Here is a 121,896-nt window from a genome sequence, read left to right as displayed (position 1 = left end):
TAAACTCCCCGCCGCTTTCTTTAAACAACTCAACGCATCACAAAGACGACTAATTCACCTCCAGGCGCCGACAGCGTCTTCCTATTCAAGGCCCCACCCTTTTTCTGTGCCCGGTACACATTCATGTACAGAGCATCTGTCAAAATACATATTCTCCCCGAAGCATTCCCAGACACCTCCATCCAAGGACAAATCAATTAGCAGTGAAAGACAGGCAGATGGTTTTGAAGGACGTCGGTGCTTGTGCCTCAGGTGAGAGGCATCGGATGGTAGCAAGCAACTGTCAAGTAGGATACTCGTCTGAGTGATTCCCCGATGTCATCCGCACACACACACACACACACACACACACACACACATTTCCCTGAGAGCCTCTGCCGATATCAGACACAAGCTGCCACAAAGAGGCAGCTTACTGTGGGATGCGAGAATCAACGCTGAGAGAGAGAGAGCCAGAGAGAGAGAGAGAGGGAGGGGAGAGTGAATATTTCATATATATATTATCAAACTGAATCCTAGATTAGCGTTCCTTCAAAATTACCCCAGGTGATGCTAAAGAGGCTCTGTGGAACCCGGGCTCGTGAATTTCTGTGCAAAAACAGGAGATCAGAATGTGAATAATTTAAAAAAATATATCACAAATTGCAGGAAAAAGAGAAAATCAAAAGCATATTGTCGACGCTGCAGCGGCGCAGTAAGCAAGCTAATCTTTCCGCTGATCGCTAACTTACAAAGGGACAATGCATCAAAGTGGCTAATTGGGTGATTTCCCGCCGTCTTTCATTCTACCTTCCGACCGATGAGATAACAAGCTAACCGAATTAGCCTAGCCGCTTATCAGCAGGTAACCAGGACGACTGTTTTGGTTTGGTAATAATTGAGGCATGGAGGGAGCAGGTACAAAGGCAGCCATTTTGAGGACCTGTGGCAGGGAATGATAGAGAACCTGCGAGCTGAGAGGAAGGCCTATCAGTTTTACGAGAGCCATTGTCTGCAATTCAGCCATAATTAAGGCGCACGAAGACAAGAGGACCCGGCGCACAGTGGCTAGCGTGGAGAGACAAAGCAGCAAAGATAGGAAATCATTAATTATAAGACAAAAAGGCATCAACAACAGCCGCAGCTGAGAGAAAACACGGGAATAAAGCCCTGATTTAATACAAATTCAGTCCATAGATTTCTGTTTGAAGCTTAATCCTATGTTAGCAATCACTGATGTGTAAAATAAGTTACTTTTTGTCATATTTCAGTCTGCAAGATTTCTCTCTAGCTGTTTTCACTCATTTATTAGCAGCTTATTACCTCCGGCTGACAAGCAGGCCGGTTCCAATCATGGAAATGGACTCTGCATAACTGCCAAAAAACATCCTAATGCTTTGCTAATTGAGATTCATAGCTTCAAATACCAATCAGATAAAGTGATTAAGTCTTAGCTTGTCCAAGATCTTTAAATCACAGCCTCCCCCTCCCAGCTGATCGTCCACGTCTCATCATTTCGTTATTAATCTTTTCTTTGTTTTGGAGCGGCGTCGCTCCCTCGAGAGCGCGGACTCAGTTCAATCAGAAGACGTAATTATTCCTCCGCCGCGCTGTAAATCTAAATAATCTATATCTGTTGCTGCACTGTCTTTTGTACACGTGTAAGATCACAATGAAAGACGTGCCAAAGACATTGTGCATCAGACTTGAGTGTGGTCGTGCGACTTGTCACATCAGAGCGGTGCACGACAGAGAAGAAACCACAGCTGGTAAAAGTGAATAAACACTTCAGAAAATGGATAAACAAAGTAAGGAATCCTTGAAAAACGAAACGCTTTTGTAGATATTCATCACTGTAAGCCTTCTGTAAGTCCCTCTTAATCCAATCCATCCCAATTCATTGTGTACCCTGCCAGTAGTCCTTTGTCAACATCTGCAGCTGGTTAGTACGACAGTATGAGGCAAAGTGATGTGTGGTGTGTTGAGTAGTGCTGTGTTTTTGTGTATTTTGGGACAATGGCTTGGGCTGGACCAAATGAATTAGCCTGCAATTACATGACAACAGGCAGAAACAATAAATATCTCAAGCTCCACTAAAGTGCTCGAAATGGAAATTTGAACATCTGATATGGTGAAAAAAAGCTCCAGAACGGCTACGAAATAGACGTGTGGTGATTTTTCTTTTGTTGTTACCGAGACAGGCACACACAGGATGCGTTCAGGCACAGTATTTAGTGTAGTGCACCTGCGTTTTGGCCAGAACGTTATCACTAGTACAAGAGTCTGGTCAGTGGCTGTACATGCCTTTAAGTTTGTTGCAGGTACCTCTCTAGCATCACTTCTTGAAGCGCCAAATTAGAGAAAAAGTTTAAAGAGCAAGAAAAGTCCAAGTCAAGGACAGACTGGGGTGGTTGGACGGGTGATACACTGGACTTTTCCTCCAGAGACTGGAGTTCGTGTCCTGTTTGTGGCTATGAGTCAAGAGTGATGTAAAGTAATGACAGTCCAAAAGTCGTAATGTGTCATATGTGAGCTGTTTGTCAGAAAGAAAGTCCAACCAGATGTTGAATATGAGTATTATTGCTAACTTGACTTGAGTCTTTCATGTACAAAATGACCCTAGAGGAGTAGAGCATCATAGTTTGAAGCTTGAAGTCACTCATTACTTAATTAAAGAGACCTAGACCTGCTCAGATTGAAAAGTGTCATGAGATAACTTTTTATAATTGGCGATATATAAATAAAATTAACTTGACTTGACCTACACTGATGTATTTGAAGAGTTGGGAGTAAGAAATTGGGTTCCAACAACCACTGAATGGCTGGGATCAGTTCTCCGAGGTGGTTGACCCAAAAGACCGACCAACAGACCAACACCGCCATCGTTAGAGTCTTGCCCACTCCGGCTCAAACACTCCTCATGATATGAAATAATGAGGCGAATCCAAGATAAAAGCCTGGGTTTCTTATTGATTGCCCTCGTATTGATATTACATTCTCAGCGTTTCATCTCTCCCGGATCGTAAAGGGGAACAAATGTAGAGCAGATTGCACAGAGGTGACATTCAGCACATGTCCTGCTCCACATTTGGACTCGGCGTCTCAAGTGGCACACACTCCAAAATGCAGATGTAGAATACGGCTCGAAGATGTTCCTCATATTTTGCACTCGGTGTATTTTATAGATATTAACTAATAAATTAGCTCAAGTTACTTTCTTTTCTGTGCCAGTGTAATTGCCGTTAGATATTGAGAAGCGGTGTGTATCATTACCAGGAAGCGGAAATGACCTTCCCCTCTAGTGACAGCTTAATCGCTGTTGACCATTATTAAGAGCCTGAATCACCACTGATCAAAATTTAAAGCTTTAATCAGCGTCCGCCGATATAACGCTGACAGTAAGCTGTAGCCGGCGTGACAACTGAAATAGTGTTCACTTCCGCGACGAGAGTGTCCTTTTACGATGGCACTGAATCAAAAAGGAATTAACCACTTTGCAAACACAACATTACTGTGATGAGCTCGGGATAAATTATGATTAGGAATTGTCGTCGTACCGCATACATGGATCATTTTAGTTGCCATCTGTTTTTATTGCTCCCCGGTGAACAAAGAAACGGAGGGATCTTTTTTCTTTTCCCAGAGAACGGTACACTGACAGTACGTCTTCCACCAGCTGTCGAGCTCCAGTCCATATATGCGGCTCAATCAAACGATATAACAATCTCCAAATCGAAAATCTTTTTCATTTTCAATTCACTATATCCATAAATACATCTCCGGCCCAGCTGTGCTATTGAAGACATGAGAGAGTGTCTTTTTGGCTCTGAAATGTTAATTAAACCATAAATTGAATCCAGGCCATGAAAAAAGCAACAGCCCATATCTCTGATCGGTATAGGAGAGCCTGCGTTCACCCAAGACGGGAGGGGTCCATTCATCTTGACTTTGAAGAACATTAGGCCGATGGCTGAGCGCAGTCCACTCCTCTCTCACACACACACACTGACAGGGAATGTTCCACTGGATGTAAAATTAATTTCACATCTCGAGTCATTAACCTCTTAATGAATGAGTCCTTAGAAAGTGGTATCGTTCCATCGCAGGACGCCCATTTCACTTCTACTTCACCGTCAGAGCGGCAGGAAAAGATCCGGAAGTCATCACGCTGTGCTCGACCTTGACTGGGACTGTTGCGCCGTGTTTGAGATGCCCGAGCCCTCGCCACCGTTCCTCTTCAATTGAGTCGTGCCGTGTTCAGAGCCCAACATGTGTCAGTGTCTTTTTATTTTGTTTTGTTACCCCTGTCTTCCTCCCAGTGTGTCTCCACGTCTGTGCTCTGGAAAAGCGAGAGCCGTTTTCTTGCCCCAAAGTGGCGGTGATCGGACTGCTTACATAAACTGTCAGCGCTGAGGACGCCGCGTATTCCCAGATCAAAGTGAGGCCTGTCTGAGCAGCTCAAGTGCCCTCAGTGTGTTCGCCTCAGCAGGGGGATCCACAGGACGGTTCGGCCTTGTCTCACTGCTGGTTCGTGCCTCGATAAGAGACATTTTTATATCAAAGATGAACGGATTAAAGTCCATGACTGCTCGGGTTTTTAAATAGCTAAAACATGGTCTAACGTGCATTTTAAAAAGCTAAAGGCATAATGGGTTGTTGTCAAGTGGTATTGCTAACAATGACTAACAATAGCTAACCTGGTAGAACTTGTATCCTGACTTGTTGTACTGGAAAGCGGTATTTATTTTGAAATATACATCAAGAATAAAAAAATAGTTGAGATCAATAAAGTTGTTCCGACAGCAGTTGTCCCTCAAGGATTCATTGACAGGAGACATGACCGTTGACGGACAAACTGTTAGCTGTAGTCTTTGTCTCTCACTGCCTTGTACAGTGTTTTTGTATTGACCTTTTTACTTCACATCTTCTCTCACTCTCCCTCCTTCCCAAGTCTCCCCAGACGGTATGAATCCATCTTTGAGCGAGATGAGTTTCCCCCAATTATATCCTTTTCTCCGTGTTCCTTCGTTAGGAGGCCTCGTTAGTCCCGTGTGATGCTATCAGTGATTGATCGCGACCATCAGCCTCATATCCTGTCTCACATCCTCCGCCCGGAACATCAAGAGCTCTAGGCCCGATAAACATCACTGATAAACGCTGAATGCATGTGATTACGGGGGATTTGGAGCCGCGCCAGGACGCCTCATCATTAGTCACTATGCATTTTACCCACTATAATCATTTAGGAAGCACAAAGCAGCCGGCGACAGAGCTCGTGTAACTGCGTCACTGCTTTTACCTGGGGAAATAATACAGCCGTAAACAGACATTAAGCCACATCACTGAATTAAGGCGTTTGTTTATATGCGTGAGTATCGGCCCTAATGGGCCACTTTAACCTGTCCATCACGTAACATAACGGTGAAAGTAAAGGGCTTTAATTAACGGAGTGGATCCTTATCGTCATGGGAACAGATGTGATAGGTTGTTCGTGACGTGTTTTGCCACCTTGACAGGTTTTAGAAATACGTGGTGTGAAACAGCGAACACACACACACACACACACACACACGAACATGCTGTGCTACCATCAATTTGAAGCAGACACTTTGCCTTGTCTTGACAGAGCTTTAGAGCCTTACATGTGTGTCCAAGCAGATCAATAGGTGCTCACTATAAAAAGGACCCAGGCGTAAATTAACACACCGGGGAGCTGCCTGAGGAAGACACAGGCACAAGATTCACCGAGGTGTTACTTCAACAAATACACCTCAGCTGCCTGAGTAAACAACAGGTAGTTGGAGGTGCAATTTGCTGTTACTGCTCTCCTATTTAAGACAGCAGCTTTCTTTAATGTGATGCGTTATCCTTATTTAATCAGAATCGCAAGTCAGTAAAGCTACTGTAGGCTGTAAAAGAGCAAATAAAACCCTTCAAAAACATGTCATCATGCCTGGCAGGTTTACTTTGCATGCATCTATTATACATGAAAACATGGTTAATATAGGGTGTAAAAACACTTTATACATACTATATTTTCAAGTGCGCCGCGCTGCTGATCCTCGCCACCGGCTAAATGTGATTATGGTGATCTAACGTGCCATCATCCACATTTTACTTCCACTTGTTACAAACTGCTTTAGATAAAATGCTTTAAATATATTCTTTGCTTGTTCACAAAGGCTCAGACTGCACGGGTCTAACGGGAGTTCGAGATAAAAGCCAACATAGTGACGGAGACACATCACAACAGCTTCGTATTTCAATGCACCGGCGTCACCGATACGCTGTAAAACCAGTAGGATCGCGCGCCACGAGCTCTCACCTCTTGCAGTTAATGAAAATAAAAACAGCTTCACTCAACGGAGATTTCACACAGAATTCAACAGCTTGACATCTTTGTTGGAGTTTGAAAATGTCCACAGTCAGAGGGCTCCGTCCATATCTGTATCTAACGTTGAGCATGAATGAGCCTTAACACAGAGTGTTAGAGCCTCACAACCCCTGCAAAATGACTTTTACTGTCAGAATTTTATCCATTTGGTCCAATAACATTTGGTATGTCTAGAAGAGACGCACCATTAAATTATTTTATCCCCATTCTAGTTAGCTGGGCGCTAAACTGGAAGTTAGCCTGTACAGGCCTCACAACACAGAAGATCCGGTAGTATCCATAGCCAGGAAGTCAATATATCTGCCGTTGTGGCGAACTGCATAATGCTCGCCATGATCGCTGTTTATCCTTGATGATATGCAGCTTTCTTCTTTTTCTTTATCCTCTTCAGGTGTATCAGTGAACTGGAGTGGCAGCTTTTTACTCAAAGCATTCAGACACTGCTGCAGTTTTTTCTCTTTGCCACCCTCCGCTTACTTTCTGCTCACGCTGAGAGAAAACCTACTCTGGTTTTGCTCCATAGCGGGGATTAAAATGTTAACGAAGTAATGAACATGACGTGGTAAACATGCTGCTCGATGAATCTAAACTCCTCCAGCCTCCAGGCAAAATCACGCTGCTCCGCTCCCGCTGCACGCCGTTCACATACCCTGAACGCAGCACGGGCATTTACCACATACAGTCCACATGTTCACAATGACAGTTAGGTTGATTTTTATTAAAAAACATGAACTTTCTAAATCGTCCTCCGTCGCTGCCAAGGTAAATGATTAATTAAGTGCAGCCTTCTCTTGCAGGGCGTCGGCTCTGACACACACACACATACAATAGACCCTTTAGCGTACACAAGCACGACTGCTTAGATGCATTTACAGTACAGACAGTCACTGTTAGACTCACACACTCACACACACAGGCAAATATATGCACACAGACAATAGCCTGCAACTCCCCTCCAGCCTGGCAGGTAATTGCTGTCTATGGGGGGACAGGTGCTTCTACAATAGAGCGCCAGTGTCCAGGCAGGCTCTATTCAGCACCACTGTAATTACCTAATTGAAAAGCTCGCAGGGGAGAGAGAGAGAGAGAGAGAGAGAGTGAGTGTGTGTGTGTGTGTGTGTGTGTGTGTGTGTGTGTGTGTGTGTATGTGTGTGTGTGTGAGTGACAGAGAATGTGGAGAGTGGGGTAAAACGAGAGGAGAAAGGAAAAGATAAGCTCTGGGGTTTTGGAATACAAAAAAGCTATACACTTCACACCACACACACAACTATACACATACACACATATTCATACACACACATATGCGTCCATAGTGCCATTTTTGCACCCATGAGCAAATATTCACACGTGTAAAGACCACACACGAGCACTCACTGAGGTATTTTGTGAATCAGATCGCTCCCGGGGGTAAATATTGTCGAGCTGTGATTGAGGCGTGGAGTGAAGAGGAGAGCAGTAATGGGAAATCTATTGTTGTACGATGAGGATGCGGGAGGGAAAAAAGGAGGAGGGTCAGGGTACGTCGGGATATAAAAGCGCCATGGTCACTCTCATTTCTGATGTCAGCCCCTCTATCTCTGCTTCGGCTTGAAGTTTCATATGGGATTCATAGGCAGGGGAGAGCAGGAGGGGTCTGTGTGTGCATGCAGTCCCTGTGTTCATATGTATTGTGCACATGTGCATATATATGTGCCAATTTGTGTTCCCACACTGCTAACGTTGTAAATGTACTAAGAATATTATTTAATAAAAAAGTTGCTGCAGCGTGTTATCTTAGACTGTTTGGACTTATGTGATATAAATTTTTAACACCATGTACAACCTCAGAAAACACTAGCCTCCAGTCTATCCTACATTAACATTTTGAATTTGAGTTTAGCTAGTAGCTTATCATGTGTGACGTATGTGCATGCTTTTAAATTAGCTTATTTAATTAAAAAATGCTTTTCCGCTTTCTTGAGAAGAGTAAGACGAGAAGATTGATACCATACTCATGTGTGTACAGTTAATATGTAGCTTTAGCCAGCGGCTAGTTACCTTAGCTTAGCATAAAATCTGAAAGCAGGATAAAACTGTTTCCCTGGCTCTGTCCAAAAGTAACAAAATACTCCTAACAGCACCTCTAAAGCTAACTAATTCACACAATAAATCTCTTTGGTTTAATCCATACGAAAGTGTGAAAGCTGTGTTCAATTGTTATGCTAAGTGGCGGTGTAGCCTTGTATTTAACAAACAGATATGAGAGTGTTATTGAACATCTCGGCTAGCTAGAAACAGCTTGCCTGGTTCTGTCCGAAAGTAAAAGAAACACTTCCAAAGCTCACCAACTAGCTTCATAATTAATACTTAGAAGTGCAATAGGTAAGAATTTTAGTTTAAACCACTTCGAAAATTACCTAAAGTTATCAATGTTGAGACAGTTGTGACATTATGTTGTAGATTATCTACTGAAATTATCATGCTAACCAGTTAGCCCCGGGCTTCTTTCTCCCAGCTGCATGGCTAACTGAGCTAACAAGCTAAAACGTAGCTTAAGTGATAATCAGAACACAGAAAACAGCAGTTAGCTACACTGGTGATATGCTGCCCCTAATTGTTAGAAGTATGAGTTCAACAGGCGGCCAATTCTTACATATTGCACCTTTAATCATAAAAGTAAAAATTACTACAAGCTAGGTTAGCCAGCTGCTGGTGGTAGCTTCATTCGGAAATGAGTATCAATCTTTCCAGATAATCATGTTATATTTAGCAAATCCAGGTGCTCAAACCACTTGAAAACATCCCAATTTTGTTGCAAGCAGTAACTCGACGATGCTACATGCTTGACAAGACAATCTCGTCTCGTTATTGTCCTTGGATGTGTCTGTTTTACTGTAGCAGCCTTGTTTTGGCTCTTATGTGTGCCTGCGGTCTAGTACAAAGCGAAGCAGCTCATATCCCCAAGGCTAGCATTTGTAAGTAGGCACAGACTCACACTGTTTGGAGGTGAGAACTCCTGCAACACAATCCGTCTTTGAAACCATTCTGTTGCCATTTCTTGCGCAGCATAAAAAAATATGAGCATGTTTGATGAGCATATTGGGTATTTTTGTATTCGCAGTGTGGTTTGCGTGCCCTTAGATGGGTGCAGGAAAGAAGAAATCAGGCATGAGAAACTGGGTCAGACACTGAAGTGGATTTCAAAGGTGGATTCTTGTAGAAATAATGTGAAAAGATGAGAATTTTGGGGTACGCAAGAAGCGAGGAATGACGGAGGATGGCACGGTAAAAGGAAATGATTAAAAGGAGGTACGGATGAAAAGGAAGGAACGCGCATACAAAGCAATTAGGACAAAAACAAGGACGAGGACTACATTTGGCAGAAAGCCTGATAAAACGGTGGGAGATTCCAGAGAGCTGGCTCCCCTGCGAGCGGCGAGATTTCGCAGAGAGCTGGACAGACATCCTTTGGCTTGGCTTCGTGGCATTTGGCGCGTCAAAGCCCGACAAACACACCGAGAAAAAAAATAAGCTGTGAAGTAAATAAACCAATCTGCTGAAATACCCATCACTCTCCCCTCTCTTTCTCTTCCTGTGACGTGCCCAGTGAATCACCGAAGCGCATTCAGTGTCAGTGTGAGCAAAGATGTCATATTCCATCTCACTGGGCATCAAACGTACCCCGGAGTCGCACACATGTAAATAAGACGTGAGGAACATGACGTTTGGTTTGTGGGGAGCGTTCGGGCCTCTCTCATCTCCTACAGCTGTGATATGTAGACCCTATTACAACATGTAAATGACCCCCCGCTGTGCAATCTAGGAGTACGATATGACATCCATGCTCAAATGTGCGGAGCAGAAGTCGTATAGTATATGAGTGAGTGTATGTGTGTGATGCGTCTCAACCTAATACCCCTGCTCGAACATGTGTGCATTATGCATCCATATTCTGTATGAGTGTTAGATTCAAGCTGTCAGAATTGGACAGATGCTGTCTTGTCTTGTTGGCAAGTCACATGAATAAGAGAAAATTCTACTTTAAGATCAAAGCGGAGATTCACTATAAATGGCACGTATCTACAAGCAAAGCCAAAGCTCGCACAGCCCATATTGAAATAGGTTACACTTTCGAATGAGGCGTACTTACAACAGGGCTTCTGATGGATAATAAGGCTTCAACAGCAATAAGCCACTAATAAGAACCCCTGTGGGTTTGGGCTCCGATGGACAGTTTGCTCCGGATGGTCTCCAGTTGTCAAAGTCCCCTCTTTAAAGGCGCAATGTATAGGAATTTGCCACCTGTCAAATTCATACCCCAACAAACAGGGGGCAGCATATAACCACTAACTTCCGCAAACTTCAGCTGCTGTTAGCTAGTGATACTGATATTCCACTTGTACTTCGATGGAGACCAAAAATGGCGACAGGGAGAGTGAATGTTGGAGTTGCAATCATCTGGTGGCCGAAACGTGTCTTTAAATGTATGATAATGTCGCACTAACAGCTCAAGGCTACGTTAGCCACTGCTAGCATAACAAACCTATGTATTGTGTTACCACAGCTAGCCTCGAACCATTTTGTACCTCAATAGCCGACAGTCTGATCTTTATCAACACTAACACTCCCCTGGTGCTCCCAGTCCAGGCAGAGTCAGCTAATATGTGTAGTAAATCCATTAGTCACAAATTATAAAAAAAAGTTTGTGACAGAATTATTGGCTAATTGTTTAAAACATAATAAGGTAGATTGCTCATGCCAAACTCATCAGGTTCTGTTTATCCTCGAGTCAAAGATTTGTTTTAGTTTAATTAGTTTCTCCACTTTACATGTGGGGTTTCTCTCTCTGTAGCTCAGTGTGTGCTTTCATTCAACCGTTTCAGATTTCTCTACTGGACTTTTTTATTAGTGGTGATTCGGTTTGATCAGTGAATACAGTTCATAATTAGCCTCATATTTTATTCACGCCGACACTGTAGTCCCATTACGCGGTGCTGGTATGTGTTTGTTTCTCTCTGTCTCTCTGTTTTCTTTTGATGACACCATTTTGAGGCGCGACTGTGTTTTCAGGAAAGCTGTATCCGAAAGACAGAGCTCCGGAGCAACAGAGTGCCCTAATTGCTTTATTGGCTATGACAGCCTTGTTCTTGTTCTTTCATCACTAACGCACTCCATCAGCCTTTTCTCTGTCCTCCCACTATACACTCTTCTACCCTCTTCAGCGTTTTGTCCCACGACAATGGAGAAAAAGGGCTCGACCTTACCTGGATTTTTTCCCCCTCCCAAATCCATTTATCTTTATTCTCCATCGCACACACACACACACACACACACACACACGTACACTTAATTTATTCTGTCATGTGCCCGTTCTCCCTCATCTTCTCCTCTCTGACCCCGCTCTAAACGCTGGAGGTCACATATTTATTTTGAATAGTTTCTCTTCCAGCCATGATGGCACAAAAGAAATAAAATCAGACTTATTTATTACCATATAAAACATGGAGTTTCTGGAAAATGAAACCTTGGAGGATGGATATTGAATTTTTCAACATGGTGCTCATTTCAAGCCCATTGTCTCCCTCTCCCTGGGGACCTGGCCTGTTACATGTTGCATTTAAGCACACAGGTCAATAAAGGTAATTGATAAGCTCTCATATGGATATATAGTGATGAATGAAGGATATTTCTGGGGCAATGAATCAAACGTCCCCCGGAGCCATAAATGGATGGTTGTATCCTCCGCCTAATGGGAATAAGCATAAACTCATTCCCCATAGTCAATGCCATACAGTGTCACAGACAGGCACCTATAGGGCTGCGTTATTGGTCCATCACTTACACTTTATGAGCACCTCAGAGCTGAGGCGGAGATGGTGTAGCATCGCTGGTGGCTTAGTGATAGATTATTGGCAAGCCCATCGATCTGCCCCGAGAAGGCGATAGAAACAAAGCATCAATCTTCTTCAACTTAAATCTTTATAGAGGACACTGACAAAGATGTTTTAAATTGGCTTAAAAGAGAGAAAAATCAAATGAGGTGTTGTGTTTGTTTGATCATGTAATGAGGGACCAAAGTCTGGGTATTATGTTAAACAGCAAATTACATTTTAATTAAAAACTCATAAATTGTTTATTTTCAGTTTCTTTAAGTTGTTTTGTTTCCTTTATAATTGTTTCTTTATCATCAATCATGTCTTTCTTCTTCAAAACAACCACTGTTTTTTCACATTCCCTTCACAATATATCATCTGTAATCAAAAAATGCTGCCCTCTGGTGGTTAATGTAAAAAAAAGTTCAATTTAATTTTTTTAACACAATGACATATAAACAAGTAAAGACATCACAAAGGATCGCCTACATTGCAAACATACAAACAAAAGCACTGATAACAACAATTTGATTTCAACCCTAAGTGTTTAAAATACATTCAACGGTTCAAAACCCGTCATTATAGTAATAAAAAGAAATACTTTGGCATCAGGAGAGAAACTTGTAGCTTATTCACATGTTCACAGCAATGCATGCTGTCTGTACTGTGTCGTATTCTTACTATCACACAGGATTATTAGCATAGCTGCGTGTCTAGACTGACACAACATAACCTTTTTAAAAAGGAGTACATAGTATGTAATTATTCAACAGTGTTCATGAAACATAAGGAAATATACATAGACTGACACGATACAACATATAAATGACCTTTTCTCAGTGGGAGTGAAAAATACACTATGTTAATCACCCTGTTTAGCTTGATTTATTTTTATTAAGGTAGCCTGTGTAACAGATAAAATAACAGTACTCTGATAGAGTTTTCATGTGCACAACCCTGGCCAAAATCACATGAGAACTTTTGCCAGAAACCTCTTGTCGGTACTGAAGTGGTTTCTAAAGGTTGAAAGTGGCCCAGTGCACATGTCTCTCAAATATGGACCCCGCTGAAAGCCTTCTTCCAGCTCTGATATGATTTTGTCTCTTTTAATAAGAGTGTTTCACAAGGTTCAATAAATTCTCCAATATGGAAAGTCAAACTTTTACACATCTTTTTGCACCATGATGAATATTCACCTTTTGTCAATAACCAAGAGGCACTGAAAGGTGAATAATAACAACAAGGAAGAGACAAGATGCTTGTTTGTTTAAAGAAAAAAAAAACATCCCAAGTTGTCAGTAAAACATAAAATGTGAAAGTCTGTCAGAGTACCTGGAAAACAAATCCAAGGTTATATGTGTAGTAAATATTTTCCTTCGCTAAGATCTACAAGGCCATCCGGCCCGGACATTTTTCAGCACATTTCAGGCATTCACATCACGCTCTTATCCAGAGCAACTTACAAGAAGTGAGCAGTTATTAGTCTCAGTCTGAGACAAACTATCTTGTTGAGCTTTTAAGCAGCTGTTCACCAAAATAATAATCCAAAAGCTTCACTCATTAGTTGTCCACAAAGTAGTGTGTGCATATTTTGACAACTCAAGAAGCTTGTGTCTGTAGTGGTTACATTTTTTGTAGACCCGTCAAAAAAGCCCTGCTTTAAACAGCAGGGTTCAGCTGGCAAGATTAGAAGTAAGCTGTTTAGTTTCTTGCTCGAGGACAAGTACGTATGGCCATGTTTGTTCTGAGCAAGCTTGTAAACGTTAGGCTAAGGCACAGTCTCTCTCCTGTTGGCCTTTTCGTCACCGTCCTCGTGGGGCCTTCCTGTTGACGTCTGCCAGGCTGTGTGCCAGTTTCTTGGTGAAGAGCGGGTGAGTTTTACCACAGTAAGTGTGTGTTGTCTTCATTAGTTCCTCCTCTAGAGGATCCAGCAAAGAAGTCACTGGATCTGCACCAAAAGAGTACTGGGACGACAAAACAAATTCATTGGTTAGACTTAAAGGAGACATATTATGCTCATTTTCAGGTTCATCATTTTATTTTGTGTTACTACAAGTAAATAGGTTTACATGCTTCTTTTCTAGTTATTTATTCATATTGACTCAACATGATGCATTAAATGTGACCCTTTACAATTGAACTTATGTAATACAATTAGATGGAAAATCTCGATAAAATAAAATAATTAAATGCAACGAATCACAAGGATTTTTTGGAATGTGCTTTCAAAGTGTATTTACACGCTTTATGTGCTGAAACAGAGACTTGTTCTGACTATAAAGGCAGGCTCATATGGTATGAAGGAGACTTTTGTGTATCCATCTGCTCTCATGTTGCCAAGAAAGATGCCTTGTATCAGTGTGAGGTTTCTTCACAGAGCGGAAAAGACGGGGGTGGTGGTTGTCTAAAGGTTGGAGGAGTGGGCTCCCGAGCTGAAAATGAGCAGCTGAAATCCCAAACTACTGTCAAAACTCCCTCGAGGACGCTTCTCAACCCCCCACTGTTCTGGCGAAATTGATCAGATTCCCTCAGTAAGTAAGCAAAGTGGTGCTTTGGGCAGCATTTGTGCTTGGAAGATATCTTTCCCTCGATAAATTAAAAACTAAATCCGCGAGGCATGCTGAACTCAGATGGGACTCCAGATCTAATCTGATCGGTCAGCCGGGCAAAACATAAAGGAGCCCACGTTGTTGGAGTCAGTTTTATGCTATAGGCTTACCGTCCGGTGATAAGCAGGGATTACAGAGGAAATTTCATGTCTTTCCAATAATGAAGGAGCCTTTACAACGCTCCGAGGAAATCAAAGGGGAATTACCATTTTTTATGCCAGCTCATTTGCTTGCAGTTGGGTCCCTGATATTGGGTCACAAAGAGAATGGCGTTTTTATGAGTGCACACACACGTGCACATACCCGCCGGTCATAAAGTTGCATTTACAGTTGGTGTATTGATTTTGTTCGGCTGATGGGGCACTGTTGGTGTGCAGACTCTGACTCTAAACGTGCCATCGGCTGTAAAATTTAACTGCTGCTTCCCGGGCTCAGCCTCTCGGAGTGGAGGGAGGGAGGAGACGCTTTATGACGGACAGACCGCTGCGGTCTGTTTAAGACGCAGACGGGCAGACAGACAGGGAGGAGCACTGCTGTTTGTACTCCCGTTTCTTTGTGTGAAGATGCCGGACATGGACACTTTGTCTCCAGTTTATTAAGATTACAGAAACTCGGTATAATTAATGACTTGTGACGTTAAGAACAGATGGATATAAGGCTGAAGAGCTGCTGGTTAATCTATTAGCTGATTAACAGAAAATTACCATCAATTTAGATAATCATTTCACAACTTACGTCATTTTACAAGCAGAAATGCTTAACATTCACTGCCTACAGCTCCTTAAATGGAAACAAAACATCAAAATGAAAATAATTGATGCCCAACATAAATGTTTATCAGCCTTTGTCTTACAATATGCTTCATTTTTTGGGGATGAGTAAGACAATTTTACTTGTTTCCCACACATATATTTTACTTGGGCAGCCCACTCAGGTACATTAACTGCCAAGTATATTTGGCGACCCATTTTATAGGCTACTTTTATTTTTTTTAATCTGTCCACAGGATTGACGCCATCCACTATCGATTAACAAGGCCTAAGTGACAATCTGTCCTCGCCTGGCCAGTGTGTGTGCATTAAGGTAAACAATTAAAGCATCATTATATAGGCTTAATGTCTAAGATGTTTTGTCACAGTATATAAACCAGGTTGGTAGTAGGATTCTTTTTGTTTAAAAATTAAGCAAAAGTGCATTGGAGTCCTCTATCCTGTGCCAGTTTTCCCTACTCCAGCACTGTAACTAAGCTGCCAATGTAGCACTGTCCTGTTAGTTATTCACTCCATAACAACACACACATAGCCGGAGGTTCTGTTGCAGATGAACCAACAAAAAGCGGATGAAATGTGCTGTCTGGTGAGATTAAACACATAGAGGATCAATCTATACTCCATCCTCCTGGCAAACCAGACTTAATCACATATCTATAGAAGTATCAATACTTACACAGACTATTGGAAAACTGCGTGTGTTATTGCCTGCTGTGGCATTTATTCTCCCGTGTAGCAGCACATACAGCACAGGTACATGTGTGTCTGTAATTGATCCTGTCCTTTAAAGCTGCAGTTTTAACTGCAGGCCATGGATCAGGTATGGATCCGCCATCGCTCTGATCTACGTTCAATGCTTTGTTAATAGGAAAGCAATGAGACTCCCAATGTTGATGGCTTCATTAAGTAAATGCCACTTGTGTCGTCAATATCATTACAGAGCCGGTAAACAACCCATAAACATCCTCATGGGGGAAATTAGCTTTCACTCCAACCTTTTCAAAATGGTGGAGATTTGTGTTCCTCAATGTGGACAATCTGTTGTCGGGAACACTTAGGGTGTTTAGGGTCAGCACCAATCCAGAATCTCATCTGGGAGGGTGAAGAAACAGTTCAATGGAGGAGAGCAGGTGGGTCACCGGGGTTATAAAAGGGCCCTTTTCATCAGACGCTGCACTAAATTACACCTACAAGCCTCTTTTTTGAAACTTAAATATACCCATGAGACTCGTAACAGGGTGCAGTTTTCAGTCACCACTCTGGTAGACACTTGATTTGCTCTACTTTCTACATTCAGTATGTGTAGATGGAAGTGTAACACAATTAAACCTGTGATCATAACAAGAACGCAATGTCCGCTGTGTCCTCTAGTAAGGAATGATCCCTTTTCTCTTCTCCTACTGTTAATATCTGCCTGTATTCTGTCTGTGGGTCTGGGACACAGCCTTTTGAAGCCTCAGGGGCAGACACTAAAACCTGTTAATATTTTAGATTATTGACTTTTTTTTGGTTATTAAATGTTACTGTAGATGAACTGCACACATCGTAATAAGTCTTGTTATCTACATTCGGTATTCAATCGTTAGAGGTGAAATAGATCACCAAACGTACCCAGATATGCAAAGACATTTTCAAGAGCTTGTCTTACAAGTCTGTAATGAAGCTGGCTAAAATGAAGCATAAAAAAGCTATTAAAAGATTAATGGAAGTGGAGTTAATTTTATGCACTAGGTGTGAATACTTGGTAACATTAAAGCAGATAAATCTTGGCACTTGATGAATCAGTTGTTGGAGTCAAATACAGGCACTTTAATTATTTTCTGTCTTTTTCTACAATGTAGAGAGTTCTGTATTTTTCTTTTGCTGATTTTTCTGGCCTGGACATTGAAGAAGAGGCTTATATTGCATACAGTACCTGAATTCACAGAGCCTCAATAAGGCTTACTGTATTTAAGCATCTCATTACACAAACATGCATGCCCACCTTTTTTATGGCCTCGTAAACAGCCCTGAAGGCAGGCTGTTTGTAGTCATGGTAAACCCCTCTGTTTCCATGCAGTACGTAGATGCCATCTTCTTCAGCAGACGCACAATTACTGCCATAGATACAATGATCTGGACGATAATTCCACTGGCACGGAAACTCCAGCAAGCACTCTGGGAGTGGAGGTGCACAAACAAAGAAAAGCTTTAGTCAACAAATCAATGCACGGAGGCTGCATCTCTATTTTTGAGAGGCGAGAAGGATAATTGGTTGAAGAAAATTCTCAGTACCATTTATAATATAGTTTTTCTAGCTATTAGTGTAAAATAACATGACAGGATGTGCTTTTCCCTCCTGTTTGGCCTGATTTTTTGAGTCACCAGCCGCCACTGGACTGTGCAGCCTTACCTGGGTTGTGAGAGAAAATGATATTGAGAAGGTCCTGGTCTCCCCAGGTGATGTTGAGTTTGTACTTCTGAAGAAGAGGCATCAGCAGCTCCTCCCAGCGCAGCCCCACTGATGTCATGTCATTCTGTCAACATACACATGGATACACAACAGTCACAAAGATGCCTTTATTGTATGTCAGGTGCTGACAGGCTCAAATTGGAATCCTCTCTCAGACCTTAGTGCACGACAACTGCAAGAGAAGGAGGACATCTTGTGGCCATAAAACGTATTACATCGGTACAGTAAACCAAACATAACTGGCAAGTCAAATGTCAATGTTTAGTCCTACCTGAAAGAAAAAGCTCCTCATTCTTGTCATGTTCATGAGCATGACTCCTGAATTGATGCCCGTCCTGCCGTAGAACGGGTGTCGGGCGAAACGGTTGTACCAGGCGATGCGGGGCTCCTCGTGCTCCGGGGCCATGGCTGCCAGCTGGGAGGAATTAAACTGGGACAAGAACGCCCACAGGCGGTCTACAGGCTGCAGGAAGAGGATGTCTGAGTCGACGTACACGACGGAGTCGACGTCCTTTAGGATCAGCTGCAAAGACAGACAAAGAAATCACTTAGAATATTAATAATGTGGATGTCTCCATTGTTTTGCATGATTCTTAATGTTGATTTGTTCTGCAGTTGCCGTCCTGTATCTTGTGTAAGGTGAACTGCTCTTAAACATATAAAGCATTCTCTTGTTTCATATTTTACTGTGTTGGTGTTAAAGTATAAATTCATACCAGAAGTGAAGTTGGTGACTTGTAAAATATGGAAAATTACACTGATAGTTCACATCTACCAATCTCAGTTTTATTGGAAGATTAGATAATATTTTCCAGTTCAGACCTTGATTTCCTAATCTGTTAAGTTTTGTCTTTACAAAGAACTTTGATGCATCTTCTCTTTCTTTGAAACTCACAGGTAAGAAGAGCCTCTGAGAGGCGCAGGGTTTGAACAGTTTCTTCCACTCTGCTGCGTTCTCACTGGGGAAGCTGATGGAGTAGACTGTGTAGTTGAACTTGGAGCGAATGAAACCAGGCCACGACTCCAACTGGAACACAGATAACATATTGAATTGCGTGTACAGATATACAGAACAGGATGTGGTCAACACACAAACTTAAATACACTTCCAAATATTTACAACTCACAGCTTCCATGAAACTGGCGTGAAGCTGATCTTCAGCGAAGATGTGCAGGTAGAGGCGCTTGATGCTGAAAAGCACAGCAGACTTGATCATGGTGAGAGTCTCCTCCAGCCTGTCCCCACAGGCCACCACAGCCAGGTGCATGGGAGGGTCCGGTCTGCTCTGCACGCCGCCACCACCACCCGCCTCCACCTGACCCCTCTGGCGCATGATGTACCTGAGAGAGAGGATGCAGAGATTTCAGAATGAGTGAGACCTGTGTATAATAATGATATTGCAGTACGGTCTCAGCCATTCTTTCCTGTTAGCATTCAAAGGGCGCATGGTTTTCCACGAAGCAAACACACACTGCAGTTTTGCCATATTTGCATAAAGTTTACTGACAGACATCAATGTCAAGCCACCACAGGATGTTTTAAGTAGGCCAGCCCAGCCTTTCACTGTACATATAGAGCAATATAAGGATGTGACACATGAATCCTTGAATCTGTGAAGTTGCTTGACGTCAGTTCAAACTATTATGTGTTTACTTTTAAGTACATCTTCTTCTCAGACTGTGTGATTAACTCCTACCAGTATGTTGTTGTCCTACTATGAAGCAGAACTGGAGTAAAGTCAACTTCTAAGGAAAAATTAGGGCCTGACTGATACTGGATTTTTGGGGCCGATGCCGACAATGGGGGATAAAAAAAACAACAGACAACAGTAAACTTTACTAGGATTTAATGCTAATAAATCATCCAAAGCATTTTTTCTGTGTTATGTTCTGTTAAAAAAAAACTTTTTATATCTGCACATATCAGACACAATTATGCCAATACCCATATATCTGTGATAGTAGTATATTAGTCGGCTCTAGCAGTTTCCAGCTTCTCTAAAGTGAGAAATGGCTACTTTCCTTTGTACTATGTCAAAGTAAACCCTTTGTTTATGTTGGGAGAAATCACTTTAGGCTTTGAAGAGCTATTATCTGACCTTTTCATAGACCAAATAATTAAGTCAGTATCTAACGGCGTGTTTATAATGTCAGAGCTGTGGATTTCATCTCACTGCACCCAGCCTTGCCTGCAGCCATGATGGTAGTTGCCTCTGTGAGGGATTGAAAGGCAGACGAGATCTGTGGTCTCTTTCTTTTGAACTTTATTAGCCACTCCTCCCATATATCCCCCTCCTCAAACACTGACACAGATAGTCAGCTGTGAAAACAAACAGAGCAGAGTTTGCAACTGCATCGTACATTTCACATTTAACTACATTACAGATGTCACTTCACATGATGAGATACACATTTTCAACACACTTTTTTCGATTAAATTTGGCAAAATGTGAGGCTGGTTTGGTCTGTGGGAGACAAACGCTGTTCTTTACAACTCTAATGACACATCACTTAAAAGGTGCACTGTGTAGTTTTGGGGAAACATTAGAATCAGAAGAGAAAGATCTTCACTGACTGATTTTTATGCCTAAACAATACAAAATAAACAAACTCTCTTCGTTTTAAAACTGACCCTAAAGGACGTCACAATTTCATGTGTCACTTTGTTCATATGTGGCGGACCCTGCCACCTCTCTAGCCTCAAAACAGTGTTCTTGGGACCTTATTTTCCTCTGAGAACAGCTTGTTTATGGTAAAGATAAATATTTATGAGTTTGTATTATTACCTCATTAATATTGTAAATATTAAAAGAGTCCCTTTAATCTGGCTGCCCTTGAAGTCTCACCTGTCCAAATCTCGCGTCCCTTCTGACGTGAACCATGTTATTATATACCGTTAGCTAGCCGTTTGTATACGTTACGTGCGTAATGGGCCGTTGAGTCAGTCACCGTCACATTCCTATACATACAAGTGTGACACAGAGTTCATATCTACATCTGTAGCCACACTTTAAGTATGAAATATAAATTATTTGGTCGACTTTACCCTGTTAAGACAAAAAAGACCTAAAAATCACAGTCCTACCTATTGTACCAGTGTTGGCTTTGGGGCCCAGTTTTGTCCGCGGCCCCTCGCCTGCCTCCGGGGACTCTCGGTGGGCTGAAACCCCTCTTCGGTCCGTTCCCACCGACCGGCACGTCCGAGTAAACCAGCTTACTGTAAACAAACAAGCCCGAAAACACGGCAAACACTGTGCACAGCATTAGTGCACGAATGTAACGCCGCATTATGGAGTTTGTAAACGCAACTCGGAGCTAAAGTCATGACACACAAACTAGCGTTTTATCAGGACTGCGAAGCTACAGGCTGGGGGCGGCGCACTTCCGGTCTAGGTTTGGAAAATAAAAGTGCTATCAGGCGCTGCGACCGCGCCCTCTGGCGGTCATGTTGACACACTGCAGCTCTTTCACCACATTCATTTTTTTTACTTTTGGGAGAAATACAGTAGTAACTTTGTGTATGAACGACAAAGAAATTGAAAGACTATACAAGATTACACATAACTTATCTCTTTGTAGCTGTGATTACATAATAAAAACTAAATATAGTTGAACAGAAACCTGTCATAACATAACTGCTGCAGTGCAGATCACATTTTGTTAGCGTTATTCACCCTGCAGTACAATATGCTTATGTCTATCTTGTACTTTAAGTATGTTTGAGGACTTATGTTAAGCTTTTGCCACACACTGGAAACACTGAAAGCTACCTTTCCTACCCTGAGGGTACATGTACATGCATCGAGTCAGAGGGATTCAAGGTCTGTAATTATTTTAATGACAGAAAGTCATTTTAGTCATTTCTAAACAAAAGCAAACAGAAATTGAATAAGTAGGCACTTGGTCAGTGTGGTCATTAACAACATTTAAGACCTGTTTATTCAGGTATATGCATGGCTCAGATATCTCTTCTGTGCTGTTCACTCTTGTTTTTGAAGACTATATTTTGAGGAAAGGAGAAACTGTTTGCTGTAACCATCGTCTTTAGCCACCTTCCAACAAATTCAACATTTTTTTTTTTTTTACCTTTGATAAACTTTCTCAGCTACCCCTGAAGGATGGGAGGCTTGGTAATGCACCATACTTAGTGTGGTCTGAGTTAGTCTATGAATTTTACTAAATGACATTTTTTTTATTATCTTTGTAGTGTGAAGTCACATTTCTATTACTGCCTGCATTATTGCACAAAAATGTGTTGGTTTTTTTGTCTGCCCTTTCCCACCACCTGAGTTAATTGTATACTTTTACTTTGAAGGCGATGCCACGCTTCCGGGTTGTGTCTCTGTTGTGCTCCCCTTCACTTGATGCACCAGTGAGAAGCAGGAGAAGCAGGAGGTCGGGACCCTAAATGGGGGAAGGGTGGGAGCGATAAGCAAGGCTGGTTCTCCCCTCTGTCTCCCCCCTCTCTCCCTCCCTCCCCCCGCCAGCCTCCGTCTGCAGCAGCTCTCAATTGATTTCACCTCTGAAAAGACCCATTCATGGCTTTAAGTGACTAGTCGTCTTTATTGAGGTGGCTCCACTAGACAACAGAACTGATGCTCGACTGCATTTCGCATTCAGTGAGAAAATGAAGCAACTGACTGATCTATGTTTCATTATTTAGTGTATAAACCTTAAATATAATCATGTCATGAAGATGTTTGACTCATAAGTGTGATAGTTCAGTAATCTCTGAACCTACTGTGTTGAAGATGAGCAGCAGTTAAAGGACAAGTTCACCCAAAACTGAACATTCAGTCTTTAACTACTCAACCGCACACTGATCGAAAGTCAGGGGGAAGTTTTATAGTCCATCAAACATTTCTGGAGCTTCACAGCTTAACAGATTTGCAGCATTCTCTTAAAACAAATGAAGATGGATGGGGACTTGTTTTAAAAATGCAAAAATATATATGAAGTAAGACACAAAATGGCTGCATACAGATTATCTGGCCTAATCCAAGTCCCCACAAGCCCTAAGATTCCCATATTGATTTGAAAAGACGTTATTTACACCTGAAATCTTTGCTGTAGCTGCTAAGCTAAAAGTGTTAGCATGCACCCCATCCCGAAATGGTTTCACAAGCTCGACTGCGTGTCGAGGGTGTCAGGAACGTCTTTTCAAATCAATTTTGGATCGCAGAGCTTTCAGAGACTTTCATTACACTGGACAAGCTTTATGGAGCCATTTTATGTTTGGTTTTCTGTTGTTTTTTCCCCGTTTTAAAACAAGTCCCCATCTACTTCAGTTGTAGAGGAGAATGTTGCTGCAACTGTGACTGCAAAACTTTATCGGACTTTCCATCGGCATGGGGGTGAGTAGACAGTGACTGACTTTTCATTTTTGGGGCGAACTCATCTTTTAAGTCGTTCACCGGCTAAAAAAAACAAAGATTAGCAAAAACCAATGACAATACAAAGCATGCATGAAGATGTGGGCATAAGAAACAACATGTCTTTTGTTTGAATTTTGTTATTTTCTTATTCAGACATGTAATAAACAAGTTCACACATTTTAAAACAATTGAGCATGGCAAAGCAAAAAGCAAATCAAAAAATATCAACAAGTGACACCAACATATTTTTAAGTGTCTTTCCATTTTTGCCACAAACCGAATAACGAACGTCTGTCGGAACGGTTCTCTCGGCTCCACGCGCACATAGTCCCAGCTAGTGCGGTGAGCCTGCGAGATCTCTGACACATTAAATGATGCTAACAAACTAAGAGACACAGCCTGTCCCACAATATACCGAGACCATAATATTATCATGCCATGACAGTTCTCAGGATCTGTGCTAAAATGTAAAAAGTAAAAATCTTGACAATAACACTGGTATGATGGATAATACAACCACATCAAAACATTGTAGTACAATATTTTTAGAAATATCCATTTCATCTGTGTATTATTCTACAGGTTTTTATAAGTTATTGTGTAGTTAGGTTGATCTATAAGTTGTTCTGCTGGGAGTTTAGTAGATTCTAAAGCTCCCCCCACTTTGCTACATCAAAATGGAGGAATTTAAACAGTCTCTGAAGTCCATCACACTGTGCGCCCATCCCCTATACAGCTGATAAATGTGCATGTCCACAAGTCGAAGCTCTTTTTTTTTTCTGTTGTGCGAGCACCGTGCTGTATATCCAGACTGGGTCCGCTGTGGGGGCAGAACAGTGTGAGCATCCGCTCGTTTTTTCCAACGCGCAGCCCTGTTTGTGCAGCAGAGATTAAAAGGAGAATACCGGGTGTCATTTACAGCTACAGCCCCTCAAACTACCGTCTACAGTTAGGTGCCAGTTCCTCAGTCGATCCCTTGTGCAATCAGCGTTACTTTTTTGCAAAACGAACTCTCCCGTCACGAACCTGGTTGGAAATTAGTTCGAGAACATAAAAGCATGCACAGTAAAAGTGGAAACCTGATGAAATATGACGTCTTTGAAGAATTGTTATCATACCTGCGCAGATAATCAGCCTGTGGGAGTCATGTGATTGACAATAACCGTGGTGCAACATCATCATGAAGCAGACAGTGACTGGTGACCGAGCATGTATGATTCGCAAAGCTGCATTAAGTGATATCTTTGTAAGAATGAAAAGTTTAGCTCATATAAACAAAGCCCTGAGAGATAGAAGGTGTTTGCAACCGGGGCCCTGTCACAGCGATGCAGTCATGTCTGGTGGAATCGTGACAAAACAAATCCCTTTGAATTTTAAGTTTCTGGCCTTCTAGCAAATATTAGCTGAATATTTACCCATATCTGGTTTCTGGTAGCTAGCTTGTTAATAGTAAGCTACCCACTAGCCAATCCAAGAAGTACAAGAAGTGAGCTACTAGCTTACTTCAATCTTCTGCAATGTCATGCTGGCATGGTATCGCTAATGCTCGTCTGTTTGTAAGGGTAAGAAAACCAATGTAATGAGCTAAAAGCTGTATATAGCCAAATATTTACCCAGATTTGAGCTCTGGTTTGGGGTCTGGACTTGGCGAGTAGCTAGCCATCAAGTAGCTGTAAAATACTTTCTCTACCAGCTACTAGCTAACTTCAATCTTCTGCCATTTTATGCTGGTCTGGTAGTGTTAACAGCAGCTTAGCATATCTGAACTAGCTCGCTGGACATGGTTGATGTATTTGAGGGTCAGAAATGAGCTAAAAGCTGCACATATCCAATATTTCCCCAAATTGTAACTCTGGTTAGGTCCATACTTGGCTAGTAGCTAGCTAGCTAGTAGCTGCGAAAGACTTTTCTTTTTTTTAACCAGAAAACCAAAGTAATGAGACAAAGCTGCACATAGCTGTAGAGTTGCTAATTTTCTACATGTTCTCTGTGTTTATACCAAACATATCACTTAATGCAGGTTTGTGGGTGTTGTTTATATACAGTACAAAATCAACTTCTGCAGAGACGGACAAACAAAAACCCTGATTATATCTCCCACTTAGCTGAATGTGCGCAACAAACTAGGAATAAAGCAAAAAGGGGGGTAGCATTGATTATTGGCACAAACAGAAAACAAGACACCGGTATTATCCTTTTAAAATTATATATTATACCTTCCAGCACCTTTGAAAAGAGGGCTTTCATCAAAACCTGCCCAGTGCCTTTACACGGACACGACGAGCTTTACCTGAACTTAACAACCTGCTCCAAACAATAAGCAAAAAATGGTGCCAGTAGCAGTACGGCCACAATGCTGTGTCAAAAAGTCACTCTTACAGCAGCGGCAGTTCAGAAGTAAAAGCTTAGAGTATCAAGAACAGGAGCGAAGGTTCAGTGTGTAACAGGTGGTTCAGGTTTGTAACAGGTAGGTAAAGATTCCACATGGGGGAAGAAGAGGTCACTCTGCCGGCCGATGAAGATGAAGGGTGGGGCTGTAAGGTTCATTCAACAAAAACACATGAAAAAAAAAGAAACTTGATGACCTTGGCTGGTGCATCTGAAGGAAATCATGCAGGACCATAAAGCTTGTCCAAACAATTACTCAGACGTGTCTCAGGTCAGTCCTGAGGAAGTTCCTCGTCAGAATAAAACTGTCTTAGTAAATATTCTTGTGGCGAGCTTTGGACTGCGTGTGGGATCCTTTTCGATTACACCGAATGTCTGAGTGGAAATGTAGATCAGTAAAAACTTCAGGTGTTTCGTATTGCTTTCTAAATGTAGGATTCCGGTTACTGTGAAGAATCTTTAAACTCGCCAACTCGGATGTGTCGGCAACTCTGAAAATCCTACTGAAATATCCAAAAGAAAGGAAGCGGGAAAAAAAACGGTATCGTACAGCTGTGGAGGCAGGACGCTCCACCAGTGGCGTGAACTTGCAGATGAGACGTGGGTGGAGGCCGGTGGTGGGAGGAGGTCATGGGTTGACTCAGTGGGACTCCCCGTTGACCGAGCTCCCCTCTCCTCTCGGTGAGGAGGAGCGGGAAAGCCCCTTCTCTGTGTTTTCCGAGCTGGAGCCGTTCTGGCTGTGGTGGTCGGCCGTGGACGCGGCGCTGGACGACGTAGCCGAGGTGGACGTGGGCTTGGCCTTCTCCTTAAAGTCCGTTATGATGACCGTCAGGTCCCCGACCGTCACCTCGAGGTGCTGGGCGCTGCTCCGGTCGATGTTTTTTAACCTGGGCCTGGTGAGCGAGTGGAAATGGTTGGGAAAAGTGAGAAAAAAAAGCATTTTAAGTTTTGTTTTCATCAGCCCTTGCTCTTCTATTACAACACTGTCTTTTCATCTGATTTACCCAATAGTGCCTTGATCTTTCTTCCAGACACTCCTTTGAAATTTATTTCTGGTGTTTCCCACCCTCTTCACTTCTGTCTTTTGAAGTATTTTAAGATATATGACAACACATCAGCCCTAACGTCAGGTGGCAACATAAACACCGTCTATTGAGTTTATTCATGCATCCCCGCGCCGTCTGATTCCCGTTGATCCCTCCGCCTCATGTGATCTTGTTTACCTCATCTTCTTGTGACTGTTCTTCTTGAGCGCCGGCTCTCTGTCGCTCTTCTCCCTCTCTACTCTCTCCTTCTTTTCCTTTTTGGGCTGCGAGGGCAACACGAACTGCTGCGTTACCTGCTGCTGCGAGACGAGCTGGGAGACGGGGCGAGGTTTCCTGATCCGGGGGGAGAGGAAGAGAGAAATAGACATGAGAGAGTGGGGAGGGGGGAGAAGAGACAGACAGAGTGTGGCAGATTAATGAGAGGGAAAATCATGGTGAGCACATGGCTTCATACTAGCGTACCGCCACAATCAAGAGCCAATAATCACTGCCAGTGCTTGTTAGGACGGAGCTGCTCAAGTGTTCTTAACTCTGGCAGCACGGGGCGACACACGCTGAGTGCATTCAGAATAAAACCCGGGATTGAGCCATCTGTGAGATACGAGGTGTACCTGCACAGGCTTGTTTTTAGAGCCGCTCAGGAGGGTAAACACTGACGAGCTGGGATCCGTTTTGGTAAGCACGGAGAGGTGGTAGGAATTGTAAGTGTGCGAAAATAACCCAGAATTCAAAACAAGCATGCTAACGCTCACGAAAATCCAGGAAACTAAGAGTGGTGTGATGCTGTGTAAAGGAGAAAAGTGACTCAAAATGTGAACATTCAAAACTTCACCAAAATAATAATAATAATGATATTAAATGTTGTCTGTCCCAGTCCAATGTTCTTGTGTTAGCAGTGTGAACGCCACACACTTCTCCAGTCCAGATTGCTAACTGAGCTAAGTAGCTAATGGCAGCTAGCAACAGGTGGCCTATTTGTACATGTTGCACCTTTAACAGAATGAGAGTTTTGATTAATAACCATTTGTAATGTGGATATAATGACTGAGTGAGTAAAGGAAAGTATGAGAAAAAAAGGAGAACGGTCAGGTAAGTTAAAAAAAAATCAAACACAATATATACAGTCTCATGTCAGGATAACAATATAGTATTTATATATTGACCAGCCCTTGTAATATATAAATACAGATGTAAAATTTAAGTTTGAAAAGCTACAGAACAGAGCTAAAAACTCAAACCACTGAGTGAAGCTAGTGAAGAGAGCCAGAGCTAGCCTTAGCTAAAGCTACATTTCCCACCTCTTCCTTACCTGTTTCTTCAACTTAAAAATCTATTTTGCAAAAAAAGTGTAGTAATTCAGTTATCCTGTATGAATGAGGCTTCATCCAACCGTGCAAGAAGTAACAGTTAAACGTGTCCTGCTAAAGGTTTACTAGCTAGCTTAGCAAAGTATCATGAGCTGGCACGGCCATCTCCGTCCCTGTTGGAAGGTTCTTTTTTTCAGCATCGCATCTTTAAAGGTGTAAAGTAATAAATTAACACCACATTAAATGTACCTAATATATCTAGTGATCACATTATTTGGCTAATCAGCTTCTAAATTTTCAAACTTTTTTCTCAGCTTCAACCTTTGTGTAGCTCCTGCTCTGTCTTAGCACAGTACATCACATTTTTATCACAATGCCACACCCAACACGTTTTCCTTTTTTCCCCCCTCATGTGAAATGTCCAATTCCTCCTGCACTGCAGTCTTTCTGGAGAGCGTAAACAGCCATAAATGGTGTCAGCAGCAGCATCGGGGGCATGATCCCTCACCGCCTTCCCACCCACGATCACTTTAAGTAGCGTTAATGGCTTCTGTCATCGTATAATTATATTTTCCGTGATGGTTTATTGAGATTTTGATTATAGATAACGCTCAAACAGAGTGATTTGTTTTTGGCTGCCATGGCTCGTTTCAGGCATCACACGTTACGGTCCCCGGCTTGTTACTGATGACAGAGAAACACAGTGGCTCACTGATAACCGAGGATGATACACCTTCATAACACGGCCTCCACTAACGGGCACATCTCAAATCAAATATAACTGGAACACGGTTAACTAAATGTTCCTCCTCACAGTCACATTTCCATCCTCCGCGGATGTCTGCTGTCTAAAAAAAAATGATACATTATGCAATTGGTCTGGCAACAGTTTGCATGCATGAAGGCTGCGATCGTATTTCTGTGCAGGAGTGTGTGTCTGTGTTCGTGCGTGTGTGTGTGTGTTTGGTGCTGGCAAGAGCCCTAGCCGAGAGGCGAGCGTGTTGAAAAGGCCATCTGTTGAGGCGGCCTACACATCTAGTGTCGGATTTTTGCACGCGCACGCACACAAACGCATTCAGACGCAGACGCGCTTGTATGTATGAATGCACCAGCGCACATCGCTGCATGGAGACACTGCAGCAAAAAAGCCAGAGGGGTGTGTGGAAATCAAAACTGGGTGCAAATGAAAACGTATGCATGCATTATAAACGAATCAACAGACAACGCCGAGGCACGCTGAAGCGCACTCACACACACACACAGACACACACACAGCAGTGAGCAGATGAAGCACGAGGGCATGATGAGAACAGCAGAAGAGCACAGTGTGTTTTCAGAGCCATGTTGAGCAGTCGTATCCGCAATTAGAGCTAAATATTAACACCAACAGCTAATTTCTTAATTCATCGGCCAGGTTTTACAGCTGTTCATAACAACAGATCAGCACATAACATATAAAATATGTATCTTAGACTATAAAGGAGACGTATTATTCTCATTTTCAGGTTTATACATTTATCTTGGGTTACTACTAGAATAGGTTTACTGGCTTTAATGCTCAAAAAACACATCAGTTTCCTTGTCCTGTCCAATGCTGCAGCTCTGTATTCGCCCTCTCTGTTTTAGCTCCTGTCCCTTTAAGGCCCCCCCACTCCTGTATACCCAGTCTGCTCCGATCGGTCAGCCCTCACATGCCTGAGTGTAGCAGAGTAGCTGTGCTACATCAATTATTAAGTGCCAAACCAAATTATGCGAATGTGTGACATGGTGACGTAGTGTGATGTCACGGAATTAAAGGCGGGACTACTGACGAGGCGTTTCGGGAGCAGCGTTTTCTGTGGGAGAGAGGAGCGTCCGTTGGTGTTGACATTGACCTTTTTTAACTTTCAAGATCTCCTCCGTTAAAGGTGCACTATGTCGTTTTGGCATGACATATTAATCAGAGGAGAAAGATCTTCATTGGCTGAATCTCATTAATATCGTTAATATTAAGCTTCTGAGTTTGAATTTTATCTAAAAAACTCCACAGTGCCCCTTTAAGCTGAGCATTGTATGGATGCTCTTGCACTGTGCCTCTTGTTGCACTGCACAACAGCTCCGCTCAAGTGTACTAACCTGTGTGTGAACCCTTTGAAAAGTATCCCAATTACAAAACACTGGCCTCCAGGTGCTTTTCGTGAAAAATGTGCTCTCGCTCTTGTAATTTTAAGGGTGTAACGCAGTCCAAGAACAGAGCGTACAAATGTGCTGGACTTGATAAAATCCATCCACGAAATTAGTCCGAGCACCAGGCCAAGTTGTTTTTGTGCAATGCGACACATTTTTGCCAGAAAAAGAGCCTCGGTGTCCTATTTAGCTTAATTTAGAGGCTTTTACCTTGTTTTCTAAGGAGGAAATACATCTAAGCGAGGCTGCTGGTCCGCTGTTGTTAAACACTAGTGAGATGACCTAAATTGGGGCCCAGCTTTAAAGGAGTCTCTCCCAGAGTCAGTTTTTTTTTCTTCCTCCTGAGTTATCATTGCCTCCACAGAACATGCAGCGATAGAGTGAAATGCAAATGGGTCTCTTGGCCTACATAACTTGTCTGATAGGGGAGGAGATGTACAGTAGAGATCCTCTAATACGTCTGTCTTGTCAGCAGCACGACACTGCAGAAGTGCTGACGCCTCTTTAAATAAAAGCACAGGCCGCTCGAAGTCCTCCGGTGGCTGCTCTCCTCGACTTCCTACTTTAGTGCAATAAAGAAATGACTCTCTCTTTCTGGAGCTCGCACACAAAGTAGATACTGTCACAACAGAGTCGACCGTCCCGCCCTCGGGCCACGTTGTCGCATCCAAAAATAAAAAAAACAAGACGACTCGCTGACTGCCTCATTCATAGCTTCCCTCTTAGTTTATTTGATTTCTGTTCAGGATGTCATCATGTGTCCTCTCTTCTATGTAATCTACTGCAGACGAAACAGATCAATTACTACCGTCTCATTAGTATGTTTTGCTTGAAGTGCGATCAAGGAAAAATGTCACCTGAGACTAATCGTGATCTTTTCTATTTAAGGCTGCATGTGCCCGAGAGCGTATCAACATATTTTTGTACATCCGATCTTCTTCGTGTGTTACAGTGGAGTAGATTTTCACTAATAGAGCCGGTTCAATAACCTGGAGGTGAAAGAGAAGACGGACAACCTAATATTACGTTGAGGCCCAGCAGCAGGCCTAAACAGAGCTGCCTCTGTTAACCCAATCAGATGGTTATTATCTTAGCACTTAGGCCTTCGCTGCTGGCCTCCATCTGGAGGCCGAGTGTGTGTTTGCGTGTGCGTCTATTGATTTCGACAGGAATTTCTGTGCCTAATGTAACGGCCTATTCTTTCTGTCATTAATGCTGCGTGTTGGAGCTGTTGTTCCAAACAACATTTGCTCCACTCACACCATCTATCACACACAGCGGCTAATGGAGTCCCACATGAGGGAATTACGTTCGGCTTCGTTACGAGAAGGGACAGCGTGGAAAATTCTGTCTGTCGACAGGAGGGGGCAAAGAAAACAATGGATGTTAATCACAATCTCTTAACTTTGTGGGTTTTAAATCAGAGATTTAGAGTAACATTAACATTTCAGAGGGGAAGAGAGAGAGCGAGACCCCGGTCACAGCGAATCAGGGCAGCACTCGCTGCAGTATTCATAATGCAAAATCCAGAGCTGACCAGGGCAACATGTCTAACCTGAGGAAAAACCGGGTCGGACATATAATATATCTAAAAGCCAAAGAGTGTATTGTGTTTGACAGCCTGAAAGCCAGGTCCCCTGGAGCAGCTGCAGCTAACGTTAGCACGCCAGTAACCTCGGCTTGTAAAATACGAGGTATTATCAACAACTATTGCCAATGGAAAACCAATATAGAGCGAGTCAGGTACCGTGAAATGGAAATACAGCGTTAGTGGCACCTTTTCAACTGTTTTCTTCCAGTTCACTTCAACTCAAGTTGTATGAACTCGATATTCTCATCTAACATTTCCAGGGCATACCAATGAACCCTCCTTCCATATTTGGTTGAGATCAAACATATAAAAATAAGCATAATTCTCACTTTAAAGCCCTTCGTCTCAAAATCTTTTACAGCTTTAGCTTTTAACCTCAAGCTTAAAGACAAACTCATGTCGAGCTGCAGACTGGAGGAGCTGGAGAGCAGAAAAGCTGCCACTGATCCCTCACACATTTCACTGACAGGGGAACTCTGGCTGACCTCTTTGCAAATATGTCACACACACACACACACACACACACACACACACACACACACACACACACACACACACACACACACAATCCCTATCTCTTCTCTACCCTTTTGCACTCTCATCCTCCTTCCACTGCACCCGCTGACCTCACACTCCTCCAACTCTGGCCTGTGACTCCCAGAAGCAACACCACCAGAACATATCTCCTCCAGCTCTGATTGGGTCACGGCCTCAGACCAAATGTTTGTCCATGAAAATTTCAGTAGGTGGTCGAATTATGACTCAGAATGGTTTTGGCCAGACCGGCAAAGTTTCTGCCACAGCGGACAAACAGGTCACGGATTCCGCGGCAAACAGACACTCAGCAATTGACACAGATGGTGTAGCGGGTCGTGGACGAGGCCAGAATCCGTTTACAGACAATTCACAACACAAAAAAAGACGACTTCAAAAAACCGCGGGTGGTGTAGTCTTCTAAATGTACCGCAAACAATGGGATACACAATCCAAAGACTATTCAATACATTTTAAACAACACTCAATCAAGTGTGTGATTTGTTTTGACCCCAGTGGACTCAGTGCAGTTCAGCTCTGAAATCAGCGACGATTGGTTTGTGGCCTCATTTTTTTTTCAAATATACCCACACAGTTACTCTCGATTCTTCACGGACCTTGTGCACATTTTGACGGAGACCTACTTTCTACCAAACCATGCCTACCAACTGTTTATCCCCACACAAGAAGGAGGAAGCCACTCGAGGTTTATAATGTTTTTGGGTGGACAGACAACACGAGTGTTTGTGCAAGGAGGTCCATACAAATGAGGTGCAGTGATGTCGGTGCAGTATTTTTCTTTTAAAGTCTCTTGCTTTTGAAGTCTTTTATTTTGAAATACATATTTGTGTATGCATGCATCTTCAAAGCTCAAAATAGGTGTCTCTAGAGGCGCCCCAGCAGCTCAGCCGGTGGAGCGTGCACCCCATGTGCAGAGGCTGCGTCCTCGCATTTACAGAGGCTGCATGTCATCCCCCTCGCTCTCATCCTGTTTCCTGTCCAATGAAGCCATAGAAAAGGCCACAAAAAAAAAATGGCATCTCTAATACTGATCATTCCAGGCATTTACTCTCTAAAATGCTGTTCGGTAACGCACTCCACTCAAAAGACGGCAGCGCTGAGCTCCACAGATGTTTGGACTGCTTGCTAACATTTGTCGAGTACATTGTGTGGTGAGCAAACAGCCCACAGGACAGCTGATGGACTGAAAATAGCGGACTGGAGTGCGCTACTATAAACAACTCTCATCTCACTGCTCTGTGATGATTGTAAGATCATTGTGAAATAGCTTATTTTATGCCCTGTTGAACACTCTCTCAATCTAGATGTAGGTGTGTGTGTTTCAGGTTTTCTATCAGCGGGTTGTAGGCTGCTCCCGGGAGCTCCTCCAACCCGATGATTAATGTCTCTCCCTGCCTGTACATGCTACCACCGTGTGTGTGTGTGTGTGTGTGTGTGTGTGTGTGTGTGCAGGAGAGAGAGAGACAGATGGCTCTCTACGTCCTGTGGTTTATGACACCTTCTACAGCCCGCTAGCCACACTATACACCACATTCTCCTCTCTCATACAGGCCCGGCTGCACACACACACACACACACAGCAGTATGTCATGCATCAGTGTCACCGCAGTAATTACAGGCTTATCACGTAGCCATAATCTTGAGCCACAGTGACGTGATAACAGCCAGCTTCATTGTCCTCGGTGTACACACGGTGTTTGTATGCTGTGTGAGCGCTACAACCAGTAAGCCACGCGACAGAGCCGAGTGTGCCCGGCGTATACGGAGGATGTTGTCGTGTAGATGAGATGAGTGAACACTGATTGACTGCGTACCGTATGTTTTACCCGCGTGATACCTTTTTTAAAGATTTGCATCAATCGCTTTACTGTGGTGCGTTTTCCAAATAAGTAACATGTTTTGTGGCTCTCTACCTGCAGATCCGGTTCATGAAACCTTTATCAGCATCTGATACACTTCAATGCCAGGGTTATGAGAACTCTGTAGTTCCACGTATTGTGGCCCTTTCCTAAAAACAAGCATAAAAACAGTTGCTACTATGCTTTTGTTTGGTAGCTAAGTAGCTAGCGAGCTAATGTTACATTGTTATTGCTGATTTGTGCAAAACAGTCCAACATTTTGATGTATTTCAATTAGAATTAGGTAGGGTTGGGAAGGGGGCGTGTCGCAGTTGCCCTGATGGACTGTAGTGCCGCTACACCCGTCTTGTCGCTTGTCTCGTGCCACATCTAAAAGGTGAATTTCGATATCACCCAATCGGTTTGCAATTTTTTTAAATCAGCCCAACCCTAATTTCAATGTTGCGTTCCCCGCACTTTGATTGTAGAGGTAGAAGCATGGGTTGCTAATGTTAGCCCTATGAAGCACCGCTAGTTGCCAGGTAATGAAGTGATGTTATTGCTTATTTGGTGACTTGATAGTTGTGAACGAATTGTGACCGTCCAAGCTCTTCCATCTCCAGCAAATAAATGGCAAATGGCACTGTGATAATACCAGGTTTGCCACGGTAACACAACACAACACAAATCACCACAGCTGAAGACGGCATACTGGAGATTTCAACCGCTACCCCTTGTGACTCTGTCCTGAGGGGCGAGGGGGCACTTGACAACGAGGGGTAGGAAAAGGAACTGAGCCACAATCGCTCATGAAAAACAACAACGAACAAAAAAGTCTGGATGTGTTTCATTAATCCCTCCACTTTTCTGAGTACGTGACGCTGATATGTAGCACCAAAGGTGTTGCACAACAGCACATAACAACCCCAGCATTCCGATTATTAGCACTTAAGGTGAATGAGTACACACTCCGACTCCGAGGTGAGTCGAATGTGTTGCTCTCTGCTAGTTTGCACATTTTGTGTAATCAGATTGGGTAATTAACACCAACATTAACACAGCTGCTAAAAGGTTTGGCTTTCTCCCACACACCCTGCCTACCAAAGCACCAGATTAGTTTCTGATTTTAAAGGATTTGTTTAATTGTGACCCTGTGAAAGGCCGTAAAAAGCGAGGAGGAGTGTAAACCTTGCTGAGAAGCCAATAATATGTCTGACAAAGATGTAAGGAAAGGGTAACTGACTTTATTGCCAAAAGGGGAAACTCTGTATTCAAGTCTTGTCGGAATAAGTGCGTGCACAGGCAGCGGAACAATATGGAAGCACGGCTAATTCACACTTTACACTGTGCATTTCAAATGGATACATTTGTCTTCAGGCTGCGTTTTAATGCATACACATATTGCATTATATATTACTATTCCATGGCTGCTGCACACACTTCTATTACTAATGCAGCTCTTTCCACAGGATAAACAGATAGAAAAGAGGGATAATGAATGCTTTACTTTTTTTGCACAAGTTCTGTACAGCATCCTGATCCCAAATTCAGGATCCATCATCCTATTGTGCAGTCAACTGTCTGCCACAGCTCAGTTTCTGTTTCACATGATCAGATAGCTCCAGCAGACTGATCAGTATCTCGCAGTCGTGCAAAAGCTTCTAAATGGCAACACTTTCATAACAAATGTTTCCTCTCCGCTCCTTGTTTTTCAGTTTTTGTGATCGCAGTTCATTTCATTTCACTGAAATGTCCACAATTTGCAGGTTTTCCCTGTTTTATATCATTGTAAACTGGTTTATCTTCAAGTTCTGACTGTTGGAACAATACATTTTATGTGTCACCTTGGAGTTTGGGGACATTTTTCTGACTGCAGCCCGACTTAGAGGTGTTGGTATCTGCCTCAGTCCTTCCTCTGCTTTTATGTTTTGGTTAGAATGTAGCTGCGACGATTAGTCGATTAATTGATTTAGTCAACGAAACAACTACTTCGATAGTCAGTAAATGATTGTTGATGATGATGATGAAGTGATTGTTCAAGCAAATCTTCAACAACTGCTGGTTCCAACTTCTTAAATTCTTTTTTTGTGTGTCATTTATGACAGTAAATGAAGAGTCTTTGGGTTTTGGACTGTTGGTTGGACAAAAGCAGCAATTTGAAGACGTCACTTTGGGTTTTGGGAAATCGTGACGAGCATGTTTCACAATTTTCTGACGTTTTATAGGCACTAAATGATTAAACAAGTAATTGTGAAAACGTTTGACAGATTAATCAATAATGACAATAAATAAAACTCTTGACCAACACTTTGTAAAGAGGCCAAACCAGCTGCAATTGAGCCAACCGCACAAGAGCAACCCAATTTTTAGTGCGTGCACTGCACATGAACCGCGAGGGCGAGCTCGTGCTGCCGATGATAAAAAAACATCTAAAAAGCCAAACGCTGACAGGTACCCCAGAACGGCTCGTGCTTGTTTGACAAAATCTGCACATCAGTCAATCTGTCACTGGGAGACGCCCTAGGTTAAGTTCAACTCAACTTGTCTGTAGAGAGAGAGAGAGAGAGAGAGAGAGAGAGAGAGAGAGAGAGAGAGAGAGAGAGAGAGAGTCGGATAGAGAGCCAACATGAAAGGTTGGTAGAAAGTGAACACAAACACTGGAGCCAAAGGCAAAGAGAGGGAGAGGACTGATAGGAACATGATCGAGCTCACTGTCCTGACCTGTAGAAACAGAATGCTGCTAAACAAGCTCCTCATGCACACAGCCAGTGTTTCCCTGGTGGCGACTGGCTTGTCAGAGCTCAGCTCGGCGAACAGATGCAGGTGGTGTAGGCGAGACACCAGAGAAGGTCACACACACACACGCACACGCCGCTCTATTACACCCAGTAGTATTTGGCTGAGGGCGGTGTTTGGATTCGGGTCTGTCAGCACCACTTCACATGACACTTTCGGCTTTATTCCGAGACAGCAGCGCTTCACCTTCCATCTGACAGTTTAAACATTAAGATGATACTCTAATCCAGGATGAGTCATAATGGGTGCGCTGGGAGAGGCCCCCTCGAGTTTCTTGCTCAAGGACGCTCCTGCCTGGGCATTTCAGCTGCTGCAGGACTCAAACCTGTGACCTTGCACTTATCGAAACAGTCTCTTTTTAAGCGCCAACACCGCTGTACTGTGACTTTTATCCTTCCTGGTGGGTTTCAAAGGCTGGGACTGAGCCCAAAGAGCGGCAGGAGGAGCGACGTCTTAAAGGGTAATGAGGCTGCATGATATGTTTGAAGCACAAACGACTGCATCAGGTTTGTGACCAGGGAGCGTTTTCCTCTATGAGGCACTTCCAGCGGCACAAGTTTTTTCCCGAGCCGCTGACAGAATTAGCGAGTCAATCAGCCACTTCGCCTCTTTGTCACTCCCGTCTCCCTCTTCCATTTCACTCGTCCTCCGATAAGCGAGTCCAATCCTGCTGATGTATCCCTGTCTTCAGTCAAAGTCGACGGCATGCTTTCAATCAGCCGCCAGCTTCGGGGTCCCTGCAGTAGATCATGTCTCCATATCAGAGGGATCTTTAGGCTCTGCGAAGCCTCACCTCCATAAAACAGTCATCTTTATCTCTCGACGGCTGTCGGCTTTCAAACTCTCCGCATCCTAAAATAGTTCTCCGTCACGTCCGGGGATGTTGGATTTATTCGGCATCCATCATCTGGAACGCTTGCTGGAGAGATCGGCGCCGATTTGTCATTTCACAGATTTGAGTATTCTTTAAGCAAAAATAGTCAAATTTCTCTGATTGCAGCTTCTTAAAAAGGTGCAATTTTGAGTTTTGGGGAAGAAATTTCATCAGTCAAGTCAAGAAGAGAAAGATCTTTTAATGCCTAAACAAACTAAATAAACAAACTATCTTTGTTTTCATGACTGAATAAACAAACTGACCTTAAAGGACAACACTGTTTCATACTGTTTTACTTTGTTGTGGCGGACCCTGCCACCTTTCTAGCTTCAAACAGTGTTCTGGGGACCTTATTTTCCTCTGAGAACAGCTTGTTTATTCAGTTATGGAACAAAGTAAATATTTCTGAGTGTGTACTTCTTCTCCGCTACACAGATCCCCTTTATATGTGAATATTTTCTGGTTTTTATCTCGTCTAAGCGATAAATGAATGAATATCTTTGGGTTGTAGACAAAATGAGACATTTTTCACCGTGTTCTGACATTTTAATGCCCGAACAACTAACCAAGAAATGAGAAACTCACTAACAGATCAATCACCGACGAACAAAAATTGTTAGTTGCAGCGTCGATACAGATCCTGGTCAGGAAAAAGAGACGTTTTAATGCTGTTAGATGACAAGCTGATTTAAACCCGCTCTCGCAGCACCCACACTGGCCGTCAAACCTGTGACCTTCAGGCTGTGGGACGCTGGACTCTCCACGCCTGTGTCAGGCATTAATTCATTACTCCACAGTAATGGCTCAGTCATGCTTGTTTAGTAACCAGCGAGGGAATTTTGCCATGCCCTACATTTATATTCCGCGTGCCGTTTTGCCCTTTAGCACCTTTCGGCTTGCTCGCCGAGAAATCCGCTTGTCTGTTGTGTTCGCTCGTTAACAGCTGCGACCACCTGTGTGGCCATTTTGCTGCGGCATTAGCCCGGCGTGTGGCGTGAGTGTGTGAGCGTGGAAAAAAACCCCAAAACTATTTCTGCAGCACTGCAGTCGAAAAGTGGGTTGTTAAGATGAAATACTCTCATGGACGTTTTTCTAAATTTGTCATCAAGCGTCAGGGGGCGTGAGCGAGGAGTTCTGGGTCCTTGCGTCCTTGCCAACTTTCCCCACTGCCCAGATGGGTGAGACAAAAGGGTGTCGGAGCGTTTTGGTGACGCGAGGTATCAGACAGGTTCTTGGCGAAGCTGCGGGCCGCTTGTTTTGAACGGAAGCGCACACACACACACACAGAGAGTCCCTGGAGTGTCCTCTCAACAATCCAACCCAACAGCAGCATGGCCGCCGCTCGCTCTCTGCGTCTGCCTGAGCAGAAACCGTGCACTTGAGCGTGTTTGTGTACGAACATGCATGCAGTCATGTGTGAAATTTGCATGTTGAGTGCATCTGTACGTGTGCGTGTGTGCATGTGTGTGTGTGCGTGTGCACGCGTCTCTGATGACAGCAGGCTGATTAAGCTGTTGCATAGTAATGAGCTATGGCTGTCTGTCTGGCAGCTGCTCTGACAACCTCTTTTCACAACTAGCCCTCCCACACACACACACACACACACACACACGCATACACACACACACGCATACACAAATGCATGCACCAACATGAGCAAAACCCACAATTCTGAAAAGGCATCAAAGCTGACAACCGCGCTGATGTGTTGTTGTTGTTGTTGTAGTTAAATCATTGGGAAAGTTGTGCTAACGCAAGAGAGAATAATCGGCGATGCATTAAAGAGCGAGCGCACACACACACACACTTCCTGTCCTTCACCCTTTGTTGTGTTTTCATCCTGATAATGACTGCCACTCAGGGATAACAGTCATTTCCTGCTTCGAATCACCAATGTCAGGACAAACATCAGCGGGCACAGAGTGTGTGTGCACCTACATGTTGTGTATTTGTATGCTTGAGCATGCGTGTGTGTGTGTGTGTGTGTGTGTGTGTGTGTGTGTCCCAAATATCACCGGGGCAACAAGATGGATGTGTGTGCCCCCCCTCTCCCTCATTTTACAGAGGTCAGTGTCAACAACCAGGGCAAGAACATGGAGACTAATGCAGCTGAGGATTAAGAAGTGTTGAGTTTGAGGGAAACACGGAAAAAGTAGTTGTCACACAAAAACCATGCAGAACACGAGAGGAAAAGGAGGCAGCCTGTTACATGTGTGTGTTTATAGTGTGAAGGGTTAAATACCCATTGTCTCGTGGTGCAAATGCACTAATTGCCCCCTCCGACACACACACACCCCCACCCTCTTTGCACAAGACACCAGAGGTAGCGTACGTATCCACGGCCTTACCTTGTTGATGTCCCCTTCCTGACATCACACATCATGCACTTGAAAGCTTCTGCCGTGTTCTTGTACGTGCACACGCTGCAGTCCCAAAACCCCTCGTCGGAGGAGGGCTTCGGTTGACGCTTCGGCCTTTAAAACAATAAAAATAAAAAATAAAAAAAACAGAGAGAAGAAAAGAACATTAAAAAATGAAGGAGAGAAAAAAAGGGGGTCGAGGAGAGGGACGGAGGAGGAGGAGAGGGGGCGAGAGAGGAGGCAAGAGTGAGTTGAGCTCGCATCCACGAAGGCTATCGATAGCAAACATCTGGGTAAGCCTATAGGATTTGGGGGAAATCATCTGCAAGCGCGCTGTGATCCGACCACACTGTAATTGGCGATGAGGTTTTAACACCCCGCACACACACACACACACATACACACACACGCAGAGAGAGAGAGAGGGAGAGGGAGAGAGAGACCGTGGAGAAACCCATTTTTTTTCCCGATGTCCGCTCCCCCTCTCCTAGCCTGAATATCTCGGACGCCGCGGCTCGGTGGTTACCTTGTGGGACTCCTCTTGTCGCCCATGCCAGACCAGGGTTTATCTGGAGGTGCTGAGACGAGCACAAGTCGCGTTATTTCCGATTATTTCACCGAAGAAGCGATGCGCCCGTGCCGCTCGGCTTCCAGCTGTCGTGGAAACTCCGCTTGGGAAATGGTCACGTGACTCGGCGCGGCCAATCAGAGGCCGGGTTACTTCCCGAGGCTGACATTCCTCTTGATGAATCTATGCCGCCTTCGCGCACCCGCTGTAAAGCTCGTACTTCTGGGCACCAAGATTTCTTTTTCTTCTTTTTAATACATAATTCAAATTTACAAACCGTAAGGCAACAATTGATTACAGTTGGCAACTTTCCTGAGTTAACAGACACTTATTAAAGGGGCACTATGTAGTTTTGGACAAGAAACTCAGAATTGTAATATTTACAATATTAATAAGGTAATAATACAAACTCAGACACATTTATTTTTTCCATAAGTGAATAAATAAGCTGCAAATGAGGTCCCTTGTGTTGTCCTTTAAGGTCTCTTTGTTTATTTAGTTTGTTTTAGCATAAAAAAGGATGTTTTTATTAAAAATGTCTTCCCGAAAACTACACTGTCATAATGTCACTAATTTCCATTTTAAATCAGGAAATGACTCAGAGAAACGCCTTCTCATGCTGTTTTTGATTTAAATGTCACTGTCACCTGCTCGATTCACTTGAATACAAGTACAGAGCAGCTTATGCCAAAAAAAGAAAGGACTATTGAAACCATAAATCTAATTGATATACAATTAACGCATATTTTTTAAAAACTTTATTTACAAAATTCAAATGTACACACTGTAAGGCAACATTTAATACAATGACAAAATTCCAGAGTGAACAGACACTTCTGAGCACATTAAATAAGAAATAAAACATTAATAGAGACAATAATAGGGGGGACAAATAGATCAATGCATTATATTGGCGCTGTCACTTTCTAATAGTACAAAGAGATGTTCAACACGTTTGTACTTTAATCAATTCATTTCTAATAACACATGAAGATGGGTGGGGTTTTCTTTTTATACATATATGCATGCATAAAATTGGCTACGATTATCAAAACATTGACCACGACGGCTAGTTTTGTGTCTTATGACGCCATAAATAATACTTTTATGACCTGAAACTCGTCACACGTAAGAGACAAGCGCTTTCTACACAGCAGCTACATCCTCATCTCACGGCGTTTTAATTTCCGACAGCGCCTGAACGCAACAAAAGCCCTCGCTAATGTTGCGTCTCCGGTAATAAATGTGTTAACGCGGCTGCTCGGCTCACAGCACCGGGGATCCTCTCACATCCCTGCATCTGAACCGTGTCAGACCCGCAGAGATGCCGCAGCAGTGGCAGACAACACGCGCATAAAACAGAAAACATGCGGGGAATCCCTCGCTTTCTCTGCGTGCTGACGCAAGCGAGCAGCGATAAAAGCACATTTCCAAGCGAACCACCGTACCGTGACTTTCCATTTAACACGCTGCTTTTCCAGGGCTGGGACTGTCCCCAAAACGTTTTCATATCAAGGGCAACCAAATGGATTCTCCTTTATCTCCCGACGACGGGATTTTACCGCAGGGGAACCCCGACTGCTGCATTTTAGCTGCTGCAATATTTAGGATTCACACTGTGTCTCACAGCGAGGGGCTCACAACTGCTCATTCACTTGTGATAATCGCTTAATCCTTTTCAGTAATGTATCAAGTGGCCAGAGAAGAGGCAAAGCCCTGGTTGTTCTGCTCAATGTCAAATAAAGAGACAATTTGATTAGTTCTTTTATCGTTTTTATAGAAAAATAAAAAGAATTTAAACACTTTTAACTGATTGTACTCACTGTACATACTTTAACTTCCGGTTTTCACTGCAGGGCTTTTAGACTACTTATTTTCCGTGATGGAACCTGACTAAGTACATTCACTCAAGTAGTACTGTAGTACAATTTTGAGGTACTTGTACTCCACTACAGTTTGAAGGCACGTTTTGTAATTTTACACCAACACATTTATTTTTAAGACTTTAGTTACTAGTTACTCTGCATACTGCATCAGAGCTAAAGCATGAATTTTTAAATTAATTGATTTCATTAGCAATCAGATTAAAGGTGCATTGTGTAGTTTTGGGGAAGACATTTTATTCATAAGTGAAAGATCTTCATTAACTCTTTGTTTTCATGACTGAATAAACAAACTGACCTTAAAGGACAACACAATTTCATACCGTTTTACTTTGAAGCTAGAAAGGTGGCAGGGTCCGCCACATATAAACAAACATTGAACTCATTTTCCTCTGAGAACAGCTTGTTTATTCACTAATGGAAAAAATAAACATTGCCGAGTTGTTTTATTACCTCATTAATATTGTAAATATTACAACTCTGAGTTTGAATTTCTTTTCCAAAACTAAATTTTGCCCCTTAAAAAAAGAAACAGACTCCTAAATATCAGATGTAACGATCGTCCAGGTTGATAATCAGTTGACCCAAAGTATACAGTGTACACATAGCATAAATATATGTTTAATTTACTTGTATTTTTGATACTTAAGTACAGTTAGTATCTGATACTGCATTAGTTTAACTCAAGTACAATTCATATGGGTGACTTTCACTTTTACAAAAATAGTATTTTAGCACGCTATCTTTGTCTTTATTCAAATTTAACTTTTAGATACTTTATAAAACACTGCTGTTTTTATACTGTAGTATTAGTTCTTTTATTTAAGTAAAGGATCTCAATACTTCTTTCATCATTGCCGGTTATTTAGCTGGACAAGCAACACCTTACATACATTTGTAAAAGCCCAGTTCAGTTCTGTTAACTTTTCTTACAGTAAATAACCTTTTTTTCTTCGGCATTCTTTATCTGATTCTGCAGTTAATACCGGATCAACCAGCAACTAATTTGGCTTGTCGTTACAAAGGTTTTATTGACTGAAACAGAAAAACACGTATAAATACAGTCAAACAATCAACCAAGTGTTTCTATCACCATAAAAAAAAACGTCTCAGTTCTATGTACAAGGAGAAAATCATCCAACTTACAAAAATAAAACAATATTTTGACAAATGTCCAGCTGTGTCTTTAGTCACTGAGCTCCTCCTCGTCACTGAAGTATGCGCTCTTTTTGATCCTTGGTTTCTTGTCTGAGGATGTTGAAGCGTGAGCACCCTCTTCTTGAGACAAAAGCCTCTGCTTCCTCCACGTCTCCTCCTCTTCCTCAATACGGGCCGCCTGCAGGTACACAAAAGTTTGCACATATTCAACTTTCCAGTTCCCATAACCTCAGTTGCAAACAGTAGTTATTTTTGAGGCAGTGTGTATGTTGCTTTTCAGTAGAGACGCTGCAGGTGACGTTTAGGACGCTGACTATTTAGTTTTCTGTACCTGCACACTTACCTGAAAAGCAATAGCTTGGCTCAGACTATCTAAGGCTGGGTCCTCTCCCTCATCTTCACTTTCTTCCTCTTCTTCACTGCAAGGGAAAAGACGCAGGAATTACAAAAACGGCACAGTTTACTATACAATATCTCACAACAGCTATTCAGCTATAAAATACTTACACATGCTCAGGTTGTTGATCCTTCTTCTTCTTTTTCTTTTCCTTCTTCTTCGGAGGTTCTCTCTCACCCAGCATGTTTTTGGGGCATGCGTAGCTCAGATGACCTGTGTCCTGTGATGTTAAAAAAAAAAGGTTATGCTCGCAATTTAAAATAAAATTTGACAATATCACAGGACAAAAAAAAATGTTGAATATGCACTGACCCCGCATTCGTAGCATTTAGTTTTGTCTACGTAGTTCCGTCTCCTTATAAACTCAGTCGCTCGCCCGTTGTCGACGGCAATGCTCGCCTTCAGCGTCCTGCCAAACAACTGGGATACAAACACAATCTTAAAGTCCGACATCTGTTTAAGAAACATTGGCAAGCAGACTGCAGCTTATGTGAAAACTAATGACCTGAATGTGACACTGACTCACCTGCTTGTTGTTCACAGCTCTGACACAGTTATGAGCCGAATCTCTGTCCAGGAAGAGAACAAACGCCACTCCTTTACTCTGGCGAGTGTCTTTATCCTTAACGATTGTAACCCTGGAATAACACAATCATTATTACATATTTAAAGCCCATGTTAAAACTAAAAACTACTACATTACCACAGAGCCTTTCACTGGTTGTTGTGGGTTAAGTGTTCCTCATGTAGTTACACATTGCTGTATAATATATATTTAAAAAGTTGATGACAGAACCTCACTTACTTTACCACTTTTCCATATTTGGTGAATAGCTGAAATGGAAAAAAGTGTTTGGTTTCATTAAGGAAGTTGCTTACATTTGGAGACCAGAGTGGAACTATTTTGCCATGACACTGATAAACACTTCCATGAGTAACTAAAAGGGCTAACTTACCTTGTGTAGGTCATTGTTGGTAAGAGAGAATGGCAGGTTCGACACATAAACAGTGCTTTTGCTTGGTGCCAAACCTCCGCTCATACTGAACGCATCCGACAAACTATAAAAAACAAACTAAGACAGCCAAATGATCATAAGCTCTGTCTAATGCATAGCTAGCTGCTTTGCTAGCTCGGTAAGTCCACTCGGCTAAGTAGTTAATGTAGCGGTAACTTTATACACTTTAACGTTACGTTAAGCACCAGATGACTTACCAACAAAGCCTCCAACGTTTGAATATTATCGAAATTTGTCTAGAAATTGCAGAAATGTGTGTATTTGCAAGCAGCTAGCAAACAGCAACAAACGCCATAGCCGTGCGTCGCAGCTTGATGACGTGAGCGCACTCCTCGTCCAATAATACAACCTTTGTACATGTAGCTAACGGAAAGGCTAGGCTATCTAAACGATAGACGAAGGTGAGCCTGTTTTGCTAACTTGTGTGGAATAAATTGCCTTTACCGTGGGTTATTTGGCACACCTTCATGTATAAGGTGCCATATTTCGCCGTAGATATTTATTTATCATTTTTGTGTGTCAGTATCGATGAGTTAACTGGCCCTTAGATGAAATAAAACGTGCGGGTGTTTGCAGCATAATATGGAGGCTAGCTAATTAGCAACGCTAGCTGTCCGTTCTACATGGACCTGCAGCAGTTAGTAAATTAACAGACAGAGACAATGTTGATTTGGTTTTTGTAACCTACCGGGTAGGTGGTTGTTGGGTGGGTGCTGTCAAGCTTGTGCTATGTTGAATTTGGGGTTGTTGGTCAAATGGGGACCAGATTGTGTGTCAGTCTATTCTGCAGGGCAACATCAGCCGGCTCATGTTGTTAGATTACATCACAAAGTGCTCTATCTTATCTTATTTCACACTGTGTTGCACGTGTGGCAAAATACAGTTGTTGTTTTTTTAATTTTCCATGTAACTTACAAAAGATCTGTCTTATTTGTTGTCTTTCATGGGCTTGATTTAGACCAAAACAGTCGCTTGAAAATATAATCCAAGTGTCTTAACTCTGTATCTGTCTTGATGTCTTTTTACAGATTGTGTTGAAGTTCTCGTTTTCACAACACCACACTGATTTACAGAAGTTCCTGTGTCCAAAAGTAAGTTATTACCTCACACTTTTCTGTGCATTACATTCATTCATCACCACTTTGTTTTACATCAAACAAGAGAACTGCTCCTACTGCTTAAACTGATCTGAAAATAAAGATTAAGATCACGACATTTCTCAAGTAGGGCATGCAAAAACTGGGACAGTATTCAGAGCATTTTGTATATTGTTAACAGTATTTTTGCAAGAGCAGTCTTGGTGTTGCAGCCAGGTGTTTTTCTAAGGGAAAAAAACCCAAAATGCTATCACATGAATAGACGAACACAAACCTTTCCAGTCTCACAGTTGTCATCAGAATAGATGTAGACTACAGTTGACACTACTAGGAAATACAGAAACTAGTTTTCAGTATTTATTCTGTGGAACCACCCTTGTGCAAACACATGTATCTTTTGCTCTTTGCCTTTCGCAGTGACGTACAGGAGAGACAGGAGTATACGAGAGATGTATGATGAACGCTTTATAACAGAGAGACCGGTGAGTGTATGTGAAGTGATTTCACAGTTTAATTTCTTCATGTAATGGCACTTTAGACCTTGTTTTATCACAATCAAAGGTATGAATACATAGACATAAGCAAGAAAACTAAGTAGTCTTCTATATCTAAACAGTGTTGCTTCCACCTAGAGATTTATTTCCACATCAGGTGCAGAAGTCTTTAGCTAACATGTTTCCTAAGTCATGAGTCACTTTAGCAGACAGATATCAAGCAGAAGTTGTTGAAAAAAAATCTGCAACTGTTTTTTAAAAAACAAACAAAAAACATGTGTAACTGAAATGTACAATCATACAATGTGCACATGTATAGGGTCCGTACCCACGGGGAGCTGGAGCACCGGAGAGGAGAGGCCCCTTTGGCAGGCCAGAGGACGACTACGGCCGCGGCGGGTACGAATATGAAGGAGGTCCGCGCTTTTTTCCGAATGGAGGAGGCCCACGAAATTATCATGAAGACCAGAGGGGCTACCATAGCGACAGTCTCCATTTCCCTGCTGAACGCAGAGCTGGTCCACCTTCAAGGAGGGTGAGTGCATGGATGTAATAGAAAATGAAAAAATTTAATAAATTTTTCATTTATGATGGGTAATGACGAGTGTTTGGGTTTTGGACTGTTGATTGAACAAAAGTGGCAAAAATTGCGATGAGACTTTTTCACCACTTTTTAATAATTGAATTGAGGAAGCGATTTATTGATAAATAGTGAAAATAATCGGCTGATTTATTGATAATGAAAATAATCATTAGTTGCAGCCCTAATGAACATGTTGGATTTATGAAGTAAAACATTCTGAAGTAGAAATCAAAACAAAAATATATATGAACTTGCAAAGACTCAAACAAACAATAAATAGATTCAAGGTAATGTTGAACGAACAGTATTCATTAAAAATAGAAGCACATAGAGTTGCAAATAAGTTGTTCAATTACAGCAAATTACAGCAATTCAGATGTGAATGTTGGGCAAAAAGTTTTGAAAGTCAGAAATATGAGCAGCAAAGTAATTATTAAATCATTTTGATGTTATTTTGACAAGTATTTATGTCATTATTTTTTATTGTTTTATTATTAATAGGTTTCTAAGTATTATTTTAAAATTATTTACATTATATTTTAGACTGACTGACTGCATATATCAATTTACACAGACATTTTGAGATATAAACTTTAAAGGAAAGTGAATACGATGAGTAAGATCTGAATAAGAATATTGTTGGTTTAATGTGCACACTAATAACTGGCCAGCTGAGGGCGCTATAGTTGAACTTTTACAGTGAAATATGTTCAAGCCACACAATGTGTACTACATTTAAGCTGTTTATTATGGTGTGCATGTGAGTTGCTACTTGGATTTTGTTTTGTTTGATTTTGAAAACTTATATTTTAAGTCATGATTCACTGTATGAAGAAAATGTGTCACTTTCATGGATTTTACCTGTTTTCCATAGGAGGACTATCCTTACAGAGGACCCAGGGAAGACCCACACACAGGACGGCCTTTGGAGTTTGGGTAAACTTCTTTCTGTTTGTTTTAAAGGGGGTACATTTTCCTCCACCAAATAATGAATCCTTACTACCAAGTCATACTTCAAACCTAATATCACTCATTAAAATTGGATCTTATCATTCTGGACAGCAGGGGACAGTCTTTTTCCATGTGCTTGTGCTGTGAACACAAGGTCTCTGTGTGGGTTTCTGCAGGAGCAGGCCTCCGTTTTCAGTATGTCTTTGAAATGTTTGTTTAAATAGCAGCAATCATGAATCATGGTCTGATCTGACCCATATTGGCCTGTCACACCTGATTCATATCTCTCCCTGCGCTTACCTGGCTCCACACTGTAATAAGTTAGATGACTCCTCAGTCTTTGCTGAACAGTGTCTGTATTTAGGCCACAGATTGGGTTGCAAAAATTGAGACTCCAGAGTTTGGTTGACAGGTTTATGATATTCATTCAGAGTCCTTGGCTGTGGTCCCACTCAGTTATTTCAGTAAACATACTGTGTTATAGTTAATGGGGAAAATTAAAGCAAACTGACAACAGATAGCAAACGCATTTACTCACTTGTAACGTTTATCATCTCAAAAAGCTTAGCTTAAAACTATATAAAATAAACATTAAATAATATAAAAAGCTCAAAAATATTGATTTAAGATGAATTCAGATGTTGCCTATTTAGTTTTCAAGTAATTTAGTTGCTATGATTTTGAAGAAGAGCGTCATTTTCCATATTTGTAACACCTTGAAGTTAAAATCCCTTGTTTCCCAAAGAATTAAGTTAATTAAAACACTAAAGCTGATGCATTTGACGATGATGATCAGGCTTTCAAGTCGCATCTGTGCTGTTTGATGATGCCAAAGTGAGTCGTCTATTTTTGCAGTCGATGGAGGTTTCCTTAGCTGGATAAAACAACAAAGGTAAAATAAGATGACAAAAAAAAGACATGACATCAGATGCTCTGCCATCTTTGTTGTACTTCAATGTCATGTGAACAGTTACATGATGTCTGCTTAAATCTCTTGAATCTTATAAACTGCACTGTTGTATTCAGTTGCAAAATCAGGAAAAAAAGTGAGACAAATTATACCGATTGGATGAACTACGAAATTCTTTTAATGCTTTTAATGGCCCTAAATATAAATTGACCAAATGAAACTTCCTCCCATGTCATACAGTGTGTTTCTGTACAGTAGTTATCTGTAACTGACCACATATTTATGTGTTTTTTATCCCCTCAGCGCCCGCGCACCACCTCCTCATAGCGTGCGAAACCAGGGCATCTACCCAGCACCCAGATCACTCCCAGAGAGCGGGGAGGACACACTAGTACAAGCCATCCTTAACCTGGACAGAGGGTATGCCTGAAGACATAATTAATCACATAATTAATAATGTGCTTTCATTGCTCAAGTGTGTGAAGATTATAAACTGCAGCCACCAGTGCGTATGAAGTGTATTTGGTCAGAATAACAACCTACATATATTTATGCCTCATAGCAGAGTTTCCATCAGTGTTTTTTTATGCACATTCAAGTGTAGTATTAGATTTGATTAGTTTGTTTCCAGGTAGAAACCATGTTCACGTCAACATTTAGATTTCTGTTTTTTGTCTGTGTAGCACATCTAAAATGTGCTGTTTTAATGTGTAACTCTCCCTGTTTAACCTTTTGCCTATTTTCTGTCTTCTGTCTCTCACACTCTGTATCAAAATTGTAATTCTGGCTGAGCATCACTGTAGCTGTAGCATACTTCAAGTTTCCACAGTTATGTGTTGCTAGATGGCAGCGTTGAGCCACGTTTGCACAAAACCAGGAATGGCTGAGGTACTTGTATTTTAGATTCTCTGAAGCAGCTGTGGCAGATACTGTAACTCGAGACCTTTTTGTCAGATGAGGAAAAGGAGCTAATATGTCATTCACACAAACCTTTGGATGTTCGGACCATTAAAGTACCGACAGCCCACACACTCTCCTCTGCTTTTCCAGGGAGGACAGAGACCACTACAGAAGAAAGGCAGCCCCGTTCCCTCCTCTCAGAGAACGCTCCCCTGTGCGCCGCGAGGTGGCCCGCTCCCCCCACAGTCGCTCCGGCTCCAGCGTCAGCAGCAGGGGCTACTCACCAGACAGAGCCAAGAGCCTGCCGTTTCCCTCACAGCAAGGCAAGAGTATGTAGAACTTAGAGTTAGCACTCCCCTGATGCAGTAAGGAGCTCCTTTGAAACCCTTTTGTGAGCATCACTGCTCACACAGAATTTTTATACTAGGAATATAAGATTTGTAGTCGGAGTTGATCTTAAAATGTACAAATGGATAAAACTGCAGTATAAACTGATAGAACCTGCTCATATACAACCAGCAACACTTCCAAAATGAAGCAGACCATTTATAGTCACTGCCTACAGTTAAAGTGTTAGTCATGATTCATTTAGTGCCAAGCACTCATAAAAAAGGACGTGCACTCACTGAGTAAAACATCATTTGAAAATCAGCCCTGCATACAAAAATAAACAAAACGATTGGGAAAAGATCAGTTAGGCCTTTGTCCAGGACAAATCCTCTTCATGTTCCTCTTTTATCTCACTGTCTCTTCCATGACTGATAATCTGGCTGACTGGCTTTTCAGGTGCAGACGGTCCAGAAGGTCATGCAGGTGTCGCTGAGCACGCCTGGGCGCCGCTCTTTTCCCAACAGAGTGGACATGATGCTTTGGGTCTGTACATTGAGCCATGCCAACAAGCTCGGACTTGGGTGACAGTGGGCTGATACGTTGTTCTTCGCACGTCTCCTTGCATCCTTGTCATGTCAGAAAATGTGAGGAGGAAATATTGTTGCGTCCTCAGAGATGTCTGGAGAAGGATGCAAGGAAGAAGCATATGCAGTGTAATCTATAGAATACAATTAAAAAACAGACCCTAATGAATTTCAACCACAATGAACTTCTGTCACCCAGGTCTAAAGTAAGATAGATCATACATTTTGTTTCTTAGCCGGTAGCTAGTGGTTCCTTTCCTTTCCTTTACCTTTTTATATAAACCATCTCTACTAACTGTTGTGGAGGTACGTTAGCACTTTACATTGTTCCGACACACACATCTTTGAATTAATTAAATTTAGGGGCCAGGTGTGGAGCAATATATGAAGATTTACCGTAAATTAATCTCCTCACCAAATAAGATTGGTCCTCTTATGTTGTCCCATGTTATTATCAAGTCAGACCAGACATGACTCGCAGTTTGCAGTGCAGTTTGTCTGCTCAGGGAATAATAATTGTTACAATGTATACGAACAGCCTTTATCAAAGCTTATAGGCAAGCGTGGACAAAATTGCTAACTAGCTATTTTAAAGGTGCACAATGTTGCTTTTTTAGTAACTGTTTGAAATACATGTCCTTTTTGCTCTAATGTAAAAGTGTCTTAAAGTAGATTTAAAACTCCTGTTGCAGACTCATGATTAAGACCTCTGTCTCTGTTTATAGGACCAAAAAAAGTTGCATAGTGCACCTTTAATGCCTGTCAGATGGAATTAAATGTTTTTATTGACCCAAAACCAGTTTCTCAGTTATTTAACAATAAATCTTGAATTAAGTGGACTATTAAAAAGTGCTAAAGTATCTCCTTGTTTACTGCATGTTGTTTGTAAGTTTGTAGACCTCCCAAACTCCCCGTTTCCTCAAGTAATCCAGTGTTATTTGGGTCTGCTCCATCAGTGCTGGTTACGTTTCCTTTTAAAACTCCATCTTGATTGTGCTCCTCACTCACAAAATGAGCTTAACAGACCTCCAAAATGGGGCTAATCATGCTGATATGGCCAAAAATGTTTGGTAATTTGAAATGCATGATTGTAACCTGATTGAAGCAGAGCTCAACATTATTACTGATATTTTTAGTGAAGCATCAGGGGAGTGAGTGTGCTCGCTAGATTACTGTAAGATAAGAAGGCCAAGTTATGATGTGCTCAGCCAGTGACCTTACGGTTTGGTCTTCCTACAGGTTATGAAGAGACTTTTTCTCAGATCAAGATGACTGGTAAGTACAGATCAGTTGAGTTGTTGTAGACAGGAGGGAACCGTTGCATCAAAAACAGTTTGGCAGTGTTTAATCAGACAATTTAAGCACTGCTCCTACATGACACAGTACATGTTATTACCATCTTTTAATTGATTTCCAATCCAAATTACTGAAAGCAAGACGAGATGACATGCAGAGGATTTGTTTCGGAAACATACAAAGGTTACAATCGTTAAACTTAACCTATTCCCAGTCTGGGTAACCCGAGAGAGACAGAGAGCGTTTCTAATGTGTCCCGCAGCCAGCCGTCCTCCCCGCTCCATCTGCCACTTTGTCAGGCCTCATAAAGATGCCACCAGGTCGTGTGTGGAAGGACGAGGAAAGGGTATAGGATGTCTGATGGATATTCCTGAAGCTTCCACATCGGGGTGTTTTTGTTTCATAGCGAGGTTCTCAGAGTTCATGTTTGGTGGTAGACGTGTCTGCAGAGTCTCGGATGCTTGAGGGAAGTTGGTAGAAGAGCAAATAGAAAGTGAGAGAGGAGATGGTGTCCGATTGGTTGTACAAGAGATAAAAATGTACTTTACAGTGAATCCACCCACTGTAGGACCGTGAAACATCTGTTTCTTGATTGTTCCAGCTGTTCTAGCCTCGGCACCGTCAACACCTTTACAGAACGCCGATTACCATAAACACATGCTTACTCACTTTCCAGACACACTAATTGTCCTTTTTCCATTGGATTTCTGCTTCCCGCTGCTTTCCTCCTTTCTTTTGTTTATCATTGATTTATTCCAAATCCTGTTATTTTGCTCCTCACTCAAATCTCATGATGACAAACTCTTCTTTTGTCCGTTTCTTAATCCTTCAGACAAAATTCCTGGCCTGTCAAGAGAAGGCTCCCCACACAGCGCAACTTCAAATAAGGTGAGCATAAGTTGAGTTAAAGGTGAACTACTATGTAGTTTTGGAGAAGAAATTCAAACTCAGAATTTAAAGATTTGCAACACTAATGAGGAAATAATACAAATAATACTCAATAATAGAAATATTAATCTTTTTGATAACTAAATAAACAAGCTGTTCTTAGAGGAAAATAAGGTCCCTAGAGCACTGTTTGAAGCTAGAAAGGTGGCAGGGTCCACCACATATAAAACAAAATGAATCGGAATGAAATTGTGTTGTCCTTTTAAGGTCAGTTTGTTTATTTAGCTTGTTTAGGTGTGAAAAATGATAGATATTATACATAATAATGAAAACTTGTGCTTAAGTTTTACTTTACATTACTTGAATGAACAGGAACATGACACAAGCCCTCGCTTTGTTTCATCAATATAAGCTTTTGTCTTGACATTATAAATCAAGCAGTTCAGTCCACGATGTACTGTGGGCCGCTCTGTTCATTATATATGGTGGACTTTGTCACTGTACAGCCGGACGCATCTGGAACTTCTTAAATTCCATCCTTTTTAATAAGTGTTTAGTCCCATTGAAGTATGTTAATGGGTTTTAAAGTGGCCCTCACGCAGAGCATAAAAGCCATCGGGCCTGCGCTTTGTTTACCTGTGCTGTAAGCAGACTTCAATCACAAGAACTCGTAACGCTGAGGGGGAAAGGGCTCAGGTGTCGCCGAGAATACGAGCTGTCCTCCCTCAAGGCGCTCGTGTTTTTAAAAAATACTTTGACTGTTTTGAGTAGGTATTGGATGTAGATCTCCACCACCTGTTTTGAAAATAATAGCTTGTTTTGCTGATATCATCCATTTCCAACTGTGCAGAGAAGTGTAAATACAATCAGATGTGATTAGGCGCAATGCGTCTGGCTGCGGCCACCCAGAAGTGAAGAGGCTAACTCAGTAGCCCGAGTCATAGCTTTATCATAGGATCTTAGCCGCAAAGCCCGGAGAAGTCCCCATGGAGCTCATTGGGATGTGTTTGGAGCGTTTACAATGAACAATCGCTTCCTTTAACTGTTGGAGAGTATGACCGACTGCGCTTGGTTCCTGTGACAGCCTGGCAGATGTAGAAGGTCTTGTGCTTGTGAGAAGTTGGCGTGTAACAAAAAGGTCACAGGAAAAGCCTGGACGTCTCTTTGTCAACAACAAGCATGGCTCACGTCAGAGTGGATGGTAGAGATTGGAGAGATTTGATGACTTGCCAGTGTTCACATTATCTGTCAATTCTACAATGTTGGATAATTACAGTAAATTTCTGTGTGGATTTAAAATACTGTAAATTGACAAAATGACAGTAAATGCTTTACATTTTGGTTTAATAACACTGAACAACAGACTTTGGCTGGTGTGAGGCGTTCTTGTTTTCTTGGTTGTTCAGACACTTCAGTGTTTAGTGCCAGTGGATATATTGCAGCTTTCAGAAAAATCTCAGTTACCCAAAAATAATAACAACTAGGAAGTTAGAAACACATAATTACAATACTGTAACTCTGCCGCAACCTTTAACCACCACCTTTAAATCACATTTATATCTGTCAAACTGTGAATCAGTTGATTGGCTATTGTATTGGTTTCAGTGTGTACCTAACAAAGACACCGAAAATGTATTTTTTTGGAAGAAACTAGTTTAATTAGACGGGAAAGCATTCAGTTTGGAGGTACTCGCTGCATTGTGTTTTGTAGGTTCAGTGACAATGATTTTGATTGATTTTTGTTGAAATAACCAGCAGCCTAAAACAATGTAGACAGTTTACTAGCTGGCCTGAAAACTTTAAACCGCTTTTTTCTCAACTACACTGCTTGTGTAGTTCTTGCTGTTGTCCTGTGACAGAGACTCTTTCATTGTAAGGCAAACAGCCTAACATTCTCATGAAGTCACTTTGATCAAAAACCCCATAAAGCTGCACCTTTTAATGCTTTTCTGTCCAAGCAGTCTTATTATTTATCCCATTAGCAGCCCCTTAGATCTTTTCTGAACATGCTGGAGGTAATTTTTACGTTGCCATGTTTCTGTTTTGTTTTTTTTTACATTTTCACTGGATGGTCCTTTTGTCTGGCACGGTGGGCACTTGGATATCTTTGTAAACCCATGCATTGCTTCATATGTCCAAAATTACAAGACACAAAAGTAGTCCTTTCCTCTCCTCCTTACGTGCGTCTTTGTAAGAACCACCCACCAACACCCAATCAACTGCTGTGATGAAAGTTGTACAAAGTGCCCCACCCCTCCACACACACACATTGACACACACACAGACTCTTGCATTTTCTGTTTGATCTAGCCTGTGGTGCATTGTTGTTTTCTGTTCTGGGGGCACAAACCCATAACCTTGGCCAAGATGAAAGGCCCCTTCGCTGTGCCCCCAGTAAAGCTTGCACTTATGGCCCCAGCCGCTGCCTGCTGTGGGGATTCAACAAACACACACGCAGGCTTTCTGGAGCCATCCCAGACACAAGAGACCAAAGAGGGGACCTAAAGAGCACCTCCGGCTCTGGCTGCGGGCCGCCGTGGCCGAGAGGGTGGGAGAGCATGTCCTGTAACCGAAAAGGTCACCCAAAGGTTTTAACCCAACACAAGGCATCCAATTCCTGTCAGCTACAGCACGATAACATTTTGCTAACTAAGATAATTGCTCAGATCTTGGTTGTGGGAACAGGTCAAAGGAACACACGTGGTCAAAGGATCACACAGCTCATAAACCTGTTGCTAATTTGGATGGTGGATGGAGGGATATCGGTCATTCTTCTCCTAGTAAACTCCTGTAGCACCACCATTAGGTTTACATCCATGGTCTGAAATATGTTAACAACTATTGGATAATTGACATTTGGTACAGACGTTCATGTTTACCACAAGATTAACTATAAAAACTGGCCTGGCCCTGGTTGGATATAATCGGTTTGTGATCGGTCGGTGGTTCGATTCCTGGCCCCTGCAGCCTTCATGTCAAAGTGTCCCTGGGCAAAATACCGAACTCAAATTGCAAATTGCTCACCACCTGATGAGCAGGTGGCGCCTTGCATGGTAGCCTCTGCCACCAGTGTATGACTGTGTGTGTGAATGGGTGAATGCTGACTTGTTGTCGGCGTGTTGTAAAATGCTCTGTGTGGTCACTAAGACTAGAAAAGTGCTATATAAATGCAGTGTTTTCTCTGAGTTTTTTAGGGCCAGACCGTTTTTTGAGCCCAAAAAGTGGTCTGGCCATCTCCCTATAAATGGTCCCTCAAACTTTTATCCTTCCCCAGATGTCTTTGGCAGGTTATCAGTGAAAATAAGAGAACTACACCACCAAACCACTTGTTAAAAACGCAGTAATTAGGAATCTACAGCACTCCTCACTTTAAAGGTCAGTTAATTGTTCACCAGACAAAGTGAGCTGTTTTCTCAGCACAAAATTAAGAGGAAAAAAATCTCTATTACCCTTTTGTTGAATTCATTTTCAGCTTGACATTAAAAAGAGGCTGCCCGACCTGCCAATGGATGACATTTGATTTTAATCCAGTTTGCACCAAACATATCTGCCAAGGCTCTGTATTGATGGTGTAACCTCCCCTCCAGGTTGAGCCGTGCCCAGCAAGCTGAAGTGAAACACTAAGACAGGGTTATTTTTCTCACTGAGTCTAAGAAGGCTGAAGACTGACAAATGCGATCTCACATACATGTACAAGCGTACCGTTTCTCCCAAGCATAGCTCCAGGGGAGAAATTGGAAGAAGGAATAATTGGATGATGCTTTATGAGCTGTGCTTTTTATTTTAGACCACACTCGGCGCTGTGATGTACCATCTCCTGGAATTACTTCCCTCAGTCATCTAGAGATTTAATATGACTTAGTCCCTGGCCTGTTTCCCTTAATGTATGAGTGGACTTTAGTCATGGCTGGGCAGTTCTGCTCCCTGGCCTTCAAACTCTAATAGTATCAGGAAATGAGCAAAAGAAATTGAGCGGTGATCCAAGTTGGCCTCATTTCTCCCCTTTGCTCTTTCTTTTGGCGTTCACAGTAATACTTATGGGTACGGGAGTTTCCAGTCTACCCATTAGAAGGCTCATCATGGCTCGTCTGGCCAGAATTCCTGTTCTCGAGATATAAAAACAGCTGAAATGTCAGTTTGTAAAATTTGCATAGAGACATGGTTTTGTTGCCGAAGCCAGGTTTTATTCACAGTTTGCTAAGTAATGAGATCAGTGTTACATCTCCTGTTTTAGTGCCGTAATTCCAATGAATCCCTGATTCTTGGACTAGAAATGTACTCAATGTACACTCTGGCTGTTCAAATGCAGAAGCTAAAGGAAAGAGGAGGTTGATGAGGCGTATGAAAGGATGATGCTTATATACACAGGAAAGTTAAACAGTTAGTAGGTCAGGTCAGAGCATTGCGCTGACTGTCTGTGGGCTATAAGTTGCTGACCTACGTCTTTTCACATCTTTTCCTGTTCTCTGCATCGTGTAATTGCGAGCATTGTGTCATTTCTGTCATCTTGACCGCAGTAGTAGATCACGTCTCTGGTCATTTGCCATGCATCCATCTTTATTTTAAAAACTTTCATTTGTCTCGTGCTTTGACTTTGATATTTTTTTTCCTTCACGCACCGACTCACCCCATTCTCTCCCCTACTTTTAGGAGGAGATCCATCCTCCAGAGGGAGAACGAGAGGAGCCGCTGGTGGCCCCAGTTGTGGAGGAGAGCCAAAAGTTGTCTGCAGACAACTTTCAAGAGCGACGAGCCCATGCCATCGCCGCCAAAGCTCATGACATAGAGAAGGTACTTATCCACGCTCGTCCCGAATCTAACATCCTTAAAGTCACATTTAGCTGCTCAAGGTGTTTAACAGGTCAGTGTGAAAATAACACCTAAGCTCTGTGTGATTTTATAATCTCCCAACTTTAGGCTTTCGGATACGTCACTATTTTTTATCGTCCTTTACTGTATTTACGTAGTATTTATAAAGGTACATTTATCTGTAAATGACCATTTTTGTGTTAGTCGCTCTCAGTTTCCTCCTCTGCAAAGTCGCTGCATTTACAGTCCTCTCATTACAAGTTGGTAATTTGTAAAACTTTTCTATAAATGTCAGCTTGGTGCATGCGTGACACACGCTGCAGCCCTGGCAAACAACCTCGTGCATATGGTGTCCTCGACTCCTCTGACTCACACGTGGATTATTTTACTGGATAGGCATTACTGGAACAGCCACCTATTATGTTTCCCTAACAAGGCAGGAAATTAACTTTCCTGTCCACCAGGCACAGTGGTGAGTACATCCTAAAAATTCACCAGATTGCCAGCCAGGTATCGGTTTCAGAACAGTATTTAAGTGATGGGTAATTATCTGCCAAAGTTGCCAGATTTATCAGCATTTTCTGTTGGCTCTCTCTGAACTGCAGCTCATTAAATCCTGCACCGGCTTAATATCCCACATGGCTCACATCTCTCCTTCAGCGTTTGACTCATCTTTACAGATGCACGTACACATACAGTATAGGCATGCACACATAGAGTTGGAAACACTGGGATTATATACATGCCACGGGAACGCATAAACAAAAGCAGAAACACAAGCGCGGCCCCAGACACGGTATTGGTTTTGCGCGTACAATAAATTGGGAGGCCGACCACTTAACGGAGCTGAAACCACCCGAGGCTCGAGGTTCCAGCTCTGCTCAGTTATCTAATGAAGCCCATTCCTGCACCAGTGAGCACTACCGCTGCTTTACTGGGACCATTAAACCTGAGCCAGCTCTGCCCCGGAGCACACACACTGCTGCGTTCTCACATATAGCAGCGCCATAGAGCCTATAGGTTGTTATAACACTGTTGCTGACGCTGCAGCTTCTGGCCTGTTTTATAGCCTGTCTCTTTCTCCCCCGTCTGTGTCTCCTCACGTTCATTTGAGCTCTATTGTGTGAGTTTTATTTCATATTTTCCAGTAGAATGTACCAAGATATACCAAGATCCGTGTGAAGAATAACCTTTTGGGGTTTTGGGTTTTTTATAATAGTTGAAAATGAAAAACGAGAGAGAGCGGTGCATTCCAGATATAAGAGTTTTCAGGTTTTCTTTCCAGGATTTAGGAGGGAAAAGGTAAAACAAAATCTCTCATCCCTGTCTTTGGCTTTCGTTATGCCCAGATCACTTGCATGAAGGTTGTTTGTAGTTTGGCAGTCCTCACTTTGTCCACCATGAAAGGCTGGCTTGATTAGTCACGACTGTAAGTGAAGTCGTCCTTGTTTCTTTCGCACACAAGCAGGTCAGAAAGAGAAGTTTAGTAATCAAATCAAATCATTTCTGCCCAGTGTTTTTTCCTTATACCAGCGCTCCAGACTAACTTTTCCCCCTTCTGTCTTGGAAACGACCCAAAAGACAGTTTTAACCGCCCCGAATTCAAAATGTTGTCATTAAACTCTGCTGCAGTACATGTACATGTATTTACAGTAAACATTTTGTGTTGTCACATTCAACTGCAGTTCAGTTTGGGTAATGCTCCGCATGCATAAAAAAAAAACAGAAAATGTGCCTCTCTCATGTTAGCGGTGGCATTTCTATCCATCCGCAAATAAATGCATTTCATTGCATCGAACCCTAGGGGCGCACATCCGTAAGTACTAACACACAACCAACTATGGAAGAAACAAGGTGGTAGCTCTTTAGCTGTTAGCTCTGTTAGCCAAACCGGACTCGCTCTTTCAGTCTGAAACAACAAAGTCACTTTCACATGCGCTCTGCGAAGTCGCAGCAGCGCTTCTGTTGCAGTATGGCTGCGTTCAACAACATGACAAGTGTTGGCCAGATGTTTGGCTTTCTGCTCCCAATCTGGTCTAGCCATCTCTTCTAAACACAGGGACACAAACACACTCCAGTCCAGTAGCTCCCCTCACAAGCTCACCAACTGTCTTTACACTTTTCACAGATCACACGCTGAACTTTCCATCATTGGCCAGACGTCGTGCTGGGCAGCGCTATACCAGCGCCTCAGTGTGTGTTTGTGTAGCTAAGTGAAATTGGTCTGCAGAAATTCAACCTGAGCCCCGTTCTCATTGTCAAAGTTGACTTTGGCTGCAGTACAGACTAACTGGTTATAGTGAGTGACAAGGCATGAGAGGCTATAAAGGGTATAATGTTTTACTCCTCACAGGCCAGGCTGTGATACAAAGGGAGTTTTATTTCATTTGTTGAGGAATCTAAATATATTTGGCTACAAGACAGACAGCCAGACAGTTCCAGCCTCAGTGGGTTTTTTTAGGTACAAAGATGGCAGAACTGGACCCGGGCCCCAACTCTTTCACTCGTCTTTTCTGTAGCCAGGCAGGCTCTCACGCTCGCTCCTCCTAATCCTGTTTTAACCGGCTATCGAGACTGAAGTTTAAAGTTTTCAGAAGCAGAGACAGTTCTGGAGCGACCCCACCCCAAAGTCGAGAACTGGTCCTTTTTCCTTCCTGATTGGATAACAAGGGAGGGATTTCAGGAAGTGCGTTCCTATACAGGAAGTACATTTTCAGCGCATTGTTATCTAGGAACGACTGTTCAGAGAAGTTGTTGTCAGCACACTTGATTGGATACTTCCTCCGAGAGGTTGATAAATAAAATCACAGTCATCATTTATCAGCTGTTGAATGAGACCCCAGCACATTAAGATTAAAAGGACAATGTATTGATGCTAAATTAAGCACAGCAGAGAAAGTTGCTTCTTGTACAGATTTGATAGTCTGGCTGTTGTGTAACATCTTCCTCTTGATCCTTCGTTGTACGCGGGGAATGTATAGAAACGCCCTGAGGAGGTGGTGTGTTCATTTCACGTCTTTCCTTAAATTGTTTATATCTAAATTTCCTGTGGATTGATTATCCTATTGTTAGATTTAGGTCACCTTAAGAGGTGGAACTGAAAACTCATCACTGCTTTGTTGTATTTCAAGAGGGAAGCAACTAAGAAAACATTTCGGTTACTCTTTCTGTATTGTATAATATCCAAAAATAAACTTCTGTCCCTAAATCCCCGTTTGCAGATAAAGCACATGGCTTATGCAACAGTGAAATATCAGTGTTTAATGCAGATTTTGGAAAGCAGCCATCTGTTGTCGCAAATATATTAACTGTGTTTGACAGCAGATCTTTATTTGTGTCCTCTCTCCTCTACTCTGACCATCTCGCTGTTGAGGGAACATTGTGGAAAGCTATAAATAAGCCAGTGAGTTCGAAAACACCCCGCAGCACAGAGGCCACTGTTGGTATCCAGTGAATGACTGAAACTCACACTCGCCTGGCCTAATTTTACACACAGGCACACGTATAAACACACACATCCCGACACAGGCCTCGTCATTGTAGGTGCCAGTGTTTGCTGCAGCACGGAGGCCTGACTCTCACAGTGATGGGCTGATGTGTGAGTTAATAAGTAGCAGCATCAGTGGGTTGAATCACATTCACTGAATGAGGAATGGAGGGTAAGACGAAAGGACGCACAGAGAGACTATTTCCATGATGCATGTCCTTCTCTAGTAAAAGGGACAGATGGAGAGTAGAGAGCAGCATCACCAGAGTAAGAGAGTTGTGTCCCTGAGGTTTGTCAGTGTGGACTTTTATAGAGAAGTCCAGATAGAGAAGGTCCTGATGTGTGATGTGTATTTATATTTATTGCATTGTTTGCTTTAATTAGACTGGATCTCTGGATAACAAGGGATGAGGTGCAGGATTTGTTGAGCTTTCTTGTTTGTGGGAATCCATCCACAGCATGTCTGAAGCTGACATTTAAAAAAATTACGATCAGCTTGGGTGACCGACACTTCCTCCCTCATGAGTTGGTATTTTGCAAATCATCCAGTTTATATGGCAGCGCTGGGCTCCCTCCATTGTTTAATGAGACATTTGAGGCTCGGTGTGAAATAGCAGCTCCCCAACAAGATACCAGCACCTCTTCCTCATTGTCCCTCCAACACCTGTTTTGAGCCTCTGAGCCACCACTAAAGTGGGGTTTTATTGCCTCTTGGGCTACCCTGTCCTACATAAAGGGCCCTTATTAAACTTGAGAGGAGAAGTGTTTATCTTTTGACACTAGATGATGTGTGTTAACACCAGAATGATCAGCTCAGGCTCAATGACGTTGGAATATTAACACCTAGGCGCCAGGTAGAGCAGGAAGGAAACAACTTTTTATCTCCTCAATTAAGAGCGTCTCTCTCATCAGGTTTGACCTCTGCCTGTTGTCTCTTTTCCAGTGTTGCAAAATCTACTCAAAAGTATGAAATACTTGAGTAAAAGTAAAAATATAGTGTTAAAATATCACTTTGGTAGAAGAGAATTGAGAAGAGAAAAGAATTGTGATTTAAAATTAAGCTACTTTGGCTCTGATGCTTGTGTTATCTGCAAAGTAACTTGTAAGTAAAGTAATTACATTACTTTGTTGGAGTAAAATGTAAAATATTTGCCTCCAAAATGGCGTGGAAGTATAAAGTAGCAGGAAATTGAAATACTCAAGTAAAGTACAAGCACCTCAAAATTGTACTGAAGCACAGTACTTGAGTAAATGTACTTACCATTGCTCTCTTCAGTCCTCCTGAAAGTGTTTTGAATGAAAAGTGTTGTCTTTTCTTATTTTTTAATTTGTGCATCTCAGACCTTTATGCTTTTCTGACTCATGTTCTCGTCCACTTCCAGATGTACCGTCAGGACTGTGAGACATTTGGCATGGTGGTAAAGATGCTGGTAGCTAAGGACCCCAACCTGGAGAAGCAGCTACAGGTCCCCCTCAGGGAGAACCTCGGGGAGATCCGTGAACGTTGCCTGGAAGACCTGAAACACTTCATCAGTGAGCTGGACGAGGCGGTCCGGCAGCCAGAACCGTCCGTCTGCGACTCGACCACCCCGCCTACGACTCTGACGGGTCATAAACTTTCAAAGACAGGAGTCAACCACAGCTCATCTTATTGACACATTGGCCTGGTCTGCTCTCTGTGAGACTGAGCATTATGGGACTTACTGCTTAACAGGATGGATTTCTGGGATACATTTTGGATTGCTGGACTGAACCGGTGCTACAGCACAGCAACCTGAATAGAAGCTCAACACGGCAAGGATGCAGTGTTGCGTTGTATGTAGGGATGAACAGTGTTAGTTTTGAACAGACAGTTTTTACCTTCAAGTTTTCTGTTGATTTTAAAATATTACGTTTTTTTCCTAAAAAATGTTGGCAAAAAAACATCTTTTATTTAAAAAGCTACCAGTCTTACACCAATGTGGAAATGGTCAGCATGGGTTTCATTATTTAACCGGTTTTGATGAAAATATGTCGTTGAGAATACAGTCCTACAGCATGATCAGAGTTGTGCAAAAGAAAACTCAGATGGGGACAATGTTTTGTTTTGTACTATGTTTTGTAGCAGTCAGATGGATGACCCGGTGCTGCTAAATTTACAGTTCTACATTCTTGTATAAATTTGTACTGTCCAGAGATGCCAGTTGGGTTACTTTTTCATTGTGTTGTCTCATTTTGCTTATCAAACTTTATATCCAATATGCCCCAAGGAAAAAACCTGCACAAAGCTTGATTATTTTGATGACATTGAGATGAAGCTTTGCACAATCTGGGATGCATCTGAAGGTTCTAGTAAAGATGATTTCTATTAACTTTGTTTTATTGTGATCTATTGACACAAGTTACATAATTATTATCCCAAGCATGGAAGACCGAATCTGATATTATCTCACTGGCATTGTTAAACTCTATTATAGGCTGTCATTGCATGTCTCCCTGAGATTTTTAGTAAGGCATTAGCTTCAATCATGCCTTACATGCCAAACTACCTTTTTTCTTCAGATGTGCATGTTACATATCATCAAGTGTGGATAGAAGTTTAAACAAGTTCAACAATGATGGCACAAAATCCCCTAAAGTCTGTGATACACCTCAATATAAAAACACCAATACATTCTGAGGTCTAAAAAATATGTTCAAACATTTGATGACGAAAAAAAATCATTCCTGAAGGTTTGAGAGGAGAAAAATATTTATTACGAGCGTCTTTACATCACAAAGCATTTAGCTGGTTATGTCAGAGCAAGGGTAGTGAACAGTTCAGCTGAATATGGAAATTGCAGGTGTTACTGCCGTTACGTTTTATATTTTGTACACCGATAGTGAGCATTGTGGAGTATATGTTATAATCGACATTGTTACAGAGTAACATGGCACTTGACTGTGAAGAACACAGTTTATGAAGTGGCACCTTCTTTGTTCTTTCTCATAAAATAGGAGGTCTGTTTGTTTACCGTTACAACTGCTATTGTTTTATATCAAACACTTCAAAAGAAACAATTCTTTAAACCACAGATATAAAAATACCAGTATTAAAATCTTAACTTAGTATATACATTATCATTTTGTACTATTATGCATTAAATAATTATTTGGTTTGTTTTCTATTTTCTACTTTATCAGCCTCTGTGTACAATATGTTGCCATTTTAAAGCACACAAAGGTATTGCTGCAAAACCTTTAACTGAACATGAAACATTAAAAGAAAAAAACTTAATGGCAAATGCTGAAATGAAAGAAAAGGTATGATGTGGCCACTCTGCCAACTCTGTACATAATTTTGGTCTGTACTGTCGAAAGGAAGGCTTCCAAATGTACCAGTCCATGCATCATATTAGTGCTAAAATTCAATAAGACCTGGTATCTAGGCCAAGTTTGCACACACAAAAATAGATCTTCTGACTAAATGTTACACTGATCCAGTCTTTCCTATGCTGTCTTTGCAGTTTGAATTGATTTATTCTTTCAGCAGATTAGAGTCTCTAAAATATGATATGCATTTTGACATTTTGGCCATGCATCTTCTGTTCGGGTGGACTATACAGACTGCATGTGGGTTGTTTTTAAACTGTCTTTCTAAAACCACATTTGATCCGCAAAAACCACGCGATTAGAAAATCTGACTTTTCTTTGTAGTGCAGATTATAATGTAAATACACTCTGAGCTGTTATGAGATGATACAGTTTTTGGAGCGGTGGCTCTTTTTGCGACCAGTCTGTGAGCCGTGGCTGTGGGAAGAGAGGGCTGTAACCCTTGTCGGGTAGTCCTCAGCATAGTAGCGCCCGGCCGGTCGAGGCTGAGGGATCGGCTGGCCCAGGAAATAGCCTTCCTCCTCAGAGTCCGACGATGAGGAAGAGCAAGTGGAGCAAAAGTCATCCTCATCTCTGTAGAGACCCATGAAATGCTCAACCCGTGGGTCTCCTTGAGCTGAGCCCTGAGGCATAAAGTCAGATCGGCTCTGGGAATAGGCCATGGGCGGCCTGTGTGCGGGATGCTGTAGGAGCATAGCACCACAAGGAGGGTTTACCAAACCCGGCTGCTGGGGCTCATACGGCCTCTGTGCTCTCTCCAAAGGCACCATGTGAAGGTTGTTGTCAGAGCGGGTTTTGCGGCTCTTGTGATGCCGACCCTGTCGGTGGGGGTGCTGCCTGCTACGCCCGTGGTGGCTCGATGGGCGGCTTCTTTCTCGACCCATCTCATCTGGGCAGTACACCCTCCTCTGTGGTCTCTCACTCATGGGATGCTTTCTAATATTGACATCAAACCCATCGTTATATCCATTATCCACAGTGTCTTCTGAGAATTTGACCATCTGAGGAGGCCTGGACTGGGATTTGCTCCTCCTCAGAGCTGGGGCATGGACAAAGGAGGCAGGGAGGCCTTCGGAATGTGGGGAGAGAAGTCCTCCTGATGTGCTTCCTCTTATTCCCAATGTTACCCCCTCCTCATCTCCCTTCTCTATGTTAAGATTTAGAGAGTTGGCACTGTGGTGAAGATGAGATGAATTAAAGGTTCCCATGTTGCTCATCTTCTCACAGTCATCTGTCACCAAAGGATCCTGCATGGCAAGGGTGTAGACTATGGGTCTGTCCCTGCCATCTCCATCCACTGAAGCACCTAAAAAGAACAGACAGGAGAGACGAGTGTTAAACAGCTGCTCGATATAAAAATAAGGCACATTTTTCCACTGAACACATGCAGTCATCAGTCTCCTTACCAGTGATGTTTGAGAGCGCTAGGGAGTCCATGGAGTCTCCAGCCCCCTGCTCGACTTTCCTCAGTTCATCAGCAATGCACTCAAGAGAGTCTTCATACCACTGCCTGTTGTCTGGCCAGAAGGCCTGTCTTCCTGTACCAGATTGGTCTTGATCCTGGTCCAGCTCCAGCTCTTGGATCTTCCTGGCACTGGCAGGACCTGGATGACTTCCATAGGCGGAGTCTCCCAACCCGTCCTGGGACTGGGCCCAGTACATTTCAGGCAGGTGCTTCTTGCTCATCAGTCCAGGGCTAAGGCTGTGGGCTCTGGATTGATTGGAAATCTGGCTCTGGGTGGGGCTGGCAGGCGTTGGAGATGAGGCGGGAACCCCCAAAGACGTACTATCAGGCTTTAGCCAGGGGTCAGAGGCAGGTATTAGTCTGTTTCTGTCACTGGTAGGGCTGGGAGATTTTAGGGAAGGTTGCTGAAGTTGGTGTAACATCCCGCGGTCACCAAACTTAAGCAGGAGCTGAGTCATATAGTCCTCATGCTGTGCCCACTCCTCTGGATCCTCCTCTCCACCGGCATCCTGCTCTTCGCGCTCCCTCCAAAACCTCTCCTCCTCCAGACCTAGACGGGCCAGCTTGCGCCCTACGATACCAATGTCACAATCGGCATCTCCATCACCCTCTCCATCTCTATCTCCGAACTTGAACTCAAATGAAGGGACGGTGGGGGGTGGGTTAAACAGCTGTGACTGCCTCCACTGTTCGGCAGGTCTGCTGCTCTTCCCCATGCGGACACTGCGCCTTGACTCACGTGAGCGGGCAGACTGGAAGGCAGAATCAGACGAATCGGAGGCATGAATATCTTCCCCCTGGCTGCAGGCCTTTGAGCAATAGATGCGACCCTGCTTTGGTAGGAAGGGACAGCCCAGCAAGGATGTCTTGCACTGGGCACAACAGAAGCACTTGTCTGTGGCATGCCAGTGTACACCTTCATAGGTCATCTGGGCATGGTCGACACCTGAAGGATCGTGGGATGAAGAGAAGAGGCGCATAGCATTAGCAATAGTACTTTTTAAAACAAAGTCATAGAAATATCAACAGGATCTTGTGTTCAATCTTAGGTCTTTCTAGCACCTGACGATTATAACCTACCAATGTTTTCACCACAGGCCTCGCAGTACTCTGCATACAGCGACTCAAAGCAGCCACAACAGTAGGGCCGGCCATCTTTCATGATGTAGCGCTGCCCCCCGAGCATCGTCTCACACTCGAAACAGGCAAAGTGCTTCATGTGCCAGTGACGACCTTCTGCTTCAGTGCATTCATCCGAAAATATGATCTGAAGGGAAAAATATATACCATGTTAGTGATTTCCTAGGAACTCTTTGTAACTTGGTGCTGATATTGCCATGGTTCATTGTGAAACACAAAGGGGTGCTGTTAGTGCATCTTACCTCATCACAAGAAGAGCATCGTGGTTTGAGAAGCTCAGCATGGTGTCTCCCGCAGAGGATCTTGCCATTTTGGTAGAAATAGATCAGATCCACCAGCAGCTCTTGACACGTGGCACACACAAAGCATGCTGGGTGCCAGCAGGGGCTCGGCCCAGCTCTGGAGGCAAATATTGCCATCTCCCCTCCATTGATGCCTCCACCACACTGACAATCGAAAACAAACAACAGATGATCCATGAGATTTATATTTCAAGCATCTTGTTGATACGGTTTGTTAGTGGCTCACATGGTGTGGGGGACAAAACATGTTCATCATCGAGCCTATGACCTTGCTTATTATATATTAATAATAAACCTGGTGATAAGTATGCTACCTTGAGAATGAAATGTGATGATGATTAGATGTGTGGGATATTCAATGCCTTTAACACTTGAGGAATGCTACATAAACAACAGAGAGATTATGGAGATAACTATTCATAATACATCACATATCTGCTGATGTTTCATTTGCAGTGATGCTTAAACAAAAGAAGGCCAAACAACAGGTGATCATACTGTAAGTGCCAGAGGAATATGATCCATTCTAAACACATCAGTGCATCCTAGAGTGGTGACAACCGTTGCCAGAAAACAGTTGATAACACAGTGGGTGCAATTTATCTTTTCAAGGCAACGAAAACACAGATTGCATCTGTGACAACTCCAACAAATGTCTTCCTGAGCCTAACTCTTTGTTCTGACATGGGGTCAGATACTTAAACATTTCAAAACTCTTATAAATCTAGCACTCCTAGCATAACTTCTTCACTAGATGTTGTAGGACAAATGCTGGCTCAAGTTAAGCGACTTGTTTTCTCTATGTTTCACTTGGTGCCTGTTTCCCTTAAGTAAAAAGTAATCAATTATTCGCTGGGTGTTGCTGAGGAACTGGACAGCATTTCGGTCCTGTAAGATTAAACAGAATAAACTGGCCTCGGTCCTGAGTCAAAAGATCGTATGACTCCACAGAGATCGTCGGAGCGTGTCTGAACGTGCAATCAAGGCTTTATATAACCCAGCAGAGCTACGAGACGCCCATAGGCAGCTATGAGATAGCATGCCCAGCTGTTAACCATTATTACCAGGGTGGACATACAAGGGCCTTGGATACAGGAGGGGGCTGTGTGTCCCTGGGAGTGCGGCACCACGAAACTGGAGCCTGACAAAGTGTGTGCGAATGATGTATCCTTTTGAGCATGTACAGTATGTGTGTAGGTGTGCCTGTATGGATGAGTGAGTAGGTGGTTATAGAGTAACACCGCTTGCAGAACATATGTGAAAACACATGCGTGTCTTAAGGATTTGAGTGCATCCGTTGTTGTTCCTGCGTGCAACCTTGCATCTCTGTGGCAGCATCTGTGTTTGAGTGCTGACAGACATCATCTGCCTGTCTGGGGGTATTGACATGGCTTGCCTGCTCTTCCTGGATGCCTGGCAGAGGATGTGGTTTTACTCACTGGTCAGGGCTCAATTTGCTGGAAGCCACATAACACTAATATTTATGTTTGTTGCATTGAAAGGGAATTTTTCACGAGTATGATGAAGGGAAGCTTGAATAGCACTGGACGTTATGTTTAAAGCTCCATCACCAAATCAAAAGTAGGAAAAGGAGGTCATGTTTAAGAACTGTTTTCTGGAATGCACTTTGGTTGATAGTTTTCATGCCTATCCTTTTTAGAAAAGTCCTCAAACCAGCTGCATGTGCTGAGCGGAGCTGTAATTATACCAGGAGATGTGGATTATGTGCCACATACTGTGTCTTGTTTGGAAAAAGTAGGATTTTAAGACTTTATGCAAGAATTACTTGTTAACATGTACATGCTGTTGCAGCCTGTCATGCTGAGATATAGACGGGTGGCAGGAAATTTGCTGAATTCCTCCTGAGGAACTCGCTTTCTCCGCTCGGCTTGAGCACGAGCCTCTTAATTTCCCCGCTTCCCCTCTCGTCCTAATGAGGAAGTTTATGTCCATGATTAAAACCACCACGTTAGCCAATCAGGAACGGCCTCGGGGTGCCACCAATGAGATGGGAGAGTGGGTGTTGGCTGCTTGTGATATAAATAACTCAAGACCCACAAGTTGGTTTCCTTGTAATGCTAGCTTACCTAATGGCTACATGAGCACGAAATGATGCAAGTGTTGTGTGCATATGCATGTGTGTGTGTGTGTACTCATGGGTATCCACGTGTGGCACCTACATGTTCACAGCGGGTGTGTTGCAGAGCTCGAGGCAGGATCTTGGGTGTTCCTCTCCCCAGTGCCTCCCTCTTCCTCTGGGCACTGAACATGTGGAGCTCCCTCTTCTCCTCCTCACTCAGAGAGTGGCAATAACGCACCTAAAAGAAAAGACAGAGGGAAATCATGAGTGGAGCTGACAGACTTAAAGAACAAGAGAGCTTTATTTTACTCCAAGAGCACTGTTCATTTTGTTGATGAAAACTGAAAATGCTCGTGAGCAATCTTTTTTTCCATGACTAAGACGAGACATCGACGAGCTAAAACTAGATCTTTGAAAGTAAAAACTGACGAAATGTACGTTTAGTTTTCTTAAAAGATTGTGAATCCAGTGGGAAGTATACAACCAACCTGAAGAGAATCTTGAAGCTACACCACCCTGCTATTAATGCCACGGCAAGTATGCTAACCTAGGTCTAATGTTTACTTGGCATAATATACATTAACTAATGTTTAAAGTGCAATGTTGGCATCCTATTAGTTTTATACTCAAAACAAACAGAGGAACCATGACAAAAGATTAACTGCTAACTGTAGCTGCTGTTAGCTGGTTAGCTCAGTCCCACATTGTGGGACAATAAAGTTAATCTTAATCTTAATCTTAGCCGTGTAGCTAGCAGTGGAGCATTCGGGGGCAGCTTTAGACTGGTTAGCATGCCAACTCCAGTAGATATCAATACAATACAGACGTTATAACTGCAAAACTGTTATTTCTTCACATTCTGTTGACATTCTGTTAACTTTCAGTTGTTTTTCAAAGTTGTTTGTATATTGCACCTTCAACTCAATGTTACTGCAGCTAGCTAAGTCAACTTACTTTGGAGGTGAGTTTTTCTTGTTATAATGGTTTGCGGTTTGCGGTGACGTTACGTTACGTTGAAACCAAACCGTGTTAGCTAAATTAAGCTAGGAGAGAAAACATTTTGACATTTCGTTAACCAAACTGGACTAAAATTTGTTGTTGTCTACTAAATTACACTCAAACTATGATGGGTAAAATGACTAAAGTGTGACTAAAGCGAATGGGCATTTTTCTCTAAAGACTAGACTTAATCTAAAATGGCTGCCAAAATTAACACTGGCGAAGAGAGAAGCCGGTTAGAAGGAGAAGCAGATAATGCTTAATGACATCCAGCCATTACTGCTGATGGTTCATCTCTCATCTTTGCTTTCAACTTTAGGGAAGTGTATCACACGCGATCCATATATGGTTGGAAAAAGGGTTTAATTAAAGCTGATTCCTCTGAAGGCTGCGTTGAAAGGATCTCGTGAGCGATACACAAACCCTTCCTCTGTGTTTAGAGATGGTGATGAAGGCCCAGATAAAAGACCAAGAGTATCCTAACAACCAGCTCGGTTGTTCTCTAAACAACAGTAAACGATGCCGGTGTATGAGCTCACACACACACTGCATCAGTCTCTCCCTTTCACACACACGCACACAACACACACATAGTGCTTATCCCTCCGAACCACAGTTACGCAAGGAATCCTCCGGCGGTTTGCCTCCTCAACCGCCAGGTCTGCCGACAAACATCATAAAACCCGCTCAGTCAAACACTGTGCGGTTGTGTGTCTTTATTGTGCGTTTTCCATGTGTGTACACAGAGACCACCTCCGTCAGACAGTAGCCCCCCCTCCCCGGTCATCCCCTCTGGTGATAACCCCTCCACCATATCTCCTAATGTAAACTCTATTAACACAGATGTGAAAGGAGTGCTGGTTTACACACCGTAAAGCTCTTATACACAAGAGGCCTGCATGTGCTTTACTGTCACAAGAGGGTTTTTTGTCAGTTGAGGGAATGCGGCCATTGTTTCAGTTTTATTAGAAAAGGTCAGCAAGATTGTTTGTGCTTTACTCAGCTGCTGGCTTTAGGTCAGTTAATGCTGGGTACAGTTTGTCATTTGTAATTGTCAATATTTGAGCAAAATGATACCAAAACAGATTCAAATGTCCTAAAATGTTTTTTTTCTTTCATGGAAGTTGCAGTTGAAGCTGTAAAGTAGTTAAACTGTTGTTTAAAGTTGAAGCATTGAAAGCATTTGAAGTGTCCGTTTAATTGAAAGAGCCTCTGAGCAGCTGAAATCAGTTGAAGTGTGATTAGTGAAAGCATTTTTTATCACCCTTGCTTGTCTTTGACACTGATTTCGAACCACTTTACCATAAACTGGATCTTCAACTGCTTTCAGCACCTTCATCTCAACCCATATTTCAGTGTCAGCTCCCTCTTTCACCTCCTTCAGCACTTTCACTTTAATTGTAGCAGGTATTTTCACTATTTGTTTTTATAAGTATTTCCACAATTTCAAATGTTTCAGCTGCAAAATCAAGCTAAAAAGTTAAATCAAGTTAAAGTTTGTAAGCATGTGAAAACAATCCAGTTCACACAGGTATGTGAGCACTGAAAGTAGCTGAAGAGCAGTAAGCCCTTATGACAGAATGTGATTTGACGCATGCTGCACAGCTGCTTTCCTCAACGCCACAAAAAGCCGTTGTGGCTTTGAATATTGGATAATATAATATCTGAATATTAAGTTAGTAAGTTGAAGCTTATTGTATTAACTTCATGTTTCATCACATGTATTTATAAAGCAGCGACCCCTGTTTGACTGTCTGCCGCAGACTGTTCCTATCTCCATCTCTCTCTCTCTCTCACACACACACACACACACACACACACACTGTCATGTCAGTGTCTCTCTCTCGTCATCTCTACCTCGTTGTCTTGCGGAGGCAGCTGGTAGACGAGCTGTCGGATCCTGTGCTTCTCTCCGGGGCTGTTGACGTACGGCACCTTTTCCTCCGGCAGACAGGAGAAGTACATCTGTACCTGGGATGAAGACAGATGGATGAACTTTAAAGGACAGAAAGAAATGGCATTTTGTCATTTCATTGGTAGATTTGTGCTGTCGACTTGGTCAGGGGCGGAAAACAGGATGGAGTGCCAGATTCTCATAATGCAATATTTGAGATTCTCTTTCTGAGTGAGACATGATGCCGCGGGCGGTGTTATCAGTACACAGAAGCCAGCTAGATTTCAGCTGGAGAATGACTGCCGCTCTGTGTGTCCCTTGTTCTGGGACACTGTGGGGCAAACATGTCAATCTCGATCCAGTCGCAGGTGCCTGACTGTGAAACCTCTCCACATATAAGAGACAGCAGTGGACTGGAAATGCCAACGTTTGCCTGGGAGAATTGCCGCTGACAGGGGAAAAGGAAACAGTGACAACATTTAGTTTGTCTCCGTTAAAAGCATGGGAATATGTGGGAGAGCTCAAACAGTTCCTGAACATGTGTATCTAAAATTAATAAATGTGAAAAAATCCCTTTGCCAGATGTCGGACATCAGCATGTGGCACCACTAATCCGCTCGTAGGGCACAGAGAGCAGAAGGTCGGCACACATAACCTTATTTGAACTAAAACCATGTTCTGTTATCATGCAGGTTAATACTCTCATCCTCTTAAGGAATGACGTTCCACCTGTTCTGACACCGACCTCTGATGCGCAATAAATGTGTGGTTGGTGTGCCCACAACCATAAATTTGACTTTTCTACTCACAAAATGGATAGAAAATGCTAGACAGGACTCCTACAGCTATTGTTAGGGGTTGAATTGTGCATAGTTAGGGTTGGTTTTTTCTTTGTTTGTTTTGGTTTTTTTGGTTTACATCAGGGTTTGGGGGTAGATTATACCAGATTAATTGAAAATCAAGCATTTTTCAAGGAGTATATATGAATTCAAGCATATTCTTAACCTTGAATACATAATGGTTACAATCTACCATTTTCCAAACTAATAAAACTTGTGTCTAGCCTCAAAGTCAGAGACACGAGTGGGTGTCAAGTGAAGGAAATTTGGATGAAGTGTACACTGCAAAAACTTGCCACATCAAAAAAAAGTAAAAAAAAATATGAAAACAAGGTGTTTCTTGCAGTGTAATAAGGTATTTCAGCCGTAAACATGGAGAAATACACTTGGTACGAACTTGAGTTTTTGCAGTGTAACAGGCCACGGTACCAACCTGCTCAGGCCTGACTCCCGGTGGCACCCACGCGTACTCCTCCAACGCACACCCGGAGTCATCATCTGAGGTGGAGCTCCTCTGGAAGCCCACGGTGATCTTCCCCATCTTTCCCCCGGCGCGAGGCTCCATGTCCGGGCCCCGCGGTGAAGGACGCTCCCCTCTCTCACTGCGCTCCAGGTTCATCGCACACGAGCGCTGTGGATAAAGAGAGGATTTAAAGGATCACATTTACAGAATCCACCTTTCATTTTTTTTAAATGGCCTTTTCAATCCCCTCTCTGTTCGATAATTGCTCTAATTGGCTGGGATAATGCTGACTAGGATTTTTTTGCACTTATTGTAAACTCCTCTGCATTCTTGTATATGCCTGAAACATCGATTAGTTTTAATCGCTGTTTCTCAACGAGATAATGGTTTTCCCCAGCAGTGTTTTAAGAGTTCAACATAACAGCTTGAACAAACACTGAGAAGAGCTGCGAAGAGAAACAGAACAAAGACTCTTCTTAACAAATCACACAATTTCCATCCTTTCTCAATTCAACCCCTTGAGTCACACTCAAGAATAACTGATATGTTATTTTCCATTGCATTAGCCGCGGTGTTTCATACTTCCTTTGTTTATCCGTGACAGAATTATGCTTGATACCTTAAAAGGTAACGTAAGACCAACTTAGGGTGATATATAATGGAAAAATCATAGCAGGGTTTTTCCATTATGATGCACTTATTCAACAACAATTTGTGATTCTTGCCAGCTGGACTGGACTTATGTTGGATTGCATGAATGAAACACGGAGGTTAAACAGCAGCATTGTTAAATCCAGAAGGTTTTAAATCCTGTATTTAAATTTAAAGGAGCGGTATGTAAGAATGGCTCACCTGTCCAATTCTTACTCAAAACAACAAATAGGGGGCAGCATATCACCAGAGTAACTGCCAACTGTAGCTTCTGTTAGCTAGTTAGCTCAGTTAGCCGTGTGGCTAGTGGTCCGGATCAGGGCAGTGTTGGTGTTGACACCGCTAGCACAAGAGCTTTGGGCTGGGGATAGCTGGTTAGCATGCTAACTTCAGTGGATTTCTCTGTAATAGGCCTACATAAACATCAAAACTGTTATTTCCTCACGTTGTGTTGCTAATTTCTGCATGTTTTCAACTTAAATTCCAACACATTGCACCTTTTAATCTCAAAATCTATATCAAAATAAAGGATTTACTTGCTGTGTCTTACAAATTTAAAACCTTTTCGACTGGCTTCCCTCCTTTTAACTGCAGCCTTGAACAAAATGTACACCGGGTACATTTTGACGGCGCTCTTGAACTAGGATTGTAATGCTGTGACCTAACATGATGCAACAGAAATTTCCAGCTGTTACCCACCAAACATCTGTTGCTCTTAACCGCTGCGCTCAAAAGTGCTGAAGGTTGTGAAACACGTGTAAGCAGCCTAGCACGTTATGCCGACGGTGATTTACAACTATGTGCAGGAAGTCACGTCTGCTATGATCGAGAAATTGCAAATGAAGGGGCAAAAAAACTGATATAAATCTTAAGTCAACCGCAGCATGAACCCACTCTCAGCAGCGTTTCAAGCCGTTTTTATTCCCCTTCTTTACAAGCTGATAGCAGTTGACCCGTAACATGTACAGGGATTAATCTGTCTCGTCATTGTGCGTCTCCCGCCTTCAGCAGTAGCCTCTCTTATCTCAGACGCGGCCATGTTCCTCAGAGCCCCCTCAGCCTGCCCTGATAGCCGCACTTTGGTCTCAAAGGTGTTGAAAAAGCCACTTGCAACTCGCCCCGCTCCGAGTCTTTCACATGCAAATCTGAACCAGAATAGAGCTTGTTTGGGTGAAAACAGTCAGAGGACTTCACACAGGCCCTCCAAACTTTACATGGGTTTGATCTTTTACACAAAAGCAGCGCCTACAAGGGACATTAAGGTCATGATGGCCTCTATTGACCAAACGTTATGCCTGTTAACTGACTGTAGAGCAGTTCGGTTCAATTCATTTAAAAACCAGGGCTTGTACCCAGGTGATAATCAGCTACTTGGGGACTGTATGGAAGTTATTAGAATGGGGTGGAGGGCGAAATGTAAGAAAACAAAAACATAACCGGTATTAAGATTACAAACTTGTATATAGAAAATAGAAATCCTGTATATTCTTGTACTTAAAGACCTCTTCCTCATCTTTTCTTGCTGCATCTAAACATCGCAGTTTTGCAGCCTCACCCTTGAAGAAATGTCCAATCTGTCATCTCTCAGTTCACCCTCTGGTCCTCCAGCCACCACGTAGTCAAACCTCAGTAACAACACTCGGGAAATATCAGCTCTCCCCCGATTAGCATACAGTTGAATGAAGCCCAGGGCCTTAAAACACTGAATTTACAGATTAGAAATGCAGTTAAAAGTCAAACCAGAGCTGTTATCACAGAACAAAAGGGTATCTGACTGTCGCTTTGTTCTTCAGTGACTAATCTATCAGGTTTTATGGTGGGTACAGATAATGTTATCACCCAGAAGCTTTACTTTACCGGCTCTACTTTATCTCAGCTAAACTAGTTAAGACCAGTAAGTGGTGCAATTAGATCAAGTTAGTTTTTCTTTTCTCCGAGATTATTTTGAGCCACTATCTCAACAGTGGTGATTGTCTGTAAGATATGTTTGTGCAGCTTGGAGTTTAGGAATGACTTCAGGAATGGGTAGGTGGCTGCAGGGCTCCACACTAACAAATGTTTCATCCACTCATCCATCATAATTGACTAAATAAAGCAGATAAAACCAGAGCATGTTCAGCATTTCTGCTTTAAAAGTGACTAAAATGATGAATTTACTGTTAAACTGCCGATAGTCTGGCATCCTCTCACCCCTGTCTGTCCTCCTCTGCCCTTCAGCTCTCACCCCACAAGTTTCTGTGGAAAGGTGACTGCGGATTCCTGAGCCAACACACACAGCAACTCACATTACACCATGTCACCCGCTGGCAATCGCACAAAGGCCGTCTTTGTCAAAAACAAAAACAAAATGTCCAACCATTCCCCCTTTAAACCCGACGGAGACTTGACAGGAGGAGGTTAAGGGGGTTAAAAAGGGAAACTTTTTTGAAAAAGGCATTTAAAGAGTCACAACATCGGGCCTGTGTAAACACGGGCCAGATGTAGCCGGCTAACGGTTAATCACGTGCGCCTCCCCCGCTTAACTGACACTTTTAAAAGGGTTCTCCTCAGTTAGTCAAACACATATAGTTTCAAATGAACACAACCTCAGGCGACCTAAAGGAATACATCCTAATTCACCGAGAGGTTTGACTTTTATGAGCCGATATATGAGTAGATATTTATTTAAAGGTGCAGTATGTAGAAAATTAAATCAGAGGAGACAGATCTTCATTGACTGATTTTTTTTTTATGCCCAAACTCTCTTCGTTTTCATGACTTGTTTTCATACTTTTTTTATATGTGGCGGACCCTGCCACCTTTCTAGCTTCAAACAGTGTTCTGGGAACAGAGAACAGCTTGTTTATTCACTTATTGAACAAATAAATATTTCTGAGTTTGTATTATTACCTGATGCCTAATTCTGAGTTTAAATTTATTCTCCAAAACTACATACTGTCCCTTTAAATATCAAAAAGTTACAGATTTAGTTGATTTAATTGATTCAAAGGGCAGATCTGGAGAGGTTGAGCACTTGCTGAAACCAAAACAGTTCAAAAAAAGAACATTTTTCCTAAACGTCACAGGATTTACTTTAGGAAAACCATTAAATAGTGGAGTTCAAAGGCCGAGGTCATCACTCTTTGACTGGTGAGGAGTGTTATTTTTAGGCCAAATGGGTGTCAGGGGGTGCACAGGAGACTTAACACAGCTGGAGTGAGACCACCAGCACACACACAGGCACGAGATGCAAGACCTACACACACAAATAGAGCCGTGCACACATGAAGGATCACCTCTCGGGCGCACGGCACTTTAATCTCGAGCCAAGCTCAGCTATTCACTCTCCTCAGCACTTCACAAATCTACCCACAATCCATTGCACGGCGTCTCATCGACATAGCCGAGTAACGGTGGAACTTTGGGTGCAAGCATTTTTCCACAGTGCCCTTCGGTCAACAAAAATCCCTCTGCGTCTGCAAGTTTCAGGAAGTGTACTCATCTGCGCTCCTCTTACCTCCAGGAAAAGCATCCCTCTTTCCACCTTCGCATAAAGCTCTCATTCACTGCCACAATCCCCCTGGTCGCACACGTTCGAGGGCCGGCTACATGTCTGCAGCATCAAGCTCAACGGATCCACGTTTTTTAATCGGATCCAGATCAGCCGGGAAGTATTCTCCAAAGAAGTCTCAGCCGTCTGAAGAGATGCGCTCACTGCTCAGCTGGAGGAGCAACTCATTTGGATCCAAAATCTATTAAGTCCAAAGAGCAAGAGGAGGGCAGAGAGGTGACGTCTCTATCTGGAGTGTCTCTGATCCCTGTGAGTGTGGGAGTGAGTGGACGAGTGTGTGTGTGTGTGTGTGTGTGTGCTCCAGGGGCAGCCAAGCCTCGTCAGCCCCTCCCTCATTCCTCCCCTCCAGAGCAAATCGCCTGCCACTGCACTTCAATCACACACACACACACACACACACACACACACACACACACAGTCAACACCCCACCTATCCCCACACCCCTTCCTCCTCCAGAGTGACACCAAGCCCTCCACCCCACCCCCCAACTGTGCTGCAGGATTCCTGAGAGCCAGATGACATGCCCACTCTACTCTCACACTCTTTTCTTTCAGTCAGTCTTATTCTTTCTGAATGTTTTTGTTCTACAAGCCAGACAGCTGTTCACCGCCTTCTAAGAAAGTAGTCAAGGGTAACTGATCCCAAAGTCAATTTCAAACTCTGAGGAAAAGTAGGGCTCGCCTTCCTTCCCTACGTAAAAGTGTAAAAGAGCAAATGCAATTTGATTTTGAAATCACTAATTCCTCTGTGGCAGAACTTTCTATTTAAAATTCAAGTGGCTACACCCTCCCGCCGCTCTCTCATTAAATGGTTCCTGGGGTCATCCAGCCTGATCCACCTCATGTCATTTGCTCTAATAACGTCACATTAATTTCCACTCAGCTGCTGATTAGATCACATGCCGGTTAATGCAAGTGTTCTCGGCCCAGCTGCTCCATTATCCCATCGATGAAATGGATAATTCGTGCACAAATATGAGCGAAATTAGAGCGAGAAAAGGGTTTGACCGTAAATGCTTTTTAACGAAAATCACTTTAGCACATCCAGCAGAAACAGAGACATTAGAAGTGAGTTGGAGTCCAATATTGAATCTCTTTTAGCTCTTTTTTCGGTCTCCACCAACTCTTGTTCACCAGCTAATAGCTAACTTTGTTTGTCTAGATTCTGATGCTGGTAACTGAGGGTACAGTTGTTTTTTATATAATTTTTTGGATTAAAACAATAGTTGTGTGCCAGAAAACCAAAACAAGAAGCTAAAAGATGCTAAAAAGCTCCATAAAGCTGAAGTGTGAGATCATTCGATGTTGTTTTGTACTGCAATACAAGCAGTCATGTGGCTAATTGTTAATAAAAAAATTGACGACTTAAACCATTTTTTGACAACATACTTTGAAAAACTGTGATTACGAGGAATCGAGTCATTTGAAAGCAGCAAATGGCTTCCCAAAACTAAACCCCCTCGTGTCTTCTTGAAGTTTTTCTGGTTAAATATTGACTGCGCTTCCTCCCAAGTCGGCCTCATCCATCTCAGGAAGTTTCTCACGCGGGGGACCTGTCCGCTCACCCCGTCCCTGATAACACCACCCCCCTTCCTATTTTGGAGATCTGAATGAGCGAGAGGGGAGGGGTCCCCTGTCGTCATCTCTCACTTCAGCACAGCATCACAATGACGTTATTGTCAGAAAGCACTTCACTTCAGGAAACTCCTGACAATCCGGCAGAACTAGGAGTGAAGAGGTTTGCTCCGAAATGACCACCGTGTGAAGAGCGTGACACCTGCTCGACCGCTTATAACATGTATGAAGAAAAAGTGCAAAAAACAACAATCGGCACACAAAACAGTGAACAAAATACAAAAAAAAAATCCCTTGATATGCCTGGGGAAGTTTGTAATGTAATTTATTTGGACAAGCTCTGCACCATCCGTCATTGTGAAAGGCTGAAAAGCAGCAACGGCTTCATTTAAGGAGTCTAAAATGACAAATGAGTTTACTCAATTGTCCGGCGGACAAAGGCGCCCTCTCCCCTGACAACCCCACAAAGTGACTTGCGGCGAGGGCAACGGAGCTGTTTGTCACATGTCAAAATACCTGTTACAAATGAGAAACGACTCCGTTAGCTAACTAGCTGAGAACAGCGAGATAAAGCGACAGATTCTCCCTGTGCACAGAGATGGGATTGTCTGTGTGCTTTACCAACACGGCCTTCTTTCCTGGCATCCCGACGCATATTTGAAATTTGACTGAGAGGAGAGAGAGGAGCTTGGCAGTCCAGTCGGAGGGTAAACCTTTCAGAAAAGCTCTCAAGTTTTCCAGGGGTCTTGGCGCCGCTCGGCAAAAGCCACTTTGTGTTTAACCCTCCGAAAGATGTGCATTGAGTTTCCTGAGATATTTATCTGGATATGCGTTCTCTGAAAGCTCTGGGGTACGAGGTAAGGAGGAAAACCGACAAGTGCTTAGTTCGAAGTAGACAATGAGCGGGTGAGGGATGCTCTGGTGTGAATAGAGGACAGGTCAGAGGATGAGTGGCTTTATCCCAGACAATGGGGCAGATATCGGCCCGTTAGACTTGTGGCCAAAGACCCGTAGTTCTTTGGAAAGCACAAGAGGAGAGTTGACCTTGTTGTCTCCTCTGCTTCCTCTCTGAGGAGGGAAGGCGCGACAGGGCAGAAAGTATCAAAAGTTCAAATGGAGCCTCTTGGATGGTGGGTGCGTTCGTAAATATAATCTGGCGCTCTACACTAAAATGAAAGCCTTGCTGTTAAAAGTAAGGCTTTCTAGGACCACAACTGCAACATCTCTTTAGGAGACCAGAACTTCTGCCTTTTTGCAATATAAACTGCGAGTTTAATGGCCGCTATAAGGCAAAGACGTCATGTATCAGCCACTGGACATGTGAATGAGACCAGGGTATCATCCATTCAGCACATGTCTGAGGCTGATGAGCAGGAACTAACTAATGGAGGGTTTATGCAGTGGCCTTTGACCCGAGCACTTACAAATACAAAATGATGCTAAAATAGCACATGTGCTCAGATACATAAGAAAATGGCAAAACGGGCAGCGTCACATTCCTCAAGCAGCGATTTCAGACTGCTTGATCGACCCCAGGCTGTTCCACGGCAGAGAAACATACTGACTTTAAATCAAAATGTATCTGATTTCATGGAGGAACCGTTGGCTGATGTCCAGTATTATTTAAAAGGACATTATTGTCCAAAAATATCAGTCTAGCCTTCAGCCAAGTAAAGTCACAAGCAATTTCGTCACAATCCTTTTGATCAAGTCTCTCAAAGGACTTTCTGAGCAGAGTTTTCTTTCCTTGGCAAACTCATTGCTCAGACAAGATCTAGTGGCCTTTTCTATTCTTGAAATCCAAGACCAAGTCTGGACTACACACTCACTGTACACACACACACACACACACACACACACACACACACACACACACACACACACACACACACTCTTACACATACCAGGCACACTTACTCACTCTTTCTGGCTGCACATTTCATTTATCTACTGGAACACAACTCGACTGGTAATTTGGCCTTTTCTTAACCTTTATTGTGCTGCACAGACGTGCTCTTTTCTGCAGCGCCGTGCTTCATTTTCATTTATAACAGTCGTTCACACCTGGACTCGAGCAGCAGCAGCACTGTGCTTCATCCCCAGGAGGCAAGAAGTGGTTTAACTGATCCCTTCCAATGCAAATATCAGGTGAGATGTCCCTCTGGTTATTCGAAACAGACATCAACAAGGACAGAGACGTGTCCCGACTTGTTTTTTTTGTCATATAAACAGCCAAACTCAAACAGAGCATGGAGACCATTCCTGATGTTAAAGTAGCATAAAGTACAAATAGCTGTACAAGATTGCGAAACAGCTCTCATACACGAGATTAAAACCAACACAGGCTTTAAAGGTCCGCTTTGTAAGAATGTTGATTTTCGAGTCTCGTCCCAGACTTGTTAAATACCGGTGCTTTGGGATGGCGACCGACCCGACCTACGATCCCAGAGCGTTGGAAGTGGACCTTCACCCTAATGGCAACTTTTACAGCCAAGTCACATTCATATAATTCTGTTTGTCCGTCTTGTAGAACAAATCTTGCTGGGATAATGTTAATTATCAAGTTTTGCACCAACTTGTGGAGTCCATACCAGCTCGAGTGCATGATATCGTCAAATCAAAAGGGGGGAAATGCTAGGATATTATGATTTTCATGGACGTTTTTCAAAGATTCAACTTTTCACTTATTGCTGAGTTTATATCATCATCATCATCACATTCAAAACAAATGCAACATATAAGTATTTTTACTTGCGGCCTCAGACTTGACCCTACTGTACATGCTGATTTTGGTGTAAATCGGTGATAGAGAATGAAGAGAACCAATGTGTTGCGTAACTTTGTCCCAAATAAATATTGTAAGTTCCACAGCAACACAACAAGTAATACTGCTGAACCGAAATTGACAAGCCCAGACAAATAAATCACCATGGGGGCATGTCCAACTCTTCAAGTTAAACTTGATTTTCTCCTGAAAACTGTCTTTAAAGTATATTTAACATTTCTAGTCCTCTGCATTTGTTTTTAATACATCTACACTGACACCAGCGAGAAAGAATCCCTCTACAAGTAGCTTAACAAATAAAGACGTACTGCATCTATTTCTGATTTTAATCAGCAACGTCCCACTTACAAAGGCCACATGCACAGCAGCTGACAAACCAGCTCACACACACACATCTCTGCCTCACATAAAGACCTCAGATCCGCGTCTCAATTCACATCCATTATTCCTTCCCCATTCAGCCCCATTCACGCCGACAGACGCCTCTCAGCGGCCTTTCACACCAGGAAATAGATCTCTAGCCGTCGCTAACCAGGCCCACCGGATCGACTCGCCGCCGCACTTCAAGTTCGTGGAGGTGCTGCCCTGTGGTCTCGCCAGTCCGGTGTTAATATTCCCTGACACTCCCAGGCCGAGTGTGATTTAGGTTTCAGGTCATAAAACCCTCTGCCGAGATTTGTTAACCACCGCAGGGTGTTACCTGCACACCTCTGGGACAATGGGAGCAGCTATAAAAGTGCCGTAAAATGGAGGAAATTGTCAAGTACCTGTGATGGGAGCTTAGGTAGGGATTGGGTTGGGAAGCTTCGGGTAAGATTCTTCTTGTTCAGAACTCAACTACCATTAACAAGTGAAATGCAGAGTCCATTTTTGAAGTTCTCAGTCCGTCAGCACCTTGGAAAACACTAGAATAGCTCAACAACTGTTGGATGGATTGCAATGAAGTTTTTAAACAAACATTTATGGTGCTCAGAGGATGAAACCTTAATGACTTTTGTGATCCCCTGACTCTTTCTGTATTGCCAACATGAGATGAAATTCATTTCCAGCTTCGGTTCTGAGGAAACCTTTCCATCTGCAGCTGCTGTTTGTGATTTCTCACAAGATCAATAAAGCTATCTGCTCCGGGGTAGGAAACTAGAGCAGATTTCAGTCAACAGCATACAACCGACAGATGCTTTTAAATGCTCTATTCATTCTCTTCCAAAATAGTAGGAATCTACCCTTGGATAAATCGCTGCAAAATGCAGCTTCTGTTCACCCTTACACGTGTCTGTCAATCTTTGCTGTGCTTTTTTTCTGACGTTCAAGTGGATTTTCTGTAAATCCCTTCGCTACTCACAGGCTGATTAGAGTATGTTGAGCAATTATGCTGAAAACATTACAGGGGCCTTTACAGTACGTGTCTAGAGGTAACTTCTTCTTTATCATCATCATTATGCTCATGATTTGGCAGGGTCTACCTCACTTAAACTGCTAAATACGTGTCATTACCTGAATCGGACTGCATGCGAGTCTCGGTGCTCCCGTTGGCTAAAATGCCTTGCCAAGCCGAAGCATCCTCTTGGATACAAACTGTTTCATCATCTGTTGTGGGCAAAATAACTGATAATAGATTTTGAATGATAACTGCATTTCAAAATAATAGTAGCCAAGGTCTTGGAACATGCTGATCCCACTGTGCAATGTAAATCACTCTACAGCTCCACTGAACACATGCACTTGTATTTCTACATTAATTGTTGCTGTGTATTTATAATAATAGACACACTCCATAACCTGTAATTTATGAATGAATTTGTGATGTGTCATTCGTTGGAAGGGATGGAGTCTGCTGCTTCTGTTAAGAGCTGCAGCAATTAGTTCCCAAGTCTTTTGATAATAGATATCATCGTTTAAGGAATTTTTCAAGCGAAAAATGTAAAAAAACATTTGCTGGTTCCAGCTTCTTAAAGGGTAACTCCACCAATTTTCACACCATTATCCACAATGCAACGTAACCACTAATACTTAACACACGCAGCTTCCTCTGGAGCCGCAAAAGACTTTATACTACTTTTTTCACATATGCAGTAGTACTCCCCAACACCTGTAAACACACTTTAATGTGTAAAATTGGCAGAGTTACCCTTTAAATGTAAGGATTTGCTGCTTTTCTTTGTCATTTAAAACAGTAAATGAAGAGTCTTTTGGTTTTGGACTGTTGGTTTTGACAAAAGAAGCCATTTGAGAACGTCATTTTGGGCTTTGGGAAATTGCGATGAGCATTTTTCACATTTTTAAAATATATTTAATAGACTAATCGATTCATTCTGAACAAAAACTAATCATCCAATTACTTTTTAATGCAAATAATCTTAAGCTTCAGTCCCAGATTCTCTGGCACCACATGCAAGCTACATATCAAGTTACACACTCCTCTTCAGACAGTACATGGTGTCAATAATAAAGGCTAAAAGCTTGGCAGCAATAGACAGTGAACACAGTCTTCTTCCTCCTGTATTCGCATTTTCGTCGAGGGCATTCGAGGTTTGATGTCCACATGCAAACAATTAACCTGCCAAATCTAATGAATTCTTGAGTTTTGTTTGGTCATATTTTGAAACACAGATGAGCCTTCTCTAGTCGAGCTAAAACGGTCAGCGACATTAAAGAAAATTACTCTCAGCTGACCACAATGTGACCAATCCATTATAATACCAGGAATTTGGATGAAATAAGGGCGTAGTTTCACACATTCCTCCCACTTCAAGCGTCTTAAAGGAGACCTTTTATGCTTTTTGTTTTTTTCCTTTCCATAAGTGTTTTATTAAGGTTCTTGATCATGTAAAAGATCTTGAAAGTTAAAAAGGTCAAAGTCCACACCAACAGAAGCTCCTCTCTCCCACAGAAAACACCGCGCCTGAAACGCCTCGTCAATAGTCCCGCCTTTTATTCTGTAACTCAGTGACATCACAGAGTTACACATTTGCAGTTTGGCATGTAAGAATTGATTTAGCACAGCTGCTCTTTTGTTGTTAGCCGTGCTGGGTCAGGCGTGTGTGAGCTGACCAATCAGAGCAGACTGGGGATCCTGGAGGGGGTCTTAAAGAGGCAGGAGCTAAAACAGAGCGTTTCAGACAGAGGGGGAATACAGAGCTGCAGTACTGGACAGTTTGAGAAAATGTGTGTTTTTTGAGCACTAAAGCATGTCAACCTATTCTAGTAGTAACCTGGCACAGAGAAGAGCAATAGACTTATGATAATAATGAAAAATGTCCAGAAGAACCAGATCGTCTTGTTCTTGTTTACAGGGTAAAAAGGTACGTGACGCTTCAGTTCTGCTTCACTTGAAGTCATGTTTGGGCTGATGTAGGGCCCACAAACTGTAAATAAAGAGTATTACTGAAATATCCCAGCTGCTCAGAGTCACAAAAAACTGTTGTTGGGCCACAGATGTAAGGCAACAATAAAAAATAAGAAACCAGTTCCTCTTGTTCTTGTTCAGAGGAAAATAAAAGTGACACACTGCAGCTGCACACATCAGAATAAACTTGTTTTTAACCACGCTGCGTTATCGCTATTAGGGGAAGTTTGTCCGTCAATTTATGCATCCATCTGACTGATTTACAGTGTGTCACACTTTCAGCCAAGCCAAACAGATAAGTCAGGGCTTTTAATGAACCGTGCCAATCAAACTATGTCGACGCATCGCTTATGAAAACAAATCCATAAAAACAACAAACGGAGAGGGAGAAGCAAATGTAAAAACAGATGCATCTGATGACATATCATGCAAGACAAGCAGCAGCGTTGCATCACATTCAGTATGGGAAAGCTGTATGTGGTTGTGTGCATGTGGTTATGTGTGTGTGTGTGTCTGTGTGTGTGTATGAATCCCCCCATATGAATTCTGAATAAGAGATAGATGTAGGCCAGGGATTGGGGTTGTGTACACAGAGGCTTAATGACAGGGACCCTGGAGGGATGGTATATCAGTCAAGCAGAACAGACAAACACACACGTACACACACACACACACACACACACACACACACACACACACACCGGCTGTGTATTATACAACCAGCACCCTCACTTTCCCATAATTTAGCATTGGAAAGACAACAAGAGCTGGGAACGGCGGGTCTGACCAAGTTCGCAGCCTCGGGCACTTTGTCACACGCTGGCTGTGCAGTCTGGCCTACATGTGCTGGCACAGTTCTCAAGGCAGAGCATAGTGTCAGAGAAAGGGTGTGTGTGTGAAACCATATAGCCCTTTAGTTCCAAGAGCTCATTCCCCAGGTGCTTTTTGTTTAGCTTTATATGGGTTACTGAGCCAGAGATTTTGAAAAGGGACGGATTACAAAACAGCTGAGTGATATCAGCTCAGCACGGTAACATTTTGGTGACGGGTTTGGATTGCCACGAGGGCGCCAGATATCGAGGCTATGTGCTATGTGAAAGTCGCTTTGAGCTCCGTGCTTAAATAAGCTCACTATCACAGGGAGAGTGGCGTGACTGGCCGTTTTTGCGGGGCTGTTTGCCTCCCCTCCTCTCCCAGGGACTGTGGTTGAATTTGGCCAGGCAGCCGCTGTTGGCATTCCACACTGACCCTCGAGTAGCGGGCCTGAGGTTCATGGGTAAACAGACAAACCGTTTGGTGGGCTCGCTGTGTAATTTTGGAGCCTGCCTTACCCCCTGTTACTCCCCCCTCGCCTCTCCTCTCAGCCAGCCATATCCTCAGTTGGCCTCTCTGTTAATTCAGACCTACCTGACAGTTCTGACTAAAACCTTCTGGGTTTACTATCTGTCCCGCTCGGCGACAGGCTCAGCTCTCTAAACACACACTGAAGACTAATCTGCAACAGATGGGACGCGGACCGGGGAGGAAGTAGTATAAAAGGATATACAGCATATTTGTACCCCTCTGAAGCAAACGATAGGGTTTCAGCGGAGCTCCAAGCAAAGCCGGAGGAAGGCTGTAATGATGTGCACTGCGGCGGCTCCCACAGGCTTAACTGGACATATTACTTGGAGATATAAGCTGTCCATCCGCAACCAGATGTCTGAAAAGGCCCCTGAGGGGGATTCTTGAGGGCTTTCTATGAAGGGAACCTGCACACACAGTCATTCACACACCCTACAGGATGTATGTGAAGTACCGAATGCATCAAAACGTATGGAAACAAGTAAATGTGCATGGATACATACATTGTGTACACAAATAAACAAGCCCGCACATGTTGGATTTCACGGGTGGCTGGTTTGGGATAATGAACGCCTCAGCCCCCCCAGTTAACTGTCTGGTTTTCGAGGTCATTAGTGTAAACACAAAAGACATTTATTTACTACCTCATTAATGCAAGTGGCAATTTAAGCTCCCCTTTCTCAGGCGGGAAAAAAAAAAGAAAAAAAAAAAAGGAGCGGATGGATCTCACTGTGCCAAAACCCAGACGGCTGTCAAATCACTGTTTGTATTGGTTTTGCGACGAGCGCTTGGAAAGCCCCAAGCTTTCATCAGCTAACCACCACGAGTGAATATCTGTTACATTCTCCCTCTTGTCCTAGCTGAAGGATACGCCGCCTCTTGATTACTCGCCACAGAGCACAACAGCAGTTGGGGGCTTGTTAATGTTATATAAGAAGAAGGTTTACCTCTTATAAGAAAGTGTAGGCGTTCATTTGAGGAGTATATAACGTTGAAAAATGCGTGGCATGTGGGTTTGTGCACATGCAAATGTAATTTAAAGCCACAATAACACAATTTTTTGCAACTTGGGAGCAGCGGGACATCAGTTTTCATACCATATTGTGGTATGATGGTTGATACCATGTACTTGATATTGAATTTTACCATTTTTGTGCTATTAAAAGCGTAAAATTTTGTTCAAAATAATAAAGTTGCGTAACCAGAAAACCAAAACAAGGAGCTCAAAGGTGCTAAAACACTGTACAGCAGTCTCTTTTGTGGCTTTGGACCACAAGATCAACCGCTGTCGCATCACACAAAGTCATTTGATCAATTGTCACTATATAAATGTAAGTTATAGCAGCTTTAATGTACTTTTCAAACTTAAAGGTGTAATATATAGGAAGTGTCCACCTGTCACATTCACACGTGAATCAAATAGGGGGCATCATGTCACCAGAGTAACCGCTAACTGCTGCTAACAGTACATGTCAGTCTGGGGACTGGGAGCTCTGTGATCAGGGGAGGGTTAGTGCTAACATCGCTAGCACAGGTGCTTTGCACCAGGATTAGCCGGGGCTAGCATGCTAACTTCAGTAGATACCTCTGCAACACAATACATAAACATCATGATGTCCAAACTGCTTTTTATCCACATTCTGTTGATAATTTTAGCTAATTTCCGAACATTTTTAACTAAACTTCTGACGTATTGCCCCTTTAAAGCAGGACTCCTGTGAGTGCTGAGGCAAAGGCAAGTGTTGAGCTTTTGGCGAATTTGGTGAAACTCCTGTAATCTTCCCCACCCTCACTTACACAGCATTTATCACAACAGGCCATTTCCTGACTCCCGAGTGCCATCAGATTGGATGTATTCCTCTGGGGTTGCGTGAGGCTACATGGAGATACAGCGACAGATAGGACTCGTCTCCGGAGACTGTTACAGAGACAGGCGACCACCCAACAACAGAGGGTTTTACGTAAATGTCATGTAAGAGCTTCGTCACAGGAATGTCTTCATGAAACTGTACGACTTCAAAATCCTTCTCTTCTTTGTCTGCCTCTGTTTATTGAAGCAGAGTTGGACTCATGAGGACATCCCGTGTCGTTTTGGGCAGAATAGGAGGAAGAGACAGAGACAGAAAAGAGCAGACTGTCTCTGATTAGGCCTGAGATGAGACATTCAGCTCAGAAGCTCGCCTTAGCCTCAGGATCAGAGTCCAACACATGAGACCACATGAGACTGATTTAGGGACTAAGCAGGAGCTAAGTCATGTTTTCCTGATGCACCCAGCCAAACATTGATCCAAGACACACATATAAAATGTTTCCCCTCGGAATATTTATGAACATGATCATTTTTATGTTGTTTTTAACCTGGTTCTGTCTTTTAAATGCAGCTTCTTTTAACACGACAGCTCAATAATGGCTTTCTGCGTCTAACATCCACAATACGCTTTACTCTCATGCCAAAAAGAGTAGGTGTCACTCGCGTTTCAGGATACGCTGCATGACGCAAACAGCTGCAAGTTTGAAACAAAACCGTGTTTTGATCACGCCCGCGAGGCTCGCGACATCACTGCTGCACGTAAAACCGTTTATCTCCAAAATGTCAGCTTCTCACCAACAACAGCCGGATTGTTTTCAGTTCTGCGTTTATGACATTATCGGATTGGATTTGGAAAAAAGGGTGGTCCTCCCGTCTGAGCTGCAAACATGAAACCACCAAACATCAAACTGTGAAACGCGATGGAGCTTCACATCGCACACGGCAACATTGTACGAGTGATGTCGCACCCAACAAACCCGAATCTGTTATGGAGACCTTTTATGTTTTCTACCAAATCAAAAACAAAACTGAAAGCTATCATTTGTGTTCTGCCTCAGGGTGGTCATTTGACTGGGAATAATTACGTGGTTGTCGCGCTCGCTCGCAATCTCGTCTTCCTATACGAGACTTTGCTTCTATCTATACTGTTTACCTTTACCTGAGCTTGAAAGCCTTTTAATTATTATCATCTAATAATCATCACCTTTAATGTCTCCACAACCACTGCGGCTGGCGACTGGCAGTGTCTGGGCAGGTGTGTGTGTGTGTGTGTGTGTATCTGTGTGTGTGAGTGACTTTAATCATCATCAAATAGAGCTGTGTGTATAGGTAATTAAGGTGGTGCCAAATCGACTCTCACTCGGAGGCACGAGTCAGGAACTCTCAACAACACCTCGGCTTTGCATCGCTTAGCAAACGCTGCGGGCAACTTTATTCCAGCTCTGCTGCAAGTTTTAACACAGAGTTGAGTGCAACTCCCTCTCAGAGTCCATTACTCAGTGTCTGATAGGCTTCTAAGCCCTGGATTACTTTTCCTCCCCACAAGCTGACCATAATACCAGGCTTGGGGAGCCAATGCGGCCTGCAGGGTTTGGTCTGTAACCACTCAATGAGCACAAGGATCACGATTAGTGTTCGCAAGATCAAGGACTGCTTTTCCAGCCCTCCCGCCCCGACACACACATTCACACACTGCACCCTTCACCTCCTCTGCCTCGCCATGGTTTATGGCTACTGTAAGCCAATAAACACGTACAATATTAGCTTATCTTTCAACATTTATAGTGCAATATGTCCCTCAAACAAGAGTGAACTTGAGCAGGCATTTCAGACACAGCTATTTCCGTGTTGGGCTGCAGATAATAATTATTTACATTTTCTACTGATCTCTTGATTGATTGTTTAGTCTATAAAATGTGAAAACACGCCCATCGTAATTGCTCGGAACCCTAGCTGACATCTTAACTTTGCTTTTAACAGTTGAAAACTCCCCATTTATAATATATAATTAAACAAAATCGAGAAAAGCAGCAATTGACCGTATTCACACGGCGCATATTTTCTTCTGACGCCACGCTCAGAGTAGGAAGCGCTAATGTTAATGTGAGTAAGCTTTCAACCATTCCTAGCTAACGTTACTGTTTGATTACATCCAGTGTGTTTCACTTCCAGACTTAGATAACAGTGTCCACGATGTGCGTTGTTATTTTAGAGTTAATTCAAGTCTATACTATCGTAACACGTAGCAAACGCTAATGTTAGCTAGGAAGAGGCTGAATGCTCACGTTAGCTGTCGACTTTTCAGCTGCTGATAATAAAACTAAATGCAGAAAACAACAACACACATCTACGACACATTTATTGAAGCCTGGAAGTGAAACACACTGTAATCAAATGCTAATGTTAGCTAGGAAGTGGTTGAATGCTAATGTTAGCTTATTCAAATATGCTGTTTAACCTTGAAATATGGCCAAATGTGCCTCCAGTGGTGAAATGAACCTTTTTTTGGGGGGGGCTTGTCAGGGGTAAATGGCCGCCGTGTGACTATGGCCTATTCCTCACATTTGGGAAACCGTGACCAGGAAATGTTCGGCATTTTTGCACGGTCAAGGTTGCTCCTAGCGCTGGTTGTGTGTAATCTCCCACTGCACCAACGCTAATACTGCTGATAGCTGGTTTAACTGGGTGGTCCGAGCGTTAAATTCTGAATATTACTCCGAGACTCGTTTTGTCTCCCTTCTTCCAGGAAATGTCTGCTTTTCATTGTTCACTGTTCTGTTTCTGCCGTTCAGTGATTGGCCCTTCGCTCTGTTTGGCCCTTCATACACAACTGCAGGGGATAGCTGCTTGGCAAGCGCGCGTGTGTACATGTGTGTGAGTGTGCGAGGGTGTTTTCTGAGGTTTGGAATGATTTACACAACCCCACACTCGATTAATTCCAGTATGACAGCACAAACTTGCCTGTGTGTACACATGTTGGTCGGAGGTATTAGGCTGACAGCGGCGCACAGACTGAACAGTGTTGACTGACTAATAGATGGAGGTCTCTCTCTCTCTCTCTCTCTCTCTCTCTCTCTCTTTTTTTTACGGACACGCACACATGCAAACACACACACACTTCACATTCGTGTTTATGTTTCTTATTGGTTCCATTTATTTAATCTGATGCCAATCTGTGCTCCAACTCAAACAGCGGGACAGAAGAAATCTGTGAATGCTGCTCGACCGCCCCTTCAATCGGAGTTGGCCAGCAGCAAATCATCCAAAATGTATACACTATTAGCTTGTGTTTGTAATATTATGCACTATAAATGTGAGAAACTGCTCTAAAAACACTTGAAAAAGCAAAGATTTACGTTACCTACTCACATTCAAGAGCTGATTTGTCCCCGTGTTGCTTTAAATGCCAACAATCCCCCTTTTAGATTGAATCTGTTCTGCTTAAAAACATAAACGGTGAAACACGGCACATCCTGAGCCCTTCAAACACTTTAACGGCTCTGATCAGATGAGGTGCTTCAGCCGAGAAGCCAATGGCTCTAAATCCAGAACACCCTCGGTCGCCGAGCAAAAAGGTTTTCCAGGAGACTGTCCAACAATATCAAAACAATCTCCAGGCTGGATTTCCTCTCTGGCACTCAAACCCCACTGGAGAATGAGAATCTGGGTTGCATATGAGAGAGGACTGTAGGATGAAGGATCGAGAGACAGCGCTCTGAAAAATGAGTCTGTCAATTCAGCAGTTCGCCCATAAACAAAAAGTCAGCGGGCCTCAGAAAAGCAATGAAACAAAAAATAAAAGTCAAGGATGCATTCATTATCTGTCCAACGTCGCCTGCCAAAGCTAGGCTCATCATCGTATGACGTTACGCGTCTAGTCATCCTTCACTGAAACCTCAAAGGTCATCTCTTCAAGAACCGCTTCACATCCTCCCCTCTGATTCACATCCTCCTCAGCCGGGAACATCTTCCTTCTCTCCTCGCTTTGACATGTTTAAACAAAATCAACCCCGGCTCTCTTTGATAACTGTTAAGCTAGCGAGAAACTTCCGACAAGCTTCACAATGTAGGATGTGCATGACTTCTAACTGAGTTGACTATTGGGAAATACTCTTATTAGCTTTCTCAAGGGAGAGCTAGATGAAAAGATTGATACCACTCTTATGTCTCTACGCTAAATGTGACGCTACGGCAAGCAGTTAGCTTAGCTTAGCATAAAAACTGGAAACAGGAGGAGAGGTCTAGCTTGGCTCGCTCCAACGGTGTCAAAAGCACATCTTAAGCTCATTTGCTAACAAGTTACATCTTGTTTTTTAATATTTTGTATAAATATCAAAGTATAAAAACGACAATTCATGGTTTTATAGTTGGTGAAGTGTTTCTTCGTATTTTACTTTCTGTGTAGTTTTGCTATCGTCTTTAATATATCACTGCTGGCTGGTCTAACTGCTACTGCTAGCTTTGGCTAAACTAAAGCAGTCATTTTCTTCAGTCTGTGGCTCAACAGGTAAATAAGGTCTCTAACATTATGTTAGCGAAAGTGTTGTTATATGAAAGCATCATGAATAACATCATAAAAAAATTAAATTACACTGTAGCTATGTAGCCTAAGCTAGCCTATGTGATGCGGTAGCCTCCTTTCAACTTATTGTAACCAACATTGTGATTGGTTCTTTAGATTAAATGAATGAGATATAATATTACAATGTTAAAATTAGTGAGCTTTTGACCTGTTCAAAAGAGCCAGGCTAGCTCTTTCCCTGTTTCACATATTTAAGCTAGCGGGCTGCTTGCTCTAGCTGCTAGCTACATATTTAGCGGTCAGAAACGTGAAAGCAAATGAGTGTATTTCCCAAAATGTTCAACTATTTCTTTAAAGGGGCTCTGTCTTGTACTGGAAGCCTGTTAAGTTATGTTAGCGGAGTCCATTTCTAGCGAACGTTAGCTACGGTTGCTCTTTGAGGCACTAAGACGTATAATAGACAACTTGAGCAAATCATCCACAGGCTCGTGTAGGCAACCGAGAGAGACGGAGAAGGTCTAATTTTTCACGTCACCTTACAAACCGCCCACATATCGGCAATAAAAAAGTGATCAATACATGTAAATTACTGCAAAATGTTACACGGAGCCCCTTTAAACCAATTCTGCTGCTGCACACAAGTCCCTGTGGATGATAGCATTAGTTCTAAAGACTCTAGAGACAGAAGACCCTGTTCAGCATACATTAAAAGCATAGAATCAATGTTATGTCTCATAGCAGGCGGCGGTCGAGTCAAACATGCCGATCATTTCAGCTACTGCCTGACTCGACTCTCCCATGTGGTTCGAATGGCTGACCAATTAACAGCAGCTTAACTCCTGGTTCCAAACACCTCTCTCTCTCTCTCTCTCTCTCTCTCTCTCTCACACACACACACACACACACACACACAAGTAACAGACATGCAGATCCACGAGCACTGGCGCCCAGTACCACACACAGGCAAGGACACACACATACGCACACACACACACGCAGATACTCATTAACAAAGGCTTAGCATTTCAGAGTGTGTACCCCCAGCAAAGTGCAGCATAGTCTGGCTGACTGGCCCCCCACAGAGGGGGAACACACCTCAGTCACCTGATCCTGGGCTGCTCACATCATCCTGGATCTGCTAACTGCAGCAGATTGTCATTGACCGACTCTATATGACTGCGATGGAAAGTTGTTCAAAATCAGATTATTTTAAACGATTAAAGGGTCACTGTGTAGTTTTGAGGAAGAGATTCAGACTCAGACTTTATTAATGAGGTAATAACTCAAACTCAGACGTATTTATTGTCTCCATAACTGCATAAACAAGCTGCTCTCAGAGGAAAATAAGCTCCCTAGAACACTGGTTGAAGCTAGAAAGGTGGCAGGGTCCGCCACATATAAACAAAGTGTGAAACTGTGTTGTCCTTTAAGGTCAATTTGTTTATTCAGTCATGAAAATAAAAAGTTTGTTCATTTAGTTTGTTCATGCACAGTGAAGCTCTTTCTCTTCCCCAAAACTACAGAATGCACCTTTAACTACAGATCACACTGAAGTCATATTAGCGAACAAGCTTTCTTCATGTTTTAGGACTCAGACTCAAAGGATCCAAAGCTTGCAGCATCTTCACAAACCTCTCCCACCACTAGGTGCCACCACTGGCTTCAATACTGATCACACAGCGCTGAAAAGTCTAAATCTAAAGACGTCACTGGGACTCAAATGTATTTTTTTTAATGCTCTTTAAACACATTTTTACGCAGACAAAAGATAGTATCTCCAAAACAAAGACAGATGAGTGAAATTACATGGAGACCAATAGAACAATTTGACTTCAAACACTTCAAAGTTTGTTTAAAAAGATCTCAATCTGCAGTTTTGATTGAATATGAAAAAAAAAAAAAAAAAAAGAGCGCCTCGCACGGTCAATTGTTCTGTGCGGCTCAAGTGATGTGGCTTCACTTCGGGCTGTGGTCTGTCAGCACTGATGCCGAGCCTGAGGTGATCAAGAGCCGCATGAAAGGGGCTCTGAAGTCAGCCCACAAGACGGACGGAGAAAGCCAGAGAGAGACCACCTGAGTGACAAGCAACAGCTGAGTTCACACATCTGGAAACCTGAACGCGACCCCCCCTCCATTACGCGCGTCTTTACGCACTCTCCAAAGCTGGACGCAGCCACAGATTCACTTTTTTCCCCTTCAAATAACTCTCCTGTGGTGCGTCTTTGCGATGAAGTCATGGAGAGGCAAATCATTCCCATCTCTTCACCTTGATGACGTCTCATTTCTTCTTATTAAAACCCTTTAACGTGCACTTGCATGGTTGCAACATTTAAATAAAAAAAGAAAAGAAAAGGAAATGATTGTAAAAGTTCTGAGCCACTCACCTCTCAGAAGCAACAACTTGGTGCGGGCAAAGTCTTGAATATTCCGTTTATCTGAGCAAAATCACGACTCTGGAGGCATCCGGGCTGACTGCATCCAAACAAACACTCACAACTTCGAGTCCTGAATCAGCTCGATGGATGGAGTCTGTCAGTGCATGGTCGTGGATAGAGACAGAGTCAGGGGACGTTCACCAGGGTTGAGCGCTGCGCAGCTCTGGCACCGAGCTAAAGCGTCGAGAAATGACATTAGCGCTGCTCTGCTCCTATTGGCTCAAACGCGAAGCCCCCCTCATCCCTCCTCCTCCTCCTCACACACACACACACACACACGCACACGCCTCCCTCTCCTTCTCACTTACAGGCAGACAGCATACTGTATACATTCATGACTTTATGGATGTATTTTTAGAAGCCTAATCAAGTCCACGTGGTCTGTTAGGAGGTTCCCATTAGATTATATGTGTTGGAGCACCATAAAGTCTGATCAGGTCATTGGGAACTCATTAGTGACACTACTCGCAGGAATACAGCAGCAAGCAGGCGATAAAATGTCCCTTAGGTTCACCTCTTTTTCATAAATTATACCCATGAGGTTTACAAGGAGAACGAAATACACAGTCTGTTAAATCCAAATTGTTTAAGGGGCAATATGTAATAATATGAGTTTCTGTTGTAAACATTTAAAAATCAACTAAAACTATCAACAGAATGTGAAAAGAATTGGCAATTTTGATGTCACGACATCTATGTGGTGTTTTGCAGAGTTAGCATGCTAACCAGCTAGCTCCAAGCGCTTGCGGTGCAGCCCTAGACACCAACACTCCAATGGTGCTCCGAGCTCCAGCTAGATGCGCGGCTAACTGAGCTAAGCCAGCTAACAGCAGCTACAGTCCAAACCCCGCAGGAGAGCCAGGCTCTGAAGACAGTTTTCATAGTGGCCAAACCGTGTAATTACAACATTGCGTGACGCACTTGGGCCCAAAAAGACTTTTTTTCCACAAGCTAATATCCCTTTTCCACTGGTGCATTTACATTTGTATCACCTCAGATTTGATCTAAATGTATCAGTGATGTACAGCGTAACGCTTAAGAAAAAAATCACAAAGACGGGCTGCTTTGCTTGCGGGAACTGGGAATGGGGTCGATGGGTGATTTTTAGCAGGTTGACCCGCATTTAAGGAGTCTCCATTGCACACGCTCTGTGGTCAGATGAGTTTATCTTTACCCAGTGCTCCACTGGTCAGTGAAGTGGTTGCGCTGGTTAGCTCCATCACTCTGGAATCAAAGTTGTTGTGTGTCACATTGTGAATGACACCAAAGACACTTTAAATTCAATTTGAGCGGCCACAGCGTCTGTAGAAATCTGACTGTTATGGCACTTCAAACCAACTCCAAATGTGGCTTGGATCTGGTTTGTAAACATCATATTTCATGTGGTTTTTGTAAAGTCCAGACTTCATAAAATCAATCTGGATACAATCTGGATACGGCAAAAAAAAATGGAATTGGGCTCGCAGGTTAAACAAGGCCATGGTTAGGTGTGCAACAGACAATTATAGTACATTAAAGTACAATAGACGGAGTCTTTACAGGTGAGAAACGATTGGCCAATTGTATAACAATGTTGCTGTCAAGTGGTATCTGTGTTGCGTCAGCATTCAACAGTCTTGGTAGTTGCCAGTTTGTGGGGAAAAATTAGGTAAGAATGGCAAAAGTTACAGTATTCGGCTTGCATAGGCCCCACGCAACATTAATTTTAGCTAGCGCTAGCAACGTTAGCTAGTGACAAACTGGCAACTTCTTAACACCTTACATTTCCATCCTGACTACTCAGTTCAGCTTGTTCGTTTCCACAGTATTGCATCAGTATACGGCTCATGTCGTAGTTTAATGTAAACAGCGATGGATAGACGTTATAAAGAGTTTCTAAAGGCAGCGGGTCCTGATTTGTGGAGCGGAGCCTGCGGATTGAAGTTTCAGTCTCAGCTGTGGAGTCAGGGGAGTGAAGAGAGCCGTCTGAATGTCCGTGAACCTGGCACAGGCACAGACAGGGCAGGTCAAAACAGTATGGCTTATTGTCCCTGCCAGCCAGTCGGCCAGCCCACACAGCGAGGGACCCACGGATGCCCTCGCTCACCTTGCTGCTCTGACAGCACCTGACAGCATGATTTACAACTTAGATTTCGCATATAACTTTTTTTTTAAAGTTTCAGTAGGATAAGCTGCAATTCATCCGCTGAATACAGGCAGTGGTACGGCTGCTGGGAGCCCGGTAACAGATGTTAACAAGTATTTCAATTGTTGCCTTAAAAAAAAGTGGAAAAAAGTTAAACGGGGCGATGAATGAAGCAGAAAAACCCACATTACAAACACACACATCCACGGCCACGCACTTTAAGCGCGCACGTAGCTTGCTGAACTTTTTTAACGGGAAATCCGATCATCGCCTCTGTCCAGATCGCTCTCTTTCCACCTGTTCTCCTCGCCTCCGCGTCGAATAGAGCCGGCCTCTGTGCTTCGCCTCGCCTCTTTGTGCTCGCACACAGACATCTGTAACATTAAGCCTATTTACAGCAGACACAGAGCGAGAGGGAGAGAGGGGTATAAAAGGTAAGCCTATAGGCCTACACATGCAGCCGGAGAGGAAGCCGAGGATCAGTGCAGCGTGGAGAGCACAAAAGGGGCCTCTGGGTCAGTAAATCCTGCCCCTGTCACCTTCTGCGGCGTGGAAACGGTTGATGAAAGTGTCATAGGCAGGCGCAGCACGTTGTACATCTCGGATCCCCGCCCTTTTATCTCCGTCCTTTCACCCCCTCTTGTCTTTTTCTTTATGGAACACTGCTTTGAAAACAATCCAGATTGATGTGGGACTGCATGCTTTGTGACGGCAGCTTGGATGTCATGAGCGATGAATGGCAAGCTCCGGCATAAGGAGGTTATCTTCCGATCGGCGTATCTGGTGGTTGTGAGACAGTAAAAGGCTCATCTGTCATGCAGCGGGCTCTCACAGTTATGACTCTGCATCTCTGCCTATGTTAAATCTGGAAAAAGACAACTCTAGTGCAATATATCTGATGGCAGTGGAGTGAAACTAAAAAATGTGGCATATAATATCAGGCCTGTTCTGAAAGGTGATATCAGGTCATTAAAAACCTGAGATAACCTCACGCCGTGTCGTTAACCTGACTGATGAATTTCTGCCTGAAAGTGACATTTAACCCTTTTAAACTATGTCAAACAGACGAGTTAACGACCAGCTGGGAAAACTACAAATAGCCACAAGCACAAGCACTGTGAATCTGGGTATTTTCACCTAGAAGCTCTGGGATCCTAGCTAAAATTAAAGGTGCACTATGTAATTTTTGGGGAAGAAATGTTAAATCCGAAGAGAAAGGTTTTGTTTATGCCTAAACAAACTAAATAAAAAAACTATTTTAGTTTTCACGACTGAAATAAACCGAGTAAACAAACTGACCTTAAAGGACAACACAATTTTATACTGTTTTACTTGGTTGTGGCGGACCCTGCCACCTTTCTAGCTTCAAACAGTGTTCTGGGGACCTTATTTTCCTCTGAGAACAGCTTGTTTATTCAGTTATGGAGGAAATATTTCTGACTTTGTATTATTACCTCATTAATATTGTAAATATAAAAATTCCGAGTTTGAATTTCTACATAGTGCCCCTTAAAGCTGGCTGGGAAATGAATTTGGGATCGTCAAGCAATATGCAGAAAAAAATGTGTTTCCTTTCCTGGTCTTGACCCATCGGGCCCCTTCTCTCTCTATGACCCTGTATAACCCAGCTCCAAAACCTCCAACCCCCTTCAGTGAGAATGAGGTAAGTGTTTCCAGATTTGGCCTCAAGGAAAACTGTCAATCAAGCTGTGGGAATCTGGGCTGCGTTTCGCAACGATCCGGCCGTCCCCAAAACATCATCTGGATTAGACGGTAAACGGGAACGTCGTCTGAGTCATCCTCTGACTGTCCTAGCCAAAAATAAACTCAGGGCAGAGCTTCTTTGTCCTTCAGATGAAAGCAGAAGAACATTATTGTTAAGTATTATTAAGTCGACAAAAAGTACAAGCCTAGTCTTGCATTTTGATTCCAGTTATTTTATAGCAAATGAACGTCCAGTCAGTGTCACTCATTACATATGTCTACCTGTAATCTATGTTGTGTTACGACCCTGTCATTAGGGGGTGCACTGTTATCACTCAGCTGTCATCAAAAGTGTCAGTTGACTGAAGTCAGGCACGTTTGGGATGCTCATTTCATACTGAAAAGATTCACAGTGGCTACATGTATGTGCTGTATACTCACATGCACACATGGGTTGCTGTCAAACAGTCAAACAGTTGTAACTTTAAACAAATATGTACAAACGTATGTGCCCTCCAACACATCCTCATCCTTAAACCACTGATGGGTACTGTATCCCCTATTGTTAGTCATTGGGCTGAACCCAGCTAACTGACTGCAGGCGGTGAGTCAGCTTGCAGTCCAGATTTTGGCAAAATAAAGCTTATTTCATCGAATGTCAAACTTTGAAATAAACACAATCTTAACAAATAAAACAGCTGCTGCCTAAAGTGCGGCGTCCTGTCCAAGCTTAACTCAGTCTGGCACCTCATCACTACCTGCATGCGCAACGGAAGTCATTTCAAAGAGGAATGAGTAACTCAAAATGACGGGTGGACCTCGAAGGGTGAGATGTGGTATGACACAAGAGAGGCTTAGCCAACTAATTCAACTAATTCAACTAATTCAGGTATTTTTATGAGAGGAAGGGCTCCGAGTGGGACGCAGTCCTTCCTCATTTCTGGAATTCCTGCCACCTGCGAGTGGTAATTGTTGGATGGAGTAAATCAACAGCCGGTGCCCCCCCACAGGGACCGTCACGCACACACGTACAGACGCACACGGTTTCCTGACTCGCTGGTGCGGTGTTTTTTTAGACAGGTGTGACAGCGAGTGAGTGCGCTGGTTAAATGTTAATCCCATTAAGTGGATGTGCTGTTCGTTGCTCAAGGCACATGTAGTTCCTCCACATACTTCTACGGTGATACCTCTCAAACTGCCCTAATTAGGCTAAGGACACTAAGGACATCCGGCGTGCTACCTACAACCTCTGCAGGACCTCCAGCAGTTAAGCCACCATAGCTGGCATACCTGAGCACTTTGTCAGGTACTTGAACCCCCCGAGAGCTCGGCTGTTTAACTCTTGAGTCTTTGACCATATTAGGTTGGGTGGTCGTTGAGCTCAAGTCGAGTGGATGGAAGTCGCCACATCGCTCGCTGCCTGCAGCTTCCTGTCGAGTCCCCACTCCTGAACACAATTACTGGACCCGTCAGTCACTGCCTGGCCAAAAGACCCACACTTGACTCGCATAAAAGGATTTAATGGCAGGCTTTAAGAAGAGAAGTTAACGGGGTTTACACGTCAAATATGTCTGTAATATAAAGACACGTGGCTGATGTTTGAAATATATTTATTGAGTCATTTATTCATTTTTTGGTTGATTTTTTATTTCCATAAACATCTACGTAGATTCAAAAAGGCTAAACACTTAAACTAATGTTTGGCCTGCGGAGAAACTTCATCCAAATCTGCAATGTAACACCTGACTGTGTCTCTGGAGTGGAGTTCCCCCCTCAGGGCTGCACAGTGAGCAGCGCTGGTCATCCTGTAACTCAAGATTTAGGGTTCGGATCGTCACGTTGGGTCGCTGACAACCGATTGTTGCTCCTGTGGTTTAGGGTGAATGAAATGAACTTAACTTTAATAATTAGTTAGACACAGTAAATATAGTCTAAGAGTAAGTTAGCTTAAAAACACATTTAGTTTACATCATATATAAATCATTATCCTGAGTCTTGACACTGACTACATTTAATAGATTTGTGTTTGCTGTTCATGGATCAGATCTGTGCCCATATACAGGACCACTGTATAGATGCTGAAGTGATTACCTCACTCTTTGAGTTAATGCTAAACCTCTCCTATATGACACTGTCTAATCTTTAAGCCTTCACCGACCCGAGGACCACCATACATGATCAGCTCTCCACAGCAGCTAAACAAAGGAGCGTATTTTAAATGGAGATCACATTTTAAAGATGACAGATTTATCTTATGTCTCGTTTGTTACTGACCGATTAAGTGTGTGGGTGAATATATAAGTCACTGAAGTGTAAATTACGATATATTAATTACAAATATGATGGATTTCAGCTAAATATTAAGTATAAAGTCGAGTGCAGGTACGCGAGGCATGAGAAAGAAGATGATCGCTCATTAAAATGCAAACTGACGGCTGCGACAGTTACATCATTTATTTGTTTCGACACGATTTACGAGAGGGAGCTCCTGCAAGCGCACACACCAGACTCTGTGTGTGTCTGTGAGTGCGCGAGGGGGGGTTAAACAAATGAACCTTTTGGCTCGGTGCTTACTGAAGCGAGCGAAAAAGCAAACAACATCAGGCATTTAGGTGAGTTGAAAACACACACACACACACACACACACACACACACATACATGCACCACCTTGCAGATAGAATGACAGGGGGGGCCTCACTGGTATGTTTCAGTCTAATAAAGGAGGTAACCTGTCAACTGTGCATGATATCACATCACCAATCTTCAACATTCATCTACTACTCGTGCTCACAGGAGGTTCTTGGTGAGTATTATGTGTGTGTGTGTGTGTGTACTGTACACACGAGCAAAGGTTTCAACATACCTGTGCACCTTTTGTGCATTTTTCAAAAGTATTTTCAAGTCGTGAGCCAAGCTCCCTCCTCTTCCTCCTCAGGGTTTCTGGCCTCGGGGAGGAAGTGTGTGACAGCACGGAGCTCCTGGACCGTACTGAGGAATGTCTCACACAGAAACACACACACACACGTACAAACACACACACGAAATCCAGGGGATATGTCAGCCAAGGGCAAGGGTGGAGATTGGATGGAGGGGCGAGACAAAGTTAGTCAAGGAAAGGAAAGGAAAGGAAAGGAAAGGAAAGAAGAAGAAAGACCTCAGATTGCACTCTCGCCTTGGGAGGCCGGAGAGAACAAATGTCTTTGACAGTCCAGAAATGAATTTTCCTGCCGTTGTTGCAACTGCAGCCAAATGCTTCAAACCCTCCCTACAGTCCCCAGACCACAGCGCGTCAAAGACAGATAAAATATTAGGAAAATACTTTGAAAACTCTTTCAAGGCTCCCTAACTGAGGTGTCCCTGGGGACGCTTCCTTTCTCTCGCAGATGAAGTGTTCAAGTCCAAACCGCTGTTTAAAACCATTTGGCATCCACTTGGCAACAGCATTTTCATTTTGTCCATCAAACACTTATCAAGAAGTCACCGACTTTGCTTTACTTGTTTTTTCTTGTGTGTCGAAAGTAGGTGCCTTTTTGAACCATCAGGTTTGTAGTTTGAATGCTTTATTTGTTCTGGTTTACTAAACTGTAAAGAGTTTTGTTTGACATTTGGGGAAATTCACAGCCAGTTAGCTTAGCTTAACATAAAGACTAGAAACGGGGGGGAAACAGCACACCAATCCAAGAACGGGCAAAGCGGTGGAGAATGGGTGGACCTGAGGCGAGTCAAATGAAGCCAGGTTACTGAAACATGCCCACTTACCTTCAAGCCACCAAGCTAGCTATGGCTAACAAGCTGATTTTGTTACCTTTGGCTTGCTGTTTTCCCATTTTTAGCCTTTTTTGCTAATTTAATCTGTTTCTAGCAGCGGGTTTATATTTACACCACAAATATGAGAGTGGTATCAATCACTCTTGGCAAGAAAGCCAATATTTCCTAAAATGTTGAACTCTTTAACTTGATAAAACTACATTTGGTGGTCAAGACACTGTAGCTTACTCTTCTGACACCCCTGTTCCCCGTCATTCAGTGAGACATATATGTGGTCCGAAGCATTACAGTTCTCCTCTTTGCATCTGTAACATTAGAACAATCTATTTTTTCAACCTGTCTCATATCTCCGTCCGCACATAAACCCAGAGGCTTTAGAGGTGAGAACCTGGCTCAGATAGGCAAATGAAACGCAATGAAGCCCAATGAGAAACACATGTTACGCACATGGAGAGTCTCTGATGTACGAACGAGATACACACACGCACAGAGCTCAGCTGTGTAACGTTTCAGATGATATATGCACCTTCTGTATACACACAGGGCGTAATCAGCGATCCGGCCTGTGTAACATATAGTAGTGATGATGCAATGCTGTGTTTTATGCCTTCCTATCAAACTACACCCACTGAAATGTGGACTGTATGACCTTAACTAAAGCTCACAGCCTTGTCCAGCAGAAAATCAGGCTCCCACAGGCTCCAAAGAGAAAACAAGTGCAGATTTTGGCCTGATAGTACGCTTCATTATTTGCTTTGAGAAGAAACAAAACACTTTCTGGCAACGAAATATGTGTCTGGCAATTTCATGGAGCTCTGCACCAAATCATACTGATTTAAGCTTGGAGTTCAACGGGTTAGATTGATGCACCTTCTTCTGCATTATGTCTGTTGCTCACCAGTTTAAATTACTCCAGAAATTATCGTCTGTTCCAAGTCTCTTTAAAAATATTTGCACAGTCCATTTCAGATGCTCGATGACAGCGAATGTCAGCGAAGTCCAGGGCTTTCCAGTGGCTGCGAGCTCGAATGCGCAGAGTCGGTTTGTGTCCACTGCCAGCAAAGGGCACCGTTACAAGACACAATCCAGATAAAGAAGAAAAGATACTCAACGAGCACGATTTCCCTCATCTGCACAATCACATTAACACGAGGGGACACCCATTCTCTCAGCTCCATTAATCATAAAATCAAAGACGGTAGAAAGAACCCAAAACCAGATGTCTTAGCATTAGCTTATTTCATTAAGATGATTCAAACTTGAACTGTGAAGCGACTTTGCGGAGCTTTGAATCCAAAGACGCAGCAACACATTGTGATCGGCTTAAGACGCAAGCAGATGTCAGCAGATATGCTTTTGTCCACACATGTAGCGTTGTCTGAATGCCAATGCATCCTCGCATGATCGCTCAGCCCCAAGGTTTTCAAAGACCCCTGCTGCCTTCATAAATTGTACTTAGGTACAGTACATGAGTAAATTTACTTAGTTACATTCCATCACTACCGCACAGCATTACTAGAGACACAGTCTTACGCCAGATGTGAACTGTAGCCTTTTTTTAAACTCTGTTATCAGAGAACTGGGGATTACGTTAAGTAACCACAGATATACTGTATGTGGAAAATACACAAGTGAAAATAAACTGTTGACATATTTTGGCAGATACACTTATTTGCTTTACTGCTCAGAGTTCGATACGATACCAGTCTCAATATCCAGCAGCCGGTTAGCCTAGCTTAGCATAAACACCTCTAAATCTCACTAATGAACACATTAAATCTTGTTTTTTTTCATCTGTACAGAATGACAAGTTGTGGTTTTATGGAGTCACACCGCTCCCAGTCTTTATGCTAAGCTAAGCTAAGCTAATAGCCTGCTGGCTGGAGCCTCGTATTTACTGCACAAACATGAGAGTGGTATTGTTCCACTTATCTAACTCAGCAAGAAAGCGAACAAACGTAATTGTTAAACTGTTTTTTTGGATAAGTCTTAACGGCACTGATGCACAGCTAAAGCATTAGCATACTGTATACTACATACACATATTGCTCGACATGGTACAGGGTAAATAGGATCTCATAGCGGGGGAATCAGACATAGACTGGCTGCAGACTTGACCGTATGTTCCATCACCGTCTCCTCAGCCCAGGTGGGTATGGCGAGCTTGAATTAATCCATTCAACATGTGCTCTGTGTATGGGCGTGCATGTTCGTTGGTGTGTGTCTAGAGGCTCTGGAGTGTTCATCTGCGCAACACGTGCCAAGGAAGTTCTGTCATCACCTCAGCGAGAAGCGAAGGAGAGAGGGAGAAGAGCGGCGAGAAGGAAGGGGAGACAGATGGAGGAGTATCAGGGGAGGGGAGAGCTATAAAAAGAGAAGGGAAGAGGGGGAATATGAGGGATAGGGGGGAATTTGGGTGGGACGTACAGAGTGTAGGGGAGGAGCTGGAACCCTCCAGGGAAGGATGTGAGAAAGCTCTCCCTGTTGGGTTGCACCCCTCCGGCAGAAATGTTGGCTTGTGTCCACTGAACATGCCTCCTCTGTGCCTGCTCCATCTATCATTCTGTCTCTCGCACTTTCTCCCCCACTCCGTTGCTTCGTCTCGCATCCATCTCTCAGAAGTATCGAAAGCGGAGCCGAGCCAACGTTCGGACACTCTCATAATCAGACTCCGAATAGCTTTATTTGCCAAGTGCAATAAATGGACAGGGATTTTGTTTTGGTGAGGAGGCCGCTGGAGGCGTGTGTCAACAAATAATGAGTTAAAACACGTAAACACTGGAACACTTGGCCGAGGGGCATCAGGTTGGTGCAAACAGACAGTTATATTAAATATATACACGTTTATTACTGTAAACAAATATTCAGAATTCAAACACTGTCAGTCGTTCTGCACCTGCAGAGAGGACGGCGCTACATTTACTGTGGAGGACAAAATATGTTAGTCATTTACTCTCCAGGTAGGTTTGAACATAAGGGGTGATTTTAAAGGGGCACTATGTAGTTCATACTTTAATATAACTAAGTAGGTAATAACATGAACTCAGAAATATTTGTTTTTTTCCATAACTGAATAAACAAGCTGTTCTCAGAGGAAAATAAGGTCCCCAGAACACTGTTTGAAGCTAAAAAGGTGGCAGGGTCCGCCACATATAAACAAAGTAAAACAGTAACTGTCCGGTCAGTTTATTTATTCAGTCATTTTTTTAGTTTGTTCAAGGATAAAAAATCAGTAAATTGAAATGTCTTCCCCAAAACTACATAGTGCACCTTTAATATTCATGTGGTTGCACTGAAGCTGTGGATATCCACCATTTTGTGCCAAATTTCAACAATTCTTCCCATCTTTATGCCATAAAGTCCCCAATTTGTATGCGAAACTCTCCTGTACAACAATGTTTAGACCCTCTCAAGTGAAAAACTCCTCTCACAGTAGCTTAAAATGAAGAATTTATTCACCGAGAAAACACTACACGTCGTGTCATCGTAACATTCACGGCTCAACTTTCAGTCCTGTAACACCATCCCAGCAGAGTAAGAGGAGAACTTCCCAAACAGTGATTAGCGAGCAGAGAAGCACCAGTTTATCCTAATGAGCTGTGGCTAATGGTAAAGTGTGTCAGTGATGTAACGCTACACCTGCCTGAGCTCTCCCGGGGCCGCTGCTGGGTGTACAATAACACACTCACAGGTGAGCTCAGGTGTGTGTGAGGGGAAGAAAAAGAGCGAGAGCTGCTGTTTTTTATTCACCCGCAGTCCCGCAGTGCTGCTCCTGACAAACTATCTGCAAAGTAAAGACGCCACCCTCGGGAGCCCATATGTTGTTTACAACCGTGTCGCGCAAAGAACACAAAGTTATAATGACTCTACTTCTAGTCGGATCATGTCATACGGCTCTATTTGCATTCGTGCTGTGGACGCTCTGCAAACACTCTCATTACTGTGATTTACAGCGGATGAACAAAACAGTCAGAACAGCTCAAATTGAGTGAATACTTGGCTCGTAACGGCAACAAATGGGAAGCTGTATAGAGTGAAGCTGTGACCTGTATGCTACAGGACCATTTGTCCATAGTGTCAGCCTCTTGAATGTACGTAAATTATGATTTACCATTTGCTATTTGGGGTCAGTCCAGTTAAAAACATTAATTCTTCTTTTGATTAAGGAGACCTATGTTTTTTTAAAATGTTTTTTCACTCTCCTTCAGTGTTTTATATAAGTTCTTGCACATGTAGAAGATCTTGAAAGTCAAAAAGGTCAAAGTCGGAACCAACAGAAGCTCCTCTTTCCCACACAAAATACTGCTCCTGAAATGCCTCGTCAGTAGCCGTGCCTTTAATTCTGTGACTTTGTGACATCACACTCCTTCGCAGGGTTGCGCATTTGCCTAATTGATGCCTAGCGGCTAGTTTGTCACGTAAGAATGATTTAGCACAGTTGTTCTGCTGAGTTTAGCGGTGCTGGGTCAGGCGCGTGTGAGCTGACCAATCAGACCAGACTGGGTATTCGGGAGGGGGTGGGCCTTAAAGAGACAGTAGCTAAAACAACATAAAATTATGAACCTGAAAATGAGCATAATATGTGAACTTTAATCAACTAATTCGACCAGGGCTTTTAATTTTCATCTGATTTTGTTCGTTTGCTATGAATCCACTCCCTCCACCTAATCTGTGTTGCTGCACACCACACTACATTTGTGTCCAATGAGGCATAAAGCCACCAGAGCTGTGCCGTGCTTTGCTGTGCTGTGCTGTGCTGTGCTGTGCTAACCCCTCAGCTGATATTTACAGGTTAGCGACTGGAGAGGAGGGAGAAGCAATCGATTCCTCCATCTAATCACAGCTCTAGATCATTAATGGGGGCTTTTAATGCAAACGCAGGCCACGAACGCTGATGTACGCATGCAGGCGCGCGGACGTAAGCTTGCACACACACATTTATGCACGCGGCGCACCCCCATAGATTTCTGCAGCCAGGCACGGCATCGCCATCTCCTCAAGTATGTAAACAAAGTGATCACCAGGAGGCTTAATGCCGTCTTCTGCCGAGGTTGTTTGTTTGTTTGATCGCGGGCCCAACTCCTCTGCAAGAACGTGTTGTTTGACGGTGCTGAGGCCCGGTGTTTGAGTGGGTTGGGAAAAAAATCATGTGATTTTGAAGCGAGCACAGACGAAGAAGAAATAAATAGACACGAGGGAAATATACAAATAGAGACAGCGTGATGGAGAGGGAACACTCTTCAGGTCAATTCCAACTTGAATCAAAGGAGCTGCTGCATCTGCACTGCACCTGGTTTCATCCCTGTCCGGTGTGTGTGTGTGCATGTGTGTGTGTTGTAATGACTGGGTGCCATGGCTCCTCGCTGTGTTCTTGCTAGCTATGACTCACCGTCACTGCCGCACCAGGCTGCTGCCTTGGCATGACACACACTCAGCCACCACGGCAGCCAACTCCCACAGAGTCAGTGTGTGTGTGTCGAGAGAGAAAAAGAGATTTTACAGCGAGAGAAAGGACAAGAACTGACACAAAACATACATATTTTGCTAAAGCAGAAGTCTTCCACTCGTCCTCAACTAAAGGTGCTTTCTAAGGGACCTTTTAAGCTGTTTTGAAGGAACACAACCATCTGCGTGCAGCAGCGGGGAAGACAGGAATTGAGATAAAACCTGCCGCTGAGATCAATGAGTCTCCGAGGACCAAAGCCATCAGAAGATGCCCCTGTGGATAAGCTCTTAATTTTATCCCAAATGCAACTCCGTCTCCTGGAGCCTTTGGTTTGGGTCTAATTTTGGTTCATTTCCTTGAGAGGTGTTTAAATGTTTGAGGGCAAAAAAAGCTAAAATCACCTTGTATTTTTCTAACAGTCAACAGAGGAGGGATGGAAGTGTCAGAGCGAGGGCTTCTTGATCATTGAAGTAATTGTTGGAACAGTTATTGCACCCAAAACGGATATAATATATTTTATTTTTAAACTGGATTTCGAATTACATAAAAGAACAGCTTGAAGCACAGCTTGAAAAAAACAGTGGAGGCCAGAGATGGTTCAGCACGGCAGCAGGTCTTAATGATTAATTTACCAACAGATGACAGGCCTACAGGATATACACAGATTACATAAGGTTAGAGATCCCTCTGTCTACACACAAACACACACTGAGAGACTCACGGTGTTAATGATGAACTGGCGTTGTCGGCAGTTAATTGGCTGCTTTGTACCGGCAGTATGACGGAGACAGTGTTCGAGTTTTGTCATCAAGTGCAGACTCACTGCAGTTTCATCCACTGGCAGCGAAGCAGCACACGTGTGGGCAGAGAGCATTGCTCATATTAACATTTCAGTGTGATTGTGCTGCATAAATTCACATTTTGCAGAAGAGGGTGGTGAAGAGGTCAGTGGATTTTCCATTCAGGAGGCAGGAGGCCTGTGAAAATATGGAAAGTGAGCAGGATGTGCTGTTTGAAGAAGGTAACACCTCGGGAGGCAAAGTCCCACCCCTTCTATTAGACCACCGTGGGACCTTATATCAGGAAATGTATATACAGTAGGCAAGTAAAGGGCAAGATCCTGTTTTAGTACCATGGTGCCATGAATTGCATATATGTTTGTCAATTGACTATTAGCAACTGGAAATTTATGGTAACACTTGATTGGATAACTTTGTTTAAAAGATAAGTTGTTCTCCTGCTGGGACTTTTCCCAAACTTAAGTCAGGGTTGTTAATAGGCACAATGTTGCGGTGCCAACTTCAGCATGCTAGCATGCTCCCAAGGATAATGTTAGCATACTTGATGTTTAGCAGGTAAAGTCACATTAGTTTAGCATGTTAGCATAGTCATGGCACAGCATTGTGACAGTAGCTCACATTGAGCACAGAACCAAACACAAAGTAGCATATAGCTTTGGTCATAAACCGAAGTGCTGGACAAATTTAAAACTTTGACCTGATGATGGTGCAAGTCGGTTTATCCTCTGGGGACCACGAATGTCAGAATTAGTGCTGTCATGATATCAGATTTTCACCACACTGTTATCGTGGCCAAAATAATTGACAATCACAATAATTAGCCACGCTATGGGTAGAGTGTCTTGTTCACCAACCTGCTGTATACAGTATTGCCTGTAACCATGAATCAGTGGACTATAGCTTGAGCACACGAAAAGATGTAAATAAATGGGACATAAATGCATTTGAAGTAGAAACATAGCAGAGTGAGACATGTCAGGTAACTGCGGTCAGTTAGAGTAAGCCTGTCTGACACAAACAGTGCTTTTTCTTGACGAATGAGAGGTTTCGGGGGTGAAGTTGGTAAAAGGGATGAATGAAAAAGTGAAAGGGAAGAAAGGAAAAGAGAAAATTCTTCATGCATGTGATAGAAACCAGACTTGTGTGGGTGAAACTTGTTGCTTGTTGCCAAATAAAGTCACCCTGATGAGAAAGGGAGGCAGACAAAGCCCAATAAAAAAGAGCACACATACACAAGCGTGCGTGCGTACTCATACATGTGCTCACTCAACAAGTACGACCAATCCTCCCAGATTCCTAATGAAAGCTTTCATTATGCCTACACGGCCACTACTTAGAGCGTCTCGCAGACTAATGATACCTATTTCCACCACTCTAAACTCTGACACCAAAGACTCGCGTCGTAAATCACTCGCTACTCATTGCACTAATTAATAAAGCCGTGCCAGACTTTGTGACTCTGGGGAAATTTAATAATGCTCACAAGAAAACCTTCAAAGTCAAATTTGATTATCAAAACCAAGTAACCAGGGAGTTTCTTTTTGCTGACTCAGCAGCCAAGCGCAGGAGCTCGGTGTGTGAGTACACATGTTTGCCTGAATGTGTGTGTCTGTGGCCTTGGGGTTCCAGGCATCCAACCCCTCTCAGTGTGAATGCGGCCTTGTAACTGCCGAGGTCAAAGCATGGTGACCCCTAGGCTACCAGTTGGGTCAAAGGTCACCCGTCCTCGGGGGAATCAGTGGCGACACTCCGGACCTACAGGCTTGACTCAACAGTCTGAACGCTACATCGAACCTGACAGCCAAAACCTTACCCCGACAATGTCCAAGGAAGAAGAAAAAAATTAATCTCATTCGTCCCAACAGATTTATTAATTGCTTAAATTGCATCTTGTAGGACCATGTTTGCTAAATAATAAGCTGTGCGACCCTTCAGACAGACTCTTGCCCTCTCTGCAACTCGCCAGGCTCATTTAACCCGCTATTAGCCCGAGGACACAGCACAAAGTGACCTCGGTTCACCACAACCAAAACAAAGACATTCCCAAGGTCGCGTGTGTTACATTAAACGGTTGTGAAATGTTCTGGAGCCGACAGAGAATACTGAGGTAGCAGTTTCCTGTTTTCTTGCCAACACTTCTCGGAAAGAGAAAAGATTAGGAGATTTCTTCCCAAAACTTTTATATCCACGGTGGACAACTGTGGCATGCTTATTGCTCTATATATTAAAAGAAACACAGAAAGTGTTCTGAGATAGCTAATAAGCCTTTTAACCAGGCTGTAGTGGCATGGCTTTATAGACGTCAACTAAAATATCAGGAGTCTTGATTTCGCCCTACCATTCATGGTCCCCAGTGGATGAACCCATTGACATTAGTGGTCCCTTATGAGGTTGACGGTTTTGTGTTGTAGCTAAATATCTCAACAACTGTTGAGATACGGATTCACCCTGAAAAATGTGGTGTAGACATTCAAAGTCCCCAGAGGATGAATTGTACATACTTTGGGTATCCCATAATCTAGCAGCACCGTCAGGTCAAACTTTGAGGGAAGTTGATTTTTTTCATCTGAATCTTTAAATACTGACACTTTGAGATGGCAGCCAACCCGACCTACAATCCCAAAGCATCAGTATTTATCAAATTCAAAAGTCATATAAATTAAAATTTTAACTTTGTCCAGTATTTTTGTTTATGACCACCTGCTAAACTGCAAAACTAGTAAAATTCCGTTCAGCCTCAGATGTACTATGTCTTCAGTTCTAATTAGCAAATGCTAACATGCTAAATTAATATGGTGAACATGGTAAACATCACCTGCTTAACATCAGCATGTTAGCATTGTCACTGGGGGTATGTTAGCCTTCTCATGTAAGCATTTAGCACAAAGCACCACGAAATGCTAACAGAGCTGCTAGCATAGATTCTTAGCTTTGTCAAGATTGTCAGATTAACACATTCGAAAAAAGTTATTCGAGTTGTTCCTCTTTCAACTTCCTATTTCTTGTCCCACATTGGCAGACTTGCGTCCTTTGTGCGGTCATGCGACCTTCATTTTGGGCTGAAAGAATCGAGCCTGGTGGGCAGGACGAATACGCAGATGGTGTCATTTTTCTACAGTCATTACACTGTGAGAATGATATTGGCTTTTTTTTTTTTTGAATGACCTTCAACTGCCAAAATGTAGAAACACAGAACAAAGCTACTTAATAGGCATCATGTGCAAATTTGGTTTGGAAACGTCCTTTTACAAAACTCAATCACATTAAGCACAGTTCTAAGTGTTTAGTCCGAAACTAAATAGATTGCCTGTTAGTTTGATGGATGTGCATTTCCTGCCAACCAGCTCCCAGTCTGAGAGCAAACCATACATCATGTTTGATTATGTCCCTCTTTGCGTGCCCTACAACTGTGACACCTCCACTAAACTGATTGCTTCCCAGAAGTGTCACAATCACAAGTCTGCAGCTTTTAAAGTCGCATTTCTGTGCCGACCGACAGTCTGGTAATCACATCACAGCCTTCTAATGTTGTTACCGGCGTGGGCTCCCTCCAAAATCCGGTTTTCAAGGCAACCTGAGACATGTTTTCTGTTTTATGCATAGCTAATCTTGTCCTTTTGAATAAAAAAGACAAGGTTTTTGGTCAGTAATTCACTCCTGCTCCAGTCTGCGCTTGAACTGAGACCACCTAGGAGATAGGTCCTTGCTGCAGCCATCCATGCTGAATAAAGACACTATTCATTGACTTACTGGCCCGATTACTGTTGACTTAGGCAGAGGGGGAAGAAAACACGAAAACATATGCTGATTTAGTATGCCTCAGAACCTCAGGGCCTGCCTGGATGAATTTAAATGTGAGTTCTGAGTAAGCTGTTTACCCCGAAGTAACATGATTTGAGAACACTATCTATATCAAGTGAATCACTAAAATGCATTAAACGGCATTCCCGAACACTGAAACACACACAAAGGAATGGTTTCTTGCTTAGATCAGATGATCCTTTCTTCTTTGACCTCTCTACTGTGTTGTGTGATCTGAAAGTGTGTGTAAACCTCTCCTCTTCTGCACGGTTTGTCCATCACACCCTCTGATCCTTTGTTTACTGCAGATCATCTCCTAATGCCCAACCGTGTCTTGCAGAAAGCCCATGCTCGTTATTCACACCCGATTGACTCACAATGAAACACAACGCTGGGACAAGCGCACGGTCCATATAGCAGCACAGCCACTCTCCGGGCCCGGAGGGGACTTAGCTATGGAAAGGAGGGAGGCAAATGACCATTGTGGATCACATAAGGTACAGCCTGTATACATTTGCCCTGTCCAACTCCACATTATCATGCTCAGTTATGTCAGTTGGTACGAGAGCCAGAGGTCACAGAAAAGGACCGACAACCTAAATGTGGCGACACTAACCGCAGTCCGAGAATATCGTAATTATTTTTCATCATGATCACATGAACATGAGTCAGTCTCTTTAACAATGATGTAAATGTAAGGCCACTAATTGACTCTCGCTTAACCCCCCCGAGCCATAACAAGGCATGGCAGGCCTGTCAAGCTTTGAATTTCTTCGCATGATGACGGTGTGCACGGGACAGTTGTAAGAGCTATACTGTGTCATTTGGAGGTTGTGTTTTTTTCAAACCAAATACAAAACCAAACCAAGTATGTCTGCTTGAACATGCATACATTAGCATGTCCAGCTCACTAGAATGGATGTTTTAAGGAGAAACTGGATACAGCGTCGGAGGCGGAGCCCCATTCATTCCCTGTGAAAACTGTTCAGTGGTGCAGTGGAGCCAAGAAATATGTGACTTCTAGGTATGAAATTAGCCGTGACTTCCACCTTCAGGTTTAGCCCTTTAGCTTCAGTAACACGAATTAGGATACATCATTTAACTCTGGGGCTCTTTAGACTTTCCAAATGTTATCGGACTGAAGTGATCAAAACAAGTTAAACGGGTCATTTAGTAGGGGGCTGTTATTCTTTCACAATGTAAGTCTATGGGAAAAAAGTAATTTTTGCATTTGTACAGCATTATTTTGTGCCAGATTCGGTGCCACAGGTTGCTACGGTGCCAGTGTCTAATAATAAAGCCTTCTTCTTTTCAAACTTAAAAGTTGAACATACTGAAATGAATCTGCTTAAATATAAAAAACAAAAACAAAACAGTGTTAGCTTAATTAGCTACGCAGCAACGGCAAAAAACGTAATCTCAGCTGGTAACATTGAAGAAGAAGAAATGAGAAGCCTGCTTTCGTCTTCTTTTCCTGGAAAGTATAAAGCTTAAACTCAAAGGTGGAGATGGTATCGAGCAGCCCGGCAGCACAGCAGACAGTGAACAAGAGGGCACTGACAACAATCACAGCAGCTGAAGGGGGGGCTGAATCAAGCCATCTTGATTAACCCCGTTTGCTTGAGTGCCCATTAGTGTGAGCGCGCACATACATAGTGCGTACGTGCATGTGTTTTCTCTTTGTGTGACAGCCTACAAATGCTGTCCTTGGTGTGTATACATGTGTGTTTATGTATGTGTGTGTTGCTGCCTGTTATTACAGTGGCGCTCATTAAAGCCTTACCAGCGGGGTGCCCCCCCCCTACAGCTCAAAGCTTAATGTAAACAGAAGAACCAGGCACTAACAGGACCGTTTTACACTCGGAGCTCTTCAAAAGTCAGCTGCGACGCATGAAGCTAACCGCACATCCATCACGTCAAGAAATGTCAAATTTATTTAGAAAGCATTCTTTAAAATAAACAGGTTAATTACAAGGTAGGACGCAGAGCAACAGACGACATCACTCCGCAGCCTGGGGGACCGGGCGAGCCAACACCAACCACATTAGGAGAGGCATTGTATGTGATGTGGCTGAGGTTTGGCACGGCTGTGAGAAAGAAGTAAGAGTGTAGCGCAGTAATACAATGAGCTGCTGTACATTAACAAGGGATGCTCCACATTCTGCAGAGGCACAGGATTAACCAGCCCTTTGTTTTGTAATCTGTGCATTCAGGATTTAGTGAGCCACATGTTCATTATGTGGGTTTACTGTACATTGAGTGATTATAACACAAAAGCTTAAATTGTTGTGATGTTACTATTTCTATTACAAACACTCTGTGTTTACAGTTTTCCCACCAGCTTTATAGGTCGCCACCATGCAGTCTCGTTGATTGAAATGCATTAATGTAGAAATTGTGTGACCAATATTTCCATAAAAGATGATATAAAATCTCCTGTGTGTCATGTTTCAGTTTGTGTTTCTGTGATTTCCTGTTTTATTTTATAAATAAATACATTTTATTGATATATTTTAAAGTTTTGCCCTCATGTGTCGCGTTTTGCTTTTCATTTCTACCTTTTTTCGGTGTCCACCTGTGTCTTGTTTGTTAATCAGACAGACTTGAGTCCCCTCCTCCCACTTTATTGATGCCTCAATCAGCCTGAGCAGGCTCACCTGGCGAGAGGAAGAAAACAACAGACCATGAGTAAGACATCAGGTCATCACATGATCAGAAAGGGGGGAGGATGTAACACTCTATGGTAGGCCTACTCAGATTTGTCCTTTAAAGGAATGTTTCAGTGTTTTATATAGATTCTTGTGCATGTAAAAGGTCTTGAAATCTAAAATCCTAAAGTCCACACAGACTGGAGCTCCTCTCTCCCACAGAAAACACTGCTCCCGAAACACCTCGTCAGTCGTCCCGCCTTTAAATCTGTGACTTCTATCACCATGTCACACATTTTGCATATACATACCTTTACATGCATCAGAAGAGACTGTCCTTGCCAAAGAAACAAAAGTCGAAATCAATTGTTCTAATGTCAAAATGGGCCGATGTGAACATATTCCTGGTTGTTTAATACCAGAAGCAAAGGCAGAGGTAGACAAACTGTCATCTTGCCATTAGTGGCACCAGATCGGAAAACACTGATAATCATAATTTAGAAGGAACTGACTCATAACTTGTTCTGCCGCGGAGTCTGGAGGACTTGTAAATGCTTCTTTCCACTTGCATGCAAAGCTTTTACATGTCGAATTAAATGATTTACCATGTAGACTGTACTGTTGAGAACCACACGGCCAGCTTTGTGTGTCAACATGTGTGTCACATGTCTGTCAGGATCAGATAAGTCCATAGTATCAGCATGAGAGCTATAAGGCCGATCAATCCGCTCGGTAATGTCGACTCAGGATGGAGGCAACGGGATGACACGTCCTCTCTGTCTCTCTCTTGCACAACACACCCAGTTGCTGCCCTGCAGAATAAGTAATTATTAGTAGATTTGTGCGATTAATGGCCAAACATCACTAACATCATTTCCTCCACCACACCCAGTTATTATAGTCTCGCTGTGCCCGGTTGCTGCTGTCCTAATAGTCATATAATCACATCTCACATTGGCCAAACATCAATATCACACCATGGTGTTTGCATTCCCATCATTTTTAACTATTTCTGGAATCAGGCTGACATTTATTCCTGTTTATCTAGAGAGGAGGGGGGCTAATCAAGAGATTAAATACAGTACCTGTAAACGATGACAAAAACAATATGTCTGGAAAAATGTATTTATTTAAGGTAGCTTATTAGACCATATTTACACAGTGGCCATTTTCTTCTGACATCACGCTCAGGGTGATACGGTGATACTGCCGTGATCGTTAGCTAATGTTAGCATTCAACCTCTTTCCAGCTAACGTTATTGTTTGTTGGTGTTCCACGATATGATAGTAAAGGCATAAATTCATTGTAAAACACATATCTCGAACACCTTTATCTAAACCTGGGGATGACATGTGGTGGTTGAAACCGAACTGTAATGTTAACTAGAAAGTGACTGAATGCTAACATTAGCTAATGGGTTATCATACATATTGTTTTACCTTGAGATACGGCTAGTCATCCCTCCAGACTTAAGGCAGACAAGGTAAAACAACATATTTGATAACCCACTAGCTAACATTAGCATTCAACCTCCTCCTTGCTAACATTATTGTTTGGAAGTGTTCCAGGATATGATAGGAAAGGCAGATTATAACAATTAGTTTGAGGATTTGCGACCTGGAACACAGCATCACGATGTTAGCTTCCCACCCTGAACGTGACTTAAGAGGAAAATGGCCGCCGTGTGAACCTGTTCTTTCTGTTTTGGAAAAACACCTCACCATCCTCACATTCCCAACAAATAAAAACTTCACATTAAAGCAAAATAAGAGTGGAAATGTATGTTAAGACCTTTTGAGGGATTTGTAATTCACCTCATGTTGACGTGACAAACACGTCTTATAAATGACAGCCTCTGCTTTACATTCCACAGTAGTTTTCCTCTAACCTTTCTAATTTTGATGACCTTATTGTCGGTTAAATGCCAAAAATCTGCCACCAACTTCAGTGCCATCCTCTTCCCAGTGGGACGCACTGAATCGAAGGTTTAAAAACCTTGTTGTTCACTCTCAGCGTTGCCCTTTCTGGCTGACTCCTCTGAGATTTTCACTTTATGCGGAATGACACATCGATCATCTGCCAGACGGAAAGACAGACAGAGACGGCCAGCTGTGTCTGAACTCTGCGTGACTTTTCATTCGTCCTCGAGCACAAGCCCATCATTCCCAGCTTGTAACTGTCAAGCTGCAGCTTTCCTCGACCTATCAGACGGTGAAACACGTGTGCACCTGTGGCAGTGATAGTGTATTTAAACACACTTCGACCTGTGGCACAGTTTCGCTCCAATAACTTCAGGCCATTTTACAGCTTATTGCAGAATTATAGACCTGCTGTTATTGTGATTAATTCAAGGTGAAGCTAAGAGTTTCTTCCATACAGGGGATGTTTTCACTCTCATTCTCAGTGTTCTACTATACACAGTTTCAGCTAAAGCTATTGTTCCCGCAAAATGCATAAATAGACGGGCCCCAGGGCTGACAGCAATTTATTCATAATGAAATGAAAAATACTGAGCTTGACCCCTTTTCTTTGAATAGACATCCTGCATTAGAATAATGCCCTGACTCGTCCGACCACGGTGGCCTTCATACAAATCATTTGTGACAGGTTCACCAGCCTCGGCTTCACTGATTACTCTTCTCATTACCATGTCCTGTTTAGAAATTCTCCAAATATGTGGAAATCAAGCGAAAAATAACCACATCTCACTTCTTGGAAATGACAAATGCTACCTGAACCATGTCACAATAAAGCTCTCAATCCCGTTTAACATGGACAAAAGCGTAAAAATAGAGTTTTAATTACGCAGGCAAGTTATATTTACGCGATTATGACATCATCACATAAGAAACATGCGTAACCAGTCAAGATCAGCGGGGTGATGAGTCCTCAGGTTCCACGTCAGCACGGGGGCCGATCAATTATGTATATGATAGTGTGGGTTGGCATGGTATTGACAGTGTGGCAGCATGACACTGGAGGAACAGGCCCGCGGCAGGAATCAGACATGGGAAAGCAATTATTGGTTTATATAAACCACATCTACGCAAACCCAGCTCACGCTCTAACATGTACAGAGACCGAATTCTCACACATACATAAAAGTAAAATCAGAAATTTGTCTTCGAGATGAGTTAATGTGAGAATAAAGGTTCAATCTATTCGGTTTTTATGACAGCTGGCTTTATATTTTGCATATTTAATGTCTTAAAACATTTCCATTGCCCAATAAAGTGAACGATAATACAACTCTGTCTGTTTTTTGTCCATCAAAGCAGTATATAGACCACCCGCTCTGATTGTCAACGCCTCTCGCCATGTCTTCTGTCGGCTCTTTCTGTTTTCAGCTTCTAGTTAGCTTCATTTCTATTGTGAATATAGGCATAAGTAATGCAAATGTGTGACATGGTGATGTGTGCTGTCAAGTAGTCACAGAATTAAAGGCGGGACTACTGACGAGGTGTTCCTGGAGCAGTGTTTTCTGTGGGAGAAAGGAGCTCCTGTTTGTGCAAACTTTTTTTGGTATTTCAGGATATTTTACATGCAAAAGAACCTATATAACACACTGAAGGAAAGGAGGGAAAAGAAAACGAAAAAACACAAAAGGTCTCCTTTAACATTTTCAGGTATCACAGCTCCTCCAAGCTGCTTGACCCACTATACCTATTCAGCTGCAGGTGAAACTCCCAGTCTTTAATATAGACTCAATTAAGGGAAACAATTTACAACAGTTAAATGACAAAAAAAAAAAAGATATAAAGAACATTAAATGTTCAAAGACTTGTTTGATGTGGCTGTGGTTCGAGAGAAACGAAAACCTCAATACGGGTTTGGCAGACTGGTTTATTCCTTGTGAGAACTGTGAATGTTTAAAGGGATAAACACGCTGTAAATAAAGGAAACAGTTGGTAAAACTCACAGACAAGAGGGAAGTTTCCTGAACTTAATACCCATTTCCTTTTTACATGCAGAGAGAAGATTCCCTACGAGTCCCTGGAGGTTTGCTGTCAGACACGGCTGAAGCCCCTCCACAGACCTGCGTCTGCTGGGCCCCATAAAATACTTTTACCTCATGATGAGATATCCACCCTGGATGATAACGCAAAATCTGCCTTTACAAAATGACACATATTGTTACTCGGTCTAGGAGCATGAATAAGCCCTCGAGCCTATATGTTTGAGTCCACAAATAGGTGACTCAGTTCATTCATTTTCAGCGCTGAAGATGAATGAAAATAATAATCCTGCTCTCTGTCCTATATTTGGCAGCCTTGTCGTCCTCATTATGACAGATTACATGAAGGAAATACACAAATAACCGCTCCAGCCCCTCCTTCCACTGACATGACATCCTTATACTGTACAATTACTTGTGACACCCAGACTGTACAATTCCCTTCCTCCCCACCCCACTTACTTTATGTATATAATGGCTGGACCACGTTTCCTCAATCCCATACATTATATTTGTTGACATTTCGCAGATACTTTAATCTAAGATGCCAAAATGCTGGCTACATTTTAGGATTTACACTTTTGTATATATATTATTAAGCCGGTCTACCACCTCCTCAACCAGCCATCATCATCTGCCTTCATCCTCATAATATACAGACTGAGCCGTCGCCTTAATTTGACCCCAATCACAACCCAACCCCCTCTCCCCCGGTCTATATGTCCAGATGATGCGGGACAGCTTGACAAACAATGGCTCTCGCAGCCCCGTCTGCGCCGCTTCTCTGTGTACACATCCTTCCAATTATGTAACATAGATCGTAGATAGATAGTATCTCAGTGTAAAAACAAATTAAGTTCCAAGGCTGCTGTCAGAGTTTTGACAAGTCTCCGAAGCTGTGACTCACACAGACCACGAGTAACCGAGAAAACCTCCAATTAAAATCAACAGAAAGGTTTGTTGTACAAACTGCTACTAGTTTTATGTGAGACAGACATTTGTAAAATATAACTATTATTGTATCCTGTCACTGAGGTGTTTTTAGGCTTTATGAAAAAATACTTTCTAGGAATATTTTTCTGTTTATCTACTTTACCACATCACAAACCCGTAACACTCGCTGACCCTCCATCCTAACAGTTGGTTTAGCATACATTAAGCTGAGCAGTTAACCTTACCCTTAAGCTGCTTTAATCAATATGTTATGTAAACAATGGATGCAGTGTGGAAGTGTCAGGTGAAAAGGGTCATTCCTAGAGAAAAAACGCAAAGGGAATCATCAACCAGCTCTTCTGCAGCTCCGTTTAAGCTTGTTTCAGCTCATTGTTTTGGTTTTATGTCTTGCAACTTCATCCTGTTTCTGGCTGCTGCATGCAGCTGTTTTAATGCTACC

The 121,896-nt window shown here is 42.9% G+C and overlaps 5 protein-coding genes across 14 annotated transcripts; 1 reads left to right on the top strand and 4 right to left on the bottom strand.

Annotated features, from left to right (window-relative positions):
• Window positions 1-12,633: 12,633 nt before the first annotated feature.
• gxylt1b (glucoside xylosyltransferase 1b) lies at window positions 12,634-22,460 on the bottom strand. 2 transcript variants are annotated; one of them, XM_084346145.1, is made up of 8 exons: window positions 21,142-21,232; window positions 20,246-20,376; window positions 19,184-19,397; window positions 18,952-19,083; window positions 18,328-18,579; window positions 17,997-18,120; window positions 17,589-17,761; window positions 12,634-14,189 (listed from the first exon to the last, which is right to left on the bottom strand). In XM_084346145.1, exons 2-8 carry the CDS (start codon window positions 20,338-20,340, stop codon window positions 14,028-14,030), a joined length of 1,152 nt encoding a protein of 383 aa, XP_084202271.1. In that variant the 5' UTR covers window positions 20,341-20,376; window positions 21,142-21,232; the 3' UTR covers window positions 12,634-14,027. The 2 variants fall into 2 exon arrangements, with proteins under 2 accessions (XP_084202271.1, XP_084202270.1); XM_084346144.1 differs by lacking the exon at window positions 20,246-20,376 and having other exon boundaries at window positions 21,142-22,460.
• Window positions 22,461-22,547: 87 nt separating this feature from the next.
• On the bottom strand, window positions 22,548-41,042 carry yaf2 (YY1 associated factor 2). Its single transcript, XM_084346148.1, has 4 exons — window positions 40,879-41,042; window positions 40,341-40,466; window positions 27,043-27,198; window positions 22,548-26,712 (listed from the first exon to the last, which is right to left on the bottom strand). The coding sequence occupies exons 1-4, from the start codon at window positions 40,902-40,904 to the stop codon at window positions 26,460-26,462; spliced, it is 561 nt and encodes a 186-aa protein (XP_084202274.1). The 5' UTR covers window positions 40,905-41,042; the 3' UTR covers window positions 22,548-26,459.
• Window positions 41,043-43,814: 2,772 nt separating this feature from the next.
• Window positions 43,815-45,674, bottom strand: zcrb1 (zinc finger CCHC-type and RNA binding motif 1). The gene is made up of 7 exons (XM_084345969.1): window positions 45,315-45,674; window positions 45,164-45,192; window positions 44,885-44,996; window positions 44,671-44,778; window positions 44,469-44,578; window positions 44,305-44,380; window positions 43,815-44,139 (listed from the first exon to the last, which is right to left on the bottom strand). The coding sequence occupies exons 1-7, from the start codon at window positions 45,396-45,398 to the stop codon at window positions 43,990-43,992; spliced, it is 669 nt and encodes a 222-aa protein (XP_084202095.1). The 5' UTR covers window positions 45,399-45,674; the 3' UTR covers window positions 43,815-43,989.
• Window positions 45,675-45,704: 30 nt separating this feature from the next.
• On the top strand, window positions 45,705-64,054 carry pphln1 (periphilin 1). 8 transcript variants are annotated; one of them, XM_084345962.1, is made up of 12 exons: window positions 45,705-45,775; window positions 46,403-46,465; window positions 46,889-46,953; window positions 47,285-47,500; window positions 48,423-48,484; window positions 49,713-49,829; window positions 50,460-50,632; window positions 51,096-51,182; window positions 52,463-52,498; window positions 53,352-53,407; window positions 58,058-58,198; window positions 63,086-64,054. In XM_084345962.1, coding segments are annotated over exons 2-12 (1,227 nt in total). In that variant the 5' UTR covers window positions 45,705-45,775; window positions 46,403-46,464; the 3' UTR covers window positions 63,359-64,054. The 8 variants fall into 8 exon arrangements, with proteins under 8 accessions (XP_084202088.1, XP_084202087.1, XP_084202092.1 ...); XM_084345961.1 differs by having other exon boundaries at window positions 50,460-50,638; XM_084345966.1 differs by lacking the exon at window positions 51,096-51,182.
• A 90-nt stretch (window positions 64,055-64,144) lies between these two features.
• prickle1b (prickle homolog 1b) lies at window positions 64,145-96,404 on the bottom strand. Of its 2 annotated transcripts, none has more exons than XM_084345960.1 (8): window positions 96,204-96,404; window positions 74,207-74,404; window positions 72,898-73,011; window positions 70,142-70,279; window positions 67,902-68,105; window positions 67,600-67,786; window positions 66,461-67,465; window positions 64,145-66,360 (listed from the first exon to the last, which is right to left on the bottom strand). In XM_084345960.1, the coding sequence occupies exons 2-8, from the start codon at window positions 74,390-74,392 to the stop codon at window positions 65,411-65,413; spliced, it is 2,784 nt and encodes a 927-aa protein (XP_084202086.1). In that variant the 5' UTR covers window positions 74,393-74,404; window positions 96,204-96,404; the 3' UTR covers window positions 64,145-65,410. The 2 variants fall into 2 exon arrangements, with proteins under 2 accessions (XP_084202086.1, XP_084202085.1); XM_084345959.1 differs by lacking the exon at window positions 96,204-96,404 and adding an exon at window positions 78,384-78,465.
• Window positions 96,405-121,896: the final 25,492 nt, after the last annotated feature.

This window comes from Pagrus pagrus (genome assembly GCF_965226575.1).
Source record: "Pagrus pagrus genome assembly, chromosome: 23".
NCBI classification, from domain to species: domain Eukaryota; kingdom Metazoa; phylum Chordata; class Actinopteri; order Spariformes; family Sparidae; genus Pagrus; species Pagrus pagrus.
This window is presented reverse-complemented; position numbering and strand designations above follow the sequence as displayed.

What these genes read in the sequence shown, in the direction of transcription:
- gxylt1b (XM_084346144.1), bottom strand. Translation starts at nt 21,344, where the DNA reads ATGCGGCGTTACATTCGTGCACTAATGCTGTGCACAGTGTTTGCCGTG. An exon ending in ACGCCAGTTTCATGGAAGCT is followed by an intron (nt 19,084 to 19,183) that starts GTGAGTTGTAAA and finishes TCTGTGTTCCAG; the next exon opens with TTGGAGTCGTGGCCTGGTTT. An exon ending in CATTTTCTCTCACAACCCAG is followed by an intron (nt 17,762 to 17,996) that starts GTAAGGCTGCAC and finishes CTCCACTCCCAG; the next exon opens with AGTGCTTGCTGGAGTTTCCG.
- yaf2 (XM_084346148.1), bottom strand. Translation starts at nt 40,904, where the DNA reads ATGGGCGACAAGAGGAGTCCCACAAG. An exon ending in GACAAGAGGAGTCCCACAAG is followed by an intron (nt 40,467 to 40,878) that starts GTAACCACCGAG and finishes ATTGTTTTAAAG; the next exon opens with GCCGAAGCGTCAACCGAAGC. An exon ending in AACAGTCACAAGAAGATGAG is followed by an intron (nt 26,713 to 27,042) that starts GTAAACAAGATC and finishes CTCGCTCACCAG; the next exon opens with GCCCAGGTTAAAAAACATCG.
- zcrb1 (XM_084345969.1), bottom strand. Translation starts at nt 45,398, where the DNA reads ATGAGCGGAGGTTTGGCACCAAGCAAAAGCACTGTTTATGTGTCGAAC. An exon ending in CTAAATGCTACGAATGCGGG is followed by an intron (nt 44,579 to 44,670) that starts GTCAGTGCATAT and finishes TTAACATCACAG; the next exon opens with GACACAGGTCATCTGAGCTA. An exon ending in GATCAACAACCTGAGCATGT is followed by an intron (nt 44,381 to 44,468) that starts GTAAGTATTTTA and finishes TTTCCCTTGCAG; the next exon opens with TGAAGAAGAGGAAGAAAGTG.
- pphln1 (XM_084345961.1), top strand. An exon ending in CTGGTCCACCTTCAAGGAGG is followed by an intron (nt 47,501 to 48,422) that starts GTGAGTGCATGG and finishes TGTTTTCCATAG; the next exon opens with GAGGACTATCCTTACAGAGG. An exon ending in GAGTGGACATGATGCTTTGG is followed by an intron (nt 51,183 to 52,462) that starts GTCTGTACATTG and finishes GTCTTCCTACAG; the next exon opens with GTTATGAAGAGACTTTTTCT.
- prickle1b (XM_084345959.1), bottom strand. An exon ending in TGCCTCCGCAAGACAACGAG is followed by an intron (nt 70,280 to 72,897) that starts GTAGAGATGACG and finishes CTTTTCTTTTAG; the next exon opens with GTGCGTTATTGCCACTCTCT. An exon ending in GATGCTCTTCTTGTGATGAG is followed by an intron (nt 67,787 to 67,901) that starts GTAAGATGCACT and finishes TTTTCCCTTCAG; the next exon opens with ATCATATTTTCGGATGAATG.